We start from the raw sequence: 144,179 nt of genomic DNA, 5'->3' as shown, positions 1-144,179 counted from the left end.
CACCTCTGGGGGCTATTGGGATAGAGTGAGATTCAGGGACACAAGGATGATAAGGGCTTGAAAGTCAGGGATGGAGTGAGGGTTAAAGACATCACTTGATTTTTTTTAAGTTCAATAGTTACGTCTTATGGCCACAAATTAGATATGAATATCATTACAGCAACCAAATGGCTAAATCGAAATGTCATGAACCCCATGAGAGAAAGAAGGAGATTTTTATAGCTACTAAAGGAGAAATTGTAGCTGTTCCCAGGAGGCCTAAGACCCCCGAGAGAGAAACGGCACCCAGAAATCTGGCCAATAAAACATATAAGCCCATAGGTCAGAACTGGAAAGGCACAGGCCTGCTTTGTTAACACAGCACAGCATTGGTCCTCACGGGCTTTATTTTGTTTTGTTTAATGTGAAGAGCTTACCACCATTAAAACTTGTAAGTTTTCACCTAATACCGTGGTATCTGTCTTCTCTTGAAAAATCTAAAGACCTGACAACATTGGGCCCATGTTCATGCACAGCAACGTTCATCTTGAGCTGGGAATAAGCCATTGCACCATTTAGACAGACGTGACCTCTCCATTTCACTGAAATACCCATACTTTCCCAGGAGGTCCACATGGTCCTGCCAGCATTTGGGAGTGAGACACATGCTTTGGCCACCCAGGACCTCTGGGGTACGTGCTGTGGATTCTGAGATATACCAGAACACATTAGGGCTACACATGACTGTGGAAAGTGTCAAGCTGGGGAAAGCGTCTTTTTCTGCAGGGGGTACTGACAGCCTTGCTCCAAAATATATATTTGAGCAGTAACGACTAGTAAAATAATCCAGAGAAATCCCAAAGGGAAGTGCTGAGCAGAACTAAGAAATCAGTGAAGATTTTTGCAGAAGTAAAATAACAGGATTGGAGAGCAGTGTACTCGGGTACTCTTAGTGATGAGAACCTTAAGGAACAACTAATATAATTATTTTCACTAATGAGCAATTTGTTGCTTTTCTCCCAGTCATATACAAACATCCCTAGTAGTAATAGAATACCTACTAAGTACAGGTGTTCTACATATGTTGCCTCATTTACTCTTTACAACATCCCTGGGAGGCAGGTATTATTATGTCAATTTTAGAAATAAAGAAACTGAGCCCTAGAGATTTTAAGTAACTTACTCAAGGACACTAGCTTATCATTGTTATAACCAAGATTCAAACTTAGGTCTTTATGACTCCCAAATTAATCTACTTTTCATTATACCACTAGACCAAAAGCAAATATTTATCTTTGCTCACCAAGAAAGTAATTACTCAAATAATGGAGACAACTTAACTATCTCCTCTCTCCTTTTAACAAACATTACTCTCAGGATCTGATATAAGCTAAGCTATACCTTAGTGTGAGTTTAACTCATTTTGGAGTCTTAATGGAGACCTGAAAGATTTTTCACCCACACAAAGAGAGACAAATATTCTAGGGAAGAAGGGCACTTCCTCGTGTCACTGAAGTCACAACAGCCTTTTTTAACCACATGGAAGTGTTGGAGGAGGTCATCCAGAGGATGTGGCCACTGGTTAACCCGAGAGCTGGACCCAGGCAATTGGAGGCTCCTCATCCCCTCCCCTATCTTTGTAATGTATGTTCTGCCCATGGTTCCCAGAGTGAGAGCTGTTTTCAAGGACGCAGCCTTGAGAGAACAATGTGCTGTTGAGATCATCTGGATGGTATATGTAACTGAACCCAGTAAAGGCCTCTACATAACTTTTAAGATTTGGCAGGGGTTGGGGCTTCCCTGGTGGCGCAGTGGTTGAGAGTCCGCCTGCCGATGCAGGGGACACGGGTTCGTGCCCCGGTCCGGGAAGATCCCACATGCCGTGGAGCGGCTGGGCCCATGAGCCATGGCCGCTGAGCCTGCGCGTCCGGAGCCTGTGCTCCGCAACGGGAGAGGCCACAACAGTGAGAGGCCCGCGTAGTGCAAAAAAAAAAAAAAAAAAAAAAAAGATTTGGTGGGTGAGTGCAGGGGGCATCTCAAGACAAGCCTCGTATATGAGTTCCCTTGTTTATTAAGCCTGCCACCTACCAATCTGGTGTGATCTGCCTCATTCTTCAGTCTTGTTTTCCTCCCTGTAGGGGGCCAGCTTGCAAACCAACATTAAGTCCTCACCAAACTTATAAATATGGTCTGGGAGGCATGCTCAGGGGCCACATGTTAAACCCTGATGGGTCCAGTCACAACCTCCTGAGCAGGAGACAGTTTGAAGAAAGATAAAGCATTGATTTTTCAGGCAGTGCAAAAATCTCTGGCATCCAGGTACCTATCACATGATCTCAGAAAACTCAATTACTAATATGAGTATATGAACATCGTTTTGTTGTGATTAGATTTAACTTTAATTTAAATTCTGTTACAACCGCAAGGGAGCAAAGCAGCAGTCTCGTGAAATAAATAAGTCAGTCTCAGTTTTATTTTTCATGTTTGCAAGCCAGGATTATCGGTAAATCTTACCGATAAGATTGGCAAATTACCAATTTGCCAGGTGGCAAATTACCAAGAACTGCATTAAAAATGTGTATAGTCATTTTCATTTTTGAAAGATTCAAGACATTAAATGCATTAGACATCTCTTATTTATGAGCTGGAACGACAGTTTTAATTTAGTTCTTCATTTAGCCGAGCCTGACGTATTGTGACTCTAAAGGAAAACACAGGAAATATCTAAAAATGACATCTTTCAGAGCCTGCAGTGACCATAGGTGCAAATCAAAACCTGGTTATTTTCACTTCCCTTCAATGCCTGTCAAGACACAATCTTCATTCGTGACCTTGTGTTGTCTGTCCTCAGGAATTCTGATTGGCTGACAGAGCAGCCCTCATCTGCTAGTTTCACAATGTAAATCAGGCTGCTTAGTAGGAGCTGTGAACATGCTCCCAATTAATTATGCATGCAGAGCTAAGTCACTAGATCAGATCTACGGACCACTTCAGGGAAATGCCAAAGAATTTTAAACGCCTGCTCTTGCCTTTTCCCACACTAGAGAAGGCTTGTTATTTGGGTTTCCCAAAGATGTGCAAAACCTCATGGATATGGAAAGAAAGAGGCAAGAAACAGATGCAGGAATCGAGATTTGGAAGCCAAGGAATAATATGTTAATAATTAAGATGCACTGCGGTCACTAACAGAAGTCGGAAAATGAAGGAATCATTTTTGGAAATGTAGGCTCCCTAAATCACAAAGCCCCATAAACCCACACACATCAGCCTGGTACCCTGTGACAGGATACCTTTGGATTCCTGGCTCAGAGGAATTGCAATTATCCGTAGCTTGGAGCATTTCAGAACTGCCATGAATCCTGAAGTGACCCCAGCCTCCGGTGATGAGGAATTACAACACCTTGGCCTCTCTCTGAGCCTCTGGAGGTAGGACAGGTCATATTACCTGTGCTCAGCCAGCTAAGAGGTGTGCCTTTTGATTGAGCATGCCAAGCATTGGCCACAGGCTATAGGTTGGAAATTACTACAATGCTTAAACGTTTGCTGATTCCAAACCACAGATTGACTGACTGATTTACTGTTTGTAAATTTAAACAATTTGCCTGCGGAATTTTCTCTATGTGTTTGTGTTTCATGTGTACAATGCTTAAAGCACTAGGACTCCTGAGGAAAAAGGACCAGTGCGGAATTCCGTGAATTCTGAGCCCCTAGAATTGCTTAACAAGCTAACATGGATGTATGTTTCAGGATCATCTGCAAGAACAATCTCTTTGGAGAAAGGAGGACCAATATGTTGTGTTTTCCAATATATAAGATAGAAACCAGGAGCAAACCAATGCATTCCAGCAGAAATGGTGCACATAAGGTAACCAACTCCCCTGGCCCCCCACTCCTGTGCCTTTCCAAACCCCCAGCTGGGGCCACTCGGCCCTTCCTCAGGCCCTGGGGCATATCCTGCGGTCAAAGAAATAGAAGGCACACTGGAGCTCAGGGACTCACAACCATTGAGTCTGGGGTGCTCCTGCCTCTGACCATGGATCCCAGACCCAGTGCTGGGACTCCTTCTTGCCTTGCATCTTACAGCAAAGACCTGCCTTATCTACCAGTGTTGTCCTCAGAGCTCCCAAACCCTTGCCTTCAACTCCTCTAGTTTCCCTGGGAGCTGAAGTCAGCCTTGCTTGACCTTCTATCCTTGTTCCCCCAGAAACCAGTGTCCTAGCCTTTAAACCTACTGCCATTAATGAGGTCAGACTGGGATGCAGGCAGCCTGGATGCGTCATGACCTTCCTGTGCCTCCCAAGGCCACCAGCCAGGACAGCCACCAGGTGCCTCTGCTGAAACTCCCCAGGGTCTGTTTTGTCCCCTCTCCCTCTCCAGGGCTGGCCTATTCTCCCACTAGCATCCCAGATCTGATAACTAGGCATTTAGCCTTTCCCCCTGCTCCAGCCAGCAAGCCTATTGACAGCTTTTCTGGGATTCCAGACTTCCCCAGCTGCTAATCCTGCCCCTCCCCCAGCTCTCTATTCCCCTGCTCCAATTACTCTAGGCGGGAGCTGACTTGGCTTGTGATGTGAGGTTAATTACAGAAGTGATAACATTTCTAAATAAAAATGAGCTCCTCAGTTTAAAAAAAAAAAAAACTAAATTAAAAGAAAACCAGGGCTTCCCTGGTGGCGTAGTGGTTGAGAGTCCGCCTGCCGACACAAGGGACATGGGTTCGTGCCCCGGTCCGGGAAGATCCCACATGCCGCGGAGCGACTGGGCCGGTGACCCTTGGCTGCTGAGCCTGCGCGTCCAGAGCCTGTGCTCCGCAACAGGAGAGACCACAACAGTGAGAGGCCTGCGTACCACAAAAAAAAAAAAAAAAAAAGAAAACCAGAAGGAAATAATTTTGGGTTACCACCACAGCTCCAGTTCCCGGCTCTCGTGAGCTCTTTCTCCAGCAGGACTTGTCCCTTCTGGCAGAGCAGGCTTCATGGACGCACAAACCCTTGAGCAGTCCTACAGGGCCCTGGCCCCAGAAGCGCCCTGCATTGGGTTTAATGTTGTGCTGCTCCTACCTAGAAAAAAATGGTTTTTGGCCATGCCGCGGGACTTGTGGGATTTTAGTACAACGACCAAGATTGAACCCAGACCCTCAGCAGTGAGAGCAAGGAGTCCTAACCACTAGACCGCCAGGGAATTCCCCCCTATCTAGAAATTCTTAATTTTATCTTCGAACTTGTGTTTTGTCCATGAAACCCAATGGGACAATGAATGGCACATGGACGTGAGCAGGGGAATGTGCTCGACATGCATGTTCCCCGTAGTTCCCGCTGCCCCTCTAGCACAGAGCGTTCCCCATGCCCTAGGATTTTGGTGGACCCACGATGAGCCAGCAAGACTCAAAGTGACTACAAGGTACACGTGACAGTTACGACTGAGTATGTACGGGCACTCATAGCCCCAAGAGGCCACACTTTCTGTTCAAGTCAGAACTTGTTTCAAACACAGAAAGAAGGCGATGGTGCTGGAAGAAACGCAAATGCCCAAGGAACCCTATTGCATCCTTTCTTCCTGGTGTTACTTCATTCCTGCCAGTTACTTCTAGCCACTTCCAATGAAAATGATGACGTAAAAGGAAAGGAAAAGAGAGCAAGGCATAATTCCCTTCCTTTCAGACCTTTCTAACTCCTCAGTGAGGCAGAGGTAGAGAGTGCTGGTAGAAGGTGAACATATCAAGAAGTGAGATTAAAACAGTTGAGTTAGGGGCTTCCCTGGTGGCGCAGTGGTTGAGAGTCCACCTGCCGATGCAGAGGACAGAGGTTTGTGCCCCGGTCCAGGAAGATCCCACATGCCGCGGAGCCCGTGAGCCATGGCCGCTGAGCCTGCGCGTCCGGAGCCTGTGCAGTTGGGTTTGTTTTGTGAAGTGTTTCCACGGTTCTGGTCAGAACAAAATACAAATGCATGTATTTTGCATGAAGTACAAATTGTGTAATTCTGGTGATTCTACACGTGAGTTGAATGCTCTTCTATTTGCCTTTAAAACTAGCACTGCACAATATAAAGTTGAACAGTCAAATTCATGCTGATAATCTTAAATTTCAATTTGTCTTTACTTAGAAAGACATTAAGCAGCAAATAAAAGTTGCCATGACAAGTTGTGAGAGAGACCATGGGAAAAAAGGAAAAAGCTTTCTATTTTAGTACATTTAACATCACTTTTTCCTGCTTTTTTTTTGCGGTTCACAGGCCTCTCACTGTTGTGGCCTCTCCCGTTGTGGAGCACAGGCTCCGGACGCTCAGGCTCAGTGGCCATGGCTCACAGGCCCAGCCACTCCGCGGCATATGGGATCCTCCCGGACCGGGGCACGAACCCGCGTCCCCTGCATCGGCAGGCGGACTCTCAACCACTGCGCCACCAGGGAAGCCCTCATTCTTCTTTGATATCTTTCACCAGAGTTTTGTAGTTTTCCTCATATAGATCTTATACACATTTTGTTAGATTTATACACAAGTATTTCATTTTGGGCTACTAACATAAGTGGTATTGTGGGTTTTTTGTTTTGTTTTGTTTTGGTTTTTTAGTTCTTAACCTTTCTTATTTTTTTATTCAAGTATAGTTGATTTACAATATTATGTTAGTTTTAGGTATACAGCATAATGAGTTGGTATTTTTACAGATTATATTCCATTAAAAGTTATTACAAGTAATGGCTATAATTCCCCGTGTTATAAAATATATCCTTGTTGCTTCTTTATTTTATACATAGTAGTTTGTATCTCTTAGTCCCATACCCCTAACTTGCCCCTCCTCCTTTCCCTCTCCCCACTGATAACCCCTAGTTTGTTTTCTATATCTGTGAGTCTGTTTCTCTTTTGCTATATACATTCATTTGTATTATTTTTTAGATTCCACATATAAGTGATATCATACAGTATTTGCCTTTCCCTGTCTCACGTATTTCACTAAGCATAATATTATTTAGGTCCATCCATATTGCTGCAAATTTCATTCTTTTTATGGTTGAGTGATCTTCCATTGTATATATTGGGTTGGCCAGAAAGTTCGTTCAGGATTTTCCATAAGATGTTACAGAAAAACCCAAACAAACTTTTTGACCAACCCAATATATACAATATCTTCTTTATCCATTCATCTGTTGATAGACACTTGGGTTGCTTCCATTCTTAGCTATTGTAAATAGTGCTACAATGAAAATTGAAGTGCATGTATCTTTTTGAATTAGTGCTTCTATTTTTTCTGGATATATACCCAGGAGTAGAATTGCTGGATCATATGGTAGTTCTATTTTTGCCTTTTTGAGGAACGTCCATACTGTTTTCCATAGTGGCTGCACCAATTTACATCCCCACCAACAGTGCCCAAGTGTTCCCTTTTCTCCACATCCTCTCCAACATTTGTTATTTGTAGACTTTTTGGTGGTAGCCATTTTGACAGGTGTGAGGTGATACCTCACTGTTCTTTTGACTAGCATTTGTCTAATAATTAGCAAAATTGAGCATCTTTTCATGTGCCTGTTAGCCATCTGTATGTCTTCTCCAGAGGAAGGAAATAATGAAGATCAGAGGAAATCAATAAAATAGAGATTTTTTTAAAAAGAAAAGATCAATGAAACCCAGAGCAGTTTTTTGAAAAGATAAACAAAATTAACGAATCTTTAGCTAACCATACCAAGAAGAAGAGGGAGGACCCAAATAAACAAAATAAGAAATGAAAGAGGACAAATAACAACTGATACCACAGAGATACAAAAAATTATAAGAGGGGGCTTCCCTGGTGGCGCAGTGGTTGGGAGTCTGCCTGCCGATGCAGGGGACACGGGTTCATGCCCCGGTCTGGGAAGATCCCACGTGCCGCGGAGCGGCTGGGCCCGTGAGCCATGGCCGCTGAGCCTGCGCGTCTGGAGCCTGTGCTCCGCAACGGGAGAGGCCACAACAGTGAGAGGCCCGCATACTGCCAAAAAAAAAAAAAAAAAAATTATAAGAGAATACTATGAACAGTTGGCAGATAAGCCAACAAATTGGACAACCTATAAGTATGAACAGATTTCTAGAAATATACAACCTGCCAAGACTGAATCAAGAAGAAACAGACAAGTTGAACAGACCAATCATTAGCAGTGAAATTGAATTCATAATTTTAAAAAATCCCAGCAAACAGAAGTCCAGGACTGGATGGCTTCACAGGGGACTTCTACCAAACATATAAAGAAGAACTAATACCTACCCTTCTCAAACTATTCCCAAAAAAACTGAAAAGGAGGGAACACTCCCAATTTCATTCTATGAGGCCACCATTACCCAGATACCAAAACCAGACAAGGATAATACAAAATAAGAAAATTACAGGCCCAAATCTTTGATCACTATAGATACGAATATCCTCAGCAAAATGCTAGCAAACCAAGAGAAGAGTTATGGGGACATATGTATATGTATAACTGATTCACTTTGTTATAAAGCAAAAACTAACACACCATTGTAAAGCAATTATACTCCAATAAAGATGTTAAAAAAATGCTAGCAAACCAAATCCAACAATATATAAAAAGGATTATAGACCATTATCAAGTTGGATTTATTCCAGGGACATAAGAATGGTTCAACATATGCAAATCAATCAACGTGATACACCACATTAACAAAAGCAAGGATAAAAATCACATGATCATCTCAGTACATGCAGAAAAAGCATTTGACAAAATTCAACATCCATTCGTGATAAAAACTACCATGAAAGTAGGTTTAGAGGAAACATATCTCAGCATAATAAGGGCCATTTATGCCAAACCCATAGCTAATATCATACTCAACAGTGAAAAGCTGAAAGCCTTTCCTCTAAATTCAGGAACAAGACAAGGATGTCCACTCTCACCACTTCTATTCAACATAGCACTGGAAGTCCTAACCACAGAAATCAAACAAGGAAAAGAATAAAAGGCATCCAGGTTGGAAGGGAAGAGGTAAAACTGTCTCTGTTTGCAGAAGACGTGATACTTTATATAGAAAATCCTAAAGTCTCCACCCAAAACTATTAGAACTAATAAATAAATTCAGCAAAGTTGTGGGATACAATATCAATATATAGAAATCTATTACATTTTTATACACTAATAATGAACTATCAGAAAGAGAAGGTAAAAAAGAAATCCCATTTAAAATCACATCAAAAAGAATAAAATACCTAGGAATTAATTTAATCAAGAAGGTGTGGGCTTCCCTTGTGGTGCAGTGGTTGAGAATCTGCCTGCTAATGCAGGGGACATGGGTTTGAGCCCTGGTCTGGGAGGATCCCACATGCCACGGAGCAACTAGGCCCGTAAGCCACAACTACTGAGCCTGCATGTCTGGAGCCAGTGCTCCGCAACAAGAGAGGCCACAATAGTGAGAGGCCTGCACGCCGCGATGAAGAGTGGCCCCCGCTTGCCACAACTAGAGAAAGCCCTTGCACAGAAACGAAGACCCAACACAGCAAAAATAAATTAATAAACTCCTACCCCCAACATCTTCTTTAAAAAAAAAAAAAAAAAAAAAGAAGGTGAAAGACCTATACCCTGAAAACTATAAAACGTTGATAAAGGAAATTGAAGCTACAAAGATGTGGAAGGATATCCAGTGCTCTTTGGTTGGAAGAATTAATATTGTTAAAATGGCCATAATACCCAAAGCAATCTACAGGTTTAATGCAATCCCTATCAAAATACCCATGACATTTTTCACAGAACTAGAGCACATAATCCTAAAGTTCATATGAGCCACAAAGGACCCTGAAATGCCATAGCAATCTTGAGAAAAAAGAACAAAGCCAGAGGTATCACCCTCCCAGACTTCAGACTATATATCAAAGCTACAGTAATCAAAACATCATGGTACTGGCACAAAAGCTGACACATAGATCAACAGAACAGAACAGAGAGCCCATAAATAAACCCACACACCTATCATCAATTTATCTATGACAAAGGAGACGGAAGTATACAATGCAGATAAGACAGGCTCTTCAATAAGTGGTGCTGGGAAAACTGGACAGCTACATGCAAAAGAATAAGATTTGAACATTTCCTCACACCATATACAAAAATAAACTCAAATGGATTGAAGACCTAAATATAAGACCTGAAACCATAAAACTCCTAGAAGCAAACATAGGCAGAACACTCTAACATAAATAGTAGCAATATTTTTTTGGATCTGACTCCTAAGGCAAAAGAAATAAAAGCAAAAATAAACAAATGGGACCTAATTAAACTTAAAAGCTTTAGCACAGTAAAGGAAATCATCAACAAAATTAAAAGACAACCTACTGAATGGAAGAAAATATTTGCAAATAAGATGACAAACAAGGGGTTAATATCCAAAATATATAAGCAGTTCATACAACTCAATAGTAAAACAAACAAAAAATCAGGCCAATCAAAAAACGGGCAGAAGACCTGAACAGACATTTTCCCAATGATATTGTGTTTTTAATTTCAAATTCCACTTGTTCATTGCTAGGCAAGCAATTGACTTTTGTACATTGATCTTATATTCTACAACCTTGCTAGAATCACTTATTAATTCCAGGAGTTTTTTGCCAATTATTTCAGAATTTTTTCAATTCTCTCTATATGGACAATCATATCATCTATGAACAAAGACAGTTTTATTTCTTTTGTCACAATAAATCAGTATATCCTTTATTTCCTTTCCTTGTCTTACTGCATAAGCTAGGAGTTCCAGTACGATGTTGAAAAGGAGTGGTGAGTGGGGACATCCTGCCTTGTTCCTGATTCAGAAGGAAAGCTTTGAGTTTCTCACGATTAAGTATGATTTGTTTTGTAGATATTCTCTCTCAAGTTGAAAAAATTCCCCTCTATTCCTTGTTTACTGAGAGTTTTTATCATAAATAGATCATTTTTTATGTCACATTTTTTCCAAATGCTTTTTCTGTACCTAGTGATATGGCCATGTGATTTTTTTTCTTTACCTGTTGATGTGATGGATCTCACGAATTGATTTTTGAATGTTGAACCAGGCTTTCATACCTGAAATAAATCCCACTTGTCTGTAGCGTGTAATTTTTTTACACATTGTTTAATTTAATTTGCTAACATTTTGTTGAGGATTTTTGCTTCCACATTCATGAGATATTGGTCAGCAGTTTTCTTTTCTTTTTTTTTTTTAAATTTATTTATTTATTTGTTTTGGGCTGCATTGGGTCTTTGTTGCTGCACGCGGGCTTTCTCTAGTCATGGTCTTTGATGTAGTATGTGGGCTTCTCATTGTGGTGGCTTCTCTTGTTTCCGAGCATGGCCTCTAGGCACGCTGGCTTCAGTAGTTATGGCTCACAGGCTCCAGAGCGCAGGCTCAGTAGTTGTGGTGCATGGGCTTAGTTGCTCTGTGGCATGTGGGATCTTCCCGGACCAGGGCTCAAACCCAGGTCCCCTGCATTGGCAGGCAGGTTCTTAAGCACTGCACCCCCAAGGAAGCCCAGTTTTCTTTTCTTGTAATGCCTTCATCTGGCTTTAGTATCAGGATAATGCTGGCCTCAGAATAACTTGGGAGGTGCTTCTCTGCTTCTGTCTTTTAAAAGAGATTGTCCAAAACTGGTATAATTTCTTCCTTCAGCGTTTGGTAGAATTCACCAGTGAACCCATCTGGGCCTGATGCTTTCTGTTTGGGAAGGTTATTAATGATTTATTCAATTTATTTAATAGACACAGGCCTATTCAGATTGTTTATTTTTTTCTTGTATGAGTTTTGGCAGATTGTGTCTTTCAAGGAATTAACCCATTTCATCTAGGCTATCAAGTTTGGGGGCATAAAGTTGTTCATAATATTCCTTTATTATCCTCTTAATTTCCATGAGATGTAGTGATGCCCCCTCTTTCATTTCTGGTATTAGTAATTTGTGACCTCTCTCCTTTTTTCTTGGTTAGCCTAGCTAGAGGTTCATCAATTTTATTGATCTTATCAAAGAACCAGTTTTTGGTTTTATTGATTTTCTCTGTTGATTTCCTATTTTCAATTTCAATGATTTCTGCTCTAATTCTTATTATCTCTTTTCTTCTTCTTACTTTGGATTTAATTTATTATTCTTTTTCTAGTTTCCTAAGATGTTAACTTAGATGATTGGTTTTAGATCTTTCTTATTTTCTGATACATGCATTCAATGCTATCCATTTCCTTCTAAATACTGCTTTCAAAGAATCCCACAAATTTGATAAGTTTTATTTTCATTTAGTACAAAATATTTTTTAATTTCTCTTGAGATTTCTTCTTTGACCCATGTATTATTTAGAAGAGTGTTTGTTGTCTAAGCTTCAAGTAACTGAGGATTTTCCAGCTATATTTTTGCTACTGTGTCTGAACGTGTCTAATGCCATTGTGTCTGAAAGCAGACATTGTATGATTTCTACTCTTTTAAATTTGTTAAGGTGTGTTTAATGGCCCAGAATGTGGTCTACTTTGTTGAATGTTCCAGCTTGAGAGAAATGTGTTTTCTGCTGTTATTGGGCGAAGTATTCTCAGATGTCAAGTATATTCTGTTGATTGATGGTGCTACTGAGGTCAGCTATATCCTTGCAGATTTCTGCCTGCTGGATCTGTCCATTTCTGATAGAGGACTGTTGAAGTCTCCAGCTTTAACGGTGGATTCATCTGTTTCTCCTTGCAGTTCTATCAGGTTCTGCCTCCCATATTTTAACTCTCTGTTGTTAGGTACATACACTTTAAGGATTGTTAAGTCTTCTTGGAGAACTGACTCCTTTATCATTAGGTAATGCCTCTCTTTATTGCTTATAACATTCTTTGCTCTGAAGTCTGCTCTGTCATGGATCCACGCTTTAAAAAAAAAAAGTATCATGGACTGAGAAGCAAGACCCAGTCTTGTCATTGTCACTTGAGTAGTGACTTGCTGAGCGCCCAATCATGGAGAGTGACCAGGACTTGCACGCACACACACACACACACACAACGTAACACAAAGAGTCAGCTTCAGTTTGTAAACCATAGCGTGTTGTACATGATAAATACACATGGACAGATCTGAGTCTATTAACCAACCCAGTCCATTCTTACCTGGGTGGCTAGAGCAAGATTTTGTGTTCCTTCAACCCTTTCCCATCTTACTTTATGAAACATAAAGACAACGCCTCATGACACCGTCCCTTAGCTCCTGCTAAGGACACAGGTTTACCTGGAGTGGGTATGTTCTCTGTCTGGGCACCAAGAATTCTGGATGTTTGACTGTTCCTAGGAGACACTATATGAGTGAACAATTATGGACTTTGGAGTCAAAACCATGCTGTATGACTTTAGACAGGCCTCCATTTTCTCATCCATAAAATGAGAGAGGAGGGAAAATTGGGGAATACGAAAATAAACTTCATAGTTTATTATGAAGATTAAATGAGATACAGTACTGTAAAGTACCTAGTACAGCCTGGTACTCAGTAAATGCTTATAAAATATCAGGGACGTGTCTCCCTAAAATTGCTCATTAATTACAAAAAAGGAAATAGTAACTTAATGGGAAAACCTGAGAGATGCCACCTTAACCAAGTGATCAATGTTAATACCACCGTTACTGAGACATCAAGTGCCTCCCGATGTGATTCACTTTTATAATATTCACTTTTATAATATTCCTGCCAAAAATGCATAAGAATGCAAAAATGCCAAAAATGCATAAGAATCTAATTATGAAGAAACACCAGACAAATCCAAACTGAGGAACATTCTAGCAAATAACTGGCCTGTACTCTTCAAAAATATCAGTACCATAAAAGACAAAGAAAGGCTGAGGGACTGTCCCAGATTAAAGGACTAAAGAGACGTGAAAACTAAATGCAGTGTGTGATCCTGTGTTAAATCCTAGACCAGAGTAAACAATAGCTATGAAAGACATTATTGGACAACTGGGGAACTTTGCATATGGGATGTATATTAGATTCTATATTATCGCAGTGTTATATTTTCTGAATGTGATCACTGTCCTGTGATTATATAAAAGAATATCCTTGTTCTTAGGAAATCCATGCTATATTACTTAGAGGTAAAGGGGCATCATATCTGCAGCTCACTATCAAGTGGTTCAGAAAAAATAATTGCTTTATATAGGTGGGTAGATTGAAAGAGAGAGAAAGCCAATGTGGCAAAATACTAAAAACTGGCAAATCTGGGTGAAGCATATAGACCAGTCCTTTGTGCAATTTTCTGTTTTGTACATTGCAGCTTCTCTTCATGTTTGACATTATTTCAAATTAAAAAGGTATTAAATGGCAGGGAAGATAACTTTTCAGTGCTAATTGGAAAAAGAAATCAAGGTATACTTCCACGCTGTCAAAAAGGAGGAGGATCTCTTGGGGAAGAGCTTTCTAACCACGGTGTAACCTTATTCACAGACACATAGCACCTAAGCAGTCCACCCATGGCAATGCTCTGAGATTTCTGCTGGCAAAGCACCTTCCTGAGGAGCAGTGGCCCTCCAGACATGCACACACACACATACACACACACACACAAACACACACACACGCAAACATACACTAAGATACTCACACTCACAAATACACACACATAAACACAAACACACAGAGACAAACTGAATATAACTGGCAGTTGAACCTTAAGATCTCTCTTCTCAAATTCCAAATTATATGTTGCATCTCCAACTGGAAGCCTTATAATATCATCCTAACTGGTCTATCTTCAGTCTTTATCTCCTCCAATTTATTGTTTATACTATCTCCAGGGTAGTGGTAAAACATAAATGTGATCATCTCATTCACTTGCTTAAAAATCTTCAGTGCTCCCCAAATGCTGAACAAATACCTTCTCCTTACCTTCATCAAACCATAAAACCATGAAACCACGTGTTTCAGCTCAAACAAAAGGCAGCTAGCTGTGTGTAGGTTTCTCCTGAAAGATTGGAGGTAACTGGAGGGGTATTACATTGCATCACAGCTAACCATGTAAAATTTAATTATATTACCATTTACTTTTCTTGAAGCAGAATAATTCAACCCTTTTTCCCTTAACCAGAACTACCTCGGAGCACCCTAATTCAGAGTTTCTGTCCTTTATGCAGTGATTGTCACACAGCCGTGCATTTGAATGACCTGGGGAGATGGAATCACACTCCAAACAAGACTTGGAATCAGAATATTGAGGGATGGAGCCCTTCCCACATCAGCACACAAAATTAGTTCCTATAAATGCAAGGAAAACAACGTAAAGATGGATCCTCCTCCAGAGCAAGCACCCAAGGACCACGGTCATTTTGTTTATTCTTTCTTTGGCCTAACAGCCCCTGGAGAACCAGAGTTCTGTGCTATCTGTCTTTGTCAGGCATCATGCTAGACTTTAGGAGACTTATAGTAAGACCTGAACAGTAATATTAATAGTTACTCTTAAAATAAGGACTATTAAAAGGGATAAAGAAGGACACTACATAATGATCAAGGGATCGATCCAAGAAGATATAACAATTGTAAATATTTATGCACCCAACATAGGAGCACCTCAATACATAAGGCAAATACTAACAGCCATAAAAGGGGAGATCGACAGTAACACATTCATAGTAGGGGACTTTAACACCCCACTTTCACCCATGGACAGATCATCCAAAATGAAAATAAATAAGGAAACACAAGCTTTAAATGATACATTAAACAAGATGGACTTAATTGATATTTATAGGACACTCCATCCAAAAACAACAGAATACACATTTTTCTCAAGTGCTCATGGAACATTCTCCAGGATAGATCATATCTTGGGTCACAAATCAAGCCTTGGTAAATTTAAGAAAATTGAAATTGTATCAAGTATCTTTTCTGACCACAACGCCATGAGACTAGATATCAATTACAGGAAAAGATCTGTAAAATATACAAACACATGGAGGCTAAACAATACACTACTTAATAATGAAGTGATCACTGAAGAAATCAAAGAGGAAATAAAAAAATACCTAGAAACAAATGACAATGGAGACACAACGACCCAAAACCTATGGGATGCAGCAAAAGCAGTTCTAAGGGGAAAGTTTATAGCAATACAAGCCCACCTTAAGAAGCAGGAAACATCTCGAATAAACAACCTAACCTTGCACCTCAAGCAATTAGAGAAAGAAGAACAAAAAAGCCCCAAAGCTAGCAGAAGGAAAGAAATCATAAAAATCAGATCAGAAATAAATGAAAAAGAAATGAAGGAAACAATAGCAAAGATCAATAAAACTAAAAGCTGGTTCTTTGAGAAGATAAACAAAATAGATAAACCACTAGCCAGACTCATCAAGAAAAAAAGGGAGAAGACTCAAATCAATAGAATTAGAAATGAGAAAGGAGAAGTAACAACTGACACTGCAGAAATAAAAAAAACCATGAGAGATTACTACAAGCAACTCTATGCCAATAAAATGGACAATCTGGAAGAAATGGACAAATTCTTAGAAATGCACAACCTGCCAAGACTGAATCAGGAAGAAATAGAAAATATGAACAGACCAATCACAAGCACTGAAATTGAAACTGTGATTAAAAATCTTCCAACAAACAAAAGCCCAGGACCAGATGGCTTCACAGGTGAATTCTATCAAACGTTTAGAGAAGAGCTAACACCTATCCTTCTCGAACTCTTCCAAAATATAGCAGAGGGAGGAACACTCCCAAATTCCTTCTACGAGGCCACCATCACCTTGATACCAAAACCAGACAAGGATGTCACAAAGAAAGAAAACTACAGGCCAATATCACTGATGAACATAGATGCAAAAATCCTCAACAAAATACTAGCAAACAGAATCCAACAGCACATTAAAAGGATCATACACCATGATCAAGTGGGGTTTATTCCAGGAATGCAAGGATTCTTCAATATACGCAAATCTATCAATGTGATAAACCATATTAACAAACTGAAGGAGAAAAACCATATGATCATCTCAATAGATGCAGAGAAAGCTTTCGACAAAATTCAACACCGATTTATGATAAAAACCCTCCAGAAAGTAGGCATAGAGGGAACTTTCCTCAACATAATAAAGGCCATATATGACAAGCCCACAGCAAACATCATCCTCAATGGTGAAAAACTGAAAGCATTTCCACTAAGATCAGGAACAAGACAAGGTTGCCCACTCTCACCACTCTTATTCAACATAGTTTTGGAAGTTTTAGCCACAGCAATCAGAGAAGAAAAGGAAATAAAAGGAATCCAAATCGGAAAAGAAGAAGTAAAGCTGTCACTGTTTGCAGATGACATGATACTATACATAGAGAATCCTAAAGATGCTACCAGAAAACTACTAGAGCTAATCAATGAATTTGGTAAAGTAGCAGGATACAAAATTAATGCACAGAAATCTCTGGCATTCCTATATACTAATGATGACAAATCTGAAAGTGAAATCAAGAAAACACTCCCATTTATGGTTGCAACAAAAAGAATAAAATATCTAGGAATAAACCTACCTAAGGATACGAAAGACCTGTATGCAGAAAATTATAAGACACTGATGAAAGAAATTAAAGATGATACAAATAGATGGAGAGATATACCATGTTCTTGGATGGGAAGAATCAACATTGTGAAAATGACTCTACTACCCAAAGCAATCTACAGATTCAATGCAATCCCTATCAAACTACCACTGGCATTTTTCACAGAACTAGAACAAAAAATTTCGCAATTTGTATGGAAACACAAAAGACCCCGAATAGCCAAAGCAATCTTGAGAACGAAAAAAGGAGCTGGAGGAATCAGGCTCCCTGACTTCAGACTATACTACAAAGCAACAGTAATCAAGACAGTATGGTACTGGCACAAAAACAGAAAGATAGATCAGTGGAACAGGATATAAAGCCCAGAGATAAACCCATGCACATATGGACACCTTATCTTTGATAAAGGAGGCAGGAATGTACAGTGGGGAAAGGACAGCCTCTTCAATAAACGGTGCTGGGAAAACTGGACAGGTACATGTAAAAGTATGAGATTAGATCACTCCCTAACACCATACACAAAAATAAGCTCAAAATGGATTAAAGACCTAAATGTAAGGCCAGAAACTATCAAACTCTTAGAAGAAAACATAGGAAGAACACTCTATGACATAAATCACAGCAAGATCCTTTCTGACCCACCTCCTAGAGTAATGGAAATAAAAACAAAAATAAACAAATGGGACCTAATGAAACTTCAAAGCTTTTGCACAGCAAAGGAAACCATAATCAAGACCAAAAGACAACCCTCAGAATGGGAGAAAACATTTGCAAATGAAGCAACTGACAAAGGATTAATCTCCAAAATTTACAAGCAGCTCATGCAGCTCAATAACAAAAAAACAAACAACCCCATCCAAAAATGGGCAGAAGACCTAAACAGACATTTCTCCAAAGAAGATATACAGAATGCCAACAAACACATGAAAGAATGCTCAACATCATTAATCATTAGAGAAATGCAAATCAAAACTACAATGAGATATCATCTCACACCAGTCAGAATGGCCATCATCAAAAAATCTAGAAACAATAAATGCTGGAGAGGGTGTGGAGAAAAGGGGACACTCTTGCACTGCTGGTGGGAATGTGAATTGGTTCAGCCACTATGGAGAACAGTATGGAGGTTCCTTAAAAAAACTACAAATAGAATTACCATATGACCCAGCAATCCCACTACTGGGCATATACCCTGAGAAAACCAAAATTCAAAAAGAGTCATGTACCAAAATGTTCATTGCAGCTCTATTTACAATAGCCCGGAGATGGAAAGAACCTAAGCTCCCATCATCGGAAGAATGGATAAAGAAGATGTAGCACATATACACAATGGAATATTACTCAGCCTTAAAAAGAAATGAAATTGAGTTATTTGTAATGAGATGGATAGACCTAGAGTCTGTCATACAGAGTGAAGTAAGTCAGAAAGAAAAAGACAAATACCGTATGCTAACACATATATATGGAATTTAAGGGGAAAAAATGTCATGAAGAACCTAGGGGTAAGACAGGAATAAAGACGCAGACCTACTGGAGAACGGACTTGAGGATATGGGGAGGGGGAAGGGTGAGTTTTGACAGGGCGAGAGAGAGTCATGGACATATACACACTAACAAACGTAGTAAGGTAGATAGCTAGGGGGAAGCAGCCGCAAGGCACAGGGATATTAGCTCGGGGCTTTGGGACAGCCTGGAGGGGTGGGATGGGGAGAGTGGGAGGGAGGGAGACGCAAGAGGGAGGACATATGGGAACATATGTGTATGTATAGCTGATTCACTTTGTTATAAAGCAGAAACTAACACACCATTGTGAAGCAATTGTACCCCAATAAAGATGTTTAAAAAAAAAAAAATAGTTACTCTTTTCTGAGTAGTACATATAGATTAGGCATTTTATGTTTTACCTTATTAAACAAATCATAACAATCCTTCAAGTTAGGTATTTCTATGCCCATGTTATAGATGATGAAACTGAGGTTCAGGATAAATGATGTGTTCCAGATCACATGCTAGTACATGGTGATGCCAAAAGTTGAACTCAGATCCAGCTAACTCCCAAATCTTTGCTATTTCTACTACCCTCTACCATGATGTCCCATGTTTGTTTAGCAGATAGACTCAAAAAAGGCAAAATCTTATACACATCTTTTGTTCTGTAATTCCCAACTCTTTTGAGCAATGAACAAGTTCTGCTTGCAGTTTGTATATTTCCTTTGAACTAACACCAGAAACAACCTGCACACTTGGACACTACTATGCGTAACCCTGGCCAGCAAGCCTGAGCATCCCAGTGCATCATCCCTGTCTAAACCTGCATTTCATAGGACTGAGCAAAAGACAGAGTCTGGGATAGGATTTTTCTGAATGTCTAAGTGAACATATCTCAAATAGCAGGGGATGGAGAGTGTCCTAACATGCCCAGTACCATGTGGAAATTCATGAGATTTCACATAGAACTTATATGTGCTCCACGTCTTACCTGTGAGCTGCAAAATAAGTGGGCCATGCTTGATGGTGAAAGTAAACTGTTAATATTGGAAGCTTTGGTAAAAAAAAAAATTATTATTCTCGATGTGCTTCGACTGCTTGTCTGTAAACATTTTATCACCTCAGAACTCAGGCAACACAAGGTCATGGCTGATGTTGTGAAGGTTGTTCACCATCAGAATCTCATGAACGCTAAATGTAAAACAGTAAAGCTGTCCAAAGATTAATTCACACTTATGGCATGGAACATCCTTTTACTAGGCAATAGCTTATGGTTCTAAAAACACTAACGTGGGGAGGAAGAATGGAACATTCCACTCCATTAAAGCCTTCCAACAACCATTCTTCAACGAAGGTGAGCAAGTGTGTCTGCATTAGTTATCTACTGCTGCGTAACAAGTTACCCCAATATTTAGCAGTTTAAGAAAAACACACATTTATTATCTCACAGTTTCTGTGAGTCAGGAATCCAGAAGAGGCTGAGCTGTGTCCCCTGGCTCAGGGTCCCATAGCTGCAGTGATCCCAACATTCACCTAGAGGAGAACCACTTCCAGGCTCACTCACACGGTGTTGGCAGGATTTGGTTCCTTGAGGGCTGTTGGGCTGAGGGCCTTGGTTCCCCACAGACTGTTGACTGGAGGTCTCCCTTAGTTTTTTGCTTTGGGAGCCTCTCCACTGGGCAGCTCACAGCATGGCAGCTGGCTTCCCTGAGAGGGGGCAAGCAAGAGAGCAAGAAAGGGGCAGCAAGATGGAAGCCAGCCTTTTTGTGATATGATCTCAGAGGCGACAGCCCATCACTCTTGCTCATCGATCATCATTTTATTATTTAGAAGCAAGTTACTAGGTTCAGCCTACACTCAAGCGGAGGAGTTTACTGAAGGGCTTAAATGCCAGGAATTGGGGCTCTTTGGGAGCCAACGTAGAAGTTGCCTGGCCCGGTGTCACTGGACTTGGTACAACAGAAGCATTCAGGTCAGGCCTTAGGATGACCCCTTCCCTCTCTTGATGCATAGACTGTAGCTCCCACTCAGTCCTGGATGCCACACAGGTATTCTAGAGGGACCTATTCCTGAGGAAGTGGGCTTTTGTTTCTGTTGGGTTGATTACACTTTGTAATAGTCCACAATAATCTCTGCTTCATCCTAACAGAGTAATACTACAGAGAAACATACACGCATTTGGAGCAGCAGACACACACACACAAATGACAGCTTTTTCTCAGTTTTTGAATGTAGACAGGAACATCCCTAAAGAATGAACCTCATAAGAGTGGTGAAAAAGAAAAGACCTTTTAAATATCAGACAAAAGATCTGAGTTCAAGTGTTGCCTTCAACAGGAACTAACTGTATGACCTTTGAGACATTCCTTAACTTTCCCTCACCAACCAAAAGAAAAAGAGAGAGAGAGAGGGGCTTCCCTGGTGGCGCAGTGGCTGAGAGTCCACCTGCCGATACAGGGGACACGGGTTCGTGCCCCGGTCCGGGAAGATCCCACATGCCACGGAGTGGCTGGACCCATGAGCCATGGCCGCTGAGCCTGCGCGTCCAGAGCCTGTGCTCCGCAACGGGAGAGGCCACAGCAGTGAGAGGCCCGCGTACCGGAAAAAAAAAAGAGAGAGAGAGAGAAAAGAGAGAAAAAAAGATGATTCTAATCCAACTCCCTCAGAGGCCCCCATCCAGCTCCTTTTTAAGAATTCTAAGAAGTCCAACATACTGTGAGAATTCCAAGACATGTGGAGAGGCCCTGGAAGATGAAGCCATGTGGAGAAAGAGGGCCACAGAGCTCCCAAGGCACCAGACATCTGAGTGAAGAAGCCATCTGGGGAACAGATCCATCCAGGGCCAGCCACCCAGCTGACACTCAGCCGAGTCCTCCCCAAATTCCTGACCCACAGAATTGCAAGCAAAATAAAATGGTTTGGGCTTCCCTGGTGGCGCAGTGGTTGAGAGTCCGCCTGCCGATGCAGGGGACACGGGTTCGTGCCCCGGTCCGGGAAGATCCCACATGCCGCGGAGCGGCTGGGCCCGTGAGCCATGGCCGCTGAGCCTGCGCGTCCGGAGCCTGTGCTCCGCAACGGGAGAGGCCACAGCGGTAAGAGGCCCGCGTACCATAAAAAAAAAAAAAAAATAAAATAAAATAAAATAAAATGGTTGTTTTAAGCCACTAAGTTTTGGGGTGATTTGTTATATGACAATAGACAACTGAAATGGAAATGAAAGTTCTTTGTAAAATATATAACCTCATTGGATCCTCAAACCAAAGGTTAACAAGTGAGAAGAATCAAACTAAACATATTGTTTTGGCCATATGCTAAGAGTAAACCTCCCTGTGGACAAAGACCACATTTGACACTTCTTCAGGTCCCCTGGACAATTCCTAAATTCTGAGCATTTTGTTATAAAGGCTGTATGTCCCGTTACTCAGGATATTTACTCACTCATTCAACAGACATGTACTGAACACTTACTACGTGTCCAACTCTGCTCCAGATATTGGAGACACAGCGATGAACATGTCAGATGAAGTCCCTGGCCTGGTGCAGATACCTCTCTGTGCTGCTTACTCTTTGTCCCACCCACCAGACCCAATCTCCCCCCTTCTCTGTATCCCAGCAGTTAACCTCTGTGGTCTGCATCACCTGAGCTCCTCATTCTCTGGTTTCCTCATTAAACTGCAGAGAATTTACTGAAGGGGCTGTTCAGTAAATAGGGTTCAGAAATTAGAAGGCACCAAAAGATCAAGTGGTAGCGATAAAGAAGGGTCAGACTGTTTACCCCCGCAGCCCTCTCCCTGCCTCATCTGCCTCAGTTATGTCCCTCAGCCTAAGGCTATAGATCCTATAGAGGATGTGGATCCCAGGCAGATCCCCCTTCCAGGTCCCCAGTTCCCCCCAGGATCCTGTAACGCTGTCCCTTCTGCTGGCCGCTCAGGCCAAGGCATGAGAATGGCTTCTCACTTTTGCTGGTACCTGGATGCTTCACCATCCCTCTTTGGTTCCCCTGACCTCTGTCAATAGCCTCTTCAGTAAGTTCTCTGCAGTTTCATCACTTTGGCTATGCCATCTGTTACCAGATCCTGAATGTATCAGGATCTTGACTGATACATTCTCATTTCAAACACTCAACCTCACTAGGACTTTGATGTGGAACACATTTCTAATTTAAGTCTGAAAAATTGTGGTCAGCATGGTCATTGTGGGCCTCCAGAAGTACTGACCACTCAGTTACCAACTTTACCACAGCTCTAAAACCCAACATTGAATCGCAATCATTACTGATTATGCATAAAAAAAAAGAGGTCTCATTTCATGTGCTAACACCAATTAGTTGGAAGAGGCTGCCTAGAGCACTGTATTGAGAATTGTAGAGCTACATCTGGGCTCTGTGGAAATGAGTTCTGTGATCAATTAGCAATGTCTGCTGTGAGCACAGGGTAGGGAATGACAGCATGTGAAACATATATGCCATTTCAGGCCATGATTTTAGTATCACTGCTGCATCACTGTAGGCCATTGGTGTCTTCCATAAATATCTTTTATAAACATAAATTAATATATGAAAACCCACAATAAGTAAATCCTGTACTTTGTACAAGTCTATTTCCATGAGTCAGAGATTTTTTTTCCTAGTCACCTAGAGGATCAAGGAACTGAGCTGAACTGAGGCCTATGACCTTGACCCCATCAATAAAGAGCTCTGGCTAGATCAAACTAACCTTCAAACTGCAAGGACTTCATATACTCATAAAACCTGTATTTCTTTGACCATGGAACTATCACAGTGATTTTTAAAATTTCTTTAGCAACAGAACTCTTCATTTAAATTAAATCTCACACAGAACCCTAACAGATATAAGAACGAGTTGCTCTGATTACAGAGAGAAAAGCCAAAGGCTCCCTTGCCCTTGAACCCCACCTCAAACATCTTAGCGAATCTCTGAGACCAAGAGGGCACAGCTTGAACACCAAGAGGAAACATTTTAGGTCCCTTGGGCGCTATGTAATTGCAGCAGTATAATATTTTGATGTATTAAACAATTCTGTTAACCTCCATATTCCCAGTTACCCTGTGAGCCAGCCTCACTCATACATCCAGACGTGAGGCACCCACTGCCTCAAGTAAGGCTCATCCCATGGAACTGCAGAACCAAAAGGTCAGATGCTTAGCTTTTGTTTTCAAAAGGCAAGGTCCAGGTTGAATTAGTCTGCCTGATTAACATCAGGCTATCCTACAGCAAAAATTGAACCAGAAATACCAGCGGCTTGACACATGAAAACTTATCTGGGTTGAGCCTTCCTCCTCCATCTTTTGGCAACATCATTTGGAACACATGGCCTTGAAGGTCAGTGCAACAAAGGAAGAAAGAGAATAAAGAGCTCACATTCAATGTAAAATTCCTCACCCTGTATATTTATTCTGATCAGGCTGCCATAACAAAATACCACAGACTGGGTGGCTCAAACAGCAGAAATTGATTTCTCACAGTTCTGGAGAAAAGAAGTCCAAAACCAAGGTGTCAGCCGGTTTGGTTCCTCCTGAGGCCTCTCTCCTAGGCTTGCCAATAGTTGCCTTCTATGTCCTCACACGGCCTTTCCTCTGTGCACACATCCCTGGTGTTGCTTCCTCCTCTTATAAGAACACATGTTGGATTAGGGCCCCACACTTTTGACCTCATCTAACCTTAATTATCTCTTTAAAGGCCCTCTCTCCAAATACAGTCACATTGGGGGTTGGGCTTCAACGCATGAATTTGGGAAGGTTGGAGGGGAGGGAGGGGACACAATTCCATACATAACCACCTGGAATCAGAAAATGCCACTTCCATTCACATTTTATTGGACAGAACAAGTCACATGACCCACCTGACTGCAGGAGAGGCTGGAAAGCTTCATCTTCACATGTGCCCAAGAAGAAAAGGAGAACCAGATGTGGGTGAGCACTAGCAATCTCTACCTCACAAAGGGAACACAAAAAGATTTAGAAAGTACATGACTGGGCACAAAGAGTCTTCCCCACCCCTAGGGTGAGTGATGGGGAAGGAGGAGGGAAGGGTGATGAAAGGGAAGCAATGAGGGATGCAATAAAGGGCCCTCACTTGGAGAAACTGTGTGGACAGAAGCACAGGCAGCATCCAAAGGCACGCCCCTCACTCCCCCTGCATTCAAGCAACAGCCCCCAGCGCCAGGAAGACAATTGGAAGCTGAGTTCGTGCTCACAGATGGCCCAGACTCCATTCCATGAGAGTAAAGCACTCTATACCCCCAGAGCTGAGAAGCCATGCTAGTCATCGTGCCCTCTGATATCTGGAGAGGTTCTTTTATCAGCAGTAGCCTGCACACTGCCCACCAACCATCCAGAAGGACTGCTGCCCGTGTGCCCCAGACTTGGTCAGTATCTGACTGCTCCATCACCTGACTACTCCAGGGGACTACCCCCTACACACAAACACACACACACACACACACACACACCCCTGCAGCTCTCAAAGATACAGACAGAGATGGTAATAGGGGTGGTGGGAGGTGGGTAGAACATCCATCCACCATTCTCCTCACCTGTGGGACTGAATGAAACAGCTCAAGATTTCCCCACCAGCCAGGGCAAAAGTGAATGAACTTCAGACATTAAGTGGCACCAAACTAATGTGTCAGATCAAGAGCCATCTACTGGTCACAAGTGAAAAGGGACGTCATCGGAAAACAATAAACAGGGGAAAATAAAAATAATCAAATTCGACTATGATAGCTTCATTATAGAAATGTAATGGGAAGTGTCATCTCATTCCCTTCAACACACGAAACTATAAGAGACAAGGAGTTAGACGTGCCTTGAGTAAATGTGTTTAGGAAATTAGAATTGTAGCAGATCATCCAGCACACGGTTCTAAGGTGCTTTTCATTTCTCTCAATTCTACACATTCAAATTCTGTAAAAATAGGACACGGGTTCATTTTATGAAACCCAAAGCCTCCACGTTTAATTAAGGAATTTGCGATCCCGCAGCTCGGCTGACAAATGATACACTTAGCACCCTGCTATTAGGTGCTGTGCAGTCCACGATCAGCCTCCACGACGCTGTGACGTGAGACTGACGCTCCTGAACGGTCAGGAAGGTTTTTTAACACAAAAGAGCTCCGAAGACCTGGATCGGGGGTGGGAGCAACAAAGGCCTCACTCAAGTCGTTCCCACTTTAAAGGGCAACATTGGATTTAGAAATTGAGCTATGTCAGCTAAAACACCAAGCAGCCTTGCTGCTTAAAAGAAAGCCAATGAGTTACGGTCAACCCAATTTCCCCACCCTCACGGGCTTAGAATGTGACCTTAATGTAGTCTCTGCTTCCAAGTACAAAACCCAGAAAAGACTGCCCAGGAAAAGGCTCAGAAGAAACACCTCAGGGTCATTTTCACAGCCTGTGGGCATAATTCCAAAACTCAGCCCAGGATATGATCCAGCCTACGGTGAATGCTACATTTGAGCATGCTACAGAATGGCTGACCTTCCGTTTAGGGTCAGAAATTGGCTAATCTGTTTCTCAGGCTTGCTCCACAGAAGCTGAACAGATAGATCAAGTTTAACTAAAAGGATGCCAGACGCCTTGCCTTCGCCAAACGGAAATCTTGGAGATACGCTGACCACCATGCACTGGTACACAGCTCCACCTACAGCACTACTGGTGCAATTCATCACAGCACTCTTCAAAGGCGGCGTTGGAGTGAATAGCAGAAAGTCTGGGAGAACCCTTCAGGAACCCGTACAGGGCAGAAAGAATCTAACCCAAACATCAAACTTGGCATATATTATGTTTACTTGGGGGTGGAAAAAATAGAGAAGTTCGATAACAGGGAGGAGGTTGAGCTGATTGGTTATAGGCTTGTCTATTTGCTTTCTTGCTGGCTTTAGGCTAACAGCATTGAATTCTGACATGTTGATTTTTTTTCTGATATCTGTTGCAAGAGTTCACCAAGGAGGAAAATCAATCAAAAATAACTGTCAAGAGCAGTTGCAATTGAAATCTGATGTGAAACAGTCAGTCAATCATATCTGCCATCTCTGAAATTTAGAAAATAAAACCCCAGCAGAAGTCCTCATCTTACAAGTCATTATGGATTTGAATGTGATCATAGCTGAGAGTTCTAAAAAGGGTTGCTACAATCATCTTCTCACTAATTCCTGAAATGACGAGGACAGAGTGTGGGGTGTCTTGAATGACAGGTAAGAAGCTTGGATTTTTTCCTGCTTCTTCAAAACTGCCAGCTTGATCAAAAGATAATGACAGTCGTCAAACCAAAATTTTAGATTAATCTGGTGAAAGTATAGGATGAATTTGAGGGGAAAGAAACTGGAGCTGAAAGGAGCAGTTACTTTAAAATAAATAATAATAGTGATGGGTTACAACCATTGAATAAAATGGGAATCTATAAGGCCTTAAAGATATAAATAAATAAATGAGTACAAGTGTGAGTCTGGAACATCTTGTTGTGTAAGAAAGTAAGGAATCAATGCAATCCCTATCAAGATTGCAATGGCATTTTTTACAGTAGAAAAAGCATTCCTGAATTTATATAGAACCACAAAAGACCCTGAATAGCCAAAGAAACCCTGAGAATGAAGAACAAACCAGGAGGCATCACACTTTCTGGTTTCAAGTTATACTATAAAGCTATAGTCATCAAAACAGTATGGTACTGGCATAAAAACAGACAAGTTGACAAATAGAACAGAATCAAAAGCCAAGAAATAAACCCAAGCATGTATGGTTAGCTAATGCTTGACAAGAAAGCCAAGAATACTCAAGGGAAAGAAAAAAAAAGTCTCTTCAATAAATGGTGCTGGGATAATTGGATTTCACATGTAAAAGAATAAAACTGGACCCATCTCTTACAGCACTCACAAACATTAACTCAAATGTATTAAAGACTTCAATGTAAGACCTGAAACCATGAAACTCCTAGAAGAAAACATAGGAATAAAGCTCCTTGATATGGGCCTTGGTAATGATTATTTGGATATGACACCTAAAGCACAGGCAAGAAAATTAAAAATAAAGTGGGACTCCATCAAACTAAGGCTTCTGTACAGCTTTTTAAAACCATCAATGAAGTGAAAAGACAACCTATGCAGTGGGAAAAAATATCTGCAAACCACATATCTAATAAGGGGTTAATATCCAAAATATATTAAAAACTCATACAACTCAATAGCAAAAAAGAACAAATAACCCAATTAAAAAAATGGGCAAAGGACCCAAATAGACATTTCTCCAAAGAATATATGCAAAAGGCCAACAGGTACATGAAAAGATGCTCAACATCACTAGTCATTAGAGAAATGCAAATTAAAACCACAGTGGGATAACACCTCATGCCTGCTGGAATGGCCATCATCAAAAAGGCAGGACATAACAAATGCTGACCTGGATGTGGAGAAAAGGGAATCCTAGCACACTGTTAGTGGGAATGTAAACTGGTGTGGCCACTATGGAAAAAAGTACAGAGGTTCCTCAAAAAAAGTAAAAATAGAACTACCATATGACCCAGCAAGTCCACTTATGGGAATATATCCAAAGGCAATGAAAACAGTTACTTCAAAAAGATATCTGCCCCCCCATGTTCATAGCAGCATCATTTACAACAGCCAAGACATGGAAACAACCTAAGTGTCCATTGACACTTGTATATTTCAATGAAATATTATTCAGCCATTAAAAAAACAACAACAACAAGGAAATCCTACCATTTGCAACAATACGGATGGACCTTGAAGGTACTATGCTAAGTCAGAGAGAGAAAGACAAATATTATATGATCTCACCTATATGTAGAATCTTAAAAAAAAAAAAACCTCATAGAAAAAGAGATCAGACTTGCAGTTTTGCTAGAGGCAGAGGGTGGGGGGAGAGGGAATTGGAGGAAGAGGGTCAAAAGGTGAAAACTTCCAGCTACAGGCACACCTCTTTTTATTGCCCTTCACTTTATTGCACTTTACAGATACTACATATTTCACAAATTGAAGATATGTGGCAACGTTGCAGTCAAACAAATCTATTGTCGCCACTTTTCCAACAGCATTTGCTCATGTCATGTCTCAGTGTCACATGTTGGTAATTATCACAATATTTCAAGCTTTTTCATTATTATTATATTTGTTATAGTGATCTGTGATCAGTGACCTTGGATGTGACTATCCTAATAGTTTTCAGGCACCATGAACCACACCCATAGAAGACAGCAAACTTAACTGATAAATGTTGTGCGTGTTCTGACTGCTCCATCAACCAGCCGTTCCCTCTTCTTCCTCCATCTCCTCCAGCCTCCCTACTGCCTGAGACAAAGCAATATTGTGATTAGGCTAATTAATAACCCTACAATGGCCTCTAAGTGTTAAAGTGAAAGGAAGAGTTGTACATCTCTCACTTTAAATCTCCCACCTTAAATCAAACAAATAATTAAGCTTGGTGAGGAAGGCCTGTCCAAAGCCAAGATGTGCCAGAAGCTAGGCCTCTTGCACCAAACAGTTAGCCAAGTTGTGAAGGCAAAATTTCCTTGAAGAAAATTAAAAGCAGTACTCCAGTGAACACACGAACGATAAGAAAGTAAAACTGCCTCACTGCTGATATGAAGAAAGTTTTAGTGGTCTGGATAGAACATCAAACCAGCCACAACACTCACTTAAGCCAAAGCCTAATTCAGAACAAGGGCCTAACTCACTTCAATCCTACAAAGACTGAGGAAGGTGAAGAAGCTGCAGAAAAAAGGTTTGAAGCCAGTAGAGGTTGGTTCATGAGGTTTAAGGTAAGAAGCCATCTCTGTAACATCCAAGTGCAAGGAGAGGCAGCAAGGGCTGATGTAGAAGCTGCAGCAAGTTATCCAGAAGATCTAGCTAAGATAATTAATGAAGGTGGCTACACTAAACAACAGATTTTCAATGTAGACAAAACAGCCTTATACCGGAAGAAAATGCCATCTGGGACTTTCATAGCTAGAGAGGAGAAGTCAGTGCCTGGTTTCAAAGATTCAAAGACCAGGCTGACTCTCTTGCTAAGGGCTAATGCAGCTGGTGACTTTAAGCGGAAGCCAATGCTCATTTACCATTCTGAAAATCCTAGGGCCCTGAAGAATTATGCTATATGTACTCTGCCTGTGCTCTATAAATGGAACAAAGCCTGGGTGAAAGCACATCTGTTTACAACATGGCTTAATGAATATTTTAGGCCCGCTGCTGAGACCTACTGCTCAGAAAAAGAGATTCCTTTCAAAATATTACTGCTTATTGACAATGCACCTGGTCACCTAAGAGCTCTGACAGAGATGTACAATGTGATTTAATGCTGTTTTCATGCCTGCTAACACAACATCCATTCTGCAGCCCATGGATCAAGGAGTAATGTTGACTTTCAAGTCTTATTGTTTAAGAAATACATTTTGTAAAGCTATAGCTACCATAGATAGTGATTCCTTTGATGGAGCTGGGTAAACTAAATCAAAAACTTTCTGGAAAGGATTCACCATTCTAGATGCCATTACAAACATTCGTGTTTCATGGGAAGAGGTCAAAATATCAAACATTAACAGGAGTTTGGAGGAAGTTGATTCTAATCCTCATGGATGACTTTGAGGGGTTCAAGACTTCAGTGGGGGAAGTAACTGCAGATGTGGTGGAAACAGCACGAGAACTAGATTTGGAAGCGGAGCCTGAAGATGTGACTGAATTGCTGCAATCTCATGATAAAATTTGAATGGATGAGGAGTTATTTCTGATGGATGAGCAAAGAAAGTGGTTTCTGGAGATGGAAACTCCTGTTGAAGATCCTGTGAAAATTGTTGAAATGACAAGGGATTTCGAAAGTTAGGTGATAAAGCAGCGGCAGGGTTTGAGAAAATTGACTCGTTTTGAAAGACGCTCTACTGTGGGTAAAACGCTGTCAAATATCAAAGAGCAGGCTTTTCTGGTGGCGCAGTGGTTGAGAGTCCGCCTGCCGATGCAGGGGACACGGATTCGTGCCCCGGTCCGGGAAGATCCCACATGCCGCGGAGCGGCTGGGCCCGTGAGCCATGGCCGCTGAGCCTGCGCGTCCGGAGCCTGTGCTCCGCAACGGGAGAGGCCACAACAGTGAGAGGCCCGCGTACAGCAAATATATATATATATCAAACAGCATTGCATGCTAAAGAGAAATTGTTTCTGGAAGGAAGAGTCAATTGATGCAACAAACTTCATCGTTGTCTTATTCTAAGAAACCGCCATAGCCCCCCAGCCTTCAGCAACCACCAGCCTGATCAGTCAGCAGCCATCAACACCGAGGCAGGACCCTCAACAGCAAAAAGACTACAACTCACTGAAGGCTCGGATGGTGGTTAGCATTTTTCAGCAATACAATATTTTTTTAACTAAGGTATGTACATTATTTTTTTAGACACAACGCTATTGCACACTGAACAGACTACAGTATAGTATAAATAAAGCTTTTATATGCACTGGGGAACCGAAAAATTCATATGACCTGCTTTATTGAGATACACACTTTATTATGGTGGTCTGTAACCCAACCTGCAATATCTCTGAGGTTTGCCCATATAAGATAAACAGGTACCGGGGAAGTGCAGCATGGTGACTATGGCTAACACTGCTGCTGTATAGGAAAGTTGTTGAGAGTAAATCCTAACCGTTCTCATCACAAGGAGAAAATTTTTTCCCTTTTCCTTTTTTTTTCTTTCTATTGTATCTATATGAGAAGATGGATGTTAGATGAACCTGTTGTGGAGACCATTTCACAATATAAATATCAAACCATCAGGCTGTACACCTTAAACTTATATAGTGATGTATGTCAATTATTTCTCAATAAAACTGGGGTGGGTAGGGGCGAGAAACAGATTTGACCACCCAAAAAATTAAGGAAGTGCTCAAAGGTTAATGAAGACATGTCAAAAGAGCTCAGGAGTCAGCTTGAAGGGGTTCCCACCAGCCAAACCTGGGAAATGTGAGCTTTAGAGCAAATGATGGTAATGGGGTTTACAGCCCATTAAATAAAATGAAAACCCATGAGACCTCAAAGCTGAATGGATGGATGGAAGGCAGGAAGGAAGGAAAGGAGGGAAAGGGAAAGCTCTTCCTTACAGTAAAATGCCAACTAATAAATGCAGCAGGAATGATGAAAATAGAAAAGCACCACTGGGCAACCATATGGAGGGTGTCATCAGTAATTGCAAAGACTGTGAGTAAAGGTTTGATGAGAAATAGGATATTGGTGTAATTTCAAAATATCTCCCCACAAAAATACTTACTAATCACAATGGGGGGAAATGGTGGCTTTATGGTGGAGAAATCTGACAGAAGACATCTGAAAGGTGGTCAAGGTGAATATCACCAGTGGTGGAAAGAGTTCTCATCCGGTACCTGCTAACGTGATGCACCAAGTGGAGCAGAGCATCATGTCTGTGGAATTACTGCCAAGAATGCATGGCCTCAGTGGCCATGAGAACACATCAGACAGACCCAGGTTGAAGGCCAGCCTCCAAAATGAAAGGTCAGTGCTCTGTAAATCTTTCTAGGTCATTCAAGACAGTGAAATACTGAGGAATTATTCCAGGCTGAAGGAGACTAAGAGACATGATAAGTAAATGCAATCTGATTCTGGACTGGATCCCAGACCAGAACAGCAAAAATGGCATTGTTGGGATAGTTGGAAAAACTTGGGTGTAAATGTATCAATGTTGATTTTTTTTTTTTTTTTTTGGAGGCTTGTACGATGGTTATTTAGGAAAGTGCTGTTTGGAGGGGGAAGATCCACTGTAGTATTTAGAGGTGTTGAGGCATCATATCCACAGCTTGCTCTTATTAAGTAGTTCAGGGGAAAAAAAGAGGAAAAATGATTCTATATAAGAAGGTTTTGTTTTTAGTTACAATAAGGCGATATATGTAAAACACCTGGAACATGGTAGATCCTCACTTCAAGTTAGTTGTCTCCCCCAAGAAATTAGGAGGAAATGTTAAGGCTGTGTCTACACACTGTCTGAAATGAAGACTGACGTCATGTAAACTCTCTTTAACATACAAGGGGAAAGCCCCCATGGAAACGGCAGTGATAATAACTGGTATTTAGCAACATGCAGTATAATGATAGCTCTTTTTGGATTACAAAGCACTTTGGAGAACATTATCTCATTTTATCCTCATAGTACTGGGGCGGGGTGGGGTGGCAATTATCTTTATTGTTGCCATTTTTAAATATTATTATTACATTTTCTATTATGAAGAAATGGCAGTTCAGAGGCTTCAAATTGGGACTAAATAAATAATATTTTCAATGATGGTTTACTTAAAATACTGCATCACTGTAAATTTGTGAGGTTGATAATTGTACTGTGGTTACATAAGAGACTGTCCCTATTGCAGTACACCTAATATTGTAGTTCAGTATTTAGTGTAATATAGTATTTAGAGTTAAAGGCCATGATGCATGTAACTTACCCTTAAATTATTCAGAAAAGAAATGTATATACACACATATATATAGTATGTATAAATATATGTATATGTATGCATGTATATAAATGTATGTATATAAATATGTACGCACAAAGATTCCATATATTTAGAGAGCGAGAAAGAAAGATAAAGATCATGAATGATACAGTAAACCAGAGTAAAATGTTCCAAAGGGTGAATCTCAGTAAAGGGTATATAGGTGCTACTTACACTATTTTATGTTTGCAACCTTTTTGTAAGTTTGAAATGATTTCCCCAAAAAATTGGAGGAAAGACATGGTAGTTCTGGCCCTCAGGGCTGGGTTCTGGAAGAGCTAACAAGCAGGAAGGATTCAGGTATGTCTTTGGCCCTCATCAGACAGACCCTTTTCTGTGCCCCAGACTTTTTAACAATAACGTTAATTCACATTAAAATGGCTAATGCTTTAATAGCGCTCTTGTGCTTATCAAACACCACTTTACCTTAAGACACCACTTAATGCCTTAAGTATATTAACTCATGTAATAACGGTTCACACACTATTATCCCATTTGATATCATAAGCCCAATTTTATAAATGAGAAGAGTATAAACCAGTAAGGCAGTGACTCTCCGTGAAGGGCAGTCACCTTGGGCAAATGGTGAAGCCAGGACACACGCCTGCCTCTTTCTGTTCCACGTTCCATCCTTTTTCCATCCCCATATGCTTCCCAAACCTGGAAGAGCACCCAACTTACTCAAGAGCCTTTTAAAAGTATAGATTCCTAAGTCCTCCCTCAGATTCACTGGTCAGAATCACCAGAAGGGGGATCCAGAGACCAGTTTCTGGATTTTGTTTGGTTGTTTGCCACCCTCTTCTGTCCCCATTGTGCTCCCGCATTACCCCTGCTCCTAGACATCCAGTGTCCCCCTGATCACACCCTCCCAGACCTGCACTCCTACTCATCTGGCCTCTGGCCTCCTCTATGGAAACACCAGCACCCAGAGTACCTGCGTGCCCTGGAAGGCCCTAGCTCAAGGATGTCTATGGCCAACTGATTCGAGCTGAGGGGTAAAAGGCCCCATAGGCCAGTCCAACCTTCTATTTCACTCCCAGGTGATGTGGGATATGGTAAGCCTAGAGGATTCTATACTCATATGCCCATTACCACACCTCCTTCACTGTAAAATGAGGTTTCTGGTCTGAAAGGCTGTTAGGTAGGCTCCCATGACAGTAAACAAGCACTCTGTGAACACTGGGATGATATTAGCGGAGGCGCCGGAAAGGCCAGTGAATATCTGGTGGGATCAATTCCAAAAAGGATGAATCACTGTCCCATATAGGGTGATAAAGGCCTGAGGGCATCAACTTGGTGACAAATGTATGGCTGGACTTCTTGAGAAATGGTACCATATCAAGAGTTCATCTTTTATCTCTGTCGTTAACACATCAGATATTCAGAAGTGACAATAACTGGACCAGCTTTGGGCAGAGGAAGCCCATGCAGAGCCTCTATCCCTGCTACTGTAGCTCCTCCATCCATGGGCCCATTGTGTGAGCACCGGGACGGCCAAGAGCACAGGCTGACAGACATCCATCAGACGAGTCATCTTGACTACCTGGTTGTTGAGTGACCCCTCTGCTGGGTATTGATGGTCAACATAAAGACCTGCCCACTCCCATAGTTCAATCACATGCTTCTTCCCCAGACTCCTGGTCTTGGATCTTCCACTCCTAATCCTTCCAGACACCTAACCAAATTATTTACCACTGCCCAGGAGTCCATGGAAACTACCTCAGGCCACCTCTCCTTCCATGCGAAATGGACAAACAAGGGTACCACTCACAGCTCTGCCTATTGGGATTATCTCCCTCATCACATTCCTTAAGGCCACTCTTGTGTGGGGCAGTAGTGTGACAGCAGTCCATTTCAACCCCTGCCAAGAGACCCAAGCTCTTCTCCCAGCATCACAGGGAACCTCCACCCCACCCCACCCCATGAAGCCATAATAAGAGCCGGGGGAGATATTGGTGCAGAGGTAGATGCCACAGGGATGCGCGCCACCTGTTCATGTAACACAGATTGCCAGGCTTCAGCCCAAAGTGATCCAGACAGAATCCCCAGGCAAAGACTTTAAAAAGAAAAAAGAAAAAAAAGTTGATTGTACTCTACCACCAGGTTTGGGAACCACAGATATGCAGCTGCCCAGCATCAAGACTCAACACAGCACATAGTAAGGCTTCGTTGCATAAAGTAGATAGATCTTTGCCCTCCAGAAGCCTAAAGTCTGGTGGGGGGCAATCAGTGGATATGTACTTCCTTAATGAAGGTTTAAAAACTATCACTTTAAATCGATTGATAATTAGAAACTAGAGTGGTTACTTACAATCAGAAATGGCCTATTGAAACAAGGCAATCAGGAATGGCCAATAGCAATATTCTCCTCTGTAACGAACACGTAATTTAGACACCCCTCAATCAGACCAAGAGTTGGGAGCAAGGGAAAATTGGGAGAGGGAAATAGAAAAAGAGGAAGACTGATGCCTTTAGGTTATCTCAGACAGAGGAAAGCAGCTACTCCAGACTTTAATTGTAAGTGTTATCAGGGCAAGGGAGAACCCAGCACTAGCCTGAGAGGACGCTCTAGGTAAGTATGCAGCTTGCATGCATATGCACACGGTGTGGATTGCCAGCCATAACTCACCAAGGCCTCTCGTGGCTTTACAGTTTCCTCCCATATGGTATCGATGACCCACATCCCAGATTGTAGAAGACTCCTAAATTCAAAAATTCTTCCTCCTGTCACACCAGAGGTAGTCTAATTTCCCGTTCCAGAAACGTGTTCATCCTACCTACAGCCCATATTCCCAATGCTGTCCATTTCCTCCAATAAATAAACACATACATAAACACATAAATACATACATACTGTGTTTATGTGGGTTCTTAACATTTGTCAAAATACACTGCGGGTTTTCCCCAAGGAAAAGCAAGACTCATAGGACAGTATTGAAAAAGGAGGTGCGCCCTCTTGTGGCTCTGGCCTGACCTTGTCTCTTCCTAGCCACGTGGGCTGGGCGAGTTACTTCTCTAATTTAAGTCTCAGTCCTTTATAAAACACAAGTAAAATGCTCTCCCGTATGGTGATCACGAAGATGAAGTATGAAACTGGATGCAAAGCCCCTAGCCAAGTGTCTGCCTCAAAGTACTCAAAATTATACCAATTTTTTTTTTTTTTTTTTTTTTTGCGGTACGCGGGCCTCTCACTGTTGTGGCCTCTCCCGTTGCGGAGCACAGGCTCCGGACGCACAGGCTCAGTGGCCATGGCTCACGGGCCCAGCCGCTCCGCGGCATGTGGGATCTTCCCAGACCGGGGCACGAACCCGCGTCCCCTGCATCGGCAGGCGGACTCTCAACCACTGCGCCACCAGGGAAGCCCCACCAATTAATATTATTTTGATTATGATTGTGATTATGGCTGACCCGACTCACCTCGCAGGACCTGGTAAGGAAAGGGAACGCGGCGCCGTCCCTGTGGTCCCTGTGCCGTGTGAGGTGGCGGGGAAGGCGGCTGGACAGACGGGCAGAGGCTCCCAGTGACGCGGAATTCTGGCTCCTTTACTCAGCGCTCACCTGGCTGCCAGTTAATCAGGTGCAGGTGGTAAACACGCACAGCTTGGCGTTACTTCAAACCTAGCGTTTACTGGGCCCCATTTGTAAAAGGAGATCCGCAGGCGCTCCAGTTCTCCAGCAGGCGGCGCCCACAGCCCGGCTCCGGGACCCAGCCAGGCGCGCTCTCGCCTTCCCCACTCCCTCTCCGCGGGCCAGGACTTCACTGGCTCTGTCACAGAGCCTACTGAGAGACCCTGGAAAGCTGAAAGGGCTCTTGTTGGCAGGTCCTGGCAGGAATCCCTGGTGTCAGCGGGCATCCTGGAGGAGCTGCAGTCCCCCTTCCTAGTCGGGAGGATGCCTTGCGACGGTGCAAAAGGACCATTCCTGAGAACGCAGGCTCCCTGAGGGTCTAAGCTCCTCCAACGGGGGAACCCAACTTACCCACCTGACGACCCCAGCAGCCGGCCAGAGACTGAGTGAGTGAGTAAGTAGACTAATGTTGACAATGGAGAAGAAGATAGGATGTGTCCACCTTCTTATTCTTGTAGTAAAAAGAGGTTTTTAACCCCAGCATCTCATTGGAGAATCACCACCACCACCCCCATTCTCAGTCCAAGTGGCTCCCAGAGAGCTGACCCAATCCTCTCCCCCAAGATTGGTTCAACAAGTCACAAACTCAGCTTGGATCATCACACCTTTCCCCAGATTTTTGCCATTTTAACAAAAAAGAGGGACTGTGGGCTCTAAAGACCAGAGGTAAGCCTGACCCTGCCCCACTTTGTCAGCATGTGAAGTGGTGTACCTGAGGAAGAAACCAACACAAAGAAACGCAGAGGAAGAACAAGAGAGGAAGAAATTGAGCCTCTGTATCCAGCCATGCCTGATCTCCTTCCTAAACTTCTAAGTACATAAGCCAATAAATTGCTTTTTTGCTACTTGGAAAATGAGAGAACTTGGACTAATGCATGGCTCCTTTTTCTTTTACTCCTGAGAAGAAATATGACAGCACTGAAGTAAGAGAAGCCTTCCAAAGTAATCCTGGTATCAACAATTTTTCTCAGACACAGTGAGAACAGACTGTGATTCAAATCCCAGTTCCGTGTCTCATTTGCTATGCAATCTTGAAAATCTTTTGGAACTTTTGACAATGAACACATAGTTCCTAGTCACAAATAAACAGCCTTTTCCTAGATTTATAAATTGGATTCTAGAAAAGTTTCATTTTAACCACAACCATTCAAATTACTATATTGTTTGTACAGTTATTGATGTTGAAGCACCTACAGTATTGTATTTGCACAGAACATCCATAAGAAGGCATTCCTCATTTAGAAGACAACCATTAATTGGTCAGATATACAGTGGGTTCATAGGATGTATGGATGGGTTTACAAGCTGGATTATTACCAATTTGGAGGAAGTAAGCAATAAAATCAGCTTTGCTGGAGTGAAAAGGCCTCCATTTGCTGAGATAAGGAAGAAATAAAGTGGGGAGAGTTTTCTGCTACAATCTTGTTAAATTTCAGGGGATGGTCCCCAGTCAACCTAGGTCTCTACTCTGGAAGGAAGGGCCCTAACTGACCACTGAGATAGTAAACAGGGGCGGGCAGAGGCCAAGGGCTGTTCAGCACTTGTCCCTTTCCCCACGTCCTCCCATTGCCCCCATACAGGGGATTAAGTGACCACTGCCCTTTTTTAATGAGGTCCTCCCAGGTGCAACGCTTTCTCTCCTCTCCACCCTCTGCCTCTCACCACCTCTCCCTCCACTCTGCTCTTTTCACCTCATTGCTTTTCTTCAGGCCTCTCTGCCATTCACAGGACTACACATGCCAACAGGGCCCTTGGGCCAAAGAGATTGCCAATGTTTTCCATCTCCTGGAACGTCTCCTTTAAAAGGAATACTTATAACTTGCTTTAGCCTATAAGTTTGGAAAGATATGTTAATCCCAGGCTTGTAAATCCAATTTTCTTATGTCAAAACTACTTTATGGTTTCACTCCATGAATATCACTGAGTGACGGAGTCTAAGTAAAACCCCATCGCAGGGGCTTCCCTGGTGGCGCAGTGATTGAGAGTCCGCCTGCCGATGCAGGGGACACGGGTTCGTGCCCCGGTCCGGGAAGATCCCACGTGCCACGGAGCGGCTGGGCCCGTGAGCCATGGCCGCTGAGCCTGCGCGTCTGGAGCCTGTGCTCCGCAACGGGAGAGGCCACAACAGTGAGAGGCCCGCGTACTGCAAAAAAAAAAAAAAAAAACCCATCGCAGAACTTGGCTGAGACCCCACAGTTGGCAGGGATTTGGGAAACTAACCTGCTGGCAGTGCCTCTCTCCCTGTCCAGAATCTTCTCTTCCACCCGCCTCCCTCTCCGTGGCAGCACTGTCATCCATCACAGTCCCGAAGCCTGGCAGTCATCCCAGCCTCCCTATCCCCCACCCATTGTAGTCATCCCAAAGCCCTGGGCTTCGGTATCCCTGTCTCTCCTATACTCACCTCTGTATCAAGGACGAAAGCTGGGAAAAGACAACTGGTTTCATCCAAAGTCGTCCAGTGAGGGAGGGGCATTTGCACCTCCCTTCCAGATTGAAGATGGAAGGGAAGCCCTTTCCCTTTGGAAATGGCTGGCGTATCAGTCCGTAGACATGAGGCTTGCAAGCAATCACCTGATTTGATGGGGCAAATCCTGAGATCAATGGGGTCAGTATTCCTGCAATTTCTGTGGCCTCTTGACCCCCTGAAAACCAGCAGTACTTGCTCATGATGTTTGTTTCCCCAGCCATTCCTAGAGTTCTATACATACCAACTTCCCAATGTTCCAGGAGTTGGTAAAGTTTTTTCTGTAAAGGGCCAGCTAGTCAATATTTTAGCCTTTGAGGGCCACGTTCAGTCTCTGTCACAACTACTCAGCTCTGCCACTGTAGTGCAAAAGCAGCCCTAGACAATACAGAAATGGAGGAGGATGGCTGTGTTCTTTATTTATAAAAACAGGCAGTGGGCTGAATTTGGCTCACAGGTCATAGTTTGCCAGCCTCTGCACTTTCCAATTCCTTTCTGCCTGCACTATTTATATAGTGGTTTCTGTTTGCCTGACATACAGTATCCTAAATATTCCTGAATTTTTCCCCTCCTCTCCTTCCTTAGTGCCTTAATTCAAGCCCTCACCCTTCCTTGCTGAAGTTAGTTGGCCCTGGCCTTGGTCAGCCTGTCTGGAGTCCTCTCCTCAATCCATAGCTCACCCAAGCTGCTACAGTCTCCTCTCATTCACGCGTAAATTCCTTCAGTGGCTCTGCACCCCTTTGAGTTTACGTTGTGTCAGTCAGCAGCCCAACAGAAAGCAGATGACACGGTCAAGTGAGGCTAATTCACGAAGGGCTTATGTACAAAGGTGGGCCAGGTTGGGGAAACCGCAGGCACAGCGAGGTCCCTTGGGATTCGTAGCCAGGGAGCTGTTGCCACCCTTGTGCCCGTCAGGATGGGTGCAGGGAGAGGGCATCAGAACCCAAAAACAGAGTGGGGCTTCTCCAGCCATCTGTGCTGAAGGACCAGATTTGTGGGGTTTGCTTTCATTTTTTTTTTTTTTTTTTTGCGCTACGCGGGCTTCTCACTGTTGTGGCCTCTCCCGTTGCGGAGCACAGGCTCCGGACGCGCAGGCTCAGCGGCCATGGCTCACGGGCCCAGCCGCTGCGCGGCATGTGGGATCTTCCCGGACCGGGGCACGAACCCGTGTCCCCTGCATCGGCAGGCGGACTCTCAACCACTGCGCCACCAGGGAAGCCCAGTTTGCTTTCATTTTGTTTGATTTTTAAAAAATCTAATTCTTCTCAGACTAGTACTTCTGCAAAATACAATTAAAAATTATTGGGAAAAAATGAAATTTGAAAACACATAAAACACAAGCCCCCACAGGGAGATCAGCTGGGTGCTTTGTGACCGCCTAGAGACGCAAGAGGGGAGAGATAAGGGAACATATGTACATGTATAACTGATTCACTGTGTTATAAAGCAGAAACTAACACACCATTGTAAAGCAACTATACTCCAATAAAGATGTAAAAAAAAACACAAGCCCCAATTCTTTTATTATTAGATTCAACAGCTAACAGATATAAAATATCTCTGTCAAATTAACTCCTACTCTCAATTTCTGTTCTTACCCCATCATAAGGCCAAGATAGCCCCGCCAGGAGGGAGCCAGAAAAAGAAACGCCCCAACCTTACCCTCCTCCCTCCCTCCCACCTCTTACCAACCCACACTGGCCAAACCCAACCAGAAACTAGACAGCAGGGGAGACCATTCGCACAGCCTGTGCTGGGCTGCCTCCCAGGGCAGACAGCAGGATGCAGAAAGTCCAGGGTGGGGCTGGAGGAACAAAAGGCAACATCAGGGATCCCAACCCAAGATCCTCCAGAAGCCCATTTCGCACCGTCTTCCTGTCGTTCAGTATCCCTCGTACACATACCAAGTTACCCACAGTCCCCACAGCCTCCCGCCTGCATCGCTTTACTCATACTGTTCCCCACGCCTGGCAAGTTTCCGCTCCTCTGCTCCTGGCCAAGTCTTCCTCGCAGATCAGGACTGTAGTGGTAATAATGGTTTGGAGTGCTGAGAACATTTGTCCATCAATCTACTTCTTTAGGTAGCAAACCCCACTCCCCTAGCTATGAAGTGGGCACATGGCCAAAATGTAGCTGGTTCGTTCAGCTGACAAATATTTACTGAGAACTTACTGTGTGCTGTTCTAGGTACTGCTAATACAGCATGTCACAGAGAGTGAGTCAGAGGGAAAAAGAATTGAGAGAATTGAAAGGGAAAAGAGAGCACCTCGATTATATTATGACTCCTAGATCTAGCCAAATCTGAAGTGAACACCTGAATTTCCCAGTTACATGAGTCAATAAGTTCTCCTTTTTCTCTTAGGCTTATTTGAGTTGGATTTCTGTCTGAACCAAATGAGACCTGGCTAATACAGGGACTCATCTCAAACTTTACCTTCCTCTGAATATTCTCCCTGAACGTCTGGTGTAAGACAGTGGCATATTCTGAATGCTATGACCACACACAGATGGGACATCTACCTTGGCGCTTTATGGAAAGAATCCAGCAGAGCTCACTGAGGACAAGGGTTTTCATCTCTGAATCCCCAGGGCCTTGTGTTTATTAGATGCCCCCAAAATATTTGTGGGAGTAGCTGATAGTGAATTCTTGCCGTCAGTGAACCCCTATAACCAATAGTATATATCTATCATATGTATTTATATAGCCTGGAGACTGGGACTGATTGAGATCAAGAGAGATTGAATACAAAGGGCCTTCTGTGATCTAAGTTAACCAGTGGCCCAGAGAGTTTCAGGGACTTCCCCTAGGGGACACAGCCAGTGAGAGGCAGATCTGGGATTCAAACCAGGCAAGCTGGATCCAGACACGTACTCTTAGCCACCACCCCACATGGGCTAATCTATAATGCTGGCTATTTCCCAACTCTGAAAGTCTGTCGAAACGGGGCAGGGATCTGTGGTGGTATCAAGTGCCAGAATCCGTCTTGCTAGAACAAGGATGTTGGAGAGCCGTCATGACCCCATTTCTCACAGACAGGCAGGAATTCCTAGTCTAAGGGGAAGCTGTATTTCTGAGCACTTCATTCAACTACTGGAGTTAACAACAACAAATCACAGCTACAGTCTATGTGGCAAACTGCTAAAAGCTATACCTCAGTTCATTTAATGCTTGTGTTAACCCTGTGAAGTAGGTATTGTTACCCACTCTACAGGTTATAAAGTGGTGATGAAAACGCACTAGTGGGACGCTATGAGGCACGGGTCAGTGGGAGAGCCAGGACCTGAATCCCCGTCTGTGGCTCCAGATCCTGTGTTCTATCCAGCTGTCCCTCGAGAAATCTGAACCCAGCTTGTGCCAGTACAGCACCAGAGTTCCTGCCTTTTTGCACCACTGAGGGCCTGGGTGTGGCCTCAAATTGTAGCCGAGGGATGCAATTACAGGAGTTTTACTGCATGCAAACATGGAAAGCTATAACTTCATTTAGGGTTGTTCAGAGCATGCACTCCTCCCGGGAAGTTACTTTTTAAAAATCAATACGAGGGGGGAGAAAACTGTTCCATATTTCGCCATCCATCTTTCTCAACTGTGTCTTGTGACCTTTCTACCTAATATCTGTTGCAAAGTATTAGCCTTGACTTTCTCTAGCATGAGACAAGCAATCTCCTTAGCTACTTGGCAGTTAACCTACGCAGAGAGACCTGGTTTTCATTCATCCTTTCAGAAAGCCTCATCTTATCCAAAGCATTGCTCTTGTTCCTTCCCCACCCCCCTGAAATGATGACAATGAGCCTATCCCAAATGAAAGTTCCATCTGTGGTCTTAGGACATAAAGCAGGGACTTTGCTTTAAAATCAGACTGGACTTATCCAGTGCATACAAACAATCAGAGGAGCTACTCTTAACTGTTGCATTACAGAGCCACCTTCCACAAAAAGACCTTCTATGTCCTTGATAATTATCTGTTATTGGAGGATTATGTGAGAAAAGTATCTAGTGATGACTATATACCAATACTCTCCAAGGCACATGACATATATTTGTTACATTAATTAATTAGCGGTTTTCTCAGCCAGGACAAATGATCCGTGCACCTTGAGTAATTACTCACCGATCTCCTCCTCTCTACAACCAACCTCTGGGTCTTCAACGCATATTAAGTGTAAAACACAGGTCACAAAACAGTCCTTACAGTATGATCCTATTTGTTTTCAGGAACTTTATATGTAACAGCAATATTAGGACACTAGAGAAAAAGACACCAAGATGCTATTAGCTGTTACAACTGGGTGATGGATTTGGAGTGATTTCTATTCCATTTGTTGATCTCTGTTCTCTAAATTTTCTACAAAATTTAGAAATAAGGGGGGAAAAAACACCAAAAATGTTTTTAATACAAAAGAAATAAATAAATAAGAACCAACTAAATCTGAAACCCTGTGCTCTCCCTGCTGACTTAAGTCTCACTTCCCTCCCTGTATCTCAGTGGTCCCTAAGCTGCCACCCAGCTCTGTTTTCACTATATCCACAGCTCACCCCGGGCTGACACCAAGGGTGGGGGTGGGGGGGCAAGGAGGGATTTCCCAAGTCAGCAGTCCTAGCCCTGAGTCACTTCTGCACTCTGCAGGCATCAGCCTCTGAGCTGGAGCCCTCCACAGGGTGGGGACCAGCAACCTCACCCTGCCCCAGGCACCACCTTTGGAGAAAACACCACCTATCCTGGTCTTACCCCTCCCCACTTCCTGCTGCTGACCCGGCTAACCTGAGGCAGTCCCAGAGAAGGGCCTCGCCCTCGGCCGATCCCACATTCGTGGTTAAGGAGATATGGTTTCAAAGGCCAGACTTTTCTGGAGTTCAGCACATTTCTGATCTTTCCCAGCTCGGAGGAGTAACAGCTGGAGACCAGTGTACTGACCAATAATGGTTACTGCTCCCTCCAGCCCCGGCAGTAAATTCTGCCCAGCATAATGTGAACTGAGGCAGTTTCCTGATGCTTGGAGGTTTATTCGGAATGCATGATCGTAAACAGACCCAAGAAGCTCCAGCTCACCCCGGGAAGGATTTCACAGTGACTCACCCCGGAGCCTCAGCCATTCCCAGAGACACAGCCTCACTCTCTGAAAATACATTTTTGTCCACGTTTAGGGAGAGAGTCCTGGCTGGTTATTCCCAGGACTTCTTGGACCTTGCAGGGAAAGATCATTTGGGGTGAAGAGCCCCCAGCTCTCGCTGACTCAGCAGCCCACCAGGAGGCAGGCTGCAGCGGTCTCAGGCAGGAACTCTGTAAAGGCCCAGGGACTCCGAGAACAGGGCAGAAACACCCCACCTCTGCCTGTTTCAGAGCCGCACAGAGGGAAAAGCAGTGCCACCTATTATTGCACTGCTCTCCCATTCTAGAACTGAGGTGGGAGTGGGAGGGCTGAGTGCGATCACTACAGTGGTCAGTATAATCTATGCTCCAAATAGGACATTTCGGAGAGTGAAAGGGGGCGTCATTGATAGCTATGCCAGAATAACATATGTTAAACAGGAAGATGTGTGGTCATGCAGAAAACATCTCCCACTTCTAGTGCCAGATTAGGGGTCTGCTGCTAGGATGGTACCCCGTTCCTCCTCAGAACTGTGCCAGAGGAAAGTCCACTTCCCAAATCAGAGCAAGGCCTCTTTCGGCAAGCTCCCCAGCATCCCAGGGAAAGGAGAGGAAACTATCCTTTAGGAACCACAAAACTGTGGCAGGGCCGTGATCTGTCGGTTCACCACTGCATCTCCAGGGCCAAGACAGTGCCTGGCAGCTTGTAGCAGCTCAGTAAATCCTTGCTGAATTAATGAATGAATGCCTAAGCAGAGTTTCTCAAGTCATCAGGGAACTTCAGGAAACCAGAGAGACTTAGCAACCCTAGGTAACACTGTTACCTAAACTAGGTAACAGTTTAGGTTTGAACTCTAAACTGTTATGAAAATCTAAGGCATTGCATAGACTGCTAAGCGATGCCCTTTGGTGGAGTGTATAAATAAATGTGAAACGCAAAGCTTTCAAATACCAGACTGAACTGAAACTGCAAGCTTCCAAATAAACTGGTTGGGAACAAATGATTTTGCTGTTGAACTTCAAATAAACTGCAACTACTTCCTGCAATATTTCCAATGTGACCTCATTCAAAATTTTATTGGCCAGAATTGGGACTGCATCAACGCCATCCTCGCTGTGTGTATGTTCTCTGCAAAGCAGGGGCCATGAGAGAATTAGATTTGCAAGAGATTTATTGGGGGAAATGTCTGTCAAGGCTAAAGAAAGAGGAACAGGAGAAGGCAAGGGAGGGCTTTCAGACCATGATTCGGCAGGGACACCTGGGAAAGGAGGAGGGGAAGGAAGGAGGGATGGGAAAGAACCACCTCAGGCTCGACGCAGTCCCGAGAAAGTTTCAGCCAGGCTAATGGGAAATCCTGGAGCCAAAGTTGCCAGGAAGAAGAGTTCCACATCCTGTAGGAATAGGCCAGCACGAGTACCCACCCCACTCCCCGCATCAGTCACTGGCTAGGAGAACGTGGCCTCCGCGTGAACATGGTGGCGGAGCAGAGGGCCAGCAGCCGGGCTCTCGGTCCACTGCCCCCGCAGCACCAGTTCTAGGCCGCACGTCTTTGAGGCTTTCACAGACACTGTTTGAAATACTATTCTCCCTGGAATGACTCTTGTTTTCTGTAAATCCAAACAGGCTCTGGAGAAATTAGGCCTGCTATCAGTTGAATACTCGAAGTAGATAACAGGTAAGCTAACCCACCACCACCATCTTTTCCTCCCCAGGGCCGTAACTTTTCATTCCACTAGTCAAGATAGAATTTTCTCACAGAATGTCAATCAATGGCAAGCTTTTATTTAAAAAATAGAAGTCTGTTCTTTCATTTGCGTATTTCCAAAGAATCAAACTCACCCTGGGCAGCCTGCATGGTGGCTGTCCAGAGGGACTGAAAAGGGAGGCATCTGGTCACCATCATCCAGCAGTAAATGCTTTACGGGGTTAGATTTTGAGTTCTTCATGCTGCTCGCGGTCAATCAGTGGCTGTGATTTTGGTCCAGGAGCCATCCAAGGATGGATGGCCATCCCTCCAAGCCATCCAGAAGCTGAGCCATCCTCAGCTCCTACCCAGATGGAACAACTTCCGCAGAAAGGCTGGTCCTCCCCAGTAACCCCTGTAAGAAATGACACAGAAAAGTTCTTTGCGTCGGAAAAGATGGGGGTGACTTCGGCCAGCCTGGCGGCTGCTCACACAAAACACTTATCAGGCCATACAGCAAGACTGACAGCGAAGTAGAAAGATCCCAGGACTAGGAGGGGACAAGTCCTGGCTTTGACACTGACTTGCTATGTGAGCCTGAACACGCTGACTCGGTTCAGCCAAACAAAGCCCCTACTACATGCACACTGCAATCCCTTCTACCTTCACCTGCTCGTGAATTAAGTATAGGTCAGGGTTTCTCAGCCTCGGCCCTACTGACATTTTGGACCAGATACTTCTCTGTGGTGCAGGCTGTCCGGTTCAGCAGCATCCTAGGCCTCTGCTCACTAGATGCCAGTAGCATCCCCTCCAGTTGTGACAACAGAATGTATCTCCAGATGTTGTCAAACGTCCCCTGGGGAGCAAAACCACCCCTGGCTGAAAAACACTGGTATCGATATTCTGACTTACTTTTCTTAAAGGGGTTAGGAAAGTCAAATGAGATCATTTTTTTTTGCAACAGAAAATGAGGAATTATTAAGTTTGGTACTCTGTTTACTACTTGAATGCCTACTGTGTAGCTGTCTCTTTAGGTATTGTCTCATTCTTCCCCATCCTGTGAGGAAGACAATGTTACTTTCATTTTGCAGATGAGAAACTTAAAACACAGAGAGTTTAAGCAACTGGCCCTAGGACACACAGCTAGTAAATGGCAGACGCGTGATTCAAACAAAGGTCAGACTCCAAAGCTTATGCTCTTAATCGCTATGTTTTCTTTGTCCTATAACATAATAAAAACAAAAGCAAGGTAGCAGATGATAAAGTACTTGACATGTCAAAGTGACTTACTATGATGATTACTATTATTTATCCAGCAGCAAGAGAGAACCAGAAACTGGAAGACAGAAGACTCGGTCACTGCCAATAATGGAGACAACAGGCTGCATCCCCTGTGGGTGGTAGCTGTGCTAGGGCTCCCTTCCCTCACGCAGGGCAGCCTCTTTCCCACCACATCTGGCCGAGGCTTCAGAACCCTTCTCAGGCGGCCATCACTAATCTATGAGACCTGGCACAGCAAGGTGGTTCCCTTTCGACAGTCCTGCTCGGGGTCATATCTCCTGAAGCTGGAAGGCCTTTTGGAAACAACCACCCTGCACAAGTCAGTGCGATCTGCTAACAGCTGTACCTCTCCCCCAGGCAATGCACTGACCTTAGCATCACATTCCAATACAGGAACGGCATCACGTCAGCCTTCATGAGGTACATGGAAAGCCTCTCTTTGCTCTGGTCAAAGGGGAAGGTTTCCAGGGGCTGAGCATTGTAGTCAAATTCCGCGAGAATAACACGGTTGTAGCCAGTCACCAGTGGACACGACGTGTAGCCATCATACTGAAATTGGCCATGAGACAGAGTTGGAAAGTGGCTTCTTTCACGGTGCTATGTAGATACTTTAGAATTTATTGTTTACTCTGAGCAGTTGTAATTTTTTTCTTTTTTTGTATATTCTAATTTTTTGTACAGTGAAAAAATAGAAATTATATAATACACTAAAGGCAAAAACTGAAGTGCCCATATTAGAGAAATTAAAGAAGTGGCAAAATTGTGGGAAAACACTGTTTTCATGCAGAACGGAAGCTGGTAAATTGAGACAGTGATTCTTACAAGGTGTACAAACCTTCTTCACTGGTGTTTGATTCTTCATAATCAGAGAAATTGTTCTGTCAAGTATTCCTGACTGGGCAGCTACATGAGAAATGGAGAAGTCAGAAAAACATAAGCATCTAGATTTTCCATGAAAACTAATTTGTAAATAACTTTAATGTGAACATGTTAAGAAGACCCCATCCCTCTAGACTGTAACTAGAGCACAACTCTTAACCCAGTGATGAAATCTAGCTTCACCAGGGACAAGACAAACTAACATGAGGGGCTCCTGAGGTGACACAGTGGGAGGTACACAGCCTCACTGTGGAAGTCTTGCCGAAATGTATGATCTGAATCTGATCATCAAAAACTACTAGAAGGTTCTACATTGTGGGATATTCTACAAGATAACTGGCCTGGACTCTTCAAAAATGCCAACGTCATGAAAGTAAAAAAAAAAAAAAAAAAAAAAATAGTCAGAGGCTTCTAGATTAAAGAAAACCAAAGAGACATGACAACCAATACAGAGTGTGGCCTTTGACTGGCTCATGAATTTAAGGGGAATTGGGGCCAGGGGGCGGGGAAAGCTATAAAGGACATTTTTAGGGAAAATGGAGAAATTCAAACTGGATTGTATTGATGATTTTATATTACAATGTTCAGTTTCTTGGATATGATAATGGTCTTGTGAGTATAGAGGAGAAAGTGCTTTTTCTTAGGAGATAGAGGTTGAAGTGTTTGAGGGTGAAGTATCAGGATGTCAAAACTTACTTTCTAATGACTCAACCAAAAAATGTACATAGTGATCAAGCAAAATATTAATTTATTGGTTAATTATTATGTTAGTCACAAAATATTAATAACTGGTTAATACCTGAAGGGTATATGGGTATTCACTGTACTTTCAAATTCTTCATAGATTTGAGATTTTTGAAATGAAAAGTTGGGGGAAAATTACTGTTAATAATGAAAAAGACGGGTTTCCCTGGTGGCGCCGTGGTTAAGAATCCACCTGCCAATGCAAGGAACACGGGTTCAAGCTCTGGTCCAGGAAGACCCCACATGCCGCGGAGCAACTAAGCCCGTGCGCCACAACTACTGAGCCCACGTGCCACAAGTACTGAAGCCCGTGCACCTAGAGCCCATGCTCTGCAACGAGAAGCCACCGCAATGAGAAGCCCGCGCACCACAACGCACCGCAACAAAGAGTAGTCCTGGCTCGCCGCAACTAGAGAAAGCCCACGCACAGCAACGAAGACCCAATGCAGCCAAAAATAAATTTTAAAATAGTAATAATAATAATGAAAAATACATTCAATGGATTTCCTAGAAAGTCTTTCTTAGGTTGACATAGTCAAGCAGAAGTAACACATGTTTGGCAGGTGTGTAATTCACACAAAACGCTCCCATACCTGTCAGCAGGGAGGTCCGTGTTTCATAGCATCTAAAGAAGACAGTCCCTGTCTACCGAAAACAGAATCTAAAAGGCAATTCCCTCCATCACTGCTAGAGCAGAACATCGACGTGAAGAATTTAGTTTCCCAGGCTGAGGCCTTAATCATGTACCAATCAGGGCACTCTCCACTGTATCTGTCTTAGTGCAATTTTCTGCTCTGCAAGCTTTCATTGACTTGCATGTGTTTTCTGGGGAAACAAATGCTTCCCTAGTTTTACGGTGTTTCAGGCAGAAGAAAAATAGCCACCCTGCCCGGCATCGGGGGCAAAGAAGGCCAGGGATGAGAGCACGGCAGTATGAGAAGTAACAGAATTCTAGAGAGCTGGAAAAGCGGTACCTCTCTCTCTCTAATGCCCCCTCCCCTGAAAACCACCCCTCTGACAGAGAAAAGGCAGATGAGGTCGTGCTACTCTGGTGCAAAGCACTCAACAGATACTTTCTTCTTTACACAACACTAGGTTCACGGACAGCTTGCTTCTGTGTTGGGGAGGCCAAAGTCATTTTTAGGCCACAAAAGTTTCTTCATGATTCATGAAGAGAATGAAATCTATCTTCATTAATATCATCAGCACATAATGAAATGCCACTTGTGCCCGACTTTTGTTTTCGTTATGACGGTGCCTGAGGATGACATCACGTCGAGTGGGGAAGAAACACAACTCGTGGTCTTACCTACAGCAGCAGCGGTCTTTGACGTCGGCAGGTTGGTGCAGTCCCCGATCCCAAACACGTTTGGGTACCGCTTGTGCTGCAGAGTGTCTTTATCCACGTCCACCCAGCCGGCAGCATCAGCCACAGGACTTGTCTTGAGGACATCTGGTGGGCTCATTGGTGGAGTAACGTGAAGCATTTCATACTGCGAAAAGGGAGAGCATCCAAACGTGAGTTTCTTCTGTTACTTCTATAGCCCCACAAGCTCCCGTCCTAACTCCCTAACCCACACACTGTACTACGGCTGCACGGAGCACTGTAAGTGCTCATTACTGATCCACACCCACTCCGAGATTTTACACGCTCCCGTGCGAATGTGGTGATAAAATAACTGACATGGTCTCCCTGTACAGAGGGCACGTGATCCCTTGGGCAGTAGGCATGGGGGAATCCGAAATACTGGAGTGAACCTCACTAACATTTTGAAAGAACTCATTGATGTTTCTATTTATTACTAAAACAAAGCAGGGGCTGTATCTCAGTTGCTCTCGCCCTGACCCTCATCTGTCGACTTGTAAAAGTCTGGTACTTCAGTTTTATTCTGCAAAGAGGTTCTCAGAGCACCTGAAACTTGTAAAGGCCATGTTAGGAGCTCATAAGTGGGCACCATTCCCAAATGTGGGCCAACACTCAAAATACATAAAGGAAACCATCAAAACGCCAATTTAAGGTGAAATAAAGGTGGCAAGAATATTGGCTAGCACTTTGAAGAAGGAGGGGTCTGATTCAGTGTTGGGTTTATTGAACCATGTGGGAGGCAGGGCGGATTTTTTTTCCAAAAACCTGTATCAGGGTTACCCTTGGCAATAGGGCACTAACCAAACCTGGTCAATTCTGATGGCTCATTTAGCTCTTTTGTTTATGTAATGTTCTTTTTTGTTTACATGATATTTTGCAGTTTATCCTTTTTATTCCTTTCATTTAATAAACTCCATCTAGCAATATCAAATTGATTTAAATGTTCACAAAACATTTCATTACGGCGAAAACTTTAGCATCTTAGGACAATCCTAACCTTGTAATAGTCAACAACCCCTGGTTTCCATAAGGAGCTCTGTCCCCTCACCAGGGCCTGGCAGTCATTGGCGGCAGAGGGAGTTAGGAAGGTGACTTGTATTTATTCCCACTCTCAGACAATTATAAGCTTAATCAACCTTAAGGTAGAAGGAGTGGGGCAAATGGGCAGTGTTCTGCGAAGTACTCTGGGTGGCTCTTCTGGGGCCTGGGTCCCTGAGGCTGGGTCTGTTCATTTACATGGAGACTGACCACATGTCTGCAGGACAGCAGATGGAATGGTCAAGAACCGTCATCCACCAAATTATTAAGGCCATGTCTGTATCTCTGCAGTTAACCAGACCACATTTTTTAGCTGAGGACTAAACCTTACTAAAGTTACTGTGCTTGAATTTCACAAATACACATGAATTTCATACATCTTTTCTAGGAGGAAGGTTAAATAGTTCCACATAATCATCATAAAGGTATGAAGCTTTACTTGAGAAAAGAACTACTGGGGTTTGCATTATAGATTTGCTGAAAATTAACATTAGCATTCAGTTGTAGCTTGTTCTTTATCCATTATTTCCATAAACTGAATCTGATAAATCACTTGGTTATCCTTCATTAACATAAATCATCTATTGAGAATATAAACTTTAATGTTCATAAGCAGCATTTGGGAGACTTGTGGAAAATGCAGGTTCCTGGGCCCCACCACCCCCAGATCCCAATCCAGTAGGTGTGGGAGAAGAACAGGAGTCTGCACTTTAACAAAATCCCCTAGTGATTCTGACATATGAAACCTGTAGATGATAGTCTTAGAAGCTCTGGCTTGAAGGAACAGGTTCGTTTACAATGAAAAATGAAATGCTATTACTTAGAAAGTGATTTCACCTTTCCTTTCCTCATCTATAAGGAAATGCACTATGTTAGACAATCTCCAAAATCCCATCAGTTCTAGGACTCCATGATATAAAAAAAGTTTAGGACTTCCCTGGTGGCGCAGTGGTTGAGAGTCTGCCTGCCGATGCAGGGGACACGGGCTCGTGCCCCGGTCCGGGAAGATCTCACATGCCGCGGAGCGGCTGGGCCCGTGAGCCACGGCCACTGAGCCTGTACATCCGAAGCCTGTACTCCGCAATGGGAGAGGCCACAGCAGTGAGAGGCCCGCGTACCGCCAAAAAAAAAAAAAAAAAAAAAAAAAAGTTTAGATATTTATAAACATAGGAGACTTGGACCAGTTCACAAGCTCTCTATGAAGGATCAGAGACTATAGGCTTTTGGGTACATTTAATTCTTTACAGCAGTGGTGCCCAATCCTGGTTACACAAGAGAATCATTAGGGGTACTTTTGAAATTCCCAATCCTCAGTCCACACCCTAGACCAATTAACCAGAATCCCTGGGGGTTAGACCCAGGCATCAGCACATTTTAAAAGCTCTCCAGGTTATTGCAATGTGCAGCCAGGGCTGAGAGCCACTGCTCTAAAGACTTTTGGTCGATTTTTTGAAATTCATATTTTAAACAGTGGAATTGGGTCTGGAGGGAAAATCTTACCTAAAATCCTATACTTCAAAAGGGCACAAATAATCTTCTTTCCTTATAAACCCTTTAGAAGAACCATAACCATTTATTTATGCAAGTCCCTATCTGCAGCCTCAACTATCCACAGCACAGCTGAGAACCAAAGTAAAAAGGCCCAAATAACAAAATTAAGTCCATGCACTCAAGCTCATACACTTTGCTCATAAAAGTATGCTGTGGGCCCTCACACACACATAGCCTATTTGCTTTTACTTTACATAAAATTTAATGAGTTTGGCTATCTCATTTTCCAGCCAATAAAAAATTAGAAATAGCAATTTAAAAGAGCTGAAGCTGGAGGGACCTTCCAAAGCCACAACTACCTGACAGCAGGAAAAAAGAAAACTGGAAAACCACAAAGCGGACACACACAATATCAAATAACAGAGTAGTCTGAGACTCTTTTGTAAGGTGATAACTAGCTCTAAACAACCCAGTAGGCCCTAAGAGCATAAATCTGCAAGAGCTATGCAAAATTATGACCCTGAGCTGGGGCAAGTAGATGAGCCTGAGACATACTGTGACACCAGAAAGCAAGGAAGTGCTCAAAAATATGATGGGGACATGTCACAACGACATAGGAGCCATCCTGAAAGGGCTCCTACTGACCAAATCTGGGACAACTTGAGCACCAAAATAATTAAGGACAGGGATGAATTATAAACCATTGGGGGAAAAAACAGAAATTCATGAGTTCATACTAATAATTAATTAATTAATTGAGAAGAGAGGGCTTTTGCTGACAGGATGCCAAGAGTCTACCAGTAAAGGTGGAGGGAATGCTGGACTGGAACATCATTTTGCAACCATCATAGTAAAGACTGGATTAGGCAAAAATCATCAATGGATGTTAAATCTAGTGGGAAACTTTACTGAGTAGGGTGTTTGCGTGGTCTGAAATTGCACCCCCCTCACCCCCACCAAACTCCTTATTATTAGCAAGGAAGAAAAAGAATAATAATTATACAGTGGAGAAACTGGACCATATCTTTTTATATGTTTTTTTGTTTGTTTGTTTGTTTGTTTGCGGTACGCGGGCCTCTCACTGTTGTGGCCTCTCCCGTTGCGGAGCACAGGCTCTGGACGCGCAGGCCCAGCGGCCATGGCTCACGGGCCCAGCCGCTCCGCGGCATGTGGGATCTTCCCAGACCGGGGCACGAACCCGTGTCCCCTGCATCGGCAGGCGGACTCTCAACCACTGCGCCACCAGGGAAGCCCTGGACCATATCTTGACTGGCGATCAAAATGAACATCTTCAGCGAGGGGCAGATGAGCACTGTGTGCTTTCCCATGTTATGCCCTAGAAAGACACACCACTTATGCGGTATTTCAGTCCAAAAAGCAGAGCCTGAAACTCATCAGAAGAAAACATAAACAAACCCAAAATGAGGAACATTCTATTAAAAAAATAAAAGTGGGGTGGGAGGGAGCTGTATAATGTCAGTGTCATGGAAGACAAAGAAAGGCTGTGGAAACATTCCAGATTAAAAGAGGCTAAAGAGACATGGCAATTATACCAGCTTCTGTCCTGGAGGGGATAGCACTACAAATGCTACTTGTCAATCAACAAAACCGGACTGTAACTCATAGATTAAAATATTGTATCCATGCTAAATTTACTGAATTGATAACTGTACTGTGGTTATGGAAGAGAATACTCCTATCTCTTAGGAAATTTACAGTGAAATATTTAGGGGTAAAGGACCATGTTGTACGATGTACATAACTCACCTTTAAATGCTTTGGGAAAATATATTATATTACATTACATTATACTTACATATAGAGAGAAACAGAAAGTGAAATCAATGAGTAAAACTCTATAATAAAGTGAATCTAGGTAAAGTCTGTATACAGTCTTCTTTGCACAATTTTTATTTTTGCAACTTCTCTAAGTTTGAGATCATTTCTAACTAAAAGTTTTAAAAAAATATGACCTTGAGTCATTAGCAGCATTTTAAATGATAGTCATTACGTGCCATTTAAGAAAGGAAAGATGTGTGACATACATTTTAAAAAGAGTTTGTACTAGGAAGCTTAACATGCGAAGTTTTGATGTTTACAAAATTCATCTTTGGTTCACTTCAAAATTTCCTTTTAGGGACTCCTTCATTCCTCTAAAAATGCTGAATGAATAAACTGTGACTCTATGTACTGTTTCCTCATTAGTAACAGCTCTTGCCAGAATGACAATAAACAAATGATGCTTCCATGCATCTTCTCCAGATGGCTTTACATCTTGTTCTTAATGTACTAGTCCCACACTTCACAGAAGAAGACACAGACACATAGAAGCCAAGTCCATATACAAAGGCTAGATCTTTCCAAGCAGGATGTGGCTCCACCAGATCTTTCAAGGACTTTTAAGCATTTCCTTTCAGGCACAGGTGAAAGATGTTTAAAGACAGCCCCTTCCACCGTTGAAAGATACCCATCATTCTTGAACTACCCACAGGCAGGGCTGACTCTCACAAACCATAATTTGAGACAATCACCAAATCCTGCATTTAAGGAGCCTTTCTTAAACTCTAGGCAATAAGTGAAGTTGTAAAATATTTCTGGCAGCTTCAAGTGACTCAATGCCAAGGAAGTACACACAAAATAGCATAAAAATTCACTTGGTACTGGTAGATGAACCCTCCTCACCTCCCATAGACACAGCCTCTTATCTCTTTCTCTTCCCCACCCATTTTGGTCCACCGTCTCCCCTGTTGCAACCCTAATATGCTCACTGTAACCAGCCTCCCAAGCACACGATGATGACGGACAAGGAAGTGAGGGCCTCAGCGCCGCCTGCATCTATGGCACTGCTCAGCTGACAGCTTCACCTCCACACTCACTGAAATCACTTGGGTCTCTCCAGGTTTGTCCAGATTTTCAAAAACAGCCTCTTGTTTATCAGCTCGGACTTCAATGAGGTTCTGCTTGTAGTTAACGGTGAGGTTCCTCTCCCGGATAATCTCCTGCAGGGCATCTGCATACTTCTTGACCCCAAAAATTGCTCCAAGAGAAGTGTTGAAAATGATATTGGCCTTGGATCGCTTCCCTGTCTGAGAAAAAGAACAGAAACAACCAACATCAAAGTATTACTCCGGCCACCCTTTTTTTTTTTTTTTAACCTAGACAAGACTTAAAACCCTCAGAAGAGACCTCGCCAGCTTTCTCCATCATTGTGCACTGGTGGGTGAGCTGTGGACCAATCCACTGCCTCCACATTTTCTGTCAGTGACACAGCAACTAAGTGCAACTTGATTCAGGTGTTGAGGTGGACTCTGTTCAAAGAGGGCCAGAGATGAAAGTCAAGTCCAAGGGAAGATAGAACTGGATTGTTTACTCATATATTCATTTGTTGATTCACTCAGTAAACATTTAATGAGGTCCTAGAGTTGGCCCGGTACTGTTCTAGGTGCTGAGAGGACAGAAGTGAACAAAACAAAGTTCCCGTCCGCTTGGCTCGTACGCTCTAGTATTGTTCATATGTTTCAGAGAGGCTGGTATCCTCCCAAGTGCCTAAGATCTTAAGGCACCTGAAAGAGAACCTTCCTCTCGGGCCATCTAAGACTTGGGAGATGTTATGCAAAGAGAATTCCAGGAGGGAAGAAAGCTAACCTCTGACTCTTTTCTTTTGTTCAGCTCCTTTTAGGATTTGCTCACCTGGATCACACTATTTGAAAGAAGATGGGTGGGTAAGAACCTCAAAAGGCTGTGCCAACCTGGAATTCTCATGACCCAGGAGTGACCTTTTCTTAGAAACAGCAGTGATGGTGGACCTGTTCCTTAACTGCCCACCCCACAGGGTTGGGGCAGGTTTACATAACCCAGGGGAAGGCCTTCCCAGTGCCAGGCTCCAAGCACACATTCAACACCTCTTCAGTCCCACCTTCCCCTCCCCTTCTGCCCACGTGTCCCTTTACAGAACCAGAGGCTGCTTTGAATCCTGTCACTGTCTCAAGTCAAACCGTGCTTTGGTAAACCAACTGTGACATCCCACACATGGGCAGGAGGGCGACAGCAGCTTCTCCACAGCTTCTCATCAGGTGTACCTGAGCTGTGGACACCTGAAGGTGTTTGAGGAACGCTGAGAAAGCATCCTCACCCAAACATCTCTTTCCACTAAGGTCCAAAGTTCTAAGTGAACAATTTTTTGTCTTTAGAGTTGGCGGTTTGCCTATCATACATCCAAGAATATATAATAAGAGCCAAAATATATTCATAACACTGAAGTTGAGTGGGAGCAGCTGAGGATATTATCATGTACAAACATGAACGATGTGCAGCTGTGCAAACGCACGGATATGTTTAAACAATCTCTAACATATCTCACCAGTAGACTTTTTTTTTTTTTTTTTTTGCTGTACGCGGGCCTCTCACTGCTGTGGCCTCTCCTGTTGCGGAGCACAGGCTCCGGACGCGCAGGCTCAGCGGCCATGGCTCAGGGGCCATGGCTCAGGGGCCTTAGCCATTCCGCGGCATGTGGGATCCTCCCAGACCGGGGCACGAACCCGTGTCCCCATCATCGGCAGGCGGACTCTCAACCACTGCGCCACCAGGGAAGCCCTCACCAGTAGACTTGTATACACACTTTAAAAAGTATATTACAAAGACTATTTAATAACATATAATACATATAAATTTGTATGTACAGTATGATTATAACCATGTTAAAAAAAAATATGTATGGGAAAAAAAATGGAAGTACATGTCAAATTGATGACAGCAGCTATACCAAAGCAATTGGATTATGAGTGACTTCTTCCTTTTTTTCTATTTTGTAAATTTCCAATTACATAATTTTGTACATATGTAATAAAAATTTAAAAACAAAAAAGGTATTTTGACATGGATAAAAATGAAATCCCAGGCTTCCCTGGTGTTGCAGTGGCTGAGAGTCCGCCTGCCGAAGCAGGGGACGCGGGTTCGTGCCCCGGTCCGGGAGGATCCCACATGCCGCGGAGCGGCTGGGCCCGTGAGCCATGGCCGCTGAGCCTGCGCGTCCAGAGCCTGTGCTCCACAACGGGAGAGGCCACAACGGTGAGAGGCCCACGTACTGCAAAAAAAAAATGAAATCCCTTCTGCCCTCCTTGTCTCTATCCCTGGAAAAGAAGCATACCTTCCTGAAATAGGCCTCTGATAAATACATGATCTTCTGCGGGGCTCCAGCGCACTTCACCGGGGTATTAGGGAAGGTAAAGATGGCATTGCCCTCCTTAAAGTCCTGCAGAGCTTTCCATGTCTTCTCTACCGTCCTAACTGAATAATTGGACCCTATTAGGGGATGGGCAAAACCTTCAGGGAGGCCTTTGATCTGCAACAAAGCACACAAAGAAATTATTATTTAACAAAAGTGCAGATGGAGCCTGCGTTTAGAGTCCTTGTTCTCTGCCATTTCTACAACCTCTCAAGTATTTCAGCACAGTCATTAGCCCCAGGACTCACACACAGTGGAGCAGGCAGGTGGCTGAGGGATCTGCTAAGCCCAGAGCTGTGGTGCCTGCAGTCACCTGTCAAAGCACAGAACAGGCTTGGCCCGGCAGAAACCCTCGGCCTCCCTGGCCTGGAGACCAGGATTTGAACCTATCTCTGCCTACCATCAGACTGAGGACAAGAAGCCAGGCTTACTTCCTTTTCGGAGAACCCGTTGCCTTACTGGGGAGAAAAAGAACAACAGGCAGAACCAAGACCCATACTGTCAGTGATTAACAAAATTAAATTACTCTGTATCAGGCTGGACCAGGCCCAGCTCTTGGTAAAGGCCGCAAAGGCAGGAAATTAAAAGCGTGGACTTGGGAACCCTACAGACCCAGCCTGAGTCCTAGCTTTTCCACTTACAAGCACTGTGATCCTGTGTAAATTACCCAATAAATCAGCTGGTGGGTCCCCAGAACAGGACCACCTGGGAACTTGTTAGAAATGCAAATTATCAGGCCCCACCCCAAACCTACTGGATCAGAAACTCAGAGGCCAGCCCAGAAATCTGTTTTAACAGGCCCTCCATGTGATTCTGATGCACACTGAGAAGCTTATGTTCAGCATCTGTGAAATGGGGATAAAAGTAACTGCTTCATGGGGTCGTTGGCAGGAATAAAGGAGACCAAGCGTGTAAGTGATTAGAAAAATGACACTTACGTGGTAGTGTTTTGTAAGTACTAGTGTATTCCTGCCAGGAAGATTAACTGGGTCCCTGTCTTAAATGTTAGAAGGTTCATACAATGCAATGAAGATGGAAAGGAGTGAGTTAAGGGACTCAGGCACAAGCAGGGAACCATCAAAAACAGTCATCAAGATGGCCTGGTCCTTCAGAACCTCCCCAGGCTGTTCTCCATCCTGTTCTCCCGGCTGTAGGGCACCCACCTGCAGAGTCACCCAACACCTATTCCTCAGGTCTCAAGGAAACAGAGTCCTATGGTCTCCTCCATTGCATCCAACATTAAGAGCAACTATTCCTCTGATTACTGACCATATCTTCTGCTGCAGTTTAAGTAGTTGTAATATTCTCAGTCTCAACAACAGTAACTATTTATTACCATAAAATCACCTTGCATTTTAATGTTTCTGCAGTTTCACATCTATGTTAGTTAATATTCACTCTATTCACTATACCCCTCTGAGGGAGGGGGTGGAATATTATTGACCCACAGACACAGACGAGGAAACTGAAGAGCGAGGTTGAGAGACCCACCTAGACTCTTACAGAACTAGATACCGAGGCCCCTGACCACTGCCTGTGGCTCTTCCCACAGGACCTCCATACTTCCTGGCTCCCAAAGAAAAACTCAGTGTCGAAGAGATAAACAAACAGCAAATCTGCCTTCATCGTTTTTCTCTAGTCTGAAGAAGTTGATGCTAAGGAAAAGGGTGCCATAAAGCGGTAACCAAGTTCCTTTTAAGGAGACTTGGTCGTAAAGGGCAGTTTATGATGCCACTGAATCCAAGTTGCTTCTGGGAACCCTGAAGCAGAAGGAGACGGGAAAGTCTGAGATAACAGGCTGTGCGCCGGGAGCTGTGGACCGTCCTACTGCACTGAGCAGACCAGCGAGCAGGACACGGCGCTGCAGAGACTCCCTCGGGAGCTGGTGGGGGAAAGAGGCGGAGGCAGCTGGGCAGAGAGAAGCTGCTGCGGTTCTGCAGAGCCCAGATCAGAGATCCAGCCCTTCTGAAGGCCCAACTACATTCCAGCCCCCGAGATCCAAACACCCTGGTATCCTCATCAGAGAAATCCTTTTTTGTTTACACTAACCTGGGTAGTTTTCTAGTATCTACAAAGACTGCTAAGTAACACAGTAGCCCTGGTAATGTTATTCACGCTCTCTTAGCCTCAGTTTCCTCATCTATCAAGAGGAGATAAAAATATCTACCTCACAAGCAGTTGTGAGGAGTCAGCATTAGATTCCTAGCATGGCCCCTGTACATAGTAGAGACTCCATAGTAACAGTTACTTTTAAATATTATTGTTTCTTGGTTTACTGCAAGAGGGTGCTACGAACCCTCAGCACTGGTCTCTTCAAACAGTCCTCCTCTCACGGCACTGGGCTGTCGGGGTGACAGGATGGTGGAGATGGGCTGTCTTTGCTAAGTCAACTCTGGTGGGCTTTTTAAGAGGCAAGGACGTCCCAGAAATTGTAACTGGCACCTTTCTCCATAGTCTCCTCCACAGTTTGTCGTGACCCATGGCACCAAACTCTTCACACCTTCACACCAAGTCACGGCTTGTTTAAACCTTCACAGAACACGCCCCAGGTCATTTTCACTACACCCTACCCTGGACATGTCACGATTCTGGTTTTTTACACAGAAACACACTTCAAAGACCCTGCTGATCCAACTCAGACGTGGCCCTCACCTGGACTGCATTCCTGAAACTTGTGACCTGGTCATCACAATGCTTTATGTGCTTCAGCTACTAATCCACACTCCCCAATAAGCTTCTGGAAATCATAATTACTAACTCACCGCATTATGTTTTAGGAAAATAAATTTGAATCTCACAATTGTCAGAAGGCATCTGGCTCTCTAGCTCACTGAAAAGGGAGGTCTAAGGAACTTCTAGGGCAGCATTTATATTGTGTCGGTCACTTCATACCAAAAACCCCAGCTCTATGCAACAGAACTCAAGACATCCTTCCAGCTCCTGATAAGCTAACTGCTGGTATTCTTCCCTTAAAGTCTACTTAGAAATTCACACTCTAAATCTTACTTTTAAAGGAAAATTTAATCTGTAATATAACCAACTAAGTCCTACAGAGAAAGGTAGTTTTCTTGTAAGTGTGGAAAAGGTGGCTATTTTGCAAGAATTACCATCAGGCCACGGACACGCCGAACTCTGATTATAGTTTAAAGCTAGAACATATCATGATCATTGACAGAATCTTAGAGAAGACCTTTTTTAAAACCACAAAAAGACTGCTGAGAAATAAAACTAGAAGGGGATTGCTTAATACTCTTTCTTGTCAAAATGAATGTAAAGCAACTAAATGCTGTTTTGATCGTAGCGTAAGGACGCCAGTGTAACATAAAAGTAGCTTAAAACAGTACCTTCTCATAGTCCAGCTGAATTCCGAGAGCAATGATTAGATATTTGTAGGAAATCTGCAACACACAAAAAATGACATTTTAGACCAGGACCCAAAAAGTGGCAGCCCAAGGGCTGACTCAGGCCCCAAATGTGTGTGGCCAACACTGCGTTTCCATTTTTTACCGTGACTGACTTGGGGTTGTGGGCAGTGCGCAGGACAGCAGGCAGAGATGCACGTTCCAGTTTGCCATCATGCCCACCGTTCTCTGCTGCCTCACACCTCACTGCTTCACAAATACTGTATAACCTGCCTGGCCTCTGGGAGCTCGAGACGCCTGTATTTTTACACAGTGGAGAACGACAGCAAAGAGGCCACAGTGCTTCCCTAGTGCTTGTGTTAGTTAACACAACATTTTTCATGTTGAAGTGTGGGAGGATGACTTTCAAATCTTAAAACAATCAGCTTTTTTTTTTTTTAACATCTTTATTGGAGTATAATTGCTTTACAATGGTGTGTTAGTTTCTGCTTTATAACAAAGGGAATCAGCTACACATAAACATACATCCCCATATCTCCTCCCTCTTGTGTCTCCCTCCCTCCCACATTCCCTATCCCACCCCTCTAGGTGGTCACAAAGCACCGAGCTGATCTCCCTGTGCCATGCGGCTGCTTCCCACTAGCTATCTATTTTATATTTGGTAGTGTATATATGTCCATGCCACTCTCTCACTTCGTACCAACTTACCCTTCCCCCCCCCCCGTGTCCTCAAGTCCATTCTCTACTACGCCTGCGTCTTTATTCCTGTCCTGCCCCTAGGTTCTTCATGACCTGTTTTTTTTTTTTTTTGATTCCATATATATGTGTTAGCATACGGTACTTGTTTTTCTCTTTCTGACTTACTTCACTCTGTATGTAGGTCCGTCCACCTCACTGCAGATAACTCAATTTCGTTTCTTTTTATGGCTGAGTAATATTCTAAAAACAATCAGCTTTCTTTAAAAGCTATCTGGTAGCTTGTGAATCCCAAGCAAATCTGACCTGTCGTATGAATTGGATCAATATCGTAACTGAGAAACTGCTCTTTTGAGGGCCACTAGAAAGGATGTGTGTGATATAACCTACCTGATCTTGTTTAATGATCTGTTTGGAATTTAAAACTCCTCTCTTTAAATATGGGCATTGTGCTTATCCATGCTGAAGGCAAAAGTATCCATGTTTATTGTGATGGAAATGGGGGTTTAGGATCAGAAGTTGGACAAGTTGAAGCACAAGAGTGTAAGCAAGAAGGATGTAAAAGGAAAGGACTTGCCTAGAAAACTGGAGAATGATTGCCGTGACAGGAGCCCGGAATGGAGCCACAGGTGGTGACTGCCACAGTCTTGTACCAAATAGAGAAGCACTTGTGCTATACAGCAGCAATGTTCTCCTCACTACATCGAATGCTCCTAGAGGATAAAGGTTATGCCTTGTTCCCTATAGTCCTAGAATCTAGCACAGTCACTAAATTAAAGTGAGGAAGTTGGTAATGTCTGTTGGATGAAAGGATGGGTGGATGGTTGATTTCAGTTGCATGTGAAAAATACAGTTTATCAAAGTGGACAGATAATATATACATCTTCACCTGTATGATTTGCCTACCCACAGAGACTGGGTGCCCTTAAATTCCTTGATCTGTAGGAAGGTGTACCAGGCCCATTAAATGGCTGAGTAAACTGTGTTGAGTCTTCAGGGTGTGAGGTCAGAGATGGCATGGGGTCTGGGGGTGGTGCCCTACAGGTGAGACATATATGCACACTGTCAGCAAGAAAAGCCATTGGTTTGTGCATGCCTTGATGGTTCTATTAGAGCATAATATTGATTATTTTAAGGACTAGTAACAGACATGCTTAAGATTATTAAAAAAATAAATAAATAAGGGAGAATAAATCCTAAAGTAGCAAACAACACAAGAAAGCCTCAAGTCTTTTGAATGAGTTCACGCTTCCAGGCCAGATGACCTAACTCTAAGGAAGTGCAGAAACTTGTAGACAAAACTTTTGAGCAATTTCAGAGAACAGTGCAGACCCCGCTGGAAGGCTAAATATGGGCAAGTGTTCTAATTTTATACAGGGGATGGGGGGAGGTAAATTCTGACACCAACAAGTTAGTAAATAGGATGTTTAAACCTTTCAAAATTCCAGGCTCATCTACTAAATAGATGTCTCGTAATAATTTAGAAAAAGAAAAGCATCAGCGTGTGTTCACAGATTGTAAACCTGCTTTCCATCAGTCAGCAGTCAAATACCCCGCGGGCACAGGGCGGATACTCAATACATCTTTCCTTTTCCTTTCTTCCATGTATTCTTTTTTTTTAAAATAGATCTTTATTGGAGTATAATTGCTTCACAATACTGTGGTAGTTTCTGTTGTACACCGAAGTGAATCAGCCATATGCATACATATGTCCCCATATCCCCTCCCTCTTGAGCCTCCCTCCCCTCTAGGTCATCGCAAAGCACCGAGGAGCTGATCTCCCCGTGCTATGCATCTGCGTCCCACTAGCTATTTTACATTCGGTAGTGTATATATGTCGATGCTACTCTCACTTCACCTAACTTTCCCCTCCCACCCCATGTTCTCAAGTCCACTCTCTATGTCTACATCTTTATTCCTGCCCTGCAACTAGGTTCATCAGTACCTTTTTTTTTTTTTAGAGTCCACATATATGTGTTAGCATACGGTATTTGTTTTTCTCTTTCTGACTTACTTCACTCTGTGTGACAGACTCTAGGTCCATCCATCTCACTATAAATAACTCAGTTTCGTTTCTTTTTATGGCTAAGTAATATTCCATTGTATATATGTGCCACGTCTTCTTTATCCATTCATCTGTTCATGGATATTTAGGTTGGTTCCATGTCCTGGATATTGTAAATAGAGCTGCAGTGAACATTGTGGTACATGTCTCTTTTTGAATTATGGTTTTCTCAGGGTATATGCCCAGTAGTGGGATAGCTGGGTCATATGGTAGTTCTATTTTTAGTTTTTTAAGGAACCTCCATACTGTTTTCCAAAGTGGTTGTATCAATTTACATTCCCACCAACCAGTGCAGGAGGTTTCCCTTTTCACCATACCCTTTCCAGCACTTATTGTTTCTAGATTTTTTGATAATAGCCATTCTGACCAGTGTGAGGTGGTACCTCATTGTAGTTTTGATTTGCATTTCTCTAATAATTAGTGATGTTGAGCATCTTTTCAGGTGTCTCCTGGCCATCTGTATGTCTTCCTTGGTGAAATGTCTATTTAGGTCTTCTGCCCGTTTTTTAACTGGATTGTTTGTTTTTTTGATATTGAACTTCGTGAGCTGTTTGTATATCTTGGAGATTAATCCTTTGTCTGTTGTTTCATTTGCAAATATTTTCTCCCATTCTGAGGGTTGTCTTTTTGTCTTGTTTATGGTTTCCTTTGCTGTGCAAAAACTTTTAAGTTTAATTAAGTCCCATTTGTTTATTTCATGTATTGTTTAAAAATTAATAACAGCAACATTTCTTGAGCATTCACTCTGTACAAGGCACTGTTATGAATGTTTTATGTTTTAATTCATTTAATCCTCACAGCAACCCAATGAAGTAGGTATTATTAGTAGTACCATTTTACAGATGAAGAAACTGAGGCACAACTAGATCACAAAGATTTACTGAACACCTTCTGTGTGACAGATATTGTGCTAAGTCCTGGACATACAACGCTGAACAAGAAAGACCCAGTTCCTACCCCTCCAGGAACTCAGTCTAGTGGGCAAGACAGACATTACCAGATAATCACACAAACAATTACTAAACCACAGAATGCTGTGATGGCATGTCAAGGGGGAACCTGACTAGTCTTGTAGATCAGGGAAGGCTTGTCTGAAGATGTCATCTCTAAGCTAACAATAAGCAGGAGTTAGCTAGGGTAAGAGGTGGAAGCAGCATGTGCAAATGTCCTGGGGAAGAAGGAGGCCAAAGTATTTGAGGAAATGAGAGGTCAGTGTGCTGGAGTAGGAACAAGGAAGAGAACAGAATCAGGTTAAATCTGGAGAAGAAGCAAGGACCAGTCTACGTGGGGCCTGGGGGACACATTCCAAACAAACAGAACTCTGAATCAGGGAAAAATCAGAGACACAGACACACTGAGGCTAGATTTCAGCAGTACCCTCACATTGTAAATAGGATAGGAAAGTGTAAACAAAGAATGGAAATGATTTGGTAAATTTTTTAATATTTTCAAAAGAATATTGATTGATTTATGTAAGCTAGAAAAAAGTTCTCTAGGGGCATGTTAAAGAATTAAAACCTTGAACTTAAATGAAACCATCATGGATAATGGCAAGGAAAAATTGCTAACTGGATGTCTGAATCAAAAATCTAAAAGATCCAGGCAGGCTGGGAGGGTGAACCAAAACCAAGAAGAAGAGACGTTATATGTAGATTTCTGTGGCTATGGAATATTTTTGCTTAAAAAATCTCGGAGAAGAGTCTCACCAACTAATACCAACTTCTTTCACAGCCCTAAAACAAGACTCTACAACTCTCCCAAGGGTCTAGGCCTTAGATGTCGAAGCAGGACTCAGAAGTGAGAGCACCTCCCAGTGCCTCTCATTCTCAAGAGATAAGACAAGTTTATGTTCCTTAAGATACACACAAACCCAATCACAGAGGACTCTGAGCTATTCCTATAATGCAAAGGGGTCTGACTAGGAGGCAGGCACTGCTGTACCAAAGCGGGATGTGTATTAGAAGATACAAGTCAGCTGGTCCCATGAGCTGGCAGCAGACTGGCAAGGGAAATGAGCCCCAAAACTCAATCCTGTGAATTGAGAACTATCTTGTGTTTAATCCAGTCTGCTCTCCTGGACATGCTGGGGAAAATATGGACGTGTTTCAACAGGGAGAAAATAATACATATATAACATATAAACTTTTTAATTTAATGTAAATAAATAAATATGTATGTATAGATTTTAGGATGGGGGATGCTTGACTTGACAGTAGATCATGCGAAAAAAAGACCCAGTGGTTTGAACTGACCTCTAGCCCAGCGTGAATCAGCACCGTGATAACTTGGCAAATGCTAGCTTGGATTCTATCTAGTTGTGGGAGAGAATGTCCCACTCTATTCTGGGCTGTTCTGTAGTGTTGGCTACTCTTCCAGGCACCTCTAGGGGCCATAGATCATGGGGGCAAAACAAGCCAGATGCTGTCTCAAGCAGGGTAAAGAGGGTAGTGAGAGGGCTGGAGCTCATGAAATCTGAGGAAAGTGGAGACAGGAGGACAAGTCTACCTGAGGAGAAGACTGACACAGACTCTAGGAGCCACCTTCAAATAGTTGGAGGGTTTCTCCACAGAAAAGAGAGAAGGCCTTCTCTCCCACACTGTAGGAAGAATAAGGGACAAGAACAGTATTATGGCCACTAACACCCTGGCCCAAGAAAGAACAAAAAAGAGGTTACAGGGAGGTAGATTCTGACTCATTAAAGGCAGAACTTTCATATAACCTGTCTGTCTATAAAAAATGAAGAGGGATAACTTGTCAGAGAAGTCCCTGGCCCTGGAGAGTGTAAATACTAACCCATTTTAAATTCAACCCCCTACCCCACGTGCCCCAATCCCAGTAATTTGGCTCTATTTTTTTAAATTAATATTCATCACCTTCTAACACATTATATAACTTATTATGTCTACTGTTTATTGTATGTCCTCCTCCACTAGAACATAAAATCCAGGACAATAAGGATTTTTGTCTATTGTCGTTCACTTGTATATCCCTAAAACTGTACCTAGGTTATAATAATGCTTAATAAATATTGAGGAAGGAAGGAAGGAAGGGAGGGAGAGAGGGTGGGGAAGGAGGGAGGAAGGAAGCGGGGAAGGAGGGTTGGTTCAGGGTTGATCTGGGCTCAGGGAAAGGCTGCAAACCATCTCTGAACTCCTTGAAATTAAATGCAAAATTAGGTACATATATGCATTTTCTAGACTGGGCTAATTAAGATCCACACTCAGAAAGATCCATGACCTAAGGAAAGGCTGAGAATGCCTGGCGCCAATGGTCCCTGCTTAGAGCAAGGGGTTGGATCTGAAAGATTCCCACCAACTCTCAGATTCCACAGTTCTGTGAAAATGCTGGAGTGCCCAGTCTGGAGGGAGCCGGGTCAGGATATTAAGGCCAATAACACCCTGGGGGCCCAAGAACCATGGGAGCCCGGAACAGGGCCGTGCGGCACGATGGCTGTCCTGGGCTCAGCAGCAGATGAGGGGACACGATGCCCCGATGGCTCCTAAGCCTGTCTTCTCACCATCCTGCCCTCATCCCCTCAGTCAGACACAGGGGCTGCAGTTGCTGAAAAGCTGTGATCCCTGTGTGGTGGGGGTGGGAGGAGACTTCTAAATGGTGCAGAGCAACCATGAGCCGCAAGCTGCAGCGGCAGCAATTCTCAGCCCTGGCACCACCGCAGTCACACGGTTCCCTAACAGCTCTGGCAGAGCTCCCCCGAGTGTGACTGGGATGGATACTTCCCAACACCCCCTTCCTCTGCAGGACCAGGGTCAGATAGAGAGGCTGGCTGCTTCAAAGGAAAAAGGAGGGAGGTACCTGGTATTTTCACACAGAGCAGTAGTATTTGTGCAATAAAAATTCAGGCATATGATACTGTACCAAGCAATAGGACAAACAGTGGTGTTCAATAAATACGTGTCTTCATTGTTCATTTATTAATTCATCTCTCAGTCCTTCCATCTATCCCATCCTCCATTCCCCACACCCCCTCCCATCTCATGCAGTATTCAGCACACACACACATGCACACACGCACACGTATACTGCCCTCTTACCATGAAGCTGTCCAGTTTGATAATGGCTGTGCGTTCAATACAAGCCCTCAGGTTAACAAAAGCCAAAGGACCCAGACGGTTACCTCCTTGTCGTTGTCTGTGTGGATGCAGTTCTTGTCTGGGTTCAGATCAACCACTCTAGCTTTGATCCACTCTACACCAGATGGAATCACACTCGCTGTGGGACGGCCAGATGAGGCTAATGGTTTGGCACCAGCTCCCACCAGGGTCCAGATTGGCTGGTAGAAATGTCTCTAAGAAACAAAGTATTGGGAGATTCATTTCAGTGTGAGGCCGATCAAAAGGGTCATAGCTCAAAGTACATGAGCTAGACTCTCTCAGTTCTTCCCTCCAGACCCTTGGAGCATCACAGAGAAAAGTTTCCAGACTTCCCCCCACCAACTCCACTGACGTCTCCTACTGTGTTAAGCTCTGAAGGGCAGTCACCTACAAAAGAATTCTGCCAAGATCAGCGAAAAAAGCCATAAACTATCTTTAGTGAGCACTGTATTATTTATTGCTTAAAGCAGGTTTGCTGTTTAACATGTACATGTTACATATACACGCATACGGACACACACACATTATTAATCCATTTATGTGCACGGATATAAAGAAAAAGTAAGCCCAAAAACCTAAATACGGTTCCTCAGAAATTTGTGAGGTGAGTCTGAAAAGTTTACTGCCGCTTTGCGGATGCTCAAAACTTCATTAACTTCCCACTGTGTTTCCCAAGCCCATGGGGAGGACTACAGACATCCCCTATCAGCACTAGGATCCCTCTTCTCCTTTCTCAGAGGCATCAGATCCCACCAGGATACCCAAACTTCCAGTGTTTTCTGGAGTTCTTCTGCTTCAGAAGAAGAAGAACTTCAGAAGTTCTTCTGCTTCACTCTTGATCTCAGTTAGTTGTGAAAGTTCTAGGCTTGGGGCCAAAGGGTATATTGGCTTAATGGTCTCTGAGAATTCCAATACATCCATGGAGCAGACCGGGGGACTAACAGATCTCAACTTTGTCAAAATGCCTCATACTGGCCAGACAGAATTGCTAACACCCCCAGAGAGTGAAGGGGACATAAGGAACAGCTCTGCAATCTCCCTACAGCCATACATAATGCATGGAATCAAAGATAAGGGGGTTAGGGCTTCCCTGGTGGCGCAGTGGTTGAGAGTCCGCCTGCCGATGCAGGGGACACGGATTCGTGACCCAGTCCAGGAAGATCCCACATGCTGAGGAGCGGCTGGGCCCATGAGCCATGGCCGCTGAGCCTGCGCATCCGGAGCCTGTGCTCCACGGCGGGAGAGGCCACAGCAGTGAGAGCCCCGCGTACCGAAAAAAAAAAAAAAAAGATAAGGGAGTTAGAGGTCTCCAGTTGTGAGAGCTCCAGTTGTGAGAGCTCAACGACTTCAAGTCCATCTTGAACAGAAAAGGGAATGAAAATACAAACTCGGATTATTTTTTAGACTGCAAACAAGCACGAGCTCTAGCAATCACTAAACCAGACACAGGAGAGAAAGTGCCAAAGGCCTGAGCCGCTGGCAGCTCCTGTGACAGCCCCTGTCATGCACTTCCTCACAGAGCAGGACAGACTCCATTCTGGCCTCCTGAATTGTGTCCAGTGCCTTGGAGGGGCCTGTCTCATCACAAAGAGTAGCCCCACTGGGAGGCCTTCCGTGGGTTAGCTACAATCCACCACAGGCCACCTGATACAGCTCTCAGACCACTGTCATTTAAAATGTTGTCCCTGAATTAAAGTCACTTTTAAAAGGAAATAGACGGAGAGTGCCCTCCAGTCTCCCCACAAATCACAACGTATCAGTTGGAGATTGCAAAAAGCCCTGGGCAGCCTCGTTTGGTACTGGGAAGACTTCCTGAAAAGGACTGTGCCTTTCTTGCCCTACCCTCTCCACCAAACCAGCACCAGATCCATTTTGCTTTTTCCTCCCAAAGATACAGCTTCCCACTGGTGCACACCCAGCTCCTTAGGAAACATTAAGCCAACCGCCAAAACTCTTGACTATTTTTTGAAGCTTTGGACAATCTTAAAATATTTTTCATGAAATAGTGCCTTACAAACACTTCCCAACTTCCCACCTCGTGTCTGCTACCTTTTTCTGCTTTATAATCTGTTTATAATCTCTTATACTTAAATTTCTCAAGCCCACTGACACCTTTTCAGTGGGTTTTCACCTTTTCCCCACCGCCCCTCAACTCATCACCCTTTCTCCAGACTGGAACAGGGAAAGGAAAGTGCAACGGCCACTGATTTTCCTCTGGACATGAGACTGAAGGTGGAGGATGACACGAGTTGAATTGTTTCTCTCCAAAAAATATGCTGACGTCCTAACCCCAGGACCTGCGATCGTGACCTTATTTGGAAATAGGGTCTTTGCAGATGTAATCAAGTTAAGATGGGGTCACGCTGGATTAGAATGTCCTTGACTCTCTAATATCTATCCATCAGACTGCCTAATGTCTAATCCAATGATTGGTGTCTTTATAAGTAGGTCATGTGAAGACACTAGGGCCACACAGAGAGAAGGCTGTGTGAAAACAGAGGCAGAGACTGGAGTGATCTACAACAAGCCAAGGAACACCAAGGACTGTCCACAACCATAGAAACTAGGAGAGAGGCATGAGACAGCTTCCCCTTCCCCCTCAGCCTTCAAGGGGAGCATGGCTTTACTAACACCTTGGTTTTGGACTTCTAGCCTCCAGAACTGCGAAAGAATAAAGTATCTGTTGTTTTAAGCCTCCCCCTTTATGGTAATTTGTTATGGCAGCCCTAAGAAACTAAAAGAGAGAACATAAACCAAGAGATCTGTCCTCGCTCTCTCCCTCCCCCGACCTTCTCCCAATTCTTTTGGACGACCTGCTTTTTGTGCCCAGAAAGAGAAGCACTAACCTAGGAACACGGTGGCCTAGGCATGACAATCATCCCCAACCCAGCCCCTCACCTACACATGCATGTGCATCACACACACACACACACACACACACGCACACACACGCACACATGCACGCACTCAAAAGGGGGAGACCTACCTCGCTGGGCTCAACGATGGCCACATTCTCTGCGCCCACTTTCCTCTTCATGCGGGCAGCCATGGTGATCCCACCACTGCCCCCACCCAGCACCAGCACCTCATAGTGGTTCTTGGCTGCGAGGCTGGCCCCTGTGTGAAGCTGGAGTGGTTTGGCCTGCTGACAGCCCAGCCTGAGGAGGCAGGCAAAGAGTCGGACACGGGGGCCGGACACCACAGCGGCCAGCGGGGTCATCTTCAGGCTGGATCAGGCTAGAAGGGAACAGACAAGGCTCTGTGTAAGGAAGGAGCCACTATGGGACCAAAGCATTTTCATTCAGGGAGGGAGGGGAGGCTGGCATCTGGCCGGCTCGAGCTGGTTGCCGCCGTTTCAACACCACCTCCCCACCTGGCTGTGGTCAAGAGCTTCTTGGGAATGCTCCACAGATGGCTAACAATTGGCTAAGCTTTCCTTTTCTCCCTCTCCTCCTCCTTGCAGGACATCTCAGACTTTGAACCAAGTAAGTCTCATCTTTTAAGTTCTCATAATGTGCCTGTACCTCTCCTTGTCCCTCCCTAAAGCTAGGGCATCATCTACAGTATCCCGCTGTCATCCTTCTCCTCTCAGGCACATTCCTCAATTCTTCCTTTGGCTTTTCAGTCCACCAAATATGTATGAGTCTACAGGGAGACACCTGAACAATCCCTTGCCACAAAGGGCACCTGAGAACTTGCTGAAACAGAAAGAGTCCAGCAAGAAACCCACCTTCTCTGCAGCTCAGAGTTCAGGCCAAGGTAATCAGAGCCTCAGCCCCACTAAGTAGTACCTGGATCTGCCTGCCCAGCAACACACGATTTAAATCACTGACTACAGACACATAAGCAGAGGCCCTCCATATCTTTGGCAGTTTCAACCAGATGATGCAAAAGCCATAAAAGGAGCCCTGCCTGGTATCATAAAGTTATATTTTATGAAAAGAATCTGCATATGCTGCTGACTAGTCTTTTATTATGTCCACCCAATTCGGTAAATAATCTCCCCGAGTAGTTTTTCCAAGAGACACACTTTAACCTTTAGGAAAAGGTGTTTCTGCTCTGAGCAGCTGATGCTTTGGCAGTGAGGAAATGAAGGCGTCTCAGAAGCTGGCCTTGGCGTCATCCCATCCATAGATCCGGCCTTACGTCTTGGAACAGTCTATTGTATAACTTGAGGGGTCCAGACCAAAATATCTCCCTCCCTGCGTATTACAGCACCCCAAATTCCACCGTCAAGCTCAGTCCTGTGGGTTCAACAATGCTCCAGGAACCCTTTATTAAAATGCAAGTACCCAGCTCGGGGATAACACTTCTAGCTGCTAAGTTCACCAACTTCTTAACGGGAACAACTTAACTATATGACTCCCCCGCCCCTCCAGTGGAGAAGAGGAAGGCTACACGAGGGAATTAGAGAAAGCTGGGAGGAAAAAGGAAAGGAAGAAAGAAGTGCCCTGGAGGAGTGAGAAGGAGGGGCCGGAGTGATGATTTTAATTAAGATTAACTCTACTCCAGTGTTTTGGAACCCCTGACAATTTCCTCAATATTTCAGATCTGAAAAGCAACCCAGAGCTGGGGGAAGGGACATGGGGGCTACAGAAAGTGGGGCAGGCTCATACACTGTTGCCACAAGTTTAAATCAGTATGACCCTTATAGAAAACATTTCTCATCCTTTGACCCTGTATTTCCATTTCTGGGACTCTGTTCTAAGGAATTAACCTCTAATACTTAAGAAGACAAATCTTTACCAAGATATATCTCACATATTCATTCATAACACATTCAACCCTGAGTTAACTGGTTTGTGGATTGGACCTGATTACGTCCTGGTTACAGAAAAAACAACTGCAGGCTCCACACTGGCCAAGGAAGGCTCAGGCTCCAGACTATTCTAACCAAGGCTAATTTATGATTACTTCTCTTTTAAATATGGCTGGGGGGTGCGGGGAGATGGGCAGGAATAGCCATCTGCTTGTTAAAACTTTGGGGAAGGGTTAAGTAAAATATGGTTACACAAGATGACCTATGTAGTCTTTTCAAATTATGTTTACATAATTAGCCTTTTCCAGACTAATTACGTAACGATCAGGATATAAACTGGAATTACAACATGAGCTCAACTATGTAAGAGAAAGTGTATTTTAAAAAAATAGCAAAATGTTAACACTGGGTAAGTGGTTTTTCTCTGGGTTTTAGAATAATGGGTGATTTTGATTTCTTCTGCATCTTAAAAATCTCTACTGTACACATATATTAATGTTATAATAATGAAATCTATTTTGATGACAATAACAAACATGTACTAAGTCCTTTACATAAACATTTAACTTGTGAGATGGCTGTCATTATCATCCCCATTTTACAGATGATAAAACTGAGGCAGGGAGCTCACAAATGGTGGGCTGTGATTTGAACCTGGGCACTTCAGTGCCAGAGCCTCTGCTTTAAACCACTATATCTATTATCTCTATCAATAACAACAAAACAGTGCTTACATGATAATCTTAAATGAAAAAAATCCAGATATCTTTTCCACACTTCCCACAAAAGGGAAACCATTTTTTGCACGGTACTGACACCTAAATATTAGCAATGTTTTGATAACACTATAATTGATTTTTTCCCTCTTCTTTGCATGTGCTTTTCTCACGTTTTCTTTAATGAGCTTTAAATTTTAAAAATCACTCAATTTGGTTTTATTTGTTTGGTTGGGTTTTTTGTTTGTTTGTTCTTTGTTTCTTAATCATTGAGGAGTGGAGGAAATCACCAACTAGGATATTGCTGTTTGCTAGGGAAGAAGATATTTTATGGTGAATAGACAGTCATCACATCCTGCCTTTCTATATGTCCACAGAACAACAGAATCACAGCAAAACTCCTCACTTGCCTTTTAGGGAAACCACTTTTTCATGGTCCTGACACAACATCTTAACTCCATGGAAAGAGTTACAAAATAATGATCTAAAAGGAGGCCTGGCTAAGTTTCTGCTTTCCAACCACGCCATCTGAGGCTCTTCAACCTCCTAATTCCCTTCCAGCCTAATACCCCATGGTTCTCCTCTTGAAAGAGGAAGAGTTTATGCAAATACTTCCCTCATTCAGCCAAGAAGGCTAGTTCTGTTTTATTTCAGCAGTTACCCATAGCCTATTTCTGGATTCAGTGTAAATAAACACAAAGTCCTCTGAACCAGTTCTATCAACTTCATTAAAAACAGTCATCAAGCAGAATATCCTGGTCTTTGCAGTCAAATTTCACTTGTGAACCATAAACAAAAATTTCACAAACATAAAAGAACGTGTTAGAGGAAATGTTCCAAGCTTGAAAACACTTGAAAAATCTCAGGAACACTCCCATTCTAACAATGTAATGTCATCCTCACTTTCGGGTCAGAAAAACCAGAACCACAATCTAATGCTATTTGTGGAGAAGGTAGGGCATGATACAAAGTCAAAGACCAGAAAAGAGGGGACCTTGAAGATGGCGGAAGAGTAAGACGCGGAGATCGCCTTCCTCCCCACGGATACACCAGAAATACATCCACACGTGGAACAACTCCTACAGAACTCCTACTGAAGGCTGGCAGAAGACCTCAGACCTCCCAAAAGGCAAGAAACTCCCCACGTAACTGGGTAGGGCAAAAGAAAAAACAGAGACAAAAGAATAAGGACGGCACCTGCACCAGTGGGAGGGAGCTGTGAAGGAGGAAAAGTTTCCACACACTAGGAAGCCCCTCCGTGGGCGGAGACTGCGGGAGGCAGAGGGGGGAGTTTCGGGACCGCGGAGTAGTGCACAGTGACGGGTGCGGAGGGCAAAGCGGGGAGATTCCTGCACAGACGATCGGTGCCGACCAGCACTCACCAACCCGAGAGGCTTGCTGCTCACCCACCGGGGCGGGTAGGGCTGCGAGCTGAGGCTCGGGTTTTGGTTTTGGACGGAGCTCAGGGAGAGGACTGGGGTTGGCGGCTTGAACATAGCCTGAAGGGGTTAGTGCACCACGACTAGCCGGGAGGGAGTTCGGGGAAAAGCCTGCACCGGCCGAAGAGGCAAGAGACTTTTTCTTCCCTCTTTGTTTCCTGGTGCGCAAGGAGAGGGGTTTAAGAGCGCTGCTTAAAGGAACTCCAGAGACGGGCGCGAGCCGCGGCTAAAAGCGCGAACCCCAGAGACGGGCGCGAGCCGCGGCTAAAACCGCGGACCCCAGAGACGGGCGGGAGACGCTGGGGCTGCTGCTGCCGCCACCAAGGGGCCTGTGTGCGAGCACAGGTCACTCTCCACACCCCTCTTCCGCGGAGCCTGTGCAGCCCGCCACTGCCAGGTTCCCGGGATCCAGGGACAACTTCCCTGGGACAGCGCACGGCGGGCCTCAGGCTGGTGCAACGTCACGCCGGCCTCTGCCGCAACGTCACGCTGCCTCTGCCGCCGCAGGCCGGCCCCGCACGCAGTGCCCCTCCTTCCCCCCCACCCCCACCCCCGGCCTGAGTGAGCCGGAGGCCCCGAATCAGCGGCTCCTTTAACCCCGTCCTGTCTGAGCGAAAAAACAGACGCCCTCCAGCGACCTACACGCAGAGGCAGGGCCAAATCCAAAGCTGAGCTCCTGTGAGCTGTGAGAACAAAGAAGAGAAAGGGGAATCTCTCCCAGCAGCCACAGAAGCAGCGGATTAAAGCTCCACAATCAACTTGATATACCCTGCATCTGTGGAATACCTGAATAGACAAGGAATGATCCCAAATTGAAGAGGTGGAATTTAGGAGCGAGATCTATGATTTTTTTCCCTTTTCCTCTTTTTGTGAATGTGTACGTGTATGCTTCTGTGTGAGATCTTGTCTGTATACTCTAGCTTCCACCATTTGTCCTAGGGCTCTATCCGTCCATGACTTTTTTTAAAAATTCTTTTTCTTAATAATTAAGTTTAATTGTAATAACTTTATTATACTTTACCTTCGTTCTTTCTTTCTTTCCTTCCTTCCTTCCCTCCTTTAGACAACGAATCACCCCAAATTGAGGAGGTGGTCTCAGGGAGCAGGATTTATGATTTTTCCCCCTTTACCTCTTTTTGTGAAGGTGTAAGTGTATGCTTCTGTGTAAGATTTTCTCTGTATAGCTTTGCTTCCAACATTTGTCCTAAGGTTCTATCCGTCCCTTTTTTTTTTTTTTCTAAATATTTTTTAATTCAATAACTATATTATACTTTATTTTATTTTTACTGTATCATCTTTCTTTCTTTTTTTCCTTCTTTCCCTCCTTCCTTCCTTCCTCCCTCCCTCCCTCCCTCCCTCCTTTCTTTCCTTCTTTGCTTCTTTCTTCCTTCCTTCCTTTCCTCCTTTCCTTCTTTCTTTACTCATACTTCTACTAATTCTCCCTACTTTTTCTCCCTTTTATTCTGAGCTGTGTGGATGAAAGGCTCTTGGTGCTCCAGCCAGGAGTCAGGGCTCTGCCTCTGAGGTAGGAGAGCCAACTTCAGGACACTGGTCAACAAGAGACCTCCCAGCTCCACATAATATTAAACGGTGGAAATATCCCAGAGACCTCCATCTTAACACCAGCACCCAGCTTCACTCAACGACCAGCAAGCCACAGTGCTGGACAACCTATGCCAAACAACTAGCAAAACAGGAACACAACCCCACCCATTAGCAGAGAGGCTGCCTAAAATCATAATAAGGCCACAGACACCCCAAAACACACCACCAGATGTGAACCTGCCCACTAGAGAGACAAGATCTAGCCTCATCCAGCACAACACAGGCACTAGTCCCCTCCACCAGGAAGCCTACACAACCCACTGAAACAACCTTAGCCACTGGAGACAGACATCAAAAACAACGGGAACTACGAAAGTGCAGCCTGCAAAAAGGAGACCCCAAACACAGTAAGATAAGCAAAATGAGAAGACAGAAAAACACACAGCAGATGAAGGAGCAAGATAAAAACCCACCAGACCTAACAAATGAAGAGGAAATAGGCAATCTACCTGAAAAAGAATTCAGAATAATGATAGTAAGGATGATCCGAAATCTTGGAAGTAGAATGGACAAAATGCAAGAAACAGTTAACAAGGACCTACAAGAACTAAAGATGAAACAAGCAACGATGAACAATGCAATAAATGAAATTAAAATCACTCTAGATAGGATCAATAGCAGAATAACTGAGGCAGAAGAACGGATAAGTGACCTGGAAGATAAAGTAGTGGAAATAACTACTGCAGAGCAGAATAAAGAAAAAAGAATGAAAAGAACTGAGGACAGTCTCAGAGACCTCTGGGACAACATGAAACGCACCAACATTCGAATTATAGGGGTTCCAGAAGAAGAAGAAAGAAAGAAAGGGACTGAGAAAATATTTGAAGAGATTATAGTTGAAAACTTCCCTAATATGGGAAAGGAAATAGTTAATCAAGTCCAGGAAGCACAGAGGGTCCCATACAGGATAAATACAAGGAGAAACACGCCAAGACACATATTAATCAAACTGTCAAAAATTAAATACAAAGAAAGCATATTAAAAGCAGCAAGGGAAAAACAACAAATAACACACAAGGGAATCCCCATAAGGTTAACAGCTGATCTCTCAGCAGAAACCCTACAAGCCAGAAGGGAGTGGCAGGACATACTGAAAGTGATGAAGGAGAATAGCCTGCAACAAAGACTACTCTACCCAGCAAGGTTCTCATTCACATTTGATGGAGAAATTAAAACCTTTACAGACAAGCAAAAGCTGAGAGAGTTCAGCACCACCAAACCAGCTTTACAACAAATGCTAAAGGAACTTCTCTAGACACGAAACACAAGAGAAGGAAATGACCTATAGTAGCGAACCCAAAACAATATATAAAATGGAAACAGGAACATACATATCGATAATTACCTTAAATGTAAATGGACTAAATGCTCCCACCAAAAGACACAGATTGGCTGAATGGATACAAAAACAAGACCCTTATATATGCTGTCTACAAGAGACCCACTTCAGAACTAGAGACACATACAGACTGAAAGTAAGGGGATGGAAAAAGATATTCCATGCAAATGGAAACCAAAAGAAAGCTGGAGTAGCAATTCTCATATCAGACAAAATAGACTTTAAAATAAGGACTATTAAAAGGGACAAAGAAGGACACTACATAATGATCAAGGGATCGATCCAAGAAGAAGATATAACAATTGTAAATATTTATGCACCCAACATAGGAGCACCTCAATACATAAGGCAAATACTAACAACCATAAAAGGGGAGATCAACAGTAACACATTCATAGTAGGGGACTTTAACACCCCACTTTCACCCATGGACAGATCATCCAAAATGAAAATAAATAAGGAAACACAAGCTTTAAATGATACATTAAACAAGATGGACTTAATTGATATTTATAGGACACTCCATCCAAAAACAACAGAATACACATTTTTCTCAAGTGCTCATGGAACATTCTCCAGGATAGATCATATCTTGGGTCACAAATCAAGCCTTGGTAAATTTAAGAAAACTGAAATTGTTTCAAGTATCTTTTCCGACCACAACGCCATGAGACTAGATATCAATTACAGGAAAAGATCTGTAAAAAATACAAACACATGGAGGCTAAACAATACACTACTTAATAATGAAGTGATCACTGAAGAAATCAAAGAGGAAATAAAAAAATACCTAGAAACAAATGACAATGGAGACACAACGACCCAAAACCTATGGGATGCAGCAAAAGCAGTTCTAAGGGGGAAGTTTATAGCAATACAAGCCCACCTTAAGAAGCAGGAAACATCTCGAATAAACAACCTAACCTTGCACCTCAAGCAATTAGAGAAAGAAGAACAAAAAAACCCCAAAGCTAGCAGAAGGAAAGAAATCATAAAAATCAGATCAGAAATAAATGAAAAAGAAATGAAGGAAACAATAGCAAAGATCAATAAAACTAAAAGCTGGTTCTTTGAGAAGATAAACAAAATAGATAAACCACTAGCCAGACTCATCAAGAAAAAAAGGGAGAAGACTCAAATCAATAGAATTAGAAATGAAAAAGGAGAAGTAACAACTGACACTGCAGAAATAAAAAAAATCATGAGAGATTACTACAAGCAACTCTATGCCAATAAAATGGACAATCTGGAAGAAATGGACAAATTCTTAGAAATGCACAACCTGCCAAGACTGAATCAGGAAGAAATAGAAAATATGAACAGACCAATCACAAGCACTGAAATTGAAACTGTGATTAAAAACCTTCCAACAAACAAAAGCCCAGGACCAGATGGCTTCACAGGTGAATTCTATCAAACGTTTAGAGAAGAGCTAACACCTATCCTTCTCAAACTCTTCCAAAATATAGCAGAGGGAGGAACACTCCCAAATTCCTTCTACGAAGCCACCATCACCTTGATACCAAAACCAGACAAGGATGTCACAAAGAAAGAAAACTACAGGCCAATATCACTGATGAACATAGATGCAAAAATCCTCAACAAAATACTAGCAAACAGAATCCAACAGCACATTAAAAGGATCATACACCATGATCAAGTGGGGTTTATTCCAGGAATGCAAGGATTCTTCAATATACGCAAATCTATCAATGTGATAAACCATATTAACAAATTGAAGGAGAAAAACCATATGATCATCTCAATAGATGCAGAGAAAGCTTTCGACAAAATTCAACACCCATTTATGATAAAAACCCTCCAGAAAGTAGGCATAGAGGGAACTTTCCTAAACATAATAAAAGCCATATATGACAAGCCCACAGCAAACATCATCCTCAATGGTGAAAAACTGAAAGCATTTCCACTAAGATCAGGAACAAGACAAGGTTGCCCACTCTCACCACTCTTATTCAACATAGTTTTGGAAGTTTTAGCCACAGCAATCAGAGAAGAAAAGGAAATAAAAGGAATCCAAATCGGAAAAGAAGAAGTAAAGCTGTCACTGTTTGCAGATGACATGATACTATACATAGAGAATCCTAAAGATGCTACCAGAAAACTACTAGAGCTAATCAATGAATTTGGTAAAGTAGCAGGATACAAAATTAATGCACAGAAATCTCTGGCATTCCTATATACTAATGATGAAAAATCTGAAAGTGAAATCAAGAAAACACTCCCATTTACCATTGCAACAAAAAGAATAAAATATCTAGGAATAAACCTACCTAAGGGTACGAAAGACCTGTATGCAGAAAATTATAAGACACTGATGAAAGAAATTAAAGATGATACAAATAGATGGAGAGATATACCATGTTCTTGGATGGGAAGAATCAACATTGTGAAAATGACTCTACTACCCAAAGCAATCTACAGATTCAATGCAATCCCTATCAAACTACCACTGGCATTTTTCACAGAACTAGAACAAAAAATTTCGCAATTTGTATGGAAACACAAAAGACCCCGAATAGCCAAAGCAATCTTGAGAACGAAAAAAGGAGCTGGAGGAATAAGGCTCCCTGACTTCAGACTATATTACAAAGCAACAGTAATCAAGACAGTATGGTACTGGCACAAAAACAGAAAGATAGATCAGTGGAACAGGATAGAAAGCCCAGAGATAAACCCACGCACATATGGACACCTTATCTTTGATAAAGGAGGCAGGAATGTACAGTGGAGAAAGGACAGCCTCTTCAATAAATGGTGCTGGGAAAACTGGACAGGTACATGTAAAAGTATGAGATTAGATCACTCCCTAACACCATACACAAAAATAAGCTCAAAATGGATTAAAGACCTAAATGTAAGGCCAGAAACTATCAAACTCTTAGAAGAAAACATAGGAAGAACACTCTATGACATAAATCACAGCAAGATCCTTTCTGACCCACCTCCTAGAGTAATGGAAATAAAAACAAAAATAAACAAATGGGACCTAATGAAACTTCAAAGCTTTTGCACAGCAAAGGAAACCATAACCAAGACCAAAAGACAACTCTCAGAATGGGAGAAAACATTTGCAAATGAAGCAACTGACAAAGGATTAATCTCCAAAATTTACAAGCAGCTCATGCAGCTCAATAACAAAAAAACAAACAACCCCATCCAAAAATGGGCAGAAGACCTAAATAGACATTTCTCCAAAGAAGATATACAGAATGCCAACAAACACATGAAAGAATGCTCAACATCATTAATCATTAGAGAAATGCAAATCAAAACTACAATGAGATATCATCTCACACCAGTCAGAATGGCCATCATCAAAAAATCTAGAAACAATAAGTGCTGGAGAGGGTGTGGAGAAAAGGGGACACTCTTGCACTGCTGGTGGGAATGTGAATTGGTTCAGCCACTGTGGAGAACAGTATGGAGGTTCCTTAAAAAACTACAAATAGAATTACCATATGACCCAGCAATCCCACTACTTGGCATATACCCTGAGAAAACCAAAATTCAAAAAGAGTCATGTACCAAAATGTTCATTGCAGCTCTATTTACAATAGCCAGGACATGGAAACAACCTAAGCGCCCATCATCGGATGAATGGATAAAGAAGATGTGGCACATATACACAATGGAATATTACTCAGCCTTAAAAAGAAATGAAATTGAGCTATTTGTAATGAGATGGATAGACCTAGAGTCTGTCATACAGAGTGAAGTAAGTCAGAAAGAAAAAGACAAATACCGTATGCTAACACATATATATGGAATTTAAGGGAAAAAAATGTCATGAAGAACCTAGGGGTAAGATAGGAATAAAGACGCAGACCTACTGGAGAACGGACTTGAGGATATGGGGAGGGGGAAGGGTGAGTTTTGACAGGGCGAGAGAGAGTCATGGACATATACACGCTAACAAACGTAGTAAGGTAGATAGCTGGGGGGAAGCAGCCGCAAGGCACAGGGATATTAGCTCAGTGCTTTGTGACAGCCTGGAAGGGCGGGATGGGGAGAGTGGGAGGGAGGGAGACGCAAGAGGGAAGACATATGGGAACATATGTATATGTATGGCTGATTCACTTTGTTGTAAAGCAGAAACTAACACACCATTGTAAAGCAATTATACCCCAATAAAGATGTTTAAAAAAAAAAAAAAAAAGACCAGAAAAAACCCAGGACAATAATGCATAATCATATTTTTTTAGTATCCCACTCTGCAACTGTGGTATAATAAAATATATATATTTGCACTTTATTCCCTGTTCATGGTACAAAGCTCCTAAAACCCTTGGAATTTCCTGGGTGACAGGAGTTGTTATTCAATAGCAAATAATAATAAGGAGCCCCTTTCAACCATAACTGTTAATGTTAATGAAGCGACTCAGGATGGGACCCCTAGATAGCTTCACGATGGAGGCCGTTCACCAGAAAGACCAAACATGTCATTAGAGGGTTGGAATTTTCAGCCCCGCCCCCAGTCTCTGGGAGGAAGTGGGGCTGGAGATTGAATTCTATAAAAACTCTTGAACAGGGACTCCTCTGGTGGCACAGTGGTTAAGAATCCGCCTGCCAGTGCAGGGGACACGGGTTCAAGCCCTGGTCCAGGAAGATCCCACATGCCGTGGAGCAACTAAGCCCAGGCGCCACAACTACTGAGCCTGCGCTCTAGAGCCCGCGTGCCCCAACTACTGAAGCCCGCGCACCTAGAGCCCATGCTCCGCAACAAGAGAAGCCCCCGCAATGAGAAGCCCGCACACCGCAAGGAAGAGTAACCCCCGCTCGCTGCAACTAGAGAAAGCCCGCGCACAGCAACAAAGACCCAACACAGCCAAAAATAAATAAATAAAATTTAAAAAAAAAAAACCTCTTGAACAATGAGATTCTGAGAGCTTCGGGGTTGGTGAACGTGCTGAAGTCCTGGGAGGGTGGTGACACACCCAGAGAGGTCATGGAAGCTCTGTGGCACCCCCCCACCCTCTCTCCCCACCCCAGCCCATACCTTGCCCTACGCATCTCTTCCATTTGGCCATTCCTGAGTTGAAATAAGCTTTATAAGAAACTGGTAAGCATAAGTGAAGTGTTTTCCTGAGTTCTGTGTGTCATTCTAGCAAATTATCAAACCTAAGAGGGCATCCTGGGAGCCCCAAAATTTGTAGTCAGGCAGGCAGAAGTGTGGGTCGCCTGGGATGCCATTTGCAGCTCTGGGAGCTAACATCAGAACTGAACTGTTGAACACCCAGTTGGTGTCAGAGAACTGGCTGGTGTTGGAAAAGACATACACGTGGTGTTAGAAGTAGTGTCAGAAAATATCGACAGGAACCAAGAGAAATTTCTGACATTGACCTAAACCAAGTCTGGAGCAACAATCAAGAACACAGACAATTGAAGGAAGCAGGTCACACAATCTTCACCAGAATGAAAAAAAAAGGAAAGGCCAAACTTGACCCTGAAGTCAACAGAAAAGAAATAAAAAACCTCTGTCAACAAAATAACTAAGGAGCATAAATCTAAGTCTCTGAGTCTCCCTAGAAGGTAGCCTGAAACACATCTACCTGTTAGGTTAAGAAATAAGAATTACCCACTAACGATGCAGACGAATGCAGCTGCTTTCTCTCTACCCTCTTACAAGGTGAAACACCCACTTTTTAAAAGAATCAATAAATAGGGCACAGTTAACTTTCATTTAACAAGTGGCACATTTACTTAATTGAAAAAAATGTATTTCATATAACAAACACATGTCCTAGTTAAATAACGTCATGCTTTTAAGTTAGATAAAAATTCAATTAATGCTAAATCAATTGAGGGCTTCCTTCAAAGAATCAAAATAAATGCTTTGTTATAGCTGTAGTCTGACTGAAGTAAAATCCCTGCTGATTGAAAAATAATACAGCCTGCTAGGCATCTCCTACTTACATCGCTGGCTGCTAGACCCCCTGGTCTAGACAAGTCTTTGGGACTCCCCCCCCTCTCACAGCCAGCCTTTCTGGGACAAGCCACAGACTGCCAGTGTCGAGAGCTCTCTAATCCTATGCCACGTGCATGCCACTCACCGGGTGTCAGCTAGGACACTTGGCCCAGTTCAAAGAGAGCTGGCCTCTAAACAAGGATTATTCAGAGCATCTTAATGAAAGACCCAACAGGCCAGCAAGACTTAGCCAACCTTTCAGCTATTTTTGCTCTTGAGGAAACAGGGGGTTTTTGTATGGGTCACAACTGTCTTACCTCAAGCCCATGCCAGGCTGGGCCCTCATTGCTTTCGGTTTCAATAACTACAAGGCCAACCTTTATTATATCGTCTTTGTAGAAAACTTCAAAAATCAAAGAGGAAAACAGACAATGAACAGCCTCCACCTCTCACCACCCACCCCATTCCTCCTACCTGACCTCTGGACCTCCAGCTTCCCAGCCAAGCTTATGCTGAGCTGTGATGTCCTGAGGGTCTGGATCCCTGTGGGTCCCAGTCTCTGAGACACAAATGAACCTTGTCTACACAGCATGGGTTGGGCTTACACCTAGTGCCCAGGTGGTAAGACTCCAGGAAGGCTCTTCCTCCTCCATTAGCTCCTCCCCCTTGGGCTTGCTGGGCCTTTTAACTTAAATCAGCCAAGGCTATCATCAGTTATTTACATCTCTCAACAAAATTACTTCCAGAAGACAGGGTTCGATAAGAAAAAGTAGGGAGAAACTATCATAATAATAATAATAGCTAACATTTACTGAATGTTTACGAGTTGTACTTATGCTGTCTCAGAGACAATAACTTTGTAAAGAGGGTGTTGGTATCCCCATGTTACAGACGAGAAAATTGAGGTTTAGTGTAAAGTTAGAGCACCTGCCTAAGGTCACCTGCCTCTGCTCTGATTAAAGAGCAGAGTTTAATTCAAACTTACTCATCAATTGAGTTCTCACAGTGTTAGACCTAAGAGATAATTCAGGGAAAATGCCTATCAGCTGAATTTTATTTAATTCAAATGTAAAGTAACGTATGCCCCAGGGAGTGAGTTGGGAGGGAATATATGATATATGATAAATTTTAGCTTACTAAACAAATTGGAAGAAAAAAATTTTAAGTTTTTTGGGGGATGAGTGAGGTAGAATAATAGTATTGATGTAAGTTTTTATGGGCCCTTAAATTTTTAAAATACTGGGATTCTTGCAGTTTAAATGATTTGGAATTTGCTCAAAAATATTACAGGGGGTGAGTAGGTAGGAGTGTAGATGACATCAGATTGGCCATGAGTTGATAATAATTTTTTTAATTGAAGTATAGTTGATTTACAATGTTTCAGGTGTACAGCAAAGTGATTCCATTTTATATATATATACATATTCTTTTTCAGATTCTTTTCCATTATAGGTTATTACAAGATACTGAATATAGTTCCCTGTGCTATACAGTAGGTCCTGGTTGTTTATCTATTTTATATATAGTAGTCTGTATCTGTTGCCAAATACAAATTTATCCAAATTCCAAATTTATCCCTGCCCCCCCTTTCCCCTTTGGTAACCATAAGTTTGGTTTCTACGTCTGTGAGTCTACTTCTGTTTTGTAATTGTAAATAAGTTCATTTGTATCATTTTTTTAGATTCCACATATAAGTGATATCATATGTTATTTGTCTTTCTCTGTCTGACCTACTTCACTTAGTATGATAATCTCTAGGTCCATCCACATTGCTGCAAATGGCATTATTTCAAAATTGATAATAATCTGAAGCCAATTGATGGACATATATATGGGCATTCCTTGTGGTAATCTGTGAATTTTTGTATATGCTGGAAAGTCTACTCAATAAAAAATTTAAATGAACGAATGAATGAAACAGCAAAAAGCAGAAATCAAAAAACAGTGTGTCAGGGTGGACATTACCTTTGCTCTTTAGTCACTGAAATGTTAAGGTCTAAGTATATTTCAAGTAATAGCAAGACAACAGAAATACAAGTAGTAGCAACACAATTACAATACTTCCCTCCCAAGTGCCTAGAGCTTTACAATTCACAGGACCCATACCTGAGTCTACACTGGAGGTATTGATACCACTTTACAAATGGGAAAACTGAGGCTCAGAGGGCCGAGGTGATCTTCCAAAGGTCACCTGAATCTTCAGCAGGGTCAGAGCTACAGTGAGTCCTTTCCGTGAACAGCAACTTTTTCTGAATGCCCTTTGGAGCAGCAGTGCAGGCATTAGCGGGTGCCTGCAATTCAGAGGTGGAGAGCTCCCAGTCTGGACCTTCTCCCAGGTCCAAATCTCAAGATGACCTCTTTGCTGGGGCTCCACATGCCATCCCCCAGAAGGGCAGCCCTCCAGGCAGGGGCAGATCCAGGTTTTATGGGCATTGAAGCCTATACACGTTGGAGACCCAAAATTACAAATACAAAATTAGATAGCTAATATTAATTTGGAATGAGAAAACAAATCCAAATAAATGTCTGGATCCTTGGTGAGTCAAGACTCTTCTGAGATCTCTTTTAGGCAGTTTATCAGAAACATAAGCATAATGCTTTCTGGTTATAACCTGGCTACCCCTCTGCTCCTGGAACTCCCAGCACCCACAGAGCCCTGTGCAAGAGAGAGGCCCAAAAGCTTAAACTTCATTTGCTTCTGGGTAAATCCACCTCTAGTGCCTACTGCACTCCTCTAGGGCACTCTGCCCACCCACCCCTCTGGGACTCACTGAACTGGCCTGGTCCCGCCCTCTACCAGCTCTCTGCAAAAGCCCCTCCCACCCCTTGCCAGCATACCATGGCTACTTTGGACAATGTGAAGCTACATCCTGACCCCTATTGTAAAACTGGCTCATCACTGTACCATCTCAGACTCCGATGTGCCAGGCACTGTGCTAGGCACTAGAGGTAGACATATCATCCCCATTTCACCAGCTGAAAAAAGTGAGGCTCCAGGAGACTGGTTACATCAAGACCACACAGCCAAAAAAGGACAAAACCAGGATTAAACCAGAGGGGATGGAAAGGAGAGAGGGAGAGAACCAAAGCAAACATCATCACTTTCCCTATTATACAAAGGGCACTCCTGGAAATTGGCTCACACAATTATGGAGGCTAAGCCCCGAGATCTGCAGTCAGCAAGCTGGAGATCCAGGAGAGCCAATGGTGGAGTTTCAGTCCAAAGGAACAGCGGGCTCAAGACCCAGGTAAAGCTGATGTTTCAGTTCAAGTACCAAGGCAGGAGGAGACCAATGTCCCAGGTCGAGGCAGGCAGACAGGAAGGGTTCTCTCTTTCTCGTGGGAGGGTCAGCCTTTTTGCTCTATTCCGACCTTCAACTGATAGGATGACACTCCCCACACTGAGGAGGACAATCTTCTTTCCCCAGTCTACTGATCCCTCCAGAAACACCCTTATAGACACACCCAGAATAATGTTTAACCAAACATCTGGGCACCCTGTGGCCCAGTCAAGTTGACACATGATATTGGCCATCACACCCTCTGACTTAAACTATAAAAGGGCAGGTCCAAATATGGAAAAAATCTCAGGGAGGAAATTGTCACTGTGACTGGATTGCCGGGAAAATACCAAACGTTGCCCCCCAAATGCTATGGTACCTTAATGCGATCTCATCTCAATCTGAAGTACATGCAAGTATGTAGGCACATTTGTGGCACTTATCAATGGCATTGAATAAGACACTTCATGAAACCTTCCTGGAGATGTTTTGAATCCTACTGTATTAATCATGTTTTTAATTTCTGTATTTTATGATGGTTTGACATTTGGGGGCTTTGTTAATCCTAAAGAGACTGCCCCTCTCAGGGCTAACCAACTCCTAAAGACAGTACACAACTCAGTCTAGGAGCACACCTTTGATAAGTAAAGCCAACAAACCCAGAGTCCATACCCGAACCACTTCCTCTGTCTGGCTTTTACATTCCAGAAGGCAACATTCTTCTGCCCTAATCATCCCAGGACCAGACATCAGACAACTAGGGCCGTCCCTATACGCCAGAGCCCACTAAAATTATTCAAAGTAGCCAATCCCAAACCTGGTCCGCCTGTTCCCCCTGCCTCATGAAAACCACATTACAGGTTTTCCTTAATTGTTCTGCCTCCTGACCAAGCTGCATGCTTCCCCATGTGGCCCTGGTACATGGTGTGCCAGGCCTCCCATTCCTAGGGAACTCGGAGTCAAAACTTTGTCCTTCATGGCGGTCATCTCCTGATGTGCTGGTTTCACCATGCCTCATTGAAAACAAATCCCAGGTACATTTTAATACACTACATTAAAGTGCATTCACTACTGTCCAGTCAGATGGAAGATTTTACATGTTCAACAAATTTTGCTTTACTCCTTCTCCTTACAAACTCGCTGAACTGTCAGGTGGCATTTAAAAAGCAATTTAATTACATATTACTGTTGAATGCTATAATTATGTGAGTGAGTGAGCCAAGTTTTGCAACTAAATAACATAGCTACGGTATGATTTTTTAATGCAATAATTACTCCTGAAGAATACAGCACCGGGCGGTCCTCTCTTTTGTCCCACTCTATTAATGTACTGAAACGGGATATCTTCTCCAACAAGGAAAGTTTTCCCATATATTTTAGCCATTTATCCTTGATAAAAGAGAGGTGTCATCAGCCAGAAGTGCTCAAAAAACATCACCTAAGCTATATTTTTATTTACAGATTTATTTCCTACACAAAAGGTATGCAGATTAAATTACATTTAGCTATGCTAAACGTGCAATCATATCTTTATGGAAAGAGTTACATGAAATCTGCATGGCCACAATTCTGCTGTATCTAAGAATGTTTCTACAAGTATTCGTTGAGTACCTACTACATACAAGGACCTGTGCAGATGGACAGAAATTTCCCCACCCAGTCCTGGTCCCATTCCCAATCTATTAGCTTTAGATGCTAATGGAAGAACAGCAGAGCTTGCCAGTTACTGATAAGGTAGGCCAATAATAAGGTGAGCCAAATTTCAGGGCAAAGGTGTTTGGTTGGTTTTGGCCGCACTGTGTGGCCTGCAGGATCTTAGTTCCCCAAGCAGGGATCAAACCCAGGCCCCCTGTAGTGGAAGCGTGGAGTCCTAACCATTGGACCACTACAGGATTCCCCAAGGGAAAGTTTTTTTTAACATTAGAATGTCTAATTTAAATATTGGAAGGTTAAAGGTAGTGAGATGTGTGTACATCTTTCCCTTTCTAGCTTGAGTAGGGATGTGTCCTAGTGCTTTGTGTTTTCCTCTACACTCAATAGAGTGTTTCTGAATTAATTAAGTACTACCTTCATTCACTGTGTACACATCTGACATACAAAGGTACTGAAGAAATCCAGCCATCTGCTAATTCATTCTATGCTCTAAATGTTTGTGCCCTCCCAAAATTCATACGTTGAAATCCTAACTCCCAAAGGTTATGGTATTAGTAGGTGAGGCGTTTGGGGGTGATGAGGTTATGAGGGTGGAACCCTCATGAATGGGATTAGTGCCTTATAAAAGAAGGTCCGGGGAGATCCCTCACCCCTTCTACTATGTGAGGACACAGGGAAAAGACATTGGCCCTGACTCAACTATGCTGGCACCTTGATCTTGGACTTTCCAGACTCTAGAACTGTTAGAAATAAATTTCTGTTGTTTATAAGCCACCCAGTCTGTGGTACAGTAGTCCCTCCTTACTCACAGTTTTGCTTTCTGTGGTTTCAATTATCCACAGTGAACGTCAGTCCAAAAATATTAAATGAAATTAAAATTTTAATTTCAGAAATAAAAAATTCGTAAGTTCAAAACTGCATGCCATTCTGAGTGGTGTGATGAAATCTCACGCCATCCCACTCCACCCCACCTGGGACATCAATCGTCACTCTGTCCAGAGTAAGCTGCCCCTTAGTCACTTAGTGGCCACCTCGGTTATCAGATCAACTGTATTTCAGTGCTGTGTTCAAGTCACCCTTGTTTCACTTAATGAAGGCCCCAAAGCACAAGAGTAGCAATGCTGGCAATTTGGATTTGCCAAAGAGAAGATGTAAAATGCTCCCTTTAATTGAAAAGGTGAAAGACCTCGACTTAAGAAAATAAAAGAAATCATATACTGAGTTTGCTAAGGTCTACGGTAGGAATGAATCTTCTATCCATGAAATTATGAAGAAGGAAAAAGAAATTCGTGTTAGTATTGATGTTGCACCTCATACTGCCAAAGTTACAGCCCCGGTGTGATAAGTGCTTAGTTAGGATGGAAAAGGCATTAACTTCATACAGCAAGATATTTTGAAGACCACATTCACATAACTGTCATTATAGTACATTGTTATAATTGCCCTATTTTATTATTGTTGTTGTTAGTCTCTTACTGTACCTAATTTATAAATTAAACATTATCACAGGTATGCACATAGAGGAAAAAACATAGTATATACAGGATTCGGTACTATGCATGGTTTCAGGCATCCACTGGGGCGGGGAGAGGGGGATGGGTCTTGGGACGTATTCCCCCACCGATAACAGGGGGCTACTGTATTTGTTATAGCTGCCCAAACAGACTAAGACAATTACTGAGATCTTCTCCTTCATTACGCCAGGAGCTGTGCTGGGAAAAAAAACCAGTGAACGTGTCACATCAGGTCCTTGTACTGATGGAACTTACATTCTAGTGGAATGGAGCACACGTTAGCCCCTCACCCCCGGCTATTATTCCCTTCTGAAATGCCCCTTCCTGTCTCCTCATCTTAGCCGTGGCCCAAAGTGCAGTCCAAGTCCCAGCTTCTCTAGTCCCTCCAGCCCAGGTTGGTTCTACAAGTCACGGTACCTGTCTTGCCCTTCTTGGAACTTTCTTGTGGTCACTGTTATTTGTTGGCATTTTGATGCATATGTTTTCTCAGAGAGATTGAAACCTCTTGATGGTTGGAGACTCTGGTTCTAACTCTGGTCCCATCTATCCCCACAACACTTACCGAGTATCTGGGCCCTTCTTGTCAACCCTGGGGTCCAAACAGTTGATGGCAACAGGCAGAAAACCTCTGCAACCTACCAGGAGTGCAGCACTCTCTAGCCACCTCCTCAGGGACAGTTGCCAGAAAATGAGGCACCTGTATTTTCCACCACCTACATCATCTCTGGATTAGGGGAAGGAAAGTTGGCGCTGGCTTCCAAAAATCTGGGTTTATATCCCGTATCTTAGATTTAACTAGCAGAAGCAAAGTACAATGTAATCAGTATGAGCTAAACACCTTAGGTGTTTTGAGGAGAGAAGAAATAATGAAAACTTGGTGAAACAGAATCTGAGCAGCAGGTAAAAGATCGGCAGCATTTGGACAAGTGGAGATGCTATGGGAGGGAACAGCATAGGTAAATGAATCAAAGAGTAGGCTACTGCCCTCCAGACCTCTCTCCAGCCTTCTCTGCCCTCTCCAAACCCTGGGAGCTGACCTGCGAGGTGCGCATCAGCTGGCCTCCCTGGTCCTCTGGCTTCCAGTTGGATTCAGCCAGTGGGAGGCACCAGGAGATCAGAGGATGCGAAAAGAATGAAATTCGGATATTTATTCCCCAGACCCCTCCCAGCCAAGCCTCAGCTGAGCAATGCTGAATTCCTCCAGCTGAAGGCCTTGGTTCCTATGGGGTGGCCTTCCCCTCAGCTACCGCCCTGACTCAGGGTTCTAGTAATCACTCCCTCTACTTGCTTCTTCAGGCCCCAAATCAATACCATTGCTTCACCACTCTTGTTGGTTCCCTTCAACCCTGCCCACATCTTTGTAAATAGTTGTTTCATTAAACCCTTAACAGCACTGTTTGAGTGTGCCAAGTGTTTCACAAGACCCTGACTAATAAGCTGGGAAGGCCAACCAGATATGACTGATATTGAGAGGAGTAGGTAATAAAGAAACATCATAGCCCGATTATAAAGGGCCATGCCAGGGAACTGAGGCTTTATATATCAAAGTTTTCAGAACAGAGGGGAAAGCTTTGAGAAAATCAATCTAGTGTCCAGGAGAAAATTAAGTCAAAAGAGAGACAAAACCAATTCTGGACATCAGTTAGGAGACTAGTACAGAGGTCCAGGTATAATGATAAGGGCCTGATTCAGTGCTAGCAATAGAAATACAAATAAAGGGCTTCCCTGGTGGCGCAGTGGTTGAGAGTCCGCCTGCCGATGCAGGGGACACGGGTTCATGCCCCTGTCTGGGAAGATCCCACATGCCGCGGAGCGGCTGCGCCCGTGAGCCATGGCCACTGAGCCTGCGCGTCCAGAGCCTGGGCTCCGCAACGGGAGAGGCCACAACAGTGAGAGGCCCGCGTACCGCAAAAAAAAAAAAGAAAAGAAAAGAAATACAAATAAAGATTCAGATAAGACAGAGGTAAGGGAAAGAGAATGACTGGATGAGAGGTAAGAAGGGCCCCTGTGGGGACAGAGCCAAAGTTGAATCTAGGCAGCTGAAGAGAGAGGCATTGTGTGGACAGAAACAGGGAAGTCTAGGCAAGGGCCGGTCTGGGCTAGTTTGGGACAAGTTAGGGATTTGGGAGATAGAATCCCAAATGCTAGAATGAGCATGGCATAACTGTGGACAAGGAGAAGAGAGCCTAAGCTGGTGCCAACTGGGAAGACAGAGAAATACGACTGTATAGGCATATTAAGTAAAATTTGGGGTTGGAAGCTTAATCCTAGACAATTCATAATCTCGTCTAGGGGTCACAAAGTAGCAACCTGCAGGGCCAATGCAGACCAGAGCTGTGTTCTGTTTGACTCACAAATTCTGCTTAAATTTTGAATTAGTGCCACCATTAAAATTTTTGGATATCTTACCCTTGAGATTCTAGATTATTGGCTTCTCTGACAACACTGAACCCACCTTCTCACATGTCAACTCTCGGCTGGAGCTGAGCCATCACTGCCCATCTAGACCCTGCACGAGGTTCCAGCTCTCACCCAGCCCCACGTGGCCTACGATACTCCTTTGTTACTGCTCAGCCCTAGCTGCACATGAGTTGTGGTCCCTGCTAAAGGCAGTGAGAGCCCTTGGAAGTTCTTAAGGAAACTGCAAAAGACCCCCTGGGGGGGAGTCGAAAGGGTGACTTAGAGCAATTCGGTTGAGTTCAGCATTCTTGAGTGTTTACTATGTCCCAGGCACTGTGCTAAGCGCTGCAGAACCTGGGATGAATAAGAAGAGTCTATTGTCCCAGGGAAGACCAGGAATATGAAGGTCCATTAAATGGCTGATTCAGAAATTCAGGCACCAGCAAGGGCTTCGAATAGACATGAGAACAGAGATGAAGGTGTGAGTGCAAAACAGATGTTGAAGGAATTTTTGTGACAAATTAGCCATAGGGGATAAAGAAGGAAGGATGTGAACCGGGACCTTGTTCAGGTGGCTATACTGGAGAGACAGTGTAAGTAACAGTACTGGACGACTCAGAGTGCCGTGAAGATCCAAAGCAGCGTGAGAGAGAAGGAAACCACACCCCTTGAGGGCCCTGAGAACAAAGGAGCCGAAGGAGCTGAGCCGGAGAAGGAATTAGGCAGGTGGCGCCCTTCCTCTCAGCTCACCTCCCCATTGAATTCAGGAACTGGATTACTATTTTGTTAACAAATAAAGAAAATGGGGCAATCTTCGTTTAGGCCTGCAGGGCCATGTTGGAACTCTACCTCTAGAGCTGTTACAATGCCAAATATTTGTTTAAACATGAAGCTGTGAAGGTAGTGCTCTAGTAGTGGACCAAGAGAAAATTGTCCAGGCAACAGAAACAATCCTGGACAGCTCCCTGATGATTCAGGGTTTAGAGTCACATTGGGTTTTTTAGTTCCCTAACTCTTTAGGGGGAAACTGTAGGAATTTTCTTTAAAGAATTACTGATTAAGAGTTACTAATGAGGGGGCTTCCCTGGTGGCGCAGTGGTTGAGAGTCTGCCTGCCGATGCAGGGGACACGGGTTCGTGCCCCGGTCTGGGAAGATCCCACATGCCGCGGAGCGGCTGGGCCCGTGAGCCATGGTCGCTGAGCCTGCACGTCCGGAGCCTGTGCTCCGCAACGGGAGAGGCCACAACAGTGAGAGGCCCACGTACAGAAAAAAAAAAAAGAGTTACTAATGAGGACATGGCAATGAAACAGTGGCTCCCTTTGCTACTGAGAAATTTCCTACAAGTTTCCCTAGCCCATGTTCATTTTACAATCAGAGAGCTTTGCAATAGGGGGGGGGGACTGACAATTTCACCAAACCATACATTTGCTAAGCAGAAAATAAAAATCCTATTTACAGAAAGAGAATTCTCTCACATTACAACTCCAGGAAAAAAAAATAAGACAGTCAATTGGATTATTTCAAATGAAGTTAAAGGTTTTGTCTGAATTATATGGGGGGAAGTGCCTTGTTTCTCTGCTTGTTTTAGCCAGTGGGAGCTTGACCACTCATGTTCTAGTGTATAAATTATCACAATTTAGCTCCCCTTCAACCCCACCATTCACAGTTGGCCTCTAGTCAAGTATACTGAAGGTTTCAATGTTTGCATATGCCTGTGTGTGTCCATCCCGAGACTGTACAGCAAGACACACGGGACAGGGAGGCCTAATGTGGAATTAATTTGCTTCCAGTCACACAGCAGGGATCCACCTTTGCCTTGATCTCCTGAACCCATTCAACGATCACAATAAAATTACTCATCAGCCTCTGGAGTGCTGGAATGCCCACCCAGAGTTTCACATACAAGAAGTCTCTGAGGAGTGGAGTTTCATTATAAACAGGGGCTGGCCCATTTGTCAGGCATATTGTTCCATGGAATCCAGCGTGTGAGGTCTTAACACAATGAGAAGAGACTCTTTAATTACACGTTACACATGTGTTGTTTGAACGTGACTGAAGAGATGCCAAGTTCAATACTTTAATGGTTAGGATAGAATGAGGGGGTAGACACAATAACAGGTGTGCCAGGTTCCCTAAGCTAGTGTCTTTCCTATGTCTAAATAAATGACACAGTTTCCCATTCCTGCAAAAGCCTTGTCTGAGGACGTGTCAGGAGTTAGGAGACCCAAGTCCACATTCCAGGTAGTGCCAGGTAGGGCTTGTCCTTAACTGTTCTGGGTCATGTTTTCTTCATCAGTGGAATAAAGGATTGGACTGGGTAGTTTCAAAGGCCCCTTCCTTTTTTAAACTCTGTGATCCTCTAAACGAGGGGAAAAGGGAAACAGAGGTTCACAAGCAGATACTCAAATGTGAATACTTGTCCTACTAACTCCATAAATTGACTGGAGCTCTAAACTACTGCAGCAAAGAATGACAATGGTTTGTAACCAAGCCTTGAACATAATCAGAATGGAAACCATATCTCCCTTTCTCTTCCCCCGAGTCTGACACCAGCACCATTGCTGACCATGATTCACTGGGCAGTTGTACTGTGCACTATCCCAGACACAACAAAAACATCAGAAAAAATTACTGAAGGTTTTCTACGTGACAGGCATTACACTGTGAACTTCTCATAATTTCTCACAACAACCCGAGAGGTTGGTATTATTATCCCTGTTTATAAGTGAGGAAACAGACATTGTGGAGCCACGGGCAAGTCGCAACCGCTTTGAGTCCTCTTCCACAAGCGTAAAATAAGTGGATGTGTCCAGTTGACTTTAAAGGTCCCTCCTACTCTATGACTCAAAACGAGCTTGGATTTGATTACCTAGACCTTGAAAGGCTCACGATTATCGTGCAAACCCAGTTGGCCAGAAAATAGGATGGCCCGTCACCCACTTAAAGCACCACGCAATTTTACAATCAGAGAGCTTTGCAATAGGGGGGGGACAGAAATACAATACCACGTTTACTCAACGCAGCACCTCCTTGGGATGTTCTCACAATCTATACTGTAAACAAGGTGATTGTTAAAACACACCATTTTCCTATGAAGACACCATGGGCTGCCTTACAGCAAACTGCCAAGGGAAAAAGAAAGTATCATAGACTGAAATCACCACAGGCCCCAATATCGAGGCCTCCCCCTTCCAGAAGTCAGGGATTGGTCCCAGGGTAAAGACACAGATATTCCCTCTCCATTACTGTAGATTGGGCTACAGCTGCAAGTCAGGGATTGGTCCCAGGATAAAGACACAGATATTTCCTCTCCATTACTGTAGATTGGGCTAGAGCTGCTGGTTCCCAGCTACACAGAATGAAAGCTCCCTGAGGGCTGGGCTAGGGTCAGATTTGTAAATTCGTTATGACTGGAAAGGAATTACCCCATGGTACTTAAGGATGATCACCAACACCATCATCCCATCACCCACCATGCATTTATAAAAGCATCTGCTCTGTACATGGCTCAGCAGCTAGGCTGGTCATTTGCTTAAGACTGTTTTTCCTAACAGGACCATGAAGGTGAAGAAGGCCTTAATGACCTCAGACAGGATCCAAGGGACAATACAGAGTGTCTGTAGAAAGAGAGCATAAGATACTCTTGGGTAGGTAAAGGAGAGGGGTCCTAAAAGAAAGTGATGGACCTGCTGGGATCACGACTTAGAATAGAGTGCCAAGTTATATTAACTTGTTAGAGCTGCCATTAAAAAAAAAGAGAGAGAGAGAGAGAGAGAGAACCCACAGCTAAACAACAGAAATTTATTTTCTCACAGTTCTAGAGGCTGGAAGTTCAAGAGCAAGGTCTCTTGGGGCCCTATGTAATTGCAGCAGTATAATATTTTGATATATTAACCAACTCTTTTCACCTTGAGATTCCCAGTTACCCTGGGAGTCAACCCCACCCATGCAACCAGACGTGTGGCACCCACTGCCTCAAGGAGGGTTCACCCTATGGAACTGCAGAACCAAAAGGTCAGATACTTAGCTTTTGTTTTCAAAAGGCAAGGTCCAGGTTGAATTAGTCTGCCTGATTAACATCAGGCTATCCTACAGCAAAAATTGAACCAGAAATATCAGCGGCTTGACACAAGAAAACTTATCTGGGTTGAGCCTTCCTCCTCCATCTTTTGGCAACATCATTTGGAACACATGGCCTTGAAGGTCAGTGCAACAAAGGAAGAAAGAGAATAAAGAGCTCACATTCAATGTAAAATTCCTCAGCCTGTATATTATTCTGCTCAGGCTGCCATAACAAAATACCACAGACTGGGTGGCTCAAACAACAGAAATTGATTTCTCACAGTTCTAGAGGCTACAAGTCCAAAATCAAGGGGTCAGCATGTTTGGTTTCTCATGAGGCCTCTCTCCTAGGCTTGGACCTTCTCATGCCCTCAAATGGTCTTGTCTCTGCACACCCCTGGTGTCTTTTCCTCTTCTTATAAGGACACTAGTCATAATGGATTAGGGCCCCACGCTTATGATCTCATTTAACGTTAATTACCTTTTTAAAGGCCCTCTCTCCAAATAGTAAGATCCTAAGGTACGAGGATTAGGGCTTCAACATATGAATTTTTGAGGGGACACAATTCAGTTCATAACACCAGCATTTGCCCTCTTCAAAGTTACAGGAGTAGACAGACCCAGCGTGCTCTAAATTTACTGTTCTTTACAAAGTTCTCTCCCCATCTCTCTGCCCCAACTTAGCAATTTTACAAAGTAAACCACAGGGTTCACTAGCTGGATCTACTTTTCTTCTTCCTATTACCATCCACATTTATTGGATTACATAGACTTTTTTTTTTTTCCCCTGCATGATTATTTATTTATTTATTTATTTATTTTTCAGAATTTATTTTCCTTCTTTATTTTTTAAAAATTTTTTAAACATCTTTATTGGGGTATAATTGCTTTACAATGGTGTGTTAGTTTCTGCTTTATAACAAAGTGAATCAGTTATACATATACATATGTTCCCATATCTCTTCCCTCTTGCGTCTCCCTCCCTCCCACTCTCCCTATCCCACCCCTCCAGGCTGTCACAAAGCACCGAGCTAATATCCCTGTGCCATGCGGCTGCTTCCCACTAGCTATCTACCTTACTACGTTTGTTAGTGTGTATATGTCCAGGATTACATAGACTTTTAAGGCTGGGAATTAAGAAGCAACTAGTTGGCTTTAGGTCTAGTCTAGGCAGCTTGTAGCAACTTTCACCTTCTGCTCCTTTTTATCAAATCTTCAAGGGTCATAGAGGAGTTATGTAATGGGTGACAGAGCAGGGAAACGTGAAAAGAGGAAAGAGAAATGTGCATCTGTGTCCAGAAATGCCTCATCATGGGTCTGTCTCCATTCCCTATAAGACAATTTCCTGCGTTACATCACATCAGATTAACAGGCCTAGACACAGGCAAGATGGAGGAGAAACTGTTCTGCAAAGGAGTTCTAGTTTCCTATCAACACTCAATTTCATTTTCTCTGGCAAAACACCAGCCACACAGACCCACACGCCCAGACCCATAGGCCCTGATTGACATTTCAAGCCCTCCAGCTCCAGCTGTGTTTCTACATTGTTCAGCCAGTAGGAAAAAGCAGCTCGAATTTTAAGCAGAGTCATTTTGCAAACCACCAGCTGTCTCCTGGATAAATTCTGGGTTTTTTAGATGTAGTTACAAGCAACCCTCTCCAATGCACTTATTCATTCAAACAATATTTATTGACTACATTCCATGTACCAGGACTGGGGACATAATGGTGATTGCCACAAGCTTGGGGTCTAGTGAGGGAGAGAAGTTCTAATAAATGGTACCTATTTCACCCCTCTGTGCCAGGTGCAATACTGGATACCTTAAATACTTGGGAAGGTACGATTATTTCCACAGTACAATGAAGAAGCCAAGGTGAAAAGAAGTCCAAAAGACAAGCTCGTGCTGCTGGTCAGTGGAAGTGTCAAGACCAGAAGCCATGTGACCTGACTTCCTGAACTTGGGTGGAAGATAAAAATTTATATCTTTATTTTCACTAATCTCTAACTGAACTTTAGCACTTTCTTCATATATTTATACAAGAAACCCCAGCAGTACTAGTAGTACCTATGACTATGTCACCAATAGAAATCACAGATATTTTCTTACATTACAAGCATTGCCCAAATCCTGAAACATTATTTGTGTTCATTACTATTTCAAAATTATGATAGCTCTTAGATCCACTGCTAGATCATGTTACTTAATGCATTCATTTTTCTAAAGGCACATACACTACTGCATAAATTCTTTTAATATGTTGACAAGTGTTTTGAAATAGGTTTCCTTTATAATTCTATGCCTTTTATTTTACACCTTCAAAAGTACTGCACCAAGAAGTGGCCCTTAGGCTTCCCAGAAATGCCAAAGTGGCAATTGGCAGAAAAATGGGTCAGAACCCTACATTACAGCAATGGGCAGCCCAGGCAAATCCAGAGGCTCTGCTCACTGTGTCTTTGAGTAAGAAGCTAGGTCGGGATTCTTTTATAACTAAAAGAGAGAAGCGAAGAGGAAAGGAAAGGACCCCAATTCCACGAGAGGACCCTTTCTACCCTTTCCACCAGTTCCTGCTCAGCACGTGCCCTAAATGCTCTCCTCTGCTGGTTCCAGCCGCAGCTGAGGCTGACTCCTTGAGCGCCCCTCTGTGCCTCGAGCTGTGTGGATAAATGTGCCCCACTGTGGGCAAGCAGACGTCACTTACTACCCCCGGGGGCTGAGCACCCCTCGCGCCCTGGGAACCATGCTGAGTGTCAACAAGCGGAAGGTGCCAGAAATTCCCACACACTAAGATACCAAGAAATTCCCATACACAAGACGACGGATACTTCGGGTTTTTAACCGCCCCTCGCAGGTCAGCCTCTCCGCGACCCCGAGGCCCGACACTACCGGAAGTAGTCCCAAGACCCGGGTTCCAGTAAGGGCAGCTCTAGCTGTAGATGCCGGGGGTGGGGAAGAAAAGTGTGAAGAGGGATGTAACCCGACACACAGGCGCCGCGCAGTCCCAGCTGCTGGGACAGAGTTGGGTTAACAGTCGGCCTTATGGGTGATCTCTGTCCCCGCCCGGTCCTCCTCCCCTGGCCAAGTGCCCGATAAAGGCCGCAGGATGCCTCTTACCCAGGGGTGCGCAGAGCCTCCGGCCACAGCGTTGGTGCAGCAGAAGCAGCCGCTCCCTGCGAGGGCTCTCGCCTCTGCTGGGGCCCGCCCGGCCGTGGGCGGAAGCTGGAGGCGGGGAGAGCGAGCCCACCCCCACCCCAGGAAAGTTCCGGAAAGGTCCCGCCGCTGCCCCGCCCGGCGCCACGGGCCGGGGAGCCAAGGCCAAGTGCAAGCTGCACCCGGGCTTCGAGCGCTCACAGGGTACAGCCAGGGACGCGAGTCCAGAGGGCCCGGGGCGCTGCCGGCAGGGCAGACGCCCCTACCCGCAGCGCACCCTGGAGCGCGGCCGGGTGCCCTTGGCGCGACATAGGAGGGCACGGAGGCCACCTGTCGCTCCCCCCATTCCCGGGAGCCTACACCGTTGCGTAACTGGGAGGAACCAAGGTGAAGGCAGGGCTGTGGATAGAGGCCCTGGCGGTTTGCTTTGGGTCGTCCAGTGAGCCCTGCTGGGCTTCTCATCTGCTTCCCAAGATTGTCCAGAGAGACAACTGTTCCCGCGTTCATTTCACAGATAAGGTAACCAAGGCTCAGAGAAGCCCCAAAACTTGCCTTGGTAAGCGCCGGAGCAGCGCTCTTCCCTCAGGGTGGAGGTCAGGGTCCGCTGGCTTTCAGACACTGGTCTCCGCACCACGTTGCGTCCTGCTTTGATGACTGGACGTTTTCAGTTGGCTGCTCTAAGTAGGTGCGAAGTGTAGGTGAGTGGTCCTCGACCACATCAGATCTAGAGCACCTTTTTATAACACATATAGGGTGTCCAGAAGTCTTACTGCAATTTTAAGCTTTTATAACTTCAGATGTGTTACAAACTTTAAAGTCCCTTGAAAGTATAATTACGTTTCTTTTACATTTATTTCGTTCTGTGAATTCTGAATAATTCTTTTTGAATTTTTTGTTTCAGTCAACTTTTTTTTTTCTTTTTTTCTTTTTAAAGAGGAACCCTAGCAAACTTAAAATTGAGGCAATCACAGAGGTAAGAGCTCGGAAAAGCAACCTAATAAAGTTGTCCCCCTGCATTGGGCACACGGACTCTTAACTGCTGGACTGCCAGGGAAGTCCCTATGTACTGTCTGTATTTGTCACTTGTTATCTTTTTGGCTTGAAGTCTATTTTGCCTGATATGAGTATGGCTACATCCACTTTTGTCTGCCATTTGCTTGGAGTATCATCTACCATCCCTTCATTTTTAGCTTATGCTTGTCCCTGGAGCTGAGGTTTGTCACCTAGAGGCAGCATATAGTTGGGTCTTGTTTTTTAATCCATCCAGGCACTCTGTGTCTTTTGATTTGTGAATTCAATCCATTTACATTTAGGGTGATTATTAATAGATGAGGACTTAGTACTGCCATTTACTTTTTGTTTTCTGGTTGCTCTATATCTCCATTGTTTCTTTTTCCTTGTGTTTCTGTCTGCTATTCTAGTTTGGGGGTTTTCTATGATGTTTTTCTCAGTTTCCTCTTTTTTTATGTTTCGCGTCTCTGCTCTAGATTTTTGTTTTGTGGTTACCATGAGATTTGTATACAATGTCTCATAGGTAAAATAATCCTTTTTCTGCTGATAGCATCTTATCTTCATTTACCTATATGGGTTTCTTCCTTTCCCCCCTTTTTGTTTTTGTTGTCTCAAATTATCTCTCTATGTTGTGAGCTTGTTACAAAGTTGAAGTAGTTATAGTTACTTTTTTCTCCTCCCCCCTTTAACCTTTATGCTATAATAAAGTGTTTAAAACCTATTCTGATTGAGAGTTGCAATTTTCTGGTTCTATTTATCACCTTGCTCAAAGTTTTATGTACTTTTGACTTTTTGTTTCTGGTAAAGAGCTCCTTTCAACACTTCTTATAAGGAAGGTCTAGGGATGATGAACTCTCTCAGCTTTTGTTTGTCTGGGAAAGTGTTTATTTCTCCTTTGTATACGAACTATAATTTTGCTGGATAGAGTATTCTTGGGCAACAGCTTTTCTCTCTCAATATTTTAAGAATGTCGTTCCACTTCCTCCTGGCCTGTAGGGTTTATGCTAAGAAATCTGCTGAAAGCCTAATGGGGGTTCCTTTGTGGGTTACCATCCTTTTTTCCCCAGTTGCCTTTAAAAGTCATTTTTTTGTCATTGACTTCTTACAATCTTAATATAATGTGTCTTGAAGAAGGTCTTTTTTCATTTAGGTAATTAGATGTTCTCTTAGCTTCATGGACTTCTATAACCAGTTCCTTCCCCAGGTTTGGGAAATTCTCAGATATTATTTAAATAAATTCTCTGCTCCCTTCTCACTTTCTTCCTTCTGGGATACCCATTACCCTAATGTCACCCTTCCTAAAAGAGATAACTCTCATAGAATTTCCTCATTTTTTTAATATCTCATTTCTCTTTCCTCTTCTAGTTGCATCATTTCTAGATTTCTATCTTCAAGCTCACTAATTATCTCTTCCATGTGGTCTGCTCCATTTTCAACGCTTTCTAATGCATTCTTCATCTCATTTACTGACTTATTCAGCTCCAGAATTTGTTTGGCTCTTTTTTAGAGTTTCAGCATCTTTGGTAAAGTATTCCTTCTGTTGACTAATATTACTCCTGAGCTCACTGAACTGCCTTTCTGAGTTTTCTTGTAGCTCATTGAGTTTCTTCATGAGAGCTATTTTGAATTCTCTTACCAGTGAGATCGCAATATTCTGTGACTTTAAGTTGGGTTCCTGGAGAATTGTCATCTTCTTTTTGTGGTATGGTGTTACTGTGGTTCTTCATGGTGTTTGATGAATTGTTCCTCTGCCGGTGCATTTGAAGTAGCCAACAACTTTCTGCGTGATTCTAACAATTCAACAGCTTAGAAATTAGAGGCTTTTCTTTTGTTTTTCCAGTAGGTGGCACTATAGGACAAGTTTTGAGTTTCTCTTACCTGCGCTGCCTCTGATAAATTATGTTTGAGAATCAGTACTTTCCACCCTCTACCACCTCTGTCACAGGGGTGGCCCCTTGCCCTCCTTATCATTTCTGTTCCTCTGGGGGTCAGTGTTGCTGATGTGGCTGCTTTGTGCACCAGGATGGTGGGCTCTTCTGTTGCGTCCAAGATCCCCTGAGTCACAGGCTCCATTACCACTGGGAGGGAGGGTGGAGGCCGGCTGGGGTCATGCAGCTGCCTCTGCCCTGTCCAGTGTTGTCAGGTTTGCAGGGTCCACCACTGCAGGTGGTAGACCACGGGGCACCTCAGCAGCTGGTGGGCCGGTATCCTAGGTACCACTGCCACTGCTGCCCAGCTACTTGTGGCTGCAGGCACTGCTGTGGCCAGGAAGCCAGAGTCATGTGTACTGCCTCCCCTGCTACTCCTGGGTTCTCTGGGGCTGCAGGCTCAGCTGCCATGGTGGGGAAGGCCGGGATTACAGGCACCACCTCCACTGTTCCCTTGGTTCTGCCTCTTCTCTGTGTTCCAATCAACCCACGTGTTTTTCTTTATTTTTTTTATACTTAAATGTTGGGGCAAGAGGGGGCACCAGAAATCATGCAGGACTCAGGACAATTAATTGTGTATGGCACTATCCACAGAGTACAGGATGTTGGTATTCCCGGCTCCCACCCTCTAAGTGCCAATAGATCGTGTCCTAATCACCCTGACAAATAAAAATGCCCCTGTGTATTTCCAAAATGCCCCACCTCACCTCCCAGTTCCACAACCTGAATGAAATTAGAACATTTTCTAACACCAAACACAAAAATAAAATGTATTAAAGACTTAAATGTAAGGCCAGACACTATAAAACTCTTAGAGGAAAACAGAGGCAGAACACTCTCTGACATAAATCGCAGCAATATCTTTTTGGATCCACCTCCTAGAGTAATGAAAAAAAACAAACAAATTGGACCTAATTAAACGTAAAAGCTTTTGCATAGCAAAGGAAACCATAAACAAAACAAAAATACAACCCACAAAATGGGAGAAAATATTTGCAAACGAAGTGACCAAGGGATTAATCTCCAAAATATACAAACAGCTCATGGAGCTCGATATCGAAAAAACAAACAACCCAATTTTAAAAATGGGCAGAAGAGCTAAATAGACATTTCTCCAAAGAAGACATACAGATGGCCAAAAAGCACATGAAAAGATGTTCAACATCACTAATTATTAGAGAAATACAAATCAACACTACAATGAGGTATCACCTCACACTGGTCAGAATGGCCATCATCAAAAAAGTCTACAAACAATAAACGCTGGAGAGGGTGTGGAGAAAACAGAACCCTCCTACACTGTTGGTGGGAATGTAAATTGGTACAACCACTATGCATAAGAGTATGGAGGTTCCTTAAAAAACTAAAAACAGAACTACCAAATGATCCAGCAATCCCACTCGTGGACATATATCCAGAGAAAATCCTAATTCAAAAAGATACGTGCACCCCAATGTTCAATGCAGCACTATTTACAATAGCCAAGGCATGGAAGTAACCTAAATGTCCATTGACAGAGGAATGGATAAAGAAGATGTGGTACATACATACAATGGAATATTACTCAGCCATAAGAAAGAATGGCTTATGTTCTTTGCAGCAACGTGGATGGACCTAGAGATTATTATACTAAGTGAAGTAAGTCAGAGAAAGACAAATATCATATGATAGCACTTATATGTAGAATCTAAAAAAATTATACAGATGAACTTATTTATAAAACAGAAACAGACTCACAGACTTTGAAAACAAACTTATGGTTACCAAAGGGGAAACGTGGTGGGGAGGGATAAATTAGGAGTTTGGGATTGGTATATACACTACTATATATAAGATACATAGTCAACAAGGACCTACTGCATAGCACAGGGAACTCTACTCAATATTCTGTAATGAGCTATATGGGAAGGGAATCTGAGAAAAAAGTGGATATATGTATATGTAAGACTGAATCACTTAGCTGTACACCTGAAACTAACACAACATTGTAAATCAACTGTACTCCAATATAAAAATAAAAATTAAAAAAAAAAGCATCAGCAGTCCTGGTTTTAACAACAACAACAAAAAAAGCAGCAGCAGCAGCCCTGGTTTAGATGGGAAGGGTGCCGGCAGGAAAGAATCACAAGAGATGTGCTGCTTGCTGGGTGGTTTGAGGTTGGTGGTGTGAAATCAGATTCAGAGTTAAGAAAGGTGTCCTGAGCAGATCCCACATGCTGGGGGCTTCTACCTGTATTCATCCTACTATCTCACCCAAGCCCTCTCTTAAGCCCTTGAAGAAGAGCTGGGACCATAACATGAGACAGCCAGGAAGAGGGGGAGCTGAGAGTTCACTCATTCGCTCGCTCACTCACACAGTCCTTCTTCCATATGATGCATGATCTCTGGGTCCCTGCCTGCTATGCATCAAGCAAGCCCGGTTCCCACTGCCTGGCCATACACTGTTGAAAAACTCAGACTCCGTTCCTACCCATGTGGGACCTGCCAAGTAGGGCAAGTGCACCTAGGGAGAGGGGAAACTAGGAGACGCACTGTTAGAGTGGGAAGAGGAAGTGATAGGCGGGGCGGACACGAAGAGGAACAGACCCCAATTCAAGAAGATCCAGGAGACAGAGTAGTAAACTGGCAGGGCTCTGGGAAGACACGCAGGCTAGTGAGCAGGAAGGGCTGGCAACAGGAATGGGTGGGCACGGGGAACGGAACAGAGGAAAGTGCTCTCTGGAGAACAGGAAAAGGAAGGCGCAGGAGGAAGCATCGTGAAGAGGCTGTTCCTGCAGGCATGCAGCTTTAAATAGTATCCCCTGCTTTAGCCGGATCAGCACGCCCCACCCTCGTCCCTTCCCCGTAGCAAATCCTCCCCTCCCTGAGTAGCTAGAGAAGCAGCCTCAGCCCCTGGCCCCAGCTAACCCTCCCTAGCTGAGAGAGCAGCGCAGCTGACAAAAAGCTTCTGAGGAGCTGCAGCGAGATGTGTGTGAGCTAGGGTGAGTTCCTAGTGCAGGGACCCGCCAGCACACAGTGTTCATCCTGCCCGACCACCAGGCACTCTCAGAAGCAGAAGGGGGTGGGCAGACAGAGCATGATTGTGTGTATTATGCCAGGTGTTTTTTGAAGGCAGCCCCAGCACCTCCTGAATGTACTGTTTTCATCACAGTCATTCTGCATGTCAAATAAAAACTAGAATTGCGGGCTTCCCTGGTGGCGCAGTGGTTGAGAGTCCGCCTGCCGATGCAGGGGACACGGGTTCGTGCCCCGGTCCGGGAGGATCCCACAGGCCGCGGAGCGGCTGGGCCCGTGAGCCATGGCTGCTGAGCCTGCGCGTCCGGAGCCTGTGCTCCACACCGGGAGAGGCCACAACAGAGAGAGGCCCGCGTACCGCAAAAAAAAAAAAAAAAAAAAAAAAAAACTAGAATTGCTATCAGGTTACAGGGTGGCTGGAGTTTTCTCATCTGTTACATAGAAGATGAAGCTGTTTTTCAGACCGGAAGCACTAATGCATATGGAGGTGCTTCACAAACTACAAAGAGCTCTAACTCAATCAGCACTCTTGGTTGAAGGCAAGAAAGCAGCTCTGGATAACTTACACAGAAAAGGAATGTATTAAGGCTTTCAGGGGTTCACACTACCCTCAAAATGACAAAGTAATGATGGCAGGAAAAGTGCACAGGAATCAGCAGCTCTGCAAAATCAAAAAGCAGAAAACGCAACACCATCTTTCAGTAGGAACAGCCTGGCAGCCCTCAGAATACTCCCCCTGCCTTGGCAAATGACTCCAGAGTAAGTGACACAAATATAAAGGGAATGAGAATTCAAGTCCTCATGGAAGTGTCCACTGACCAAACTGATGACAAAGCCCAGCGCCACAGCTGTCAGAGGAAGGAGAGAGTGTACATGGCCCCTCTGACTTCCACCAGGATTCTTATGATGAGTATTTCCCCCAAATTGGGAAAGGGACTGAATACTAGGCGGCCAAGAGAAAAAAAGGAAGATGGCAACTATAGGCTCCGTACATATTAGATCTTATTATATATTTTTTTCTACTTATATAAGCAAGGTGGTATGACAGTGAAAACCCTCAGCCCTAGAACAACAAAGACTTCTGCTAAATACACGTGCAGTAGAGGGACTCCCCTGGTGGTCCAGTGGTTAAGAATCTGCCTTCCAATGCAGGGCATGCAGGTTTGATCCCTGGTCAGGGAACTAAGATCACACATGCTGCAAGGCAACTAAGCCCGTGCGCCGCAACTACTGAGCACTCGAGCCACAACTAGAGAGCCCGTGTGCCACAACTACGGAGCCCACATGCTCTGGAGCCCACGCACCACAACTAGAGAGAAGCCCGCGCGCCTAACGGAAGAGGCTGCGTGCCGCAACTAAGACCCGATGCAGTCAAAAATTTAAGGAAAAAAAATGTACATTAGAGTGCTGGAGAATGACGGTGTGGCTCAGGCAGACTCAGACTCTCCATCCAAAGGGGTCTCTGAGGACATGAGTGGAATCAAGTCTTTCTCAGAAACTTAGCTTCATAAACTCAGTTTTGGGAAATTCCTTTTGCCTAAATTTCCTCATCTACATGATAGGAATAAATATGTCCTCCTACCTCAAGGATATGCTGGAGGAAAAAACACTATGACTTTTGGGCCACAAATACCTCAGAGTATGTGGGACTGTGAAGACCAAAGGTTACCTTTGTGTTCATACACCACCACTCTCAGAAAGAATGAACTGACGTGCCTCGGTTAACGGTATCGGTAAAATGGGTATTTTTATCAGTACCTACCTCATAGTATCCTTATGAAAATTAAATGAGCTAATATATACAAAGTGATTGGTACCATACCTGGCATAGAATAAGTATTCAGTAAATTGTAGTTACTAAAGTAACTATAGGATTATAGGAATTATTGTTATCCAGTGTTCAGGCAGGCGTTATACAAGGTACTGAAGAGAAAGTTCTACAGGTCTGCCCTAAGGCAAATGAAACAGTACAGTATTGAGTCTAATATAAGAATATTAGACCTCATTTCTCAAAGATGGGAGTAATCGGAAAAGTACAAAACTATTTACAGTACAGATATACTGCACTGCAAAGTGCCCCTTAGACATAAAATTGAACCTGAGAGTGGAACTGATATTCCCAAGAGATGAAGCAAAAAGTGGGGGAGGTCTCAATGTATCCTCCAGGGCAAATAAATGCTTGTGGGTGTTCCTTCTGCCTCAAGATCAAGAGCTGGTGTGTAGGAAGGGCTCCATTGTAGCGAGGGCTGGCTCCCTGTCAGCATCGGTTGCTTCAAGATGTTTCTTCCCAAACCTGCCTTCGTGCCAGCAGTGAGTCCCATCATTACCAGTTTCTGTTCCTTTGGTACTTCGTGTCATGGTTACTTATTACCCCTTTTAAAAAAGTTATGCATAACGTGACAAGCTGCGTCTCGCCATGAAAAACATAAAGCCACTGAGGGCAGGAACTGTGTCTTTTACATCTTCTTCTCCCCAGGACTTAGCAATGTCTTTTTCCCAACAAAAGTGTGTTGGGTTCCATGCAATGGTTCCCAGGTAGAAGTGTCAAAAGAAGCTAAAACAGGCTGCCCCAGAGGGCTGTTAAAGGCCCAGCAAACTTGTGACTCGCATTTGATAAGCACCTGGAGAATAGTAGTCAATGAAAAACTCAGGAGTTGCGGAGAGTATGAGGACCTAAGGCCTTCCTGACCCCTGGAGCAGGTAGCAAATCTTCTACTAGTTCATCTGTCTCTTTTCTATGCACGTTTGAACACCACAGGAGAAGTCCACCTGTAAGGGAGCACTGGGAGGCTCTGAAGGTATGCAGCTGAGGTTCTGGGCAGCAAGCATTTCCCTGGAGGGGCTGGGAACCACGTCTCCTGTCCCCGCAGTCACCCCTTGTGTCCTACAGATCTACTTCTCCACGCAGGTGCAGGGAGCAGCTCCTCATGGGCCTGTGGGCCTTCCCTCCTGAGGGGCAACTCAGAAGAGGGAGAAACTGGGTAAGTTACTGTCCCCTGAGATCACTAGAGTTGATCCCAAGGCCACATTTTTACTCACCGTCTCCCCTTTCCCCCCTCCCCTATCCATTCTACATCCCCTTTACCCTCCAGCTCTCACGTAGGCAGGTCCTGGTGGCTTACCTGGTGGTGTGACCCAAACCTTTATTCCTGAGGGGTCTGAACACTTGCTGATCAAACCCTCCTCAGGCTGGGTTGCTGCATGTGTCTATTCACAGTTATAACGGAGCAAAGGAGTCCAGCAGATGCCCACCTGAAGCACCTGAGTCTCACACATATTCCTCCTTGCTCCCCTTGTGTAAAAGCAGCCTTCCTCCTCCCGATGACCAGGGTCAGTTACGCCTGCTACCATGGCAACTCCTCTCTTGCCTGCTGGTCCCTGGACACAAAAAGTTCAAAGTACCCTTTGAACTTTTTACCCCATAGCAGCAGCTTTACCATATAGTTCAATGGGACCTTTATTGTGCCCCTGTCAATAGTGCGTTCTCTTTGGGGGCCAGAAACTCCAACCATGCAGAGCCCAGAGTTGCAGGGAAAGGAAGCACAAAATCCCGCAGTGGGTCATTAGGAATGACAGTAAACAAGGCCATCCCTGCTTCCACCGCTTGGTTTCCAGACCCTTATATCCTTCCTACTGAGGACACAGCACCCTATAGAGGTCTCCGATTTAATAAAGACACCTTGTTCTGAATGATGGCACTCCATCCTTTCAGAGTGCTTTCTCAGAGCTGGCGCTTCAGTTGTGAGTAGAGAAGGCCCTCCCAATCCATTGGGCCAGTTACCTCTGAGTGGAGCAGTACACAACACAACCAGAGGACCCCTGGTCATGACCCTCTCCAACACCCCCTCCATTTGAAAGTATATCCCCTGGTTGGATGCTCTGCTCTATGAGATTCCATACCTGTGGATCAGACATTCCTTAAGCCTCCAGAGAGAAATGCTGGTTGAGGCTCTGTAGGCAGCAAAAGCAGACAATATTCATTTACAGTTTGCCTCGGGGTTATGTTAACTCTCCCACCTCCTATCATATTATAGTCTGAGAACTCTGGACCTCTTAAATATCCAAGAGAACAGCACACTGATCCATTACACTGATGACGTCCCTGATTGGACAGGACAAGCAAGAAGAGGCTAGAATGCTACAGTCAGTAAGATGCTTGTGCTTCAGAGGATGGGAAATAAACCCTATGGAGAGTCAGAAACAGGCCATTTCAATGACGTTTTTAGAAGTCTACTGGTCAAGGGTATTCTGGGATAGCCCTTTCTAAAGCAGAAGACAAATTGCTGCATCTTACAACCATGTCACAAAGAAGGAAGCACACTGTCTTACAGACCTCTTTGTGTTCCCCAGGGATATTTCTCTGGCCCACATACCGAGCGACACAGTGTTGAGTGGGGCCGGAGCAGGTAAGGGTGTTGCAACAGGTCCAAGCGCAGTGCAGGTAGCCCTGCCAGCTGACCCCCACGGTGTTGGAGGGGTCAGTGGTGGGAAAAGATACAGTGTGACCACTACATGGATCTGTGGATCCAGTGGGCCCACTGTAAGCTGGACTTTATCCAGGACCTCACTTTTCACAGGCCCCCAATCCAACAGGAGAGCCAGGATGCTCCTTTGGGTCTCTAGGTATCAGTGTCAGCTCAGAACCTTTGTCCAATAGTCCTAATGTATAGTCACCCAAGTAAATGGCCATAGGTAGATTCTTTTGAGGAAAGACTGGAGGAATCGCCACAGTATATACTTGCCACAGTGTTGCAGAGTCCGTCCTCCAGCCACTTCTTCAGTCAATGGGTTCCAGATCTGAAAACTGACTCAAGTCTGAGAACTGAGCAAGAGATCATGACTTTTTCTTAAAGTGACTGCTCTCAGCCTCTTGCTCCAATTTTGTTGTATTTTTTTTGTTTTTGTTTTTGGGGGGCACACCACACGGCTTGTGGAATCTCAGTTCCCCAACCAGGGATTGAACCTAGGCCACGGCAGTGAAAGCACCAAATCCTAATCGGTAGAACACCAGGAAACTCCCGTGTTTGGGGTTTTTTTTTTAAATAGATGAAAGATCAGCAAACATGGCCCCATGGGCCAAATCGAGACGACCACCTGTTCCTGTAAACAAAGTTTTATTGAAAGACAGCTACATACATTTGTTTACGTATTATTTATGGCTGCTTTTGTGCCATAACAGCTGAGTGGAGCAGCTGTGACACAGACCATGTGACCTTCAAAGCCTAAAATATTTACTCTCTGGCCGTTTACCTAAAAAGTTTGCTGACCCCGTTACAGAGGCTAAGCATCTTGTCAACTGTCTGCCTATTTGCCCCCAGGTGCAAAATCGCCGCGGTGTCCCATGAGCCGTCTCCACAACCCCCTGCTGGCAAAGCCCACTGATTGCCCTCCAGCCTTGCCTTTTGGTGAGGGAGGTAATTATGGCCTCCTGGCTTCTGGCAGCTAAGTGCCACCTCTTGGCCTCTATGAACCCCGTAGATGCTAACAAGCTCAGTTTGTAACCGTCTGTCCTTCCACCATCCCCAGCCTCCAGAACTTCTTAGTGATGTTGGTGCCCCTCTCATCAGTACACTTTGATAGCTTGGTGACTGGTGTGTCCTCTCATGGGATGCATCCTCTGGTGGGTCTTTTGGCTTACATAATAGAGCCCTTCCAGCATGTCCACTTTCCTCAGCCTCTTTATTCCTTCCTGGACTGTCTGCTGGAGTGAAGGAGAGAAGCAGAGGTTGGGGAGAAGCATCCTAAACTGCTAAGCACAATTTCATCAAAGCCAATGGGGAGTCCCTGAGCCAAAGCTGACATCACAGAAGTCCCATGTCTCCCAGGGAGCGGACCATTGGCTGGAGGCAGCCTGGAGAAAGCGTGCCTCAGTACAAATGCAGGGGGGGCCTCGGAGCACTGTGGCCAGAGCCCTTGGTCAGCTATGGTCCACTAGTTAGAGGTGTGTGAGACATAGTCTCACGGCGACGACAGGAGCACAGAATGAAGATTAGGGTGGGTGTGTCAAAGCCTGATTGACATGCCAGTCTGCATCCTTAATAACAGGTCTAACTTCTAAGGGGGCACGAGCTGCTGCTCAGAACGACACCTCTCTTAGGAAAGGAGGGTGAATCAGGAGAATAAGAGGCTCCGGGATGGACTGCAGAGAGGCAAGGTGCCTCATGTGTGCCTCTCCTCCTCTCTCCTCGCCATTATTCCTTCAATCCAGACAGGAAAGGTACATCTGCCCTCATTCAGAAGCGATCTCTTCCCAGCTCCCTCATTGTGCGAGGGTAAATTCACGGACCTTAGGATTCTTCTGAGGCCCAGGCTGTGAGGTAGTTAAAGGCTAAAAAAATCGCATCTGAGATGAGTGCTTTTGCCTGGATGCTGCCACTGCACCAAGCAGATGGACTGGTGAAGCAACAGCCCATAAGCCAACATTCCTTGAGAGCCATGAGATACAAGGTGTCTCATAATGTTAATGCCAGAAGTCTTAGGGATCACCTCCTGTCTGCATGTTTACCCCTGAGGGAAACTGAACTGCTCAGGGGCCTCCAGTGAGGAAATCTGGCTTCTCATCCTGTGTTCTTCCCCCAAAGCCATAAAAGTGCAAAAAGAGATGGAGCTGAGTGGTCAGCTGAAGACCCAGAAATGCAGGCCAAGCAAGGCAACATCCATGCTTTCTTGAGGCGGTGGTGGTGGTGAATGTCTCAAAACAGCTGTAATGGGAATGTCCTGGCCCTTCTGGAGTCACTCACTTCTCCCAGCAGCTCTGCCCTTCTTCCGTCTACTCCAGCAGCAGCAGCATCTCAAGGGAAGGCTCCTGAGCCGCATCTCACCCAGGTGCAGTCTCACCGTTGCTTGTTTCTATTGCAGAAATGTCGAGCTTCGGAGTCAGCCTAAAATTAAAACAGCCTTGCGGGAAAATCAAAGAAGAGTTCTGTGTATTATTCCTACCAGGCTCTCTCCTAACAGGGAAACCCATGCTTCCTCCACTTCTTCCAATACTATCAGACTGGATTAGACAAATTAGCAGATGGTTTGTCCACATAATTCCCTATCACTGGTATAGCTGTAGAGAAAGATTTAAAGTAAAACTCCCAAGCCTATTTCTATCTCTGGTCCTGGGGTCTCTAGCCCAAGAAAATTCCCCAGCAACACGGTAGTTTTGGGTTTCTCCCAGAATCAAATTCAGCTCCACCACTTGCAGCTGTGTGATCTGGGCAGTTATCAGACTCAATGTGTCTCAGCTGTCCTCATCTGTAAAATGTCCTCATCTATAAAATGCTGACAAGGATATGGTGTTAGGGTGGTAACTGCTAAAGTTGTTGTTATGAGACGCTGTGTATAAAGCACCTGGCATATAACAGATGCTCAACAGAGCTAGGGCTCTGAACTTTAGGCTTGGGAATGAGCTGGAAGTAGATGTGGGATTAGAAATCCAGCCAGAGATGAGAACACTCTAAGAAACTGGATAATACAAGAGAAAAACCCCAGCAAGCAATGAGAGTAGGTGTGTGGCTGGCAGCAGCACTGCTCCTACCTGGGTGCTGGTCAGTGTGCTGGTCAGTGTTATCTTCTTCCTTGAACTCCTGGATTAGCAGGCATGGAAACACATAATCTCCTAAATAGCATCCTTATTATTAAATTAGATAGTGCACACTAAAACACTTTGAAAGATATAACATGATAGGGAAACTAAAAGACAATGACAACGCTAGATGCTTAAAGTTGCAATAAGTAAAGAATTGTTAAGGTTATCTCATAAATAAGGGAAGTAGGGGATGAGAGGGTGGTACTGTGGAAAACAGGAATCTTAGCCCAGTAATTAAATCCCATAGGGACCTAAGAAAAGCCCAGCACCCAGGTCACACAGAGCCTTATACAGGAAAATAGCTCGGGATCCAAGATATTTTGAGGGGTCTATGACCTTGCCCCCTTTCAGAAGTAGAAGTTCATGGATCCCTACTCCTCCCCACATAACACTCAGCTGTTCTGTCTGCTTCCGTGTGTCTTCTCATTTCTCCTTCAATTACTAGAGGGCTGATTCTCTCCGAGTATTCTAATACATATTCCCAAGACAGTAACCGACTAGGCCAATGAGATACTCTATGTCCCCATCTAGGCAGAGTTTTTCCTGCCAGGCTAATTATTCCACCACTGAGCCCATGGGTTGGCTGCCCTTGGGCCAGGTGTTAACCCCAGATCCTATCAGCAAAGGCCCAATGGGGACAGTCAGGTGAATAAAAGCACAGAACTCCTGAGACCTTTGCCCACAGCAAGATCTTTGGCCTGGAATGTTTTTCTTAGAACAGTATTCTGAGCATGGTGGATGATGATAGAAGATTGGAGAAGGGTGGGGGGGCGGGGGGTACCGTCAAGCCTAACATCAAACTAAAAGATTCAAAAAGTTAGAAAAATGTAGTTTTAAACCTGATGTTTCACAGATCACTTTCAAACACCTCACTGTTTAAACAAAAGTTCAGACCATACAGAAAACCCTGACTTACCAAAAACACTATAGTTGAAAACGCTTAGGCCAAACTTCATCAAACTAGTTGAGACAATACAGAATTTGTTGACTAGGGGAGCAGAGTACCACAAGATGGCAGCATTGTCCCTTCTGTGCTTCATCAGGTTTTAATTTTAAGATGTGCTCATCTGTTGAGCCTGCTCTAAAACTGCCCACCTCTTCCTAGAAGCCATTTTTAAGAAAACTGAACAGCCCCTAATTAATATAGAAGGTATAAAGCTACAAGTGATGTAGCATCTATTTTTCTACAGTCCCGTACACATATTATCTCTGAACTCATTTTATTCCCAAGATCTTGGGACTGGCTATCATTTTTTTTTTTTTTTTAGTCTAATTGAGTATGTAATCAGGGATGGAAGCAGTGGCTCAGATTATCCAAGGATTACAGACTCCCAAGCCATGTTTCAATTTCAGGAACTTAATCTTTTTATTTTAATAGTCCCTATTTGGCATTTATGTAATCCAGGTTTTTATTATAGCTATTTTTAATATCTGTTTATTTCTCTTACTAGATTCAATTCAGTCTCAATCATGATGGCTAATTTTATGTGACAACTTGGCTAGACCATGGTAACTAGATATTTGGGCAAATATCAGGCAAATATCAGTCTAGACGTTGCTGTGAAGGCATTTTTTAGATGAGACTAACATTTAAATCGGCAGACTTTAAGATTACCCTCCATAATGTGAGTGGACCTCAACCAATGAATTGAAAGTCTTAAGAAAAAGACTAAGAAAATTCTCCCTGAGAAAGAGGGAATTCTGCCTCCATACTGCCTTTGAACTCAAGCTGCAACATCAACTCTTCCCTGCGTCCCCAGCCTGCTGGCCTGCCCTGCAGATTTTGCAATTGCCAGCTCCCACGATCATATAAGCCAATTCCTTAAAATAAATATCTGTCTCTACCTCTACCTCTCTCTCTCTCTCTCTCCACACACACACACACACACACACACACACAGAGAGAGAGAGAGAGAGAGAGAGAGAGAGAGAGAGAGAGAGAGAGATTCATTCTGTTTCTCTGGAGAACCCTGATTAATAACTATAGGCCAGGCACTACTGCACCATGGAACAGAAATGACTAAGAAATATCCTCGAGCTTGAGAGACATGTGAACACATAACAATACTGTAAATGCTAAGGCAAATGTATTAAGTACTATAGAACACAAGAAAAAAATTCTTTGGGAAGTGGTTTGAAAAACCATAAGGAAGAGACATTTGAGTTGCAAAGAACAAATAGGTGTCTAACAGGAAGACATTAAAGAACCAAGGATCCTAGTGGAAATCCTGTGAACAAAAACAGGCATGCACAAAGGGGCAAAATAAGCACCATCCCCACATGTGAATATGTGACTTCAAGATACCATGATATAACACCCAACATTTCTTGAGCTCTTCCTATTTTGTTACGGGCTTTTATATGGATATCATAAAACCTCATAACCTTATGAAGCCAGAAACACTTATCCCACCTTTACAGTTTAGGAAACTGAAAGGTACACAGGGTTTAAGCAAGTCCAAGGCCCTAAAAATCAAGCAGGAATATAAACCACAGCAATCTGACTTCAGGTCGACAATCCTAACCACTATATTATGAAGGTTCTATATCCTTTAAAATTTAAAGGTTTATGATCAAAGCAGAGGCCAGGAAACTTCAGGTCTATATACATGTATGTTTTTATTTCTTAGTAGTTATTCTCTTATACTAAGTGTTCAATATACTTTTTGACTCTCTTTTCCAAAGTCCTAATAAAAGTCATACCTGGAATAGGAGTGGGCAGCACCCACACACGCTTATCCAAATTTGAGCACTGCAGGCCTCCTGAAGCACTTCAGGAATATACATTATCTAAACCAGAATGAACAGCAGGCTACCACCTTTTCTTCAGTTTATGATGAAGTGACAGTAGGGGGCAACCTTATCTTAAAACACGTGGATATTATTAATTTATTATTCTTCACAAGCCTATAAGCCTCCTTTATTAAAGGTACGTAAAAGACACATCACCCTTCCCTTCTACCTCAGACTTGGCCTTTCCTTTTCCCTTTCTCTATTACCATCCCCAACCCACCCCAAATTTCACCGACCTTCTCTTTGACTGCCCTTCCTTCACATTGTATTTCTTTGGAATTTCTGCTTTAAGTGCTTTTTAAACTAGTCATTAGAACCATCTCCCTTGACTACTCCCCTTCACTCTCTTAATGGCTATGAAAATAAACCTAGTTTCACCCAAATGTTAACCTGAAGACTAGATGGCACCTGGCCTCATACATGCAAGCAGAGCTAAAACAGTGTGGATAAGCTATCAATAGAACAAATCTTAAATATCTGATTCATCTGTACAAGCATAATATCTGAACAAATATGTAAAATAGGAACTTTCTTGATCCAAAAGGAAAGCCTAGAAACTAAGTAACTTTTAAAAATATGTGCGCAGTGAGGTCTGAAGGTTTAATGATTAAGAATCCTTGCTTTAGGGGCTTCCCTGGTGGCGCAGTGGGTAAGAATCCGTCTGCCTATGCAGGGGACATGAGTTCGAGCCCTGGTCCGGGAAGATTCCACATGCTGCAGAGCATCTGGGCCCATGCGCCACAGCTACTGAGCCTGCGCTCTAGAGCCCGGGAACCACAACTACTGAAGCCCGCGTGCCTAGAGTCCGTGCTCCGCAACATGAGAAGCCCAAGCACCGCAACAAAGAGTAGCCCCTGCTCGCCACAACTAGAGAAAAGCCCGTGTGTAGTAACAAAGACCTAACACAGCCAAAAATAAATAAAATAAAAATAAATTGAAAAAACAAAAGTAGTAGCTATTATTCTTATTCTCAAATAGTGAAGAACTTTATGAAGTTGGGTTATTGGTAGAATCTTTTCGTAACACTTTCAATCACCTTTCCGAAAAGGATTTCATGAGCTGATCAGTCATCTTGTGACACAACCTACAGAGAACATTAAGAGGAAGATGACAGGAGAGGAAAGCAAAGGAGAGGAATGTCTGAAATAAAGTACATAAAGGGAAGTGTACAGTGCTGTGTGCACACCAGTGCTTGATAAATGATACTGGATAATTCATAGACCTTTCTTTTCTTTATTAAATGTGTAAAAAGGAGTCCTCATTCTACAAGCTCAAAATCAGACAAGTATATGAGGGTATATAATTGGCATATTTATAAACTGTATCCACCCAAAAATTCACTGCGGACACAATCCATACTACATTCAACGTCTGCATATTTACATGATACCTCCTACAAAGTAAATACAAAATTAACTCCCATCACTTTAGTTCAGTACATATATGATATAGTTTCAAAACAAAGGCAATTTTTTTCAACCAAAAAACACCATAGGCAACTTTTTTCAACTCAAGTACCAATTCATAATTTTGTGCAAAAATACAGCAAGACTAATTATAAGGGTTCTGTTCAGTTTTAGTCAGTAAGATACGTTTGTACGCTACTGAGATACAGCTAAAGTTTTAGATTTTAATTACCAAAGTAACAGTACTTCTGATTTACAAGTGACCTAAAAATAGTGGATCCTAATATATATTCTTGACATTTTAAAAAATCTTCAAAATGTAAGTAATACATTTCTAAAAGTACATGTGCCTTGCCATTCATTCAATAAACATGATTTATTTAAATACAGGTCACAAAAGTTCAATTAACCAGAATTCTATACCTATTTCCGGCCTGCTATTTATTTCAGTCTTAAATCTGACTTTATATCAAAAGCAGCAGTTTAAGAATTTATTTAATAAGATTAATCCCAAGAGTTACTGGGTAGCTTTCAAACTATTTCACTCCTTATAAATATAAATCACTAGAAAGTCTAGACCAGTGGTTCCTTGCATTGGACTTATCTGGGGGGCTCTTTAAAATGTGCATGGGCCTTACCTAAGAACTAATGAGTAAAAATCTTCAAGAGTATATTTTTTTAAAGTTTCCAGGTACTAATATGCAGCCCAGTGTGGAAACCTCTGACTAGACCAGCGGTTCTCAACTTATAAGGTACATCAGAATCACTTGAGGAAACTTTTTAAAAAGGAAAAAAAGAGAAAAACAAACATTTGCTTCAACAGATTGAGAGTGGTGTCCAGGAACCAGCATTTTAAACAGTCATTGCAGTTAGCCACCACAAATCACTCTAAGAAACAATGCACAGCCTTTGTCAGGTTATCAATGAGTACATTCAGCAGTTTAGGTGACACTGTCCTGCCAGTGCTAATGATCCTGCCCTAGGAGTTTTAGCCAGTGTTTGAGGGCAACACATAGCCTTTAAAAATAAAATATATTTATACTCTTAAACATAAGGTCAAAACCAAGAGAACTGTGAGATAATAATTCACTCACTAAAGAAGGGAAAGGTTTTCAAACAATTTTTTTAAACCTTTAAACAGACCAGTTCTTAGCACTCGACGTAAATCTAATGCCTTCTCCATCATTGGTTAGCCTGATATGTGATCAGAGGTAGTGAGTGATTCCAGCTTACCAAATGTAACGTAGATTATAAAAGATAGACATTCTAATCATAATCTGTAATCTAATCTGTACAGTCTCAATGTAAGAGATTGGACATCATAGATATTAAATAATACTAAAACAGTGAATAATACACTCTCAATTTAAAACAATGAAACTTCACAATATTTCCCTCACATAATAAATTTCTACATGTAATATTGGGGGAGGGGGATCTAGAAAACACTAAAGGTATCATGCTGCCTCTTTTGTGAAGAAGCTATTTATTAATTTTCCACCATTCTTGTCATTATCTATAAAATGGGTAATTGGTATATATCATTCTACCTTAAGAATTTTTTTTAAAAGCACAGAAAAAGTAACCACATGTTATGACCACACAGCAAATCAGAGGATAGCTAGAACTAGCAGTAAGACTTTCCACTTGGAAAGCTGGGTTCATTATCTTATCAGCTTGACAACTGTATCTCATAGTGTGTGATGACTGTTACTAAGAATTATAAATATTTAAACACATTTGAGTGTGTGAAAGCTACATCACCCCCGCCAAACTTTAGGAATAGATATAATCTACTTTGAACCCAGAAGCAGCATAAGGAAAAAACAGCAACAACAAAGCTAGGAAGCAGATATAGTATATGGTTAGTGGAATCTACATGGCATCTTGCTCACCTATCCTATGTCTAAGATGCTACTACTTCCTGTGTACACACTTTTCTATCATGTTCTTCACAAAGGCTTATACCACCTCTTTTCCAGTGGCATATGAGATTAAACAGCTGGCAATTCTTCTCAACCAAACAATGAAAAGGCAACTGCCAAAACCCAGCGCTGTATTGCCAGAAAGGCAATTCATTTCATAAAATGAGAAACTGAAACTTTCAAATCCACACTTATTAAGAAGCTAAACAATTCATACTAATTTTTAACCACTTATAGTCTAGACTATTAAACCATTTTCCAGTTTATAAGTGACTTAAGGCCAAAATAATGAATTTTAAAAAGCAAAACAAAGTTGAAAAATTACATATAAAATATCCAAACCAAGTGATATTATGTCTTCTACTTAGGAAAAAAAGCTTCTTGAATGGCTGAAATGAAGATAGAGAGACAGCACTCATGGGAAAAGGATTTCAAAACATAACACAATGGTATAAGGCACTACCTTAACTTCAGTCTACACTGGGTCATCTTAAATCCAGAACATGAACAGGGGAAGGAAGGACACAAACATCCAACTTCTCACATCCTTTTAGCTGGTTTGGCAGTTAACTGCTTTTCTCTTTCAAATTCCTTCTCCCGTTGCTGCTCCCTTTCCAACTCTTCTTTTTGCCTCTTCTGCTGCAGTTTAAGTGCTCTTTTCTAAGTCAAAAAAATTTAAAAACCAAGAGAGCAAAAGGCTTATAGGTTACGGCCTAATTTAAAAGTAGTAGTGGTTTTAGAGAACAAACTAGTGGTTTATGGGGGAGTGCAATATATGGGTGGGGGAGTGGGAGGTTCAAACTACTGGGTGTAAGACAGACTAAAGGATGTATTGTACAATATGGGGAATATAGCCAATATTTTGTAATAACTGTAACTGAAAAGTAACCTTTAAATATTAAATTAAAAATAAAAAATTAAAAAATTTTAAGTAATAGTGCTTTGATTTAAGGTAATCAATAAATAATAATAAATTTCATGTTTAACTTTTAAATTCGTTCAGGGTAACTTTTTTTTATTGAAGTATAGTTGCTGTACAGTATAAGTTACAGGTGTACAATATAGTGATTCACAATTTTTAAATGTTCTGGGAAATTTAAGGTCTCCTTGATAAAAAAATTCTGTTACTCAAAACTCTTATTATTAAATGAGAAATACAGTGACATACTCAGAGAATGTGAGCCCACCAGCCCAGCTATTAGTAGAAGAGCCCAGAGTGGGGTTAATAAGAATGTGTTTTAAAAGAAAACAATGTACCATGAATTAAGTATCCTATTGTATATGAATATATAAGAAGTCAGAAAATGAATACTGAAGAAAAACAGACAATTAAACCTCTACTTCTATAAAGACTGTGAAAGAATTTTCAACTCACTTTTAACTTTGATGTCTTTTCATGAAGCATCAGCATCTCCTTTCTTATATTCACCAACTTGGCATGATAGTGTTTAGCTTCAGTGAACTTAAGATGGAAAAGTAAATTTAAAAGTCAATTTAAAACAGACTGAAATATCAAAATGGATAAATAAATCAATACCTAAATTACAGTTCATTCTGCCTAAATTTGTCAAAATTTTTGAAGATCTAATTATCCCCATATTTTAATTCCAAGATTCAAATTTAATTTAAACCACTAGTAGGCTTTTGAGAATACTTGATTCAGTTCAGATTGATTAAAAGTTACTAAACATAAAATAGACATTTATATTCTGTACAGATAACATTTTGCCTTAAAAACATGCAATATAATTGGGAGATTGGGACTGACATATATACACTGATATGTATAAAACAGATAACTAATAAGAACCTGCTGTATAAAAAAATAAATAAAATAAAATTCAAAAAAAAAAACCAAGCAATATAATTCTAAAATTTTAGTAAGACTATCCAACAATGCTATCAGTTTCATTTAAGAAAAGTAAAACACTCTCTACTGCCTTTACAAGGGAGAGACTGAGCCAGGGTACACAGGACAGTTTAAGTGAAGTGTCTGCCCATCAGGAAAAACCAAGCTGTGGCCAGAGAGACCTGAGAAGGCTGTGGACAAGTCTGATCATATTCTTTGGGCTTCTGAAGTCAGACCAAGGAGAACAATCTCTGTAAGGACACTTTTCTTCCCAAGGAGTGATAAGTATAGACTTTCCATCTCAGCCAGAGATGGGAGAGAAGGAAAAAGAAACACCTCATTCTTAGGAAGGAAGGTAACAGAAAGAGAAGATCAGGTAAAAAAAAAAAGGAAAGAAGTGTCAGTAGAGAGATTAGCAGCCTTAATGTAGCTACAAGTAAAGTCAGAGTCTGATGAGCTCTAGAGCTTACAGACCCTCTTTCTGTCTCTCTGGGCTTCTATTTTTCAGTTCCTGAATGACAATCAAAACCACTCTTGGGTGACTTCCCTGGTGGCACAGTGGTTAAGAATCCGCCTGACAATGCAGGGGACATGGGTTCGAGCCCTGGTCCGGGAAGATCCCACATGCCGTGGAGCAACTAAGCCCATGCGCCACAACTATTGAGCTTGTGCTCTAGAGCCCGCAAGCCAAAACTACTGAGCCTGAGTGCTGCAACTAGTGAAGCCCGTGAGCCTAGAGCCCATGCTCTGCAACAAGAGGAGCCACTGCAATGAGAAGCCTGCACACCGCAATGAAGAGTAGCCCCGGCTTGCCGCAACTAGAGAAAGCCCACGCACAGGAACAAAGACCCAACACAGCCAAAAATAAAATTAAAAAAACAAAAAACAACAATAAAAAAAACACCACTCATGGGCTGAGAGAAGGAAAAAGAGCAAGACTTAGTTTCTGCCCTTTCAGATGGAAGCGACAGTATTACATATGCTTGGTTCATTCATTCAACAAATATGTAGCTCTGCTGCAACATGAACTCAATGGAGAAGACAAAGACCACCTCCTTCACAAATCAAGAACTACTGAGTAGAAGACTTTGTATTTACTACCACAGACCTCTGCCTAATACTAGAGAAGGTTGACTTGGTTTCTGATTGTTATAAAAGGAAAACATTAATAAGCCACATTTTTCCAATGAAAAGTCCATTCTTTGACGTATATATGAAAGTCCACAAAATCATGCAAACTAAGCTATTTCTAATGTTCCGGGTAAAGAGAAAGGTAGTCACAAGTTCCTTATTTCTGTTAATTCTCCATTTCCTAAAATAAAGAGTATTAGTTCCTCTCATCAAAAAGCTATAAAGTTTCTGATGAAATTCAACTACTGTCACTTAAATTGAAAGATATAAAGGGGACGTAAAGGACCCTCAAACAGTCTATTTCAGTGTTAATTTGTTATGACATTATGAAAATGCCATACAATTAAATAAATGCTAATTAAAAACCATGTACTTGATAAAGAGAGAGGTGCTTTCCTTAAGGGGAAAAATAGTACCTCCAAAGTTCCTTACTTTTACTTCTCTTTTATTAGTCTTTAATTATGAGATCTATTCCAGACTTTCATATATAAGTTCAATTTCCTATCACAAGTTCAACATTTGAAAGCTAATAATTCAAGACAATAGAAGGTCTAATAAAGTAAATCAAGGTTTCCTGTTAAACAATAAAATTCTAAACTTTAAAAATTAGAGGAAAACATACGTTAAGTATCTCAAACATACATAAGTACAAAGTTGGGAGGATAAACCTAGCTATTTCTAAAATAAGATGTCATTAAGCTATGTCAACTAAATCATACTTACCAAAGCATTAATATCCAACATAGAATGACATTCTTTAAATTTTGAAATCTCTTGTTCCAGTGTGTCTAATAATACAACTTGGTTCTGTCTGAAACAAAAGCACACAGCCAAAATAAACTTTACATACTTTAAGTGATGGTTCATTAAAAGCAACCACATTCATCTTGGTTAATGTTAAAAGTAGAAATTAAGTTGGAAATTTATTGACTCTCCAAGGCTTATTTAGTTTATCATAATCTTTTTCAAAATAATATTCCAAAGCCAAAATAATATTCCAATATTCTGATAATTAAATACGTCTTTTATTCTTGCCTCAATTTCAGATTTGAATAACATCAAACCATTTAAAATTATTTTATTACTTATTCCTAACAACTCTCTGTATTATCCCCAAAAAAGTTTTTTTTATACTATCTTGCCCAAGAAACTTGATGTTTTATATATATTAAAATTGTAACATCATCATAAAGGAAGAGGAGCAGTGACTTTTTAGATTAGAGTTGGAAAAAAATGCAGTATCAAGGGATAATAATCAGTTGGTGTGATCTTGGAAATTTAGTTTCTCTGGACCTAAATTTCATTTACAAAGTAAGAAGGTCAGACCAAGTAATTTCTAAGACTCCTCAATAAAATCTGATTCAAAACTTGCTATTGAGGAAGAGAAGCCAACTTCTCTGATATTCTTCTCCAGATCAACCAATGCTAGGATCACAGGAATAAGTGACACTGCGGGGGGCGGGGGGTCACTTAATTAAATATTTTAAAGAATACTACAGACAAAGAAAAATATGACATGATGTGCTTGCAGAAGTATGCTAAACAGAGAACAACAATGAAAAAAAGAAATAGCAATGAAGAGACTGAAGGGCAGTTAAAACATCTCCACCATCTAGCACTGAGTATTCCATATCCTACAGGTCATAAGTGTCCGTTCAGCTCTGACTGTGGAGACCACAGAAGGTGAAACCAGAATGGATGAGAGGAGAACCCAGCAAGCCAATGATCCAAGACAAACAGGACAGCAAAAACAAACTGTTACAACTGGAAAACAATAAAAAATAAACAAAACCAAAAGTCAGTTCTTCCAAAATATTGATAAAACTGATAAACTTCTAGCTAGACTACCAAAGAAAAAGAGAGAGGAGATACAAACTACTAACAAAATTTATGGAAGAGGGGTCATCACTACTTATCCCATGGACATTAAAAGGATAATAAAGGAATGCTACAGGTAGCTCTATGCTCACCAATTTGGTAACTTAGATGGAAATGACTAACTCCTTGAAAGACACAAACTACCAAAACTCACACAAGGAGAAACAGATAATCTAAGTAGGCCTATATCTATAAGTAGTAACCTTCCAGAAATCAAAGTACCAGGAACTTTCATGACGATTTCTACCAAACATTTAAGGAAGAAATTATACCAATTCTCCACAATCTCTTTCAGAAAACAGAAGGGAGCACTTCCTAACTCATTCTATGAGGCCAGCATTATCCTAAAATCAAAACCAGATAACGACATTATAAGAGGGACTTCCCTGGTGGCACAGTGGTTAAGAATCCACCTGCCAATGCATGGGACACGGGTTTGAGCTCTTGTCCGGGAAGATCCCACATGCCACAGAGCAACTGGGCCCATGCGCCACAACTACTGAGCCTGCACTCTAGAGCCCACGAGCCACAACTACTGAAGCCTGCGCACCTAGAACCCATGCTCCACAACAAAGAAAAGCCACCACAAGGAGAAGCCCACACACCACAACAAAGAGCAGCCCCTGCTCACTGCAAGGAGAGAAAGCCTGTGAGCATCAACGAAGACCCAATGCAGCCAAAAATAAATAAATAAATTTATTTATTTTTTTAAAAAAGACATTACAAGAAGGAAAACTATAGATCATTATCTTTCAAGAACATAGATGTAAAACTCCTCAACAAAATATCAACAAATCAAATCCAACAATGTATAAAAAGAATTATACACCACAACCAAGTGGGATTTACTCCAAGTATGCAAAGCTGGTTCAACGTTTGAAAATCAATCAATGTAACCCACATCAACTGGTTAAAGAAGAAAAATCATATGGTCTTATCAGCGGATGAAGAAAAAGCATTTGACGAAGTCCAACACCATTCATGATTAAAAACACTCTAATCAAACTAGGAGGAGAGAGGAACTTCCCCAACTTGATAAAGAATATCTTTAAAAAAAACCATACAGCTAATATTGCACTTGTGGTAAGAAACTAGATGCTTTCCTCCTAAAGATCTGGAGCAAGGAAAGGATGTCCACTCTTACTACTCCTATTCAACATTTTACTGGAAGTCCTAGCTAATGCAATAAGACAAGAAAAGGAAATAAAAGGTATACAGATTAGAAAGGAAGAAATAAAACTGTCTTTGTTCACAGATAACATGATTGCCTATGTGGAAAATCCCAAAGAATCAACAACAAAAACCCAGGAACGAATATGTGAATATAACAAAGTTTCAGGATACAAGGTTAATATACAAAAGTCAGTTGCTTTCCTATATACCAGCAATGAACAATCAGAATTTTTAAAAATACCATTTATAATAACCCCTGTCAGATGAAATAATCTGGTATAAACCTAACAAAATATGTATAGGATCTATATGCAAAAACTATTAAACTCTAGTGAAAGAAATAAGAGATATCTAAGTAATGAAGAGATATTCCGAGTACATGGAATAAAAAACTCAATAGTGCTAAGATATCAATTCTTCCCAACTTGATCTATAGGTTTAATACAATCTCAATTTAAATCCCAGAAAGTTATTTTGTAGATATCAACAAACTGACTCTAAAATTCACATGGAAAGGCAAAGACCTATAATAACTAAGACACACTGAAGAAGAACAAAGTTGGAAGACATACATTACCAAATTTCAACTTACAGAAACTACAGAAATCAAGACAGCAGGATATTGGTGAAAGAACAGATACACTGATCAATGAGACAGTGTAGAAAGCTCTTAACTAGACCCATATATTTCTCTTTGTTCTTTCTCTGAAGTTTGCTTATCTTTCCTTAACACTCAAGAAGTTTAGTAACTGCTTATTCATCACATTCAACTGTTATAAACAGTAGCTGATTTTACTATCATCATCATCAACACTGTCTAGACTTCTAGGAAGATAAATGGGGTTATTGAAACACTAAATTTTAGCCAATGTCCTCATCAATTAAACTTTCCAATTAAACCTTGATTCCTAACTTCCTATAAATAAAGTGTTACCAGATATGTTTTGTTTGCAGAGTATCTTACCTTCCTTCAGTCTATCATATATCATCCAAACTCACCCACAAAATCTTTGACTTTTCTGCCACAAGGATTGGCTGGTGTTAAAATACAAGATATACCACACACTGGGGAATAAAAATAATCTTACTTGGAACTAGCAGAAAACTAAGAATGTTACCAGCTCCTGTAACTACAGTAGGGTACTACATGTAGTAGAACACAGTACCACTTTTATATTCATTTATCATCTTCAAACCCAAGGATTATAACATTAGTTACTAATATTTAAAAAATGGACATAGTTGTTGATTATTCCTCTCCTTTTGCCCTAATAAAGGCCTCTGAGATCAGTTTTCAAAGAGTAAGTCTTAGAGCAGCAGTGGTTCATAGCCAGTTTAAAGGTGACCACCACAAAAAAGAAATAATAGGCCAGCTTGGGCAGTCCAGAGAGGTCCTGACCCAAGAGGAAGAAGCAGCTCAGGCTGCTGTTTCTGGGTGACAGCTGATAAAATCCGAGTGTATATTTTTGCATATTGATTACACTTTATGGATTCCATTCTTCCTTATCCTGTTCCTCTCTTATTCTCCAATCCTTTATTTAGCTAGTAGAGTTATAAACTAAGAATGAAATGGGTCATCTCCAAAAAAGATAATTAGGGATTTCTGGCAACTCATGTGAACCAGCAATTGAAAACAAATGTGACTCTTACAGAGGCAATTTTGCAGCTCTACTCAGAAACAGGTGTATACCCATTTGCAACATCCCCAAGAGGCGATTCTTTCCTAAAATAGTGGAGAGACACCAAAACTAATCAAAGAGTCTAGATAAGATTTAGCGGTACTTCTCAGAAGAGACCAAACACTCTAGGAGCATTCACTTCACTTTTTACATTTAGATTACTGTGTAATCTAAATTACATGTATACTATGTAACTTAGATTACTCCACTCCCATTTGCTAACACAAAAGACACAGAAATACTCCATTGTATTAAATGTTACAAAATATTATCCCTAATACAGTATATACTTTACTTATACAGTAAATTATGACTATGCCAGAGAAGAAATGAGTGCATCTATGTTTTTTTTCAGCTCACGTGAGTTCCTGGAGAGCTTGTTTTGATCTCTGCAGATCTGGCAAGTAGTGAGAAAGCAAGCCTTCTGCCAGTTGCTCCACAGCTTTGTCTTCTATGGTCAAGTCCTCTATTAACCCTTCATCTGGAGAAGTGTCACTTAAACCTGTCCCCAAGCAAAAAATCAAATTTAGGAAGCTTTTAAACTGACATAGGGGTAAGAAAGTAGCAGGGAGGGAGGAAAGGAGGCTGGCAGTGGAGTTCAGAGCACACACACAGGATACTATAGGTATCCTTTTTTTTTTTTAAACTTTTACTTCCTGAGCATCCTCTAAAAATCAAGCTATGAGCACTCAAAAAATATTTTAAAGCTACTAGTACAAGGTAAAGTCTAGCTGAAAAGAACATTAACACACGCAAAATTCCCTATGTGTATGTATTTTTCAGGGAAGGGGATTTAGAGTTTTCAATGAATTATTAAAGGAGTCTGAGGCCTAAAAGGAAGGAACAGTTACTGAATGGAAGCAAGAAATTCTTCTTTCCAAAAGCTTGCAGAATTTTTTTTAAATTAATTTATTTATTTTGGGGTATGTTAAGTCTTCGTTGCTGTGCGTGGGCTTTATTTAGTTGCGGCAAGCAGGGGCTACTCTTCATTGTGTTGCACAGGCCTCTCACTGCGGTGGCCTCTCCCACTGCAGAGCACGGGATCCAGGCTCACGGGCTTCAGTCATTGTGGCTCGTAGGCTCCAGAGCGCAGGCTCAGTAGCTGTGGCGCAGGGGCCTAGTTGCTCCGCAGCATGTGGGATCTTCCCAGACCAGGGCTCAAACCCGTGTCCCCTGCATTGTCAGGCAGACAGACACCTGCACCACCAGGGAAGCCCCTAGAGATTATATATATATATATATATAAATATATTATATATATTTTTAAATGCAGGGACTTCACTGGCAGTCCAGTGGTTAAGACTTCGCCTTCCAGTGCAGGAGGTGCAGGTTTGATCCCCGTTCAAGGAGCTAAGATCCCACATGCCTCCCGGCCAAAAAAACCAAAAGGTAAAACAGAAGCAATATTGTAATAAATTCAATACAGACTTTAAAAAAATGGTCCACATTAAAAAAAAAAACTTAAAATTTTTTTAAATAAATGCAATACCTAAAAATATTTTTTTTCAATTCTATGGAAGTAATATGGGTCAACATTTATTTTGCATAGAGCTTGATATTTACATGTAAAGGAAGGGTTGTTTTGTCATTTGTTAGCAGGAAAGAAATTTTCTAAGAATTTCTCCTCTCTTGAAATTCAGAACCTTAATTTACCATAGAAAATAGTGTATAATAATTGTCTTCTGTGTAAATTTAGATTTGATGCCAGGAACTATTTTATTCCTACCTTTCCTTTGAATAATAACAGTGTAAGCATTGTACCAGGCATTCAAAAATGTCTAACATGAATACCCATCTATCACTACTCCTACTGAGAAAAGTACAAAACAATTTCTAAACAGGGTTCAATGAATGATTTGTAAGATTTTAGAATCACTGGTTTAGAATTAAAAACAAAAAAAGTGAAATGGCCACATTACTAAAATGGTACTCCAAAAGCATTTTTAAACTAATATTAAACTCTGAAACACCTCTTTAATCATAATCTGGTAATAATCCATAACATCAAATTAGATCATTATACAAAATACGTTCATCACAATACATTGCTTATAGCTCATTTCCAAGTATAGTTTTTACCACAGATTTAAATTTTGGCAAGATTGAGGAAAACAACATGCTGTCATATTCAAAATTAGCTTTTAGAGATCAAAATAAATTAGCATGGTTTTTAATTTGGATCCTGAGAAACATATGAACAAACTCTGGAATTCTCTAGATTGCAAGGCAATATTCAAACAAGTAAGAGCTAACTAGAAACTGAAGCACTCCATAAGTGAAATAAAAATATAGTGGGAAAAGTGAAGCATTTACAGATATTGCCATTTATGTTTCATCAGATGGGAAGTGAATAAAATATATCATTAATGTTATATATATTATATTATTATGATTAATGTCATTGCTAAAGGCTTGATTACAATAACAGTGCAAACAGCAGCAACTCTCTTTAAAAAATATAGAAGGGGGCTTCCTTGGTGGCGCAGTGGTTGAGAGTCCGCCTGCCGATGCAGGGGACACGGGTTCGTGCCCCAGTCCAGGAAGATCCCACATGCCGCGGAGCGGCTGGACCCGTGAGCCATGGTCGCTGAGCCTGCGCGTCCGGAGCCTGTGCTCCGCAACAGGAGAGGCCACAGCAGTGAGAGGCCCGCATACCGCAAAAAAATAAAAATAAAAAAATAAAAACATATAGAAGGGCTTCCCTGGCGGTGCAGTGGTTAAGAATCCACCAATGTAAGGGACACGGGTTCGAGCCCTGGTCTGAGAAGATCCCACATGCTGCGGAGCAACTAAGCCCAGGCACCACAACTACTGAACCTGCGCTCTGGAGCCCGCAAGCCACAACTACTGAGCCCACACGCCTAGGGCCCATGCTCCGCAACAAAGAAAAGCCACCGCAATGAGAAGCCCACGCCCTGCAACAAACAGTAGCCCCCGCTCACCGCAACTAGAGAAAGCCCACACACAGCAACGAAGACCTGACACAGCCAAAAATAAATTTTAAAAATAAATAAATTTAAATATATATATACTTAAAAATATATATATATACATAGATATGTATACATATATATACATGTATATACATATGTATATACATATATATACATAGAAAACATAAGTATTACAGACAAACAGAAACAACCAAATAAGGATATTTCAGCTTTAAGGAATAACAACCAATACACCTTCCTTAAACTATATATACATTTTAACTCACACCAACCCCCTTACCCTACCCCAGTCTTCTGGTTAAATTATTGGAAGAGTCGAAGTTTCTCATGTTTTTACACACATTTATTCACTAAGTTCAAGGTACTTTATTGTGGGAGACAAGAAACATTTGCTGCACATACATTTTATGTACTAGTTTTTGAGGTTACAACAATAAATCAGGCAAGTTCCCATCCCTGAAAAAGCTCCATACAGGGGAATCAGAGAATGTGAGAAGTGTCATAGATTAGAGAAAGATCACTTTCATCAGGGATATCAGGGAATAATTCCTAAAGGAGGTGTGGTGGGCATTTGAGCTGAAGCTTGAAGAATGGATAGAATATTCATTCCTTTCTTTTTTCTTTTTAACTGTTACTCATTGTAAAAACTTAAAATACAAAAGAAGGGGGTATAACCTGAAAAGTAAAAATACTCCTCACTACCTTACTCCAGAGAGTCACTCTGGAGTTTCTTACATAGCCTTCAAGAAATTGTCTTTGCATACATATGGTTAAACCCTGTTTTTATCACAAATGAAATCTTGTTTATACTGTTCTACAAGTTTTCTCATAAATATATATCTCAGATATGGTCAACATGTATGAATCTACTCCATTCTTTTTAACAGAATTCTACCACATTTTGTTTAACCAGTTCCCTATTGTTATGAACTAAATGTGTCCTTCCCCCAAAATTCACATGTTGAAGCCCTAACCTCCAATGTAATGGTATCTGGAGGTGGGGGTATTTGGGAAATAATTAAGTTTAGATGAGGTCTGAGTGTAGGGTCCCCATGATGGGATTATTGACCTTAAAAGAAGAGGAAGAGAGACCAGAACTCTCTCCTTCCACCATGTGAGGACACAGTGGAAGGCAGCCATCTGCAAGATCAGAAGAGGGTCCTAACCAGGAACATATTTTGCCCACACCTAGACCTTGGGCTTCACAGCCTCCAGAACTTCAAGGAATAAATGTCTGTTGTTTAAGCCACCAGCCTATGTTATTTTATTATAGCAGCCCGAGTAGACTGAGACAAAGAAAATAAGACACATATTCCACTTTTTGCTTTTTCAAACAATGTTGCAGTGAGCTTCCTTGCTTGTCTTTGCATATTCATATCACTGTTTCTATAGAATAAATTCTTATAAATAGATTAATGGAACAAGGTGTTTATGCATTTTTTAATAGACATTGCAGGGACTTCCCTGGTGGCGAAGTGGTTAAGAATCTGCCTGCCAATGCAGGGGACACGGGTTCCATCCCTGGTCCGGGAGGATCCCACATGCCATGGAGCAACTAAGCCCGTGCGCCACAGCTACTGAGCCTGCACTCTAGAGCCCATGAGCCACAACTACAGAGCCCACGTGCCACAACTAGCCCGCGTGCCTAGAGCCCGTGCTCTGCAACAAGAGAAGCCACTGCAATGAAGAAGCCCGCGCGCAGCAACGAAGACCCAACGCAGCCAAAAGTAAATAAAATAAATTTATAAAAAAAAAATAGACATTACAAAACTGCTTTCCTAAGAGATGTCACCAATTTACACTTCCATCAGCAACCTATGAGGGCTACTATTTCCAAATGGGTAAGAATTCTAAGGCAGGAGAGGAAGGGATGCAGCATGAGGAAAGGTGGGAATATAGGCTGGCTCTGGAAAGAGAGGTTAGTTTGGGGTGTCTGGAGCATGAGACATATGCAGTAGTGAGCTCTAAGACCATGTGGCCAGCCTATGAGGACCCTTGAATGCAAAGATAATGTGTTTGGCCCTTAATTTAGTAAGGAACCATTTAAGGTTTCCAAGCAAGGAAATGGCATCATGGGAGCTTTATCTTGGGGCAGTGACGTGACAGTGGGATAGATGGAATGAATAAGAGACTGGAGGTGGACTAGCCTTACAACTGTTGTTATAAAGGTGAAAATGCAAAGAGGAGATGGAAATTGTACAGTAGAATCCCCTGGACTAAACAGAGGTAGGAGGCAAGTGGGAGGAAAGAGACAAGAGTAATGTCAAAGTTTCAAATGATAGTGACTTGGCACCATTAATAGGATCAGACATCTACTTTTATTTATGTACATGCTGTGTGTGAGATTAGTGCAAAATAACCATGTCAGAGTACCCAGCAAGCAGATGGAGGAGCAAGCAGAGAGAGACCCAACCTGCACTTACATACAAGGAAGTGATATTTACAGAAGCAACTTAGGAAGGTGTGAAGAGAGGGAGGTCACTGAGGAAAAGCACCACCAAGAAAGGGCTGAGAGCGCTATTTTGGGGTAACCCCTATATTTCTGGAACAGGAAGTACAAGTAAAGGTACATCCAAAGTCCTGAAGCCTTTCTCACCTAGGGTTCCTCATCTGAACCGCAGAACACAGAAACTGCTTTGAGTGACTACCTTCTCAATTCTCCCTAGGATAGTACAAATATAGTATAATTATGGATGCAGAGCAAGTCATTCATTACATTCAATAGATGCCCTAGGCCATTAGGGTTTAAATCTCTCCTCGAACTCGGGCTGAGAAACTCAGACTGCTGGAAGAAGGACGCAGTAAGGTCAAAACGCAAGATAATCATTTCATGAGTGAGTGTGCAATATTACTGGATACATCAATTCTCTGAATTACAAACCAATCATCCTTCTGGTAAATTCATCCTCAACCACTAACGTGTAACAAATAGCCAACAGTGTGCTGCAGTCAATACACAAACTCAGAATGCCTTCACCATCAACCCCCACCAACAGCACCCCAAACACCGCTTCCCCCCAGATCTCGTTTCCTGCCTCCTCCTCTGGCCAGGAGAGCCGGCAAGGTTCCCTAGTTCAGCGCTGGGCACAGAGCCTCCGGGCGGCAGCTGCCGAAAGCACCTTATTCCCGCGGGGCGGCCCGGAGACCCACCCACTCGGGTCCCGCCCGCCCCGCCCCGCCCCACAGCACGTACCCGGCGTCGGGCCCCCGGCCTCCAGGCCGTCGGGTGGCCCTGCCAGGACCCCATCCAGGGAAGGCGGCCCAGGGACACTCATGTCCCTCCCGCTGGGAACAGGGATGGGGCAGTAGTACAGACTGTCAGGTACAGTGAGGAAGCACCGAACGCGTACAGAGCCCACCGGGACAGGAGCGACGGTCGCACCCGGAAGTGACGGAAGCGGAAAACAGCTCGGGGCACGTGACCGAGGGTCCGCCCTCCCGCTTTTTGCCTCCTCCATCCACCCACCCACCGCGCTTCGGGGGTTCCGGGCGGACGTCCTAGTCTGGTCGGTCGGTCGGTGTCAGTAGAGTCAGCTGGACGGGGCTCACATCCCTGCTTCCGATGGTGGTGGGGGGATGGAAGGGGCGGTGACGGGAAGGCGCAGCTTTTCAGTTTTGTGTCCTTGTTAAGGAAACACCTTAGGAAGAAGGACTGCGTGCTGTCCCTGAGATTTGGACCCATAAAAAATTCAGTGTTTAGCTCTCTTCAGCTTTGCTAATTGGGGGTCTGCCAGGATTCGTCTCTCCTCTTGTTGATTGTAGGTGAACGGTTTAAGGCCTGGGTTGCAGCATCAATCTACTGAACAAATTCAGCCAAATAACTGGAAACTGCACTTGCTGAAATCCTGTGGGATGATGTCATGAATTGTGATGAAAAACACTGAGAAATGGGCAGAAGCAACCTCAGACCAAATAAAGTGATCAGCTATGCCCTCCTTACCTTAGACCCTCTTAGACTGTAATAGTGGCCTCCTAATGTTGCACCCCAAAATTGCCTGTCCAAACGATATTTTCTGTGTTGCAGGCAAAGCTGTTTTCAAAAAAAATGAGAATTTATCTCTAACCTCAAAAACTTGCACCAGCTCCCCATTGCCCTTATCAGTGCACTTGTACCCCTTCCTCTTTTGGCCTTCTTTCCTCTCAAGATTAGCTGCTCCTCACTACCTGTGGTAAGCAGAATAATGCCCCCACCAAAGATGTCCACAGATTTCACCCCCAGAACCTGTGAATAGGCTGTTTCACTGCAAAAGCGTAATTAAGGTTGCTAGGCCCGTGACTGTAAAATAGATTACCCGGAGTTACTGAGCGGGACTAACATAATCACAAGGGCCTTCAAACTGGGAAAGGGCGGCACAAGAAGAGTCAGGAGGGAGATGTGACTATGAAGAATGACTAGAGCAATGCAACATTGCTGGCTTCGAAAATCGAGGAAGAGGGTTACCAGTGACCTCTAGAAGCTGGAAAACACAAGGAAATGGATTCACCACTAGAGCCTCTAGAATGGAACTCAGCCCTGCCAACACCTCAATTTTATCCCAGTGAGAGCTGTATTGCACTTCTGACCTACTGAACTCGAAGATAACATACAGATTTGTATTGCTTTAAGTCTGTGGTTATTTGTTACTACTTAAATAGGAAAATAATGTACTACCCTTCAAACATCCTTTGAAAACTATGCCCTTTCATGCCTGGAATAGTTTATTCTTTTCAAAGTCCTACTCATCTTTCAAGGCTCGGCCTAAATAATACCTTTACTTTGAAATCATTCACAGTCCTGCATCCCCTTTCAACTCTCAGAAAGTAATAACCTTTTCCCAACTACAAAGCATCCTCCTGCTACTTAGCACTTAATCCATTCTTGTATTCATTACTTCTCTTCCTCTATCAAATTGCAAACTCCAAACAGAAATTCTTATTCACAGAAAACCATAATAGGTTCTCAATGAGTATTTGCTGAATGAGGTATTGATTTTCGAGCCCCAAATTCCAAATAGCTATAATCTCCAAAGTCTGAATCACACAAGATGGCACCTGATAAATGCCTGGTAACCTTAGCTGATTGTTAGTATTATCTCCTAACTAGATACTAAGACCTTCTGGAATAGACCCTTGTTCTACAGGTGGTCTGTAACCTCTTTATCTCTTAGCACAGTATTAAGCATATTACTTGGACTTTTAAATACTGGTTATTTAAATTTAATGGATGAAATTAATTGAACATTAAAATGTTAAGCAAAAAAGAACACTTAAAAGAATGAATGTTCTTGTAAAGCATTTTAACTTTACTTAATGTGACAAAAATGAATCGGCCAAATAGACAAGGAGGACTTTCTGCCAGACCCACATTGCTTTTCTTTCTCCTTTTCCTTCTTTACCCCCACAGATTTCAGCTCAGTGCATCAAGTGCTTGTTGAGGGCACTCTGTATTCCAGCCTCCATTAATCAAATACTGTGCACCTAGCACTGCATGTGACACAAAGCTCAAAATCAAAAGGTTGGAATTTGATGCCAAGGAAGTAAACACAGTTTGTTGAGTTATATATTTCTTTTGAAATGCCTTTCATTTCCCCATTGGTAGTTGCCATTCTCTTTTATGCACCAAAGTTATAACCCACTTCAAATAGCTGAGTACCTAAGACGGGACTAGGCACTGTAGGGTGTTTAAAAAAAAAACAAGGGTAAAAATGCTTGTTCCTGTCCACCAGGAATTTATATTCTACCAATTACACATAGTAGAATTAGAGAGTTTGACAGTAAAGTACTAAATTATGTGGAACAGACCTAGAAGAATATAAAATACGTAATGATGTCATATTGGTTTCCTATTGCTGCTGTAACACATGACCAAAGACTTGCTTAACACTACACAAATTTCTTACCTTACAGTTCTGGAGGTCAAATGTCCAAAATCAGTCTCTGTGGGCTAAAATCAAGGTGTCGGCAGGGCTAGTTACTTCTGGAGGCTCTGAGGAAGAATCCTCTGCCTTGCCTTGTTTAGCTTCTAGAGAGCAGCCGCGTTACTTGGCTCACGGCCTCACATCACATTGCCTTTTCTCCCTCTACTACCATTGTTGCATCATCTCCTCTCCTATCCTGGCCTCTTTCTCATAGGACCCTTGTGATTACACTGAGCTCACCAGCATAACCCAGGATAATAGCCCCATCTCATAGTCCTTAATTTAACCACATCAGCAAAGTTCCTTTTGCCATGTAAGGTAACATTCACAGATTCTGGGGAATTGAAAGTGGACACCTTTGCAGGGGGCATTATTCAACCAGCCACAGATATGCAGTTGTGTAGTGCATGATTGGGAAGTAACTAGAGAAATTTTAAAAACCTAATAGAGGAAATTAGCTGTACCTTGAAGGACAGGTCAATGTAATATGCAGACAAAAACTAGTAAAGGCTTCTAACAGGAAAAACAAAGACACCATAAGTAGCAAAAGTATACTTCAGACTCAAGGACCTCGAGGTGCTGTCTTTTGGGGAAGACAAGAATAACATAGATTAAATGGTTAGTAAAAGAACCTAATGGAGAAAATTGTTGTATAATCTTTTAGAGCAAAAGAACTTCTTACAATGACAAAAGATAACACAAAATGTAGTCATATAGCTCTGGAGAAGTTAGTCCAAAGAAATGATAGTCAGAAAGAGCTAAATGCTGTATCTATTCATAGCAAAAGGAAACTAAGTCCATTGGATTTCAAGAAACTTAAAATCCAAAAGAGGGAGAGCAAATCTTATGCAATAAATACACAAACCCTTTTATCCATTTTTCAGTTTTTTCTGTTTTCCTTAAATTTTCCTACATTATTTTTGCTAACAAAAAGGGAGTCGGTAGGTAACAGATTCAAGTAAAGAAATAAACATGTTAAGACATGAATATTTTCTATTCCTTCTGTTGATCAGGTGTCCTATATTTAGAATGTGCTAAGATTTGATTAAAAAAATCTATCCCAGTTTGACCTCTCACAGGATTTGCTTGTCCCTTCCCTTCATCTCTCTCCATCCTTTTCCAAAAATAAAAGAAAGAATGGTGGTAGGGAGAGAAAAAGATTTGAGCAAGAAAGATGCAGGGACGAGGGGCTGCAGAGAAAAGGGATGGAAAAGGGGAAAATATACAGGAGAAAGATGTTACAGCCCATGACCTTATCCTTCTAGTGGATTAAAGTGTTGAAAATTTGAAAACGTTCATATAGGGTGATGTGCTTGCAAAATAATAAAAAGGAAAGAAGGGAACTGAAGGTAGAAAACAAAAGAAGTTGGGGTATTTAAAAAAAAACAGTTTACCATTTGTCTGTGGTTAACCAACCCAAAGAGGTGTCTCAGCTGTTTTAACCACTTTTCTTACATTTACATGAGAAATATTCTTTCACATTAGCAAAGTACTAAAATTCTTCCACCCTATGCAACTCTACTACATTTCCATCATTCCTTTCTTGCATTATCTAAAAAACATATCCTTCCATGGATTATTTCACCAACACATTCTCCTACCCTTGCCACCAAAAAGTTTGTAAAATATACGCAGTGGTCAAAAGCAACAGCTTTTGACATTTTAAAATAGACTTTTTTTTTCTTTTTTAGGTGTGTTAGTTTCTGATTTATAACAAAGTGAATCAGCTATACATATACATAGAGAGAGAGAGACTTTTTTAAAGAGCAGTTTTAGGTTCACAGCAAAATTAAGAGGAAGGTACAAAGACACCTTGCACTGTCATGCATTATCAGGTCGTCCCCCACCAGAGTGCTACATTTGTTACAACTGATAAACCTACATTAATACATCATTATCCCCCAAAATTGACAGTTTACATTAGGGTTCACTCTTCATGTTGTATATTCTATGAAACTGGACGAGTATAATGACATGTATCCACCACCATAGTATCACGCAGAGTAGACTCCCTGCCCTAAAAATCCTCTGTGCACTGCCCATTCATCTCTCCCTCTGCTCTAATCCCAGGCAATCACTGATCTTTTTACTCTGTAGTTTTGCCTTTTCCAGAATGTCATGTATTTGGAATCATATAGTATGTAGCCTTTTCAGATTGCTTTCACTTAGCAACATGCATTTAAGGTTCCTCCATGTCTTTTCGTGGATGGATGGCTCATTTTGTTTTTGGCATAGAGTAATAATCCATTGTCTGGATGTACCGCAGTTTATTTATTTTTTCACTACTGAAGGACATCATTGCTGCTTCCAAGTTTTGGCAATTATGACTGAAGGTGCTGTACACATCCAGGTGCAGGTTTTTGTGCATACATAAGTTTTCAATGCCTTCAGGTAAATACCAAGGAGCAGTCTCTGCATCCAGGGGGATATAGAGAGATCTGATGGGCTAGTGTGGGTCATATGTAACAGAAAGAGGCAAAGCCCCTTGATTGACAGTCCTGCTAGGAGTTACAGAAAGGCACAGGTGTAGTTCCTTAAAGGAAAATCAGAGTCATGTTACCAAAATGAGAAAGGAATTTGGCCCAACCAAAGCAATAGATATCAACTATATCAGTTATGAGATTTTAGTCAAGTCACTTAATCTCTCTGTTTTTTTTCCCATAAGTAAAAGAGACAGGGAGATAATACCAGACCCATTACTTGACATATTTCTTGTGAGAATTAAACACTCAGTAAGGCATATGAAAAGGATCTGTAAGCTGTGAAGCACTATTACAAATAATAGCGGTCCCTGAGTACGTATTACATGCCAGAAGAAACAGTATTATTTCTGTTATTAGTGCCTCGTTTATGTCAAATGACAAAACTAGAACAATTCAGTAATGAGTTTGATGTCCTTTATTTAAAGGAAAACAATCCATGGATTGGGGGAGTAAAAGCCTTTTGTACAGAGGGATTTAGAGCAAGAGTGAGTTTTATAGAACATTAGAAGAGGCAATGTTGCACAGCAAAGGAAACCATAAACAAAACGACAACCCACAAAATGGGAGAAAATATTTGCAAATGATGTGACCAACGAGGGCTTAATTTGCAATTGCAATTGACATAAACACACTACTATATATAAAATAGATAACTAATAAGGACCTACTGTATAGCACAGGGAAATCTACTCAATACTCTGTAATGGCCTATATGGGAAAAGAATCTAAAAAAGAGTGGATATATGTATATGTATAATTGATTCACTTTGCTGTACACCTGAAACTAATACAACATTGTAAATCAACTATACTCCAATAAAATTTTTTTAAAAAAAGATACATGCACCCCAATGTTCATAGTGGCCCTACTTACGTTAGACAAGACATGGAGGCAACCTAAGTGTCCATCTACAGAGGAATGGATAAAGAAGATGTGGTACATATATACAATGGAATATTACTCAACCATAAAAAAGAATGAAATAATGCCATCTGCAGCAACATGGATGGACCTAGAGACTGTCATACTCAGTGAAGTAAGTCAGACAGAGAAAAGACAAATATTATACGATATCACTTATATGTGAAATCTAAAAAACAGTACAAATGAAGTTATTTACAAAACAGAAATAGACTCACAGACATAGGAAACAAACTTATGGTTACCCAAGGGGAAGGGGGAGGAGGGATAAACTGGGAGTATGGGATTAACAGATGTACAATACCATCTATAAAACAGATAAACAAGGATTTACTGTATAGTACAGGGAACTATATTTAATATCTTGTAATAAACTATAATAGAAAAGAATCAAAAAAAGAATATAGATATATATATATAACCAAATCACTTTGCTGTACACCTGAAACTAATACAATGTTGTAAATCAACTATACTTCAAAACAAAAAAATTTACAAATAAAAAAATAAAGAAGAGGCAATGTGGAAACAGGGCATGATTGGCTAGAAAGTTGGGACTTCCTTGTAAGGCCAGCAGGTCCTATTTTCTAGGGTAAGGTAAGCTAGCTAAGGCTGAGTTGGAGGATCGCGAGCAGTATACGTTAGGATTCCTCGACAGGTGTTTCTGTAAGTGTAGGCTGACTTAGGTTTTGTTATGTGACATGGGCCAGGCCACTGCGGTGGCTTCCATTTTGTGGGTCCCCATATACAAATTAACTTTATCAGTTACATATATTCACCAACCTTAATTTGGTTTCTTAAATAGGTTTTAGGTTTCTGAAGTAACCCTTCAACTGTTATTTAGCTTCTTAAGTAGACTTCCATGGTGAGATAAGAGAGACTAAATGAATTAAGTGAGTATCAGAGGGTTCGGCAATTACGTTTTATTACAAACTCACTTCTTTTGTACAAGTCGATGTTATACAATAAGGTAGCTTTTTAGGGGTAAATCTCCACTGGCTAAGCTGGCAACTGAAGTTCCAGACTTGCAGAGTGAGATGATTGAGTCTTGAAGTATAGAGATCACTACCAACACCCACGGCTTTCTTTACCATCAATACCACTGTCAATATTCTGCTTCTATTGGGGGGGGGGGGCGGGGAACGAGGTGTCTTATTTTCTTCTTCTTTTTAGCATTATGATGTCTGACTCATGATGTTATTCATGAGTAAAGGAATATTCATAATATTGAGTGGTAATCATTTTAAATATCATCATTGCTTCTGGACTATTAGTAAAACTAGTGGTGAAAATTTTATTCATTGAAGAACTTTACATCTTAAAATTCTCTTTTAATATGCTTATATTGGTTCAAAAGACAATGATTCTTCCACTTTGGGGTTTTCACAAAATTCATTTATTATCTTAGTGTGTAGATATCAAACCACCAACCATTACTGCTTTATTCTCTTTCTGTGTGATGCAGAAAGTGGGATTATCAGCGACTATAGGCAGCATAAATTATTCCAGTGCTCAGCTTTCTTTTTAGGATAGATTTATTTAAATTAGCTAGGATATATTAATCTTGCTTAATTCAAAATTGCTAAAAGTAGTACATACATTAGCTTTCCAAAATAATCCTTATTTGTTACTATAAATGCTCAAGATCTTCAAAGTATTTCTGTTGCTAAACAAGAATAATTTCCAAAGATCCTTCAGACCAGATGGTGAAATGATATATAAAAATTCAATTTCTTGTAATATGAGGTCAATAATACAGAAAGTTCAGAGTCTCCAATTCCTTTTTCAATTTAAAAATTCCAGTGGATCAACTTATTTTTTAAATTATTGCTCTAGTCTTTGGGCTTCCTGTAAATTTCTTGTCAACATCTTTTGAATTACTTTATGAAAGTGCTGTCTTTACAATTAATTATTTACTTATCTTCATCCAAAGTAATTTTTCTAAACTGCTCACTTAATTTACTAATGAAAGAGCACATTTAAAAGCATTAATTTTTATTACCAGCTAAAGATTTCAAAATGTCATTTTTCCTTTTAAGATTTCATAAAAGTCTTTATTATGTGTTTCCAGGAGAAAAATACACTCATTTAATTTACTTAGAGATAAATATAATCCCTCTATATTTCATCATTAACCTAGTACAACTAATCCCTTAATGTCAGTGACTATGCAGGATTTTTCCAGCCCTGGTGGCCCTCAGACCCACTCCTCACCTTTCCCTGTTCTGCTCTGTATTGCAGGTGCCCATGTTCTCTGGCCCCTGTGTCAGCTGGCTTCCAGATGCGTTTGGCGAATGGGGGGTACTGATGGAGACTGGAGGCTGGGATACTGAGAGATTGGAAGGAGAGAGGAAAGAAGAAATCAGGGTCTTTGTCCCTCCTTCCTCTCTGCCTCAGGAGGCAACTGAAGCAGCAACTGGCTCTCCTGTCTGGTCCTAACTCCCCACTGGGGAGTCCTACCAGGATTCCAGCTTTGTCGGGTATGCCAGTCACAGTCCAATCAGGAGAGAAAACACCAAGTAATGTGAATGGAGAAGGTTTAATATAAAGAATTGTTCACTATAATAGACACTGGAGTAATACAGGACTGGCCAATAGGAAATGAAGAGAAATCTAAAGAACACAATAATAGCAAATATAAGGAGCAGTTACAACTCTGGGGCTCAGAGAGAGCAAGTATGATCCACGCCCGGCTCACCAAGACTAAGATCCAGATCTTGCTGGAGACAGAATAGCTATGGCTCACTGGATGGTGGAGAAGCTTGCTATGGTACCACACCAGCAGAACTTGCTGAGATACTGAGGGAGGCCAGCTACAGGGAGATGCCCCACCTCGTAACTGCAAAGCCATTCTAGGGGATGCTAGAAGAAACTACCCACAGGGAGGCACTGTGTGCTACTGGCACACAGTAGCAGACAGTGCAGAAACTGCGTGCACTGCAGGAGCCGGGAGCTGTAGAAGCAGCATATACTTCAGGAGCACCAGTGAGAGAAGCACATGGGAATCAAGAAGAGAGAGGAAAAAACCCTCCTCCTGCAATGTCTCTCCAGTACCTCCTACTGACAAAGCTTAATATCATGCCAATTGACAAAGGAGAAACACTCGGAGGGAGAAATATTTACAAGGCCTGTATTACTTTGCTACAGCTGCGTAACGTATTACCACAAACTCAGTAATTTAAACAGCACAGATGTATTAGCTCACAGCTTCTGTGGGCTAGGGGTCTGGCACATTTTGTCTAGGTTCTCTGCTCAGGGTCTCATAAGGCTGAAATCAAAGTGTCAGCTGGCTGCATCCTCATCTCGAGGCTCAAGGAGGAAGTGATCATTTAGGTTGTTTCAATAATTCAGTCCCCTGCAGGTGTAGGACTTGAAGTCCTTATTTTTTTTGTTGGCTGTCGACTGAGGACCACTCTCAACAAATAGAGGCTGCTCTTGCCATGTCACCCCCTCAACAGGCTCTCTTAAACAATGGTTTTTTCTTCCAGTTTTACTGAGATATAATTGACATACAACACTGTATAAATTTAAGATGTACGGCATGAGTTGACTTACGTGCATCATGAAGTGATGATCACAGTAAGTTTAGTGAACACCATCATCTCACATAGATACAACATTAAATAAATAGAAAAAAATTTTTTCCTTCTGAGGAGAACCCCTAGGATTTGCTCTCTTAACAACTTTCATATATAACGTACAGCAGTTAATTATATTCATCACATTGTAACTTACATCCCTAGTACTTACTTATCTTATAACTGGAAGTCTGTACCTTTTGACTCCCTTCCTCCAATTTCTCCCACCCCCACCTCTGGTAACCCCAAATCTGATCTCTTTTGCTATGAGTTTGCTTTTTGTTTTTGAAGTATAATTGACCAACAATACTGTATTAGTTCCTGTTACACAACATAGTGATTTGATACTACTATACATTTCAAAATTATCATGGTAAGTCTAGTTACCATGTGTCATCATACAAAGATATTACATAGCTATTGACTATATTCTATACACTATACATCTCATACCGTGACTCATTTATTTTGATCTAAAAGTCTGTACCTCTTAGTTCCCCTCACCTATTTCTATCCTGCACCCACCCCCTCC

At 42.6% G+C, this 144,179-nt stretch overlaps 2 protein-coding genes across 3 annotated transcripts; both read right to left on the bottom strand.

The window, feature by feature from the left end:
* Positions 1 to 46,425: 46,425 nt before the first annotated feature.
* On the bottom strand, positions 46,426 to 100,547 carry SQOR (sulfide quinone oxidoreductase). Of its 2 annotated transcripts, XM_065871199.1 has the most exons (10): positions 100,414 to 100,547; positions 71,592 to 71,842; positions 68,629 to 68,799; positions 61,715 to 61,768; positions 58,293 to 58,487; positions 56,023 to 56,232; positions 50,561 to 50,744; positions 48,464 to 48,531; positions 47,999 to 48,177; positions 46,426 to 46,762 (listed from the first exon to the last, which is right to left on the bottom strand). In XM_065871199.1, the coding sequence occupies exons 2-10, from the start codon at positions 71,823 to 71,825 to the stop codon at positions 46,705 to 46,707; spliced, it is 1,353 nt and encodes a 450-aa protein (XP_065727271.1). In that variant the 5' UTR covers positions 71,826 to 71,842; positions 100,414 to 100,547; the 3' UTR covers positions 46,426 to 46,704. The 2 variants fall into 2 exon arrangements, with proteins under 2 accessions (XP_065727271.1, XP_065727272.1); XM_065871200.1 differs by lacking the exon at positions 100,414 to 100,547 and having other exon boundaries at positions 71,592 to 71,851.
* An 18,313-nt stretch (positions 100,548 to 118,860) lies between these two features.
* On the bottom strand, positions 118,861 to 134,121 carry BLOC1S6 (biogenesis of lysosomal organelles complex 1 subunit 6). Its single transcript, XM_065871946.1, has 5 exons — positions 133,961 to 134,121; positions 128,174 to 128,315; positions 123,807 to 123,894; positions 121,479 to 121,565; positions 118,861 to 120,763 (listed from the first exon to the last, which is right to left on the bottom strand). Exons 1-5 carry the CDS (start codon positions 134,040 to 134,042, stop codon positions 120,644 to 120,646), a joined length of 519 nt encoding a protein of 172 aa, XP_065728018.1. The 5' UTR covers positions 134,043 to 134,121; the 3' UTR covers positions 118,861 to 120,643.
* Positions 134,122 to 144,179: the final 10,058 nt, after the last annotated feature.

Source organism: Phocoena phocoena, chromosome 2 (assembly GCF_963924675.1).
Source record: "Phocoena phocoena chromosome 2, mPhoPho1.1, whole genome shotgun sequence".
NCBI classification, from domain to species: domain Eukaryota; kingdom Metazoa; phylum Chordata; class Mammalia; order Artiodactyla; family Phocoenidae; genus Phocoena; species Phocoena phocoena.
The sequence above is the reverse complement of the archived record's forward strand: the minus strand, read 5'-3'. Positions and strand labels throughout refer to the sequence as shown.

Bases quoted from the DNA above. Each gene is read 5' to 3' on its own strand.
- BLOC1S6 (XM_065871946.1), bottom strand. From the start codon at position 134,042: ATGAGTGTCCCTGGGCCGCCTTCCCTGGATGGGGTCCTGGCAGGGCCA. The intron at 128,316-133,960 runs GTACGTGCTGTG...GCTTGGGGACAG, and splicing joins GGCCGGGGGCCCGACGCCGG to GTTTAAGTGACACTTCTCCA. The intron at 121,566-123,806 runs GTAAGTATGATT...TTCCATCTTAAG, and splicing joins TGTTGGATATTAATGCTTTG to TTCACTGAAGCTAAACACTA.
- SQOR (XM_065871199.1), bottom strand. From the start codon at position 71,825: ATGACCCCGCTGGCCGCTGTGGTGTCCGGCCCCCGTGTCCGACTCTTT. The intron at 48,532-50,560 runs GTAAGACCACGA...TTTCTCATGTAG, and splicing joins AAAGACCGCTGCTGCTGTAG to CTGCCCAGTCAGGAATACTT. The intron at 46,763-47,998 runs GTCAGTGCATTG...CATTTCTTACAG, and splicing joins TATTGGAATGTGATGCTAAG to GGGTTACTGGGGAGGACCAG.